General features: G+C 39.6%; 1 protein-coding gene across 1 annotated transcript; it reads left to right on the top strand.

The window, feature by feature from the left end:
* The first annotated feature begins 39,751 nt into the window (after window positions 1-39,751).
* ELOVL4 (ELOVL fatty acid elongase 4) lies at window positions 39,752-84,945 on the top strand. The gene is made up of 6 exons (XM_088150726.1): window positions 39,752-40,110; window positions 61,668-61,855; window positions 69,433-69,513; window positions 80,848-81,019; window positions 82,466-82,593; window positions 84,303-84,945. Exons 1-6 carry the CDS (start codon window positions 40,026-40,028, stop codon window positions 84,570-84,572), a joined length of 924 nt encoding a protein of 307 aa, XP_088006852.1. The 5' UTR covers window positions 39,752-40,025; the 3' UTR covers window positions 84,573-84,945.
* Window positions 84,946-135,710: the final 50,765 nt, after the last annotated feature.

Raw genomic sequence — 135,710 nt, 5'->3', positions numbered from 1 at the left:
GAGTTCGGTTCCTTTCCTTCCTTCCAACCCAGCGATCCGAGAGTTATAAAGAATCCCTGACCAGTACTCTATTCCCTTAGTTATTATTACTTCCGTCCGCTGGAGCTTGGCTGCTCATTACCTCCAGAACGTGTCCGTGTGGTTATCTTGGCACCGGTAGAAAGTGGATTGCCATGGCCGCCTGGGTTTTCTGTTTGTTTGTTTGTTTATTTTTGACTTCGTAGTGTAGCCTAAGTTCTTAATAGTTCCTGGAGCCCTCCCATCCGAGTATTAAACAGGCCTAAGGCTGCTAAGCTTTTGAGCCCAGACAACCAGTTGAAGCATCTCCTGAGTTTCATCAGTGATAAAAATATAAAAAGGAAATGAAATTGTTAGCGTGCGCCTATCCATGTTTTTCATTGTAAATACACGTATCCATCTACATTTGTGACTTGCCAAAGAAATCAGGGCAGGGGGTTGCTATGAGAAGCTATTTAGGAGAAAGTTGATTGCAAAAGAAAAAAAGCATTCTGGGTGAATTTTTTTCCTCCTAATCTCCTTCCAGCTTCTATTTAATCATGCTGCTAATTGTTGCATTAAAAAGCCTCTGTAATTTGTGGTGGTGAAATAGTATGTCACCAATTCTCTTTTCCAAATACCTGCGGTCATAGTTGCAGGTTGATATGGGAGGTGGAGATGAAGGAAAATAAATTCTAAGTAATGCATACAGAAAAGACCATAGAAGCTACAGGAACCTGAATTTCTCTGTGGAAAGGCCATATTTGTCTTGGCCCAAGAGGCAGGAGACAAAATAATTCCTACCAACTGGAAAACATTGCCGATAAGGGAATATTTGTTTATTGCTGCTCTTGCTGCAGTTTTCAGTCATCCAGCACAGAATAGGAAATAAATGTACTCAACTCCCCAAAACAGACAACATTGTGAAAATCCTCCTGGGTAATTCAGAACTAAATCTTGAAGTAGTACAAAACATTGCAAGTGCTATAAGAGATGAATGGGAAACTACACAATCTATTCAGAACATTAAATTCTGTGTGTCTCTTATGCAGTGTTTATTGCTGGCTAAAGTAGCCATGGGTTGGATAACAAAGAATGAATGATCAACAGAAGATGCCAGGATGATTAAAATTAATAAAAAATATTAAGTCCAGGTACTTATGTTAGAGAGATCCTCCCTCCATCAGCTGTAGTGAGCAAAAACAGCAAGAAAGGTTTGCCATGGCATACAGCTCACAAAGGGGTTGCCTTTACTGGGTAGATCTTATAACTGCAAACTCCTTTCCCCACCTGTTAGAATGCTCACCCCAGTCTGGGAAAGGTTAATCAGAGGGAGGCTACGCAGTTTGTTTGATTAGATTTTGCAGACGAAGAAGGAGAGAAGGGCATACAGTCAAACCGTGGGGAACCCACTAGAAAGGTTACATATTAGCGCAGACTGTTTGCCTTGTTAAGCCCTTAGCTGTGAGGCACAAGCCACGCTGGAGGTGAAAGCTATAAGCAATTAACTTATTAAGGTCAGAGCGGGGAGCTTGTTAGTTTGTGGCTTGTGCTTAGCAAGCAAGCAAGTAGTGCCCTGCTCAGGAAAGCACATAGGAAGAGCTGGCTTGTTCAAGCAGCCTTTCTTCCTGGCATTAATCAAAAGTGTGGGTCTGTTACAGGACAGTGTTGATAAGAGTGCAGCCTGATCACACTGTTTAAGATTAAGCTTCATTCTAAATGGATGAAAAGCCTGACATCACTGGAGCTTTGCGTTACTTTATTCCCCCAGTTGGCAGGGCCAATAATCAGAGAGGATGGAGGTTATTGTCTAAAACATCTGGACAACAGTATTTATTTCTGAATAGACAGGCGCATATGTGATAACACAGGGCATAAGTATCACAGTTCTGACTTTATAAAGAAAAGAGAAGTCATGAGAGGAAGAGGAAACCCCATATAGACAAATATTTCTTTTAATTTTGACAGGATCTTTTTATGCAATAAACATAATATTTATGGATATTTACTATTATGGATATTTAAGGTGCAATCTTAACACACATTTAATGTAAGAGTAAATCCCACTGAACTTCAAAGGGCTTATGTTTTGATACTGATCTTTAAAGTCCTGAATAACCTAGAGAAAGAATTTCTTAAGGGACATCTCCAATATACAGTGGTACCTCGAGTTACGAACGCCTCTGCTTACGAATTTTTCGTGTTACGACCAGCTCTGGCCCCAAAAATTTACCTCGTGTTGCGAACCACCTCGAGTTACGAACCGGATCCGCGGCCATTTTCCCTCCCGTGACACGTGGTCCGCGGCCATTTTTCCGCCCGACACGTGGTCTGCGGCCATTTTTCCACCCCTGACACGTGGTCCGCGGCCATTTTTCTGCCCCTGACACGTGGTCCGCGGCCATTTTTCCACCCCTGACACGTGGTCCGCGGCCATTTTTCCGCCCCTGACTCTCCCTCCAAGCAATAGCCGCCTCCCTGTCCTCCACGCCAGAACGGATTAACGGTAATTACATTGAACCTTATGGGAAAATTTGCCTCGTGTTGTGACCAATTCGAGTTGCAACCAGAGTCACAGAACGGATTAAATTCGTAACTCGAGGTACTACTGTATATACCAGCTCAAGAATTCTTTATCATTCCTGGACGCTTTACTCCATGTGTCCCCATCAAGTAAAATTATGTTGGTGGCTACAAGGAAGGCCGGCTTCTTAGTTGTGAGGCTGTACTTGTGAAATACTAACCCTAGAGTGCCCACACCATCATTCATCTTCTCCCAAGTATTTGCATAGTTAATCTTATTTTAAATTGCTTACATTAAATTGGATAGTAGCTTTTCCATGGATTTGTTCTTATATCTATTCTGATCCATTTACTAATCCTTTTTTTGGGGGGGGGGGTCCCTTTTAATGTTTTCAACAGTTTTATAATCCACCAAATAAAGTCCATATATTGGGTGGATTAAAAATATTTAAAAGGGGCAGGGCTTGAGAAGTGGTGCCACAATTGCATGTTGCCTATTTTAACACCCCTGTCATTGCATATACCTGCCAATATTTAAGAATCAGAAACAGGAATATAGATTATTGCAATGTGCTCCACATGGGGCCACCCTTGAAGAGTATTTGGAAGCTTCAGCTGGTGCAAAATTTAGCTGTGTGATCAGTTATGTGTACCCTTCAATCGGGGCACATTACACCTCTGCTCTACGAGCTGCATTGGTTGCCAGTATGCTTCCGGGTTCAATTCAAGGTGCTGGGAATGACCTATAAAGCCCTATATGGCATGGGACCAGGTTATTGGAGGGACCCCCTCTCCCCAGTTACATCTACCTGTCCCATCAGGACTGAAAGGAGAGGCACGTTATTGTGGAATCAAAATGCAGGACACAAATGCAAAATAATCAAGGCTTCACTGCAGTGTTTATTAGACAGTGCGTACTGGAGGGGGACCCCACCAAGGGTTAGTGGGAGACACTCCCCTGTAGGCAAAATGGATGCCCTGATATTTATACAGTTCTACAAGAAAGGGGAAGGGAAAAGAGCACACACGTATACATATTCATATGATGATGATGCAGGCATACCTAAATGAGCAATACTTCTCAAGTTACTTTCTGCCCCTCTGTTATTTGCTATCTACAAGGGAAACAATAGTGTTACAGGGAAGAAACAAATTAGTTCAAGGTGCCAAATGCCAGGAAGAAGGCATCCTCCCTCAAGACAGATGCCTAAGTTGCTATGGGGATGTTAGTGATAAGGAGTTTACAACCAGCCTAGTTCACACCAGCTTCAAGGGTGCTGCACATTCCTTTGTGTTTCAGTTTTATTAAGGTGATCCCATTCATCTGAGGCCTCTAAAAACTTGCTTCTTTCTCCCAAAAACTTGCTTCTTTCACCTAAAGGTACATTACATTGGCTAGTGAGTGTCATCTGGCAGGGCCCAAGAAGACAGCCTTTTCTGTCATGGTTCCCGCCCTGTGGAGTGCCAGCCCTGACCATGCTGACTTTTTGTAAGGCCCTGAAAATGTGGTTTGGGCAATGGGGGTGGGGAACCAGTATTGGGTAAACAGGGAAGAAGAGTATGAAGTCAAGGTGGTGCTAGACTCTAGACATAGAGGGAAACACTTAGAATACCTAATCTACTGGAAGGGCTACCCAGAGACCACAGAGTCCATGGAAGGCAGCAATGGACATACAGACTCCACAATTGGTGCGCCAGTTTCATTACTGATATCCTTTTTTAAAAAATAATTTCATTAAAAGTTTTAATTACAATAGTAAAAGATAATACAAACCAAAAAATAAAAGAAAGAAAAAGGTGCAAGAAAGCAAAGAAGAAAGAAAAAGTAGAAAGGAAAAGGGGGGGAAAAAAACTAAGAAAGCAACTTCCCACCCTCATCATGACAAGTATAAACAATTTTACTATCTTTTCACCTCCTCTTAATTAATAGATACGAAGCTCTTCATCCCATAACTCATCTTCTAACTATAGGCAAATCCAATAAGTAACATCTTCTCCAATCCAGGTGTCAGCAAAAAGTCCAAACAGGGTCCTAAAATAATAACATTTATTAACTTATATAAAACTCAACATTCCACATCTCAGCTCTTAGCTGTAAGCAAATTCACATTTAGAATGCATAAAGTGGTTCCAGTATCCTAGTGTTTTATTTATTTATTTTTTATTATTGAGAAGAAGAAAAAAACACATAGAAAGTGCTTTAACAAAAAAGTGAAAGAAATACAACAAAGGAAAAAAACATGTTAATATGTCATAACAGTAAACAATTACAAATCTATATATACTTATCTAATGCAAATATAATTCAAGTACATATATATTTCTAATACATTTATATGACTATCATTTTTTTAACCTAATGTATTTTGTATAAATGAGTCCCATATTTCATTATATTTGTCCATACAAAGTCTATGTCTATAGGCAATCCGCTTGTAAATAGCAAGTGCAATCAGGTCTTCAATCCATTGAATAAATGGGGTCATAGATTTATCTTTCCAATGCTACAATATCAGTCTTTTAGCCATAGTAAGGGCATGAAGAATCCATTTACATTGTCCAATTGCCAAGTTCCATGTAGTCAGTATATAGTTCAAAAGAGTATTATCTTCTGAAAATTTTAGCTTTTGTTGCACAATCATATTTATATAGGCTGCTACTTTCTCCCCAGTACCCTAGTGTGAACAAAAGACTAAAGTTTAAAATGAACAAAGAGGGACAATTTCTCCTTTGAAGAAAACAAGCTCATAAATATCTCACAAAACTTCAAGAACACGGCCACACAGCCCAGAAGACCCACACCAGCCAACTCATAAATATCCCTTACTTTAAGTGGAAAAACAATTAGATACAAAGCCAATTTAAATGTTATCAAATTAGAATACATAAAGAAACTGTAGGGGAAAAGGCTTAAACACCACGATCAAATAAACTGACTTTGTGTTCCTTCTTTTGACTTAAACATTCTTGCTTTTTAATCCATTCAGATGATTGTTGATCCTTGTTTTGAATTTCTTCAATACTTTAAACAGTCTCTTTTGTAAGTCCAGCAAAAAGAAATTATTCCAATTGTTCTCTGGGGTTGTCATTTTTATTTCCTTCTTAATTTTTAAAGCCTCGTCCATTTTTTTTTCACATATAATGACAAATTCTTGTTCAAATTCTTGTTCATGTTGTTCTCGGATAGACTTTGTTGCATATCTATTTCTGTAACATCTTATTCTGGGAACAGACAGTTCTCAAGACACAACACAGCTGACATTATTGATTCAAAGTCCCAATGCAGTTCTTCAAAAATGTCTCTGAATGCCATTATAAGTTGCTTGTCTTGTTATGTCTCCAATATCAAAAACAGTTTTTATTTCCCATGAAATTGCATTTATTCTTTAAAATTAATTTCAAAATATTCAAAAAACAATATTCCAATGTTTTCTGAGCCCTTAATCCATTTAAAGCTTTCTATAACGAAAACTTGGTCTTGCTTTTTGCTGTTTATTTTAAATACTTAAATGTTATAAAGATACATCTTCATTTTCTTGTCATTTTGAAGGTGTCTAACTTCTTTAAAGCAATTAATAGGCACTTTCTGAAAGTGATTAGCAAGAGAAGTGCAAACTTAGTGTCCTTTGAAAGGCTCCGTTTGTGGCTGGAGCAAGTATGACAAATTCCCTCAGCTCCCAGTTCTCCCAACCTCCAGAGACCACTGCTTTGCAATCTTCTCATGAGAAGCAACTGTATGGAGCACAGCTTGGGTGATCTCGCATTCTCTCTTTGTCCAAAGAGTTGAAGGAGCCAATCTATTTGTCAGTTCCTGTGATGGAATGGAATTATGAAGGCCAGACTCAGGGAGAAAAACATTTTCTTTCATCTCCTGAGGCAAGAGGGAGAGATAAGAGGATGAGACTGGCACCTCCCTGAGGAATTCACAATGTTGTGGCTGGCATTACTTGGGAACTGGGGTTTCAGTCTGGGAAGATTCTTGCTAGAGGTTGTAGCTAATAAACATTGCTGGACTGAATTTACATGGTCTCTTGGAGTTCCTTGGGCTAGGCCTGACAGTTCCCTGTTCTTAGCCACAAACGTTGGCTCTGCTTTTCACAGAGCCATCTTCAGTCCTCCATTCTTCCCTGGAAATCTGTAAAGGTTTCATGACTGGTATCCTGACAAACCCTATCCTCGACAACTACTGCTGTTGCAAGAGACCGGAACAGCCCAAAATGAGCAAGAGGCATTTTTATATCGGGTGGAGGGAGCCACAGGGCAAACTAGAGTGCAAGGACAGTGAAAATGACTCAATAGCTCCATCCACATCAGGGTTACAGGACTGGGAGAGGGGGCAACAGCTTTCCAATCAGGAAGATGAAGAAGCGGGGAGGAAGTCACCTCTCCAGATACAGCTTTGTTGCAGGACATCTTGTGTGATCTTGGGGAGAACATTAAGGGAAGTAGGACAGAGCAGCCCTGATGTACCTCATATCCCCTTCTGTGAGCCTATGGCCTGTCAACAGGGTTATTTCTGAACATGAATCTAGCAGTCTTCATAAAGAGCACTAGATGTATTTTCGGAAATAGCCCTGCTGAGAGGTCTTAGGTGCAGGGCACCTCCATGCCTGACGCTCAGGCAACTTGAAAAATGGCTGAGCATCCCATTCCAGGTGTATATCCACACTTGCCCAGCCCCACCTCATCTCGTGTTCAGAATATTTTGAGGTGGGAAGGGGAACCAAAGCCAGGGGAATCCAATCACTTTCCTTCACTGGTTCCACATTAAACTGTAAGGATAGCACTAATCACTGGCTTTGTTACTGAGACAAAATTTTCCTGCCAACTCAAGGATTCAAGGATAAGATGTTAACATTGCTGTGAGAAAGAGTCCTAAATCTAGGACTAGTTTTACAGCTTGCTTTCTATTTTCCACTTAAAAATCGGATCTGAAGATGCTGTTAGATCCAACTATACAGGTAGGTCATGATTAGTGTGAGTTTGAATAATGCAATATTCTATTTAGTGTGAATTGTAAATTAATACCAGGTCACATTTAATGCAACCCAAAATTCAGTTAATGCAAGGCTAGTGCATGTGCAATTGAAGCTAGCACATGCACAGTTGCAGTTGAGGTTTTAGACACTACTAATCTTCGTGTATGCAAAATGGAGAAGAGGAAGCTTCCGTCAGAGGAAAACAGTACAAGTTTAAAAAAGGAGAGTCTCATTACTACACTAGAGCAAAAATTTGATGTCATTGAATGTCATGATGATGGTCCATGGCAATGCTAAAATAGGACAAGATGTTGGAATATCTGAATCTATGGTAGAATTTTTTTGTTTTTATTTTGCTTTCTATAACTACTCTGTGACTTTGTTAACCATAAATTTAAATTAAAGTATATTCTTTTTATCCTTTACTGTAATATTTCATTAATATACATATACAAATTTATGTTTACAAATTTTCATTGCCTATTTCTGTCGAGCTGGAACCAATTACCATATTTTCCTTAGAAATGTGACCATTTCATGGAATTCACTAACAGCACCAATCAAGATCTCCCTGTATTCCTGGAAATTTAGATTAGCTAGCAATACCTTTCAGCATCACTGGCTGTAGCTGAATCTTTTCAAAGAAAATCAGACCTTGTTTTGTTCATTCTTGGTTCATGATGTCCAGATTACATTATTATAAGGTGCTGTACAGTATATTGAGGTGAAGTTTATTTGGAAACTTCAGTTCATGAAAAATGCAGCTGTCAACAAAGTGGCTTATAGATTATGTGATTCAAATGTTGTGGCATCTCACTTGGTTTCCAGTCTATTTCCAGGTTTAACTGTAAAGTTGCTTTTCATCCTCTTATCTTTAAACAGCCTACAATTGCTTTCTCCCATTTAATGCTAAATCTATTCTACTGGCACTACTATGTGTCTTTCCACTCTCAGAAATGGGATAGGGTGAATGCAGAAAATAGACCCTTCCTTATTGGGGTGAAAAAAACAATTTTTAGTGGAGATCAACATTCTGCATCTCAGTTTGTTTTTTGGAGAAAGAACACAATTCTTTTTCTGTATTTTTGGGGTATCATTTTAATATTGATGTCCAGGTATAGCTAATGTTTGAACAGACTGCAGATATATTTGTATAACTATTTCCCTGGATACAATAGTGCCCTGAAATATGTCTCCTTAAATGCAATAATAACTTGTCCTAATAAATATTTTCAAGCTAATTAAGTGTGTGTGTGTGTGTCTGTATGTGTGTGTGTGTGTGTGTGTATGAATAGTAATAAACATAAATACTGTCTTAAGGATCCCCATCTCCTGTAAAATAAAATTTCAGGCCATTCAGGTACTAAACCATAACTCATGGCTGATAGATGACTCTGATCTCATAAATTTGCTCCTATCACATAAAAGTATATTGCAACCCTTATTCATATAATTTCAAAATCAAAACCTGGTGTAAATGTATACATATTTCACAAACAACATCCAGTCTCCCCACTCTCCACTATGTTGCCACAAGCCACTGTAGAAGATTAGTTTGAATATTAATGCAGAAATCATGATGCAAAATTATTCTTGTGAACAAATACACACCTTCAAGTAGGTGATACACCCACTGAAGTGGATGTTGTAACAATAGCATACACCTGCAGAGTATGGAACAGCTAAGTGACATACTTTAAATCTGATCATACCTGAGACTAAAATTTCAACATAAAATCTTCCAGTTTGGCATATCCTTGCCTCAAAGTCAATATGATATACATTGCAAAAATTCACCACACCTAAAGTGCATTAGATATTATGATAACACAAAGACACTAAAATTAACGTAATGAAATTTGTAAGATGTAAAATTTGTAACGTAAGAAAATTTGTAATCCATAACATTTCTAAACAAAACTATGTATTTATTGTTAGTAATAGTTTATTGATCTGTATTTATGGCTGTGAAGGACAGAAGAAAGATCTGAGCTGATTTTTGATCATTCTTCATCTTCAACTGTGATAATGTTTTCCCCAAAGCAAAGCTCCCACAGCTCAGGAAGAAAAGCAAAGAGGAGTCAGCTGACACTATTACTTTCTAGGAGTAATTCAAGGAGTTTATCTTCAGAAGGATTGCCAAGGTGTACCACTCCTTCCATTTTCTGCTGGGGTTGATTATTTTAACATAAAACCTTGTTGGATTAGACCAAGACTTTTTGATCCAGTAGTCAGGAAGAAATGCCCAATCAGTGCTTCCCATAAGCAGGACATATCCTCCCCATGCATATTACCCAATCCTTGCTATTCATGGGCTGACTGCTCTTGATCTGGAAGTTGGTAAAAAACTTTTTTTTTTTTGGATTAGGAGTACAAATGTCCTTTTCTAAAGTATCTAAGCTCCCATCCTCAATCCTTTTAGGAGTGAATTCTATGAACATGCTCTGTGAAGAATGAGCTTTTTTTCTTCTCTCCTGCATTTCTCACATTTCAGCAATATGTATTATAAATGAATGACTAATATAGCTGCTTGAATAAAACTCAGGTTTATGGAAGGATTTGATACTCCAGTTTCCCTTTCCAGTTTATTTTTTACCTGTTCTGTCATTTTTGAGAAGTTTCTTGTTCGAAGTAAAATAGCTCTATGCCACAACTGTATTACTGGCTTTAACCTGAGTGATTGAACTTGTTTGTAAATGTTCTGGAATCTAATTTGTTCCACCCATCACCAGTTTAATGATCTATTTCTTGGATTTCTCCTGTTCCTCCTATCAATGGATGCATCATTGGACTATGAACTCAATATAATCTTACAGCAACACATATTTCTTAATCAGTTTGCATGCTTCCTTTCCATTTTGGCAGATAATAGCAGGATCTCCCACAGGCAAAACAATTTTTATTCATGAAGCCAGAATATTAGGCCAATCAACACAGTATTGTCGACCCTGCATCTGATAAAAAATCTCTTTTATACCACCTTTGGCATGAAGAATATTCCAGAATCAAATCTAGGACACTATTGTATTTGTGTGTATGTGTGGGTGTCTGGTTTACTATTGCACAAGGATTCCTTCTCCTCCTACTTTCCCAGCCCTAACAGAATTTTTACAGTAATACTACACACAGGTAACACAAAATAACCCAATTTATAATTTGTAACATAAATTACATTTTGTGACATAAAAGTTGAATTTTATCTGCCTTGGCCAGGAGAAAGCTATCACAGGCAGGTAAGCAATGGCAGTGACTTCTTTCTTTTTTGACATCAACTGTGGTAGAGTTTAATATGATATTGCCATCATACCACCTATGCATCACAACCAGTACTCCTGGAATGGAGGATCATATCAAACCGTATCTTTTTTTGTAGCCTTGTACAGGTGGTCCTCACTTAATGACCACAATAGGGACTGGAAAATTAGTAATTAAGCAGGGCAGTTGTTAAGTGAGTCACCAAGTGAATCACATGGTCATTAAGCAAATCACCTAGTTGTTAAGCAAATCCAGCTTCCCCAGTGGACAGTTTTTGCTGGAATTCACTTAACCACCACATGATTCACTTAACGACCATTGTAAAAAAGATCACAAATCATAATCATGTGACTGCGTGGGGAGGTGAGATGGTTTGCAATGGTCGTAAGTGCAAGTCATATAGCACTTTATCCAAGGCCATCATAACTTTGAGCCATTGTTAAATGAACGGTTGCTAAGTGAGGACTACCTGTAATGAGTTTCCCAAGGATCTGAAGGAGTAGATAACAACATGGTAGTGTTTCTGTAGTGACTGAAATATTGGTTGTTCAACTTCTGCTACTACAGCAGGCTGTTAAGATCCTCTCCCTTTGGGGAACAATTGTTGGTGTAATAAACTGGGAATTATTCAAGCTTACAGTCAGCAACATGCAGCCCTCATAGGCTCAGTGTGGTAATGAAAGTGCCCAGTCAGAATGCACACTCTGGAACATCATCTATGGTATGGTCATTAGCTTGTTCTAGTGGTACATAGTCTGCCTTTTCTGGTCTAAAACATTGTTGAACCCAGCATAGTCAGTAGGCAGCAATCAATTCCTCCCTAACTTTACAACTCCCTAACTCCCTAAAGGTACAATGAGGTGGGCATTGAGGGGAGACAATCCTGATGTAGCCCAAGGACCATCAGATTTAAGGACTATGAAGCATACACCATGATAATTCTAATACAATAGAGACTGGTGTAATTGAGGTTAAGAAGAATTACCGTCTTCCCCATGCTCTCATTGCCAAGGGAACGGTCCCTCTCTATGTACCTCAGCTTTTCTTTCTACACCCACGTGGTTCTTTTCTCTGCACCCCAGCTTCCTTGCTTCCTAAACCTGCATCTGCCAATCCACACTGGGATTCTAGACAGGCCAGTAGACAGGCCAGTACCTGGCTGGATCCTGCATCTTGGTAATATTTCTGGACTTACAGAATCTTTAGATTTTATACAGGTGTGTTTTATATTTTCTGTATTTGTTTTTATGATTTTAAGATGCCATCATAAAAGTACTTGTATACCATACAAGATTACAGAGAATCAGAGACAAATTTTGAATGGACCTATAACAACAAGGGAAGTTTGTGCAGCTATTAGAAAGAGTAAAACAGGAAAGGCACCTGGTCCAGATGGGCTGCCGGCTTCTTACTACAAATGTTTTGAGGATGAGCTTTTACAACCTTTACAACAAACAATGATTATTCTACAAAATGGAAAGATTCCTGATAGCTGGAAAGAGGCTAATATAGCATTAATACCTAAAGCGGCACAAGACTTGACTTTAACAAGAAATTATCGACCAATATCTTTATTGAATAATGACTATAAATTGTTTAAAGAGTGACCTGGATAACTTTCCTATATTGGATTTACAAAAGAGACTTGTTAAAGCTTTGAAGAATTTTGTAAGAAGGGACAAAGAAGAAATGAAAAGATATCAAGTTCTAAGACAGTATTTGAATGGATTAAAGGTCAAGATTGTTAAAAGTAAAAGGAAGGAATATAAAGTTGCTTTATTTGATCAAGGTTAAAATAGATAAGTTGTTATCTCTGGTTCTTAATGGACTTTTGCTGATCAGAACTGAATGACGAGGTTTTAAGGATCTGTTTATAGATAAGAGATGGGATTTGGGAAGAAGAGATCATTTGTTGTATTTTAACAGAAGGTGATAAGTTATTAAAATTGTTTATACTTGTGATAAAGTCATTTCTTTATATACTTCTTTTCTTTCTCTTTATTCTTATTTTTCTTTCTTTTCTATTTTTCTATTTTCTTTTTTTCTTTTCTGCATTTTTTCTTTTTATTCTTTTATTTTTTAGTTGTATTAGTTTTTATCTCTTTAATTGTAATGTTTAATAAAATTACTATAAAAAAAGAAGGAAATGTATGAAGCATAAGAATTAATACTCATTTTGAGAACTAGCACAGATACTATGATCCATAAAGTATAAAAGATGGAAGTATGGTTCATCTACAAAGAGCTCTTTGAATCTCCTGACTCTCTTTTGTCTACTTGGGCAGTAGATAAGAAGCCTTCTTTCCTTCCCTCCTTCCTCCCTCCCTCCCGGTATATCATGTGCATGAGTGTGAGAGTATATATAGAGTATATTCTATACAAAGAAAGTAGAAAGCAATCATGCCCCAGGAATATTATGTGGAGCCTTCACTATTGCATATTGTGACATTGCATATAAGAGCCTTAAAAGTTTTGTAATATAATTGGTGGATAGTGTGGGATTGATCCTGCTATCTATTTCTAATTCAATTTTTTCATATTTCATAATTCAATTTGATCTGATATGAAAGATGACACATTTCATTTCAGTGCCTGAGAGATGGGCTGTCCCAGCTGTGTAAGGCCTCTGTCCTTCTATGACATTGCTCCAGTTTGTTTCATTCCTTCTTCAAGTGTGGTGCCCATAATTTTATACAGTGCTCAAGAAGGGCTCTCATCAGTGCAGAATAAACTGGAACTATTATTTCCCTTGATTGGGAAGCTATACTTCTCTTAACTGCAACCTAAAACTGTGTTTTTTCAGCCACATCACAATGCTTACACATTTATTTATTTATTATTTATATGTCACATTTATATAACCGCCCATCTCACACAAAGTGACTCTGGGCAGTGTACAACATATAGGTAGTCTTCAGCTTATGATCACAACTGGGACTGGAACTTTTGTCACTAAGCTATGTGGTAATTAAGCAAGTTGAGCTTGATTTTACAACCTTTTTTGCCGTGGTTGTTAAGTGAATCATGCAGTTGTTAAGGAAATCTGGCTTCCCCCATTGATTTTGCTTGTCGAAACCCCCCTGGAAAGGTCGCAAATGTTGATCACATGACCCCGGGACACTGGACCCATTGTAAATACATGCTGGTTGCCAAGCACCCAAATTTTGATCATGTGACTGCTGCGATGGTTGTAAGTCACTTTTTTCAGCGCTGTTATAACTTTGAACAGTGACCAAATGAATGGTCATAAGTCAAGGACTACCTGTATTCAATTGGTAGTCGATTAATATTCCAAGATTCCATATTCCAAGTACTATTACCAAGCAAGGTAGCTCCCATCCTATACCTGTGCATCTTATTTCTGTTTCCTAAATAAATAATTTCACATTTGTCTCTATTAATTTCACTGTTATTTTCAGCCCATTTCTTTAACCTATTAAAATCATTTTTAATATTATTCTCTCTTCTAGAACATTAGCTATCCCCCTCAATTTCGTGCCATCTGCAAATTTGATAAGTGTTCCTTCCACCTCTTCATCTGATTCATAAAGGAAAAAGAGCTTACATTTGTGGTACTTCCACTTAATATCTCCAGTTTGTGAGGAAACATCAATAAGCACTCTAAATACAATTTTCAAGCCATCAGTTATGGATCCACTTAACATCTCACATTTAACCTGCCTGCTGAACAGAATATTATGGGGTACTTTACCAAACACTTTGTTGAAATTAAGATACGTTATATTTATAGCATTTCAAGAGTCTATTAAATGTTTTATTGTTTAGCTATTCAATTGTTTCTGACTCTTCATGATTAGATGAAGTGGATTTTAGTAACTGCTTCTTTGAGTTCTTATAATCTCATGCTTGTGCTGTTAGCAGTATTATCTAGCCCCTGTGTCTTTTGTCAGACTCTTTTTCTATTGCCTTCCATTTTTCATCAGGATCTTCTCCAATGACTCTTGCCTTCTCATTACATGTTTAAAATATTGAAGTTTTAGCTAACTTTATTATTAATGCTTCTAGAGATCAGTCTGATTTTACTTGTGAAAAGGTGAAATCAGAACTCAGGTTGAATCAAGTGTATAGTGATAATTCTGCATATATATGTGCACATAAGTATGGCCACACATATATACATGTGCTTATCTGTGTGTGTATGTGTATATGTTTCTTTATATAGAAATGCCCTTTGTTGTATCTCCCATATAGCATCCTTAAGAAAGGAATTTTTATTACTGGGCCAATCTGTGCCTGGTGGTGGTGCCAGGAATACAAAGCATAACCTTACTAGCATACGAGGTAAGTGCAACTGTCTGATACTTTGAGTATTCCTTAGCACTGCCCTTTTTTTAACCTTAAATATCACTTGACTTTTCTCAGTCCCTTGGCAGCCACTGCTGTGTTTTCTATACCTGCTTACCAGCTATATACTGCAGTTTAACTGCATAATTTTGTAAACAATTCAGCTGGTATTTCATCTATTCTTGCAGCTTAGTTAGTGATTATTTCAAGACCCATTTAACTTCAGTTTCCAGAATGTCTGGTGCTGTTTTGTCTTTTCTCATACCATCTTTGTATAAAAACTTCCTTGATTTCTGTAATTTTTCTTAAATAAATTGCTTATTCTTCCCATTCAATGGTTATTCTCAATTTCTTTGCATAGCAACCCCTTGTCTCTTACTGCTTTTTTTTTTTTTTTCGGGAATTCAGCATTTAGATGGGGAATTTTCCCCCTGTCTATGTTGTCTTTTCCTTTCTCCCTCATTCAGCTATTTTCAATGACTCTATAAAAAGTCAATTTTGTTTTTTGCATTTCAGAATATTTTTTGCTTGCTTTCATCTTTAACAATATTATGAATTTTAGTCCAGAGTTCTTCAGGTACTCTATAGATAAAATCTAATCCTTTAAACCTTTTCTTTACCTTCTCTGTACAATCATATGAAATATGTCTGTGTTCATATGTGGTTGATCTGATTATTTGTTTTCTTTAGTTTAAATTGTAATTTTGCAAGGAATTCATGATCTGAGCAGTAGTCATCACCAGGCCTTGTTTTTGCTGACTGAATAGAGTTTCTCCATCTTTGTTTGCAGAGAATATAGTTAATTTGTTTTCAATGCTATCTATTTGGAAATGTCTATGCATAAAGTACTTGATCAAAAACAAGTTTAGTTTGGTGAGATGTTTGTAACAAATAATAATATGGGATGATAAATATCAGGGTTAGAGACAAACAAATCTTCAATGGGAGGTCATTCCAGAGGACCAGCTCCAAAAAACAGCACTTCCGCCCCCCCACCTCCCAAAATGGGGGGCAACTAGCTGCTTCTCCTGGCATGAATGGTGTGGTTGGACTGACTCTAGATCCAATCCTGCAGAAAACAGGCACCAAGCCATAATGGGTTTCATAGGTTAATACCAGCACTTTAAATTGCACTTGGAAGCTCCTAGAAAGCCAATACAAAATGGGTGTAATATATATCTAGTAATCAACTCCTGCAGGCACCTGTCCACTATATTTTGCACCAACTGAAAATTCCAGATAGTCTTTAAAGGCAGTCCCATATAGAGAGCATTGCAACAGCCTAAAAGGGTGGTGATGGGGGTGTGAACCAGAATGGTCAAGTCCTCTCAAATCAAATGACTAGTTTGTGATTGATCAACAGCACAAATAGATGTCTTTTCAGATACATATGAAAATGTTTTGTCACTTACATATATCCCAACATTTCATGATTAGTCTGTGAATATCTCCACTCCAGAGAAGAAAGAGAATGGCTAGTATATGGAACAGGCTTCCTTGATCTGTCTTCCTGGCCCTATAGCAAGTTGCAGCACCTAGATCCATATGGTGGCATCAGTCACTATAAATGTTGATGTGTTCAAATAATAATAACAGGTTCCCTTAATTAATGCAACTTTCAGGTCCTCCAATGCAGAGTCAGCTACTGCAGGCCAGTCAACAGGCATCAGTGGTTCTGAAATATCTGCCGAATTAGGAATAAATTTCATGTGACAGGTAAATCCTGATTCTCAAGAGTTGGAGGTTATAGAATAGCTTCTATCATCTTCTGATTCTTCTTTCATTTCTTGGGCAAAGACAATATGTCCTAAGTATAATAATCTCATCAAAAGCTAAGTGGCATTTGCTTTTGTTTAGTTTCAATCTTTTGGATGGAATTTCTCTATAATTGTCATTAGTTTATCACAAAGTTCTTCAATCCACTAAGACAACCTCATCCATATATCAGGCAATTCCAGGAAGAGCCCACAGGACAGATTTTTCCCCTTTTGATAAGCCTCAGGGACTCTTGAGAGTCTAAATGGAACTTTATCAAACATATAATAACTATGGTATACTATAAAGATTGTCAAATGATGGGAATCTGATGCCGATTCTACTTGACAAAAAACTTAGTTGGCATCTAATTTTACAAAACTCTGCACCTTGCATAAGAAGTAAACTATTTCTTCTTGTTGATAGTGGATGGCAAGCCACAGTCTTGTTTACCATCTGCAGATCCATACAGGGGCAGATTTCATTAGTGTCTTTCTTTGGTTAAATCAACATGTTGGGCGCACAATATTTTCATGTACTTCCCAATATTTTCTCTAATTCAGCATCCCCAGTTTCTACCATGGCATATGGCATATTTCTAAGTTCTGTTCTAAAGGCACAATTGACTCATCCACTGTTACCTTGTGGGAACAGTGAGTAATTTGGCCAAGCCCTTTAAACAAGAAGTTGTACCATTCTTCCAGTTGATCCAGATGATTTGGGAATCAGCAATGGCACTTGTAACATGGTTTACAGAGACGCCTTTCCAAAAAATACAAAGGGCAAAAGTAGTTTTGCGGCCAAGAAGTGGCTCCTGATCCCCTTTAATAACTTATATAAATTTATCAATCACGTTACTGTTCCAAGCAAACTCCTCTGCAAAATAACCTAAACTTATGTGTTGGCAAGCTAACAATAAGCAAAACCATTTTTGGCAAGAACTTGAATTCCTTATTTGTTGCAGATAAAGTTCCTTGCATGCTCGGTATCAATAGCCAGATCTAGTTGCTTTCCAGGAATGCTTCAGTTCCCGTGAAGCCTGGGTTCAGATGTCAAGGCAAAAAAAGAAAATCACTGTCGATATTCTGACAGAACTGCCCTATGAAGTAATTATTGTACTGATTTGCCAGTTTGCAGTCAACTGGTTCCTGAAAGTCCTACATGGCATTACAAGCAGAAAAGAGAAATAGCCAGAGTAACCACAAGAGCCCAAGCAAAAGAGTTACAAAAGCTGGAACTTCTTGGACATCTTGTCCTCCCACCCAGGTCTTGTAGTGCTCGGAACAAGGCCAAGGAAAGAATCTGCTATTAAAAGGTGTAAAAGCTATGGCCAACCCTTCACACTAAGCTGGGAAGTTGATATTAATCTTTTTCAGAAAAAAATTCTTTGGATGGTTGCCAAAGAATAGTAAATGAAAAAGAGCGACTGGGTAGAATACTCCATATTGGTGAAAAAGAAAGGGATTCTATGTAGACTCCATGAAGATTCCCATATGCGGAGCGGGGGAGGACAAGTTGTGGTTCCCCAGTGTTTCAGAACACATTTGTTGAAACTTGTACATGAAAATCCATTCTCAAATCACAGAGGGCAAGAAAAAAGATTCTTTGGGCCAAGCATGACTAAAAATAGGGAAATTAATTGTCAGCCCTGACAAAAAGGTCAGTAGATAAAATCTAAAGGAAACGGGACGTGATGCACATGGAAATAATTTATTTAGTCTCTATTCCATTTTCTAGAACTGCTGTGGATATAGCTGGGCCTTGTCAAAGTCTGCAAAAGTAAATCAGGTACAGGGAACCCCCTTACACAGAATCAAAGCAACAGTCATTGCCAAAGAACCACTTAAGTTCTTCATCAGACTGAGGATCCCTAATCAGATCCTCTTTTTTAAAATTTAATTTTAATATTTTAAAAAGACAACCAAGAAAAAAAGGTAGGAAACAAAATTAAAAAAAACAGAAAAGAATAGAAAAGAACCTTATAAGCTGTATAAGATTGAACAAAAATTTGAAAGTGACATTAATTTAATGCTGCATAGTAACTTATAACAATTTAAGACTTCAGGACCATTATTATGATCAATTCAATGATCAGTAATTAATTAGAACAGCCAGTATACAGTGGGGCAAAAACTTATTTAGTCAGCCACCAATTGTGCAAGTTCTCCCACTTAAAAAGATGAGAGAGGCCTGCAATTTTCATCATAGGTATACCTCAACTATGAGAGACAAAATGGGGGGGGGGGAAATCCAGAAAATCACATTGTCTGATTTTTAAAGAGTTTATTTGCAAATCATGGTGGAAAATAAGTATTTGGTCAATATCAAAAGTTCATCTCAATACTTTGTTATATATCCTTTGTTGGCAATGACAGAGGTCAAACGCTTTCTGTAAGTCTTCACAAGGTTTTCACACACTGTTGCTGGTATTTTGGCCCATTCCTCCATGCAGATCTCCTCTAGAGCAGTGATGTTTTGGGGCTGTCGCTGGGCAACACGGACTTTCAACTCCCTCCAAAGGTTTTCCATGGGGTTGAGATCTGGAGACTGGCTAGGCCACTCCAGGACCTTGAAATGCTTCTTACGAAGCCACTCCTTCGTTGCCCGGGCAGTGTGTTTGGGATCATTGTCATGCTGAAAGACCCAGCCACGTTTCATCTTCAATGCCCTTGCTGATGAAAGGAGGTGTTTACTCAAAATCTCACGATACATGGCCCCATTCATTCTTTCCTTTACACAGATCAGTCGTCCTGGTCCCTTTGCAGAAAAACAGCCCCAAAGCATGATGTTTCCACCCCCATGCTTCACAGTAGGTATGGTGTTCTTTGGATGCAACTCAGCATTCTCTCTCCTCCAAACACAACGAGTTTAGACCAAAACGTTCTACTTTGGTTTCATCTGACCATATGACATTCTCCCAGTCCTCTTCTGGATCATCCAAATGCTCTCTAGCAAACTTCAGACGGGCCTGGACATGTACTGGCTTAAGCAGGGGGACACATCTGGCACTGCAGGATTTGGGTTCCTGGCAGCATAGTGTGTTACTGATGGTAGCCTTTGTTACTTTGGTCCCAGCTCTCTGAAAGTCATTCACTAGGTCCCCCCATGTGGTTCTGGGATTTTTGCTCACCGTTCTTGTGATCATTTTGACCCCACGGGGTGAGATCTTGCGTGGAGCCCCAGATCAAGGGAGATTATCAGTGGTCTTGTATGTCTTCCATTTTCTAATTATTGCTCCCACAGTTGATTTCGTCACACCAAGCTGCTTGCCTATTGCAGATTCAGTCTTCCCAGCCTGGTGCAGGTCTACAATTTTGTTTCTGGTGTCCTTCAACAGCTCTTTGGTCTTGGCCATAGTGGAGTTTGGAGTGTGACTGTTTGAGGTTGTGGACAGGTATCTTTTATACTGATAACAAGGTCAAACAGCTGCCATTACTACAGGTAACGAGTGGAGGACAGAGGAGCCTCTTAAAGAAGTAGTTACAGGTCTGTGAGAGCCAGACATCTTGCTTGTTTGTAGGTGACCAAATACTTATTTTCCACCATGATTTGCAAATAAATTCTTTCAAAATCAGACAATGTGATTTTCTGGATTTTCCCCCCCATTTTGTCTCTCATGGTTGAGGTATACCTATGATGAAAATTACAGGCCTCTCTCATCTTTTTAAGTGGGAGAACTTGCACAATTGGTGGCTGACTAAATACTTTTTTGCCCCACTGTAGTAGAAAAAATCTAATTTTAAAAAATTAAATTCAGGAATAACTTCATTTTTCAAATACAGAGTTATTTTTGACATTGGTACATATTCCTACAATGTAGTTTGCCATTCTTCTAAAGAGGTAATTATATGGAATTTCCAATAAAAGCATAAAGTGTTCTGGCACTTATCATCATATATAAAATGAACCTTGGTATACTTTGTAGGGAGACAAAGTTTTGTGATGTTTAATAGAAAAGTGGGCAGGAATATCTAAAAGCTGGCAGGAAAGATAATCCAACCTTTACATTCATTTTATTCTGTAATAAATCTTCCAAAATTGTTGAGCTTCAGATCATTGCCATCAAATGTGGAAGAATGATCCAACCTGATTACTGCATTTCCAACATTTTTTGGAAAATGAATTATCTATTTTGCTAATCAGCACTAGAATGATATACCAGCAGTAAAACACCTTATACCAGGTTTCTCTTTTTTTTAATTGTTTTATTACATTATAGAATACAAATAATAGCCAAGTATGATGGCTTTTATACCTTAGGAACTGGAAGCTATTAACACTGTAATGATTAAAGTAAATTAAACCTTTCAAAATAGAAAATGTATATCTTTAAGAACAATACTCAGTAAAATGTTAATGTTTGTCTTCCGTTGATCTCATTGTTGCATATCTATTGTCCTATTTAAATTCTGCATTCATTTAATCTCACAGGCTTTAATTCATTCAGTGTGAGCTGTATTTCAGTAACAACTTATAAGTAAACCACAACAGATTTCTAGTTTTGTGTTACAATTTTTTTTAAAAAATTGGTCAAGTCTCTTAGTATTCCACCTTATTTATTAATACCTTTTTAAACTATGCTACTAATTTGGAGATCTTGGAACCAATAAGGTGATTCTAACCATTCTGAGGAAAGAAATTTTAAAAAGGTCACATTTGGTTAGTTTAGAATTAGGTCTTATGGTCTGTATAAATTTTTGTTTTGCTTGTTTCTTTGTTTTGTTTTTTGTATAAAAGTTAATATTTAATATTGACATAAGGGTTGTAATCTGGACTTATTCTTTTTTAATGTGTATTCCATACTTTTAATATGCTGCTTATGACTGAATAATCTTTTACAGGCTGTGCGCTTCTATTTGTATCACACCAAAGATACTTAAGCCAACCATCTAGGAGTCCTCTCCTCAATAGAAGCAACCCAGCCATAAAGTAATATGGCTGTAATCCAATTTGTAATCCAAGTTATACAGCTAGCTTGATAATGTCTTTGGAAACTTGATATTGACAATCCATCTCATTTCTTTCAGATCTTGTAAAAACTTAAATGGAATCCTTGATCTTTTATTTGGCCATATAAAATTAGTTATTTGTCTCTGCCACTCATTTAGAACAATAAAATTGTTCTTATTGGAACCATTTGAAACAAAAATACTCATTTTACTGTTGCTATTCTTCCTACAAGGACAATTTTAGCTTTAACTGTCTTAAAATATCTGCCGTTATGCTTTTCCAAGTTTATGAATAGTTATTCTTAAATGAGTGTTTATTATTCCAGGTATCTAATCTTTTTAACAGTGGTATTACACCTTGTTATTTGCTGCAAATGTATGGCAAATGATTTTTAGTGGCCTAGTATGGCTGCAGTTGTACTAGTGTGTGTCAGCAAATGTAGAGAGAAAAGGGGAAGGCATATATGAAGACATATATGTTGGACTTCTGGGTGATATATGGTGAACTAAACATGTCTCAAAAGACAAGACAATAACCACAACAAAAACAGAACCAGTGAGTAGACTGCTTTTTTGGAAGCTCTCCAGATAAGGAGAAGATGGGATATCATCCACACGTGCTTTGGATGGCTGCTTCTCATGAGGAGACCACAGGACAGCAGTCTCCTGCAGGCTTGAGCACCAGGAGACAAAGGGACCAGCCACCATTGTCAAAACCATGGCGGAGCCTTTTAAAGGACACTGAGTTCACTAACCTACTTTCTAATCACTTTCACAAATTGCTTATTTACTGTTCTAAGGCTATTAGAGATTTTTGGACCAACAAGTTTGAAAAGCCACCTGATGAGTTTACCTTTCTTCTTGAACAAAAGAAAAATTAACTATAAGTTTTAGAATTTAAAGAATTAGAAATAAACAGCAAAAAGCTAAATAAGATTTTGATCTAAGAAAGTTAGAAACAATTAAAGGTCCAGACAAATTTGGAATATTGAAACTTTTACTATAAGATTTTGAAAATAATTAAATAAAATAAACAGCATTTCATGGGAACCAGATTGTTTTGTCTCTCTTCAGTCATAACAGAAATTTGAGACTATGATTTCAGAAATTGAACACTAGAGAGGATTAAAGATTTCAGGCAGAAAAGGAAAAGGGGGGGAAAAATGTAAACTTGCCTTTGATTTTCGTATAGTATGGGGATTTACAAAATGACACAAAATGCTATAACATTTGAAATGCTTTAGGAGATTTTTGAAGAATGGGGCCAGACATTAGTAGCTACAATATCAGAAATGTCAGTATTTACAGTATGTCTGCCTCTATGGATAAACTGTCTTTAAAAGATGTTAAATCTGATGCAGAAATACTAGAACTAAAGTGTGGATTACAAGATAGAGGAAGCAGTTAAAGTGAAATTACAAATGACAAGCCAAGAGAATGACTTGGATTATGACTTTTTACTGGATTTACAAAAGAGGTCTGTTAATGCCTTGAAGAAGCCTCTGAGATGGGAAAAAGAAAAATTGAAGAGAGACCAAATCCCATGACAACATCTGAATGAATTAAAGATCAAGATTGTCAGAAGTAAAAGGAAGGAATATAAAGTTGGTTTGTTTGATCAAGATTAAAATAAGATATGTTTTTATAAAGCTCTGGTAGTTCTTTATAGACTTTTTGCTGAAAAGGACTGAAAAGTTGATGATTTATGGATTTGAATATAGATAAGGGGTGGGTTATGGGAAGAAGAGATATTGGCTTGTAACCTTATGGGGGTGAAGAGTTATCAAATTTGTTTTTACTTGTGATGAAGATTGGAAGTCACTTCTTTACATATTTTTTTTTTATCTACTCACTCATGGTACACTAAACTCCATTAAAGGGATAACACACCTTAGTGCCTAATTAAGTTCCAGAGGGAGCTTGGGTTTTTTCTAAGGATCTGATGGGTTCAAATAAGGCCTTGGTTGCAGCCTAGAATGGGCATGTAACAAAGGCCTTGCACTGGATTTCTCCTATGAGGCCTCTCATTGTGAATTAATCCCAAGGTATTCCTTGGTTTTCTGAGTAATTTTGGGAGATGAAATGCCCAAAGAGACACCTAGAACACTGTTGGAGGACAATGAAAAATGAACCTAACCAAGCAGGAATGAGCCCACATTAGGCAATTAAAGTAGTGAAACATAGTTATTTCTCCACTGTTACTGCATCCACAGATAGCTGTCCAGTGACCCACTTTAAAGAGACTTATTCCTTGCTCGGGTGAGACAAGCCATAGGACCATCTCACACCAGCCCACTGTGAAGAATATTGGAGGCATCTGGTGGATAAATTTGGACAGATTTATTTGGAGATGGAATCTAATTGGGCAAGTTCTGTCAAGGTGACAGAAACAGGGTCTTGTCTGATTAACTAGTGTGAAGTTAAACTTATTACTCCCAAGAAAGTAGACTAGGCTCTTGAGTTTATCAACTTAGCCACTTGTTTATTAGATCCATGCCCCTTCAGGCTGGTGAAAGTTGCCCAGAGTATGATGTATAGTTGGGTCCATGCAATAGAATCTACTTCATTGGAGGAGGCAATGGTTTGTTGTGTCCTCAAAAAGCTTTTGCTGGACCAGACTGCCCTGGACAGTTTTCATGCAACCATTCAACCAACTGTCCCATTTTGGGGAAGTTTATTGAGAAGGTGTTTGAGTTACAGTTTCAGAGGGCCCAGGAAGATATGGATTATCTAGATCCTTTCCAGTCAGGTTTCAGACTGGATATAATACTGAAACAGAATTGGTTGTGCTAACTGTTGACCACTGGAGGAGCCAGGATTGGGGTAATCTTGGATGATATATAAGATATCTGGAAGAGTGACATGCAAATAGAAGAATGAACTGAGTTCAGGCCAGATTTCTTGCATGTTGTTTACATAACAAAGTTATTGTGATAGAATAGCATTTGTTCTCTCCATCTCATCACTGGACTGTGGGTGATATGCTAAGGATAAATGGATTTTAACGTCTAGAAGGTAAAAAACAGTCTTCCTAATACAGACAGTGAAATGATCCATTTTAGGAAAAAAAATCTATGTTTGCTAATGTAGCGTCTTATTGATACATGGAAAAGCAGTAATGAAATCCAGTGAAAGTGCATTCTACAGTGTTTCTGTGGAGAAATGAGAGGTATAACAGACCACTTGGCTTAGTTATCAAAGGTTTGGTAAGATGGCAAGTATGACCAGAAAATGTCTGGCCTTTAATATCAGCTTGAGAGCCAGGTGATTTAGTGGTTAAGACAACAGGCTAGAGACTAGGAGACCATGAGTTCTAGTCCTGCCTGAGGCACAAAGCTAGCTGGGTGACCCTGGGCTAGTCACTCTCTCTCAACCTAGGAAGAAGGCAATGATAAGCCACTTCTGAAAATATTGCCAAGAAAACTGCAGGGACTAGCCCGGGCAGTCATCAGGAGTCAACACCAACCTGATTGCCATTTGCAACCTTCCCAGCCACCTTCCAACAAGCAAAGTCAATGGGGAAGCCAGCAGGGAAGGTTGCAAGTTGTGGTCCTGTGATGTCTTGATTAACAACCACGCCACAAATTTTCCAGTCCCTATTGTGGTCACAAGTCAAGGACTACCTGTATTCCAAAGAACTAGAGGCAGATGAAAAAAAACCCTGTGACATGGCTATTCTGTGTGCTTGGCAATGGCCAGATAATTAGGTCAAACACACAGGTATATGGGCTGCCAGAAGATGTTTCAAACAACTGGGTGTGCCCATATGCAGGGCACAATGTACAGTGGTACCTCGGGTCACGAACACTTCTGTTCACGACCAATTCGGGTCACGAACAGCACCGTTCGCAAAATTTTGCTTCTGTTCGCGAACGCCGGATCGGGTGATGAACAGGATCCGTGGCCATTTTCCCTGCTGTGATACGTCGTTGCTTCCTGTAGGGAGGGGGACTCTCCCTCCAAGCAATAACCGCCTCCCCACCCACCTTCCTGTCCACACCAGAAGTCGCGTCGAGCAAGGTTAGCATTCTCTCTCTTCATACTGTACTTTGTGTCATATTTTTGTGGTTTTTTTTAAAAAAAATACATATGGTTCAGAATGGATTAACCATAATTACATTGAACCTTATGGGAAAATTTGATTCGGGTCGTGACCAATTTGGGTCGCGACCAGAGTCGCGGAACGAATTAAGTTCGTGAACCGAGGTACCACTGTATTAACACCATCAGAGTCAGGAGTTGTGATGTAATGTATATACGAAGGGGAGGGTGATGTGGGGGATAGAAGCAGAGAGCAAGGCTATCAGGAAGGAGGGGGTGCATTCCAGGAAGGAAAAGGAGACAAAAATAACACAGTCCGGAGGTGGTGCATGGGAAACATAAGAGGTTCAGGATAGCCATTTTCTAGAATCTACTATGTGCCTAAGTGTAAAATTTACATAGCACTATCCAGTTCCTCCTTGCCAATTTCCCAGCGAAACCATCATCACTACAATAAGCCTTCAAAAGGTTTATCATGGGGGGTGGGGGGGTGGGTTTAGTATACCAAGCCTGAAAATTGTAGCCCTATTTCTCTGGAGACACTGCCATGACCTCTAAGCCTACTTTGGAGGCTGAATCAGGTTCTTTATAAAAGCATATCTTAGGCCACAGGAAGTGATCTGCTTCTGCCTTAAAGGGGGGGAAAGTCTGGAACTGAAAACCTAATGCTTTGCAATGGAATCATATGGAATTAGCCAAACCCTTGTTGTCAATACACTGAAGACAGGAGGAGTGTGTGTGTTTCTTTATTTTTCGCTCTGTTTCTGGCTGTAGTTTACCCCACCTATAGCTCTTGATTACTGTGCAGAACAGCAAAAAGCAACCTATGCAAAAAGCTGTAGCAAAACCGTTAATGCCCTGGATAAAAGCACCTGATCAAACCCTGTATTCTGACAGAGTGGGAGGGAAAGAGCCATATGGAGATTAATTATGTTTGACAAAAACAGCATAAATAAATGAGGACCTCTGCTACACAATTCCTTTCATGCTATCTTCTAAATAGCTTGCGTTTGTAAAGACAACTGCTCCATTTCCAGTCATGGAGAAACTAGTGACTCAATCGTGCTATGTTCAGTTGCATTTGTGCTCTCCTTTTGAAATTGTCTACACAAATCCCCGTCTCGGCAATATGACACTGTTACTCTCATTCCTTCCTGAACTATTCTATCACTTTGAATAGTTATTTAAAGTTGGTGGCAACTCTGTGCACACAACAAACCCATTTGAACCCATTTGAAGACCCATGGAATTGTCTTTAACACAGACATCTGTAGGATTGCATTGATAACTCATTTAGGTTACAACCATTGAAAATCTTTGTTTGATAGTACAGGAAGCTTTTCTATTGTTGTGAGGCATGCACTGCAATTACTGCTAACATCACTGGCCTTATTCCCCAGCATGCTTAATGAACTCAGATGTGAAGGGGTAAATATACAGAAGCTCCCAAAAGGCCTTAATTGACTCCCAAAAGAGTTTAAGAGAAGATCTGCACTTTCTGCTTGCCACATCACATATGGGCCATCAACCACTTCTTGTATATAGGAATGGATGACATTGTCCTCCACCCACTCCCAGCCCATCGCAAATGTACTTCACACACACCTACATACACACACATTGTTTTCTGTCCTGAGCCATCTTAAGCCCTTCCAAGCAGATGGTCTGCAATGCTTCCTCTTGATCAAATGACAGCTCCAGCTTTAATTTGGTATATCACCTGGCATGCCCTCTCCCCTCCAGCAGCTGGTTGCCATCCTGTGCAACCATTTCATTCTGGACTGCTGGGCTGCTATGTTCTCCAGTGGTTGAAAGTTCCAATTTTTTTATTATTTTGCAGTTGATCCAATGATAGCTCATTAAGTCAATTAACTTTCCCTACTTTGTGTCTTCCCATTCCCTCTAGAAGTTCTGTTCAAACCTTCCATCTCTAAGCAGGCACCTATTGGTTTCTGGCTGGGTGCCCAGTGCCATGCTGTGTGAAGCACATTCCTCTTGCTTTCCCATCCACAGTGCTGCAATGGTTCCCTTTTCCTTAATTTTCTTAATTGCAACATAGGCACATAGAAACAATGCTACACAACTTCAACAAAGAGCAGCTGAATTTTATTTCACTTCAGTGGGTGTTGGCCCTTTCAGTAGGCAAGGTCAAGAAAGAGGCATTGCAGGGATTCCGGGAATGCTGTTTATTGTTATAAGGTAGAATAACAAAATCTTGAAAGCCTATCCAAGTTTTTTTCTTCTACTAAACAACATCAAGGGAGGATTATTTTGAGTTTCTTTCTGACACTTTCCTCTTTCTCAAGACTGAGTAATCTTTTCTCAAAGTCCCCTCTTAACATGTCACTGGTTCTCTCAGCCTTCCCAGGTAGACCAGAAAGGAAACATTACCAGATGAGCTAATTCTACTTTATTGTAAGGCTACGTTAACAGATTCTTGCAAGTCTGAAAGTACAAATCTCCCGCCATCTCCTTTATGGCCTGAGAAGTTAGGGAAGTGTGGAGTCCTTGGGGTTCTCTGAGCTTGGTTGTTTTCCTGCAAACGTTTTGTTACCCGGCTAGGTAACATCTTCAGTGCTAGAATGGAGTTGAGTTTGCTGTCTGTTTACATACAGTGGCTTGCCCTGCCTGTGTTGGTGGTTTTCTTACCACTTATCAGAGTCTCTTTCTTCACCCATTATGCAGCTGCAGGTTATGCCTTCTCTTATCTGGTCATTCCCTAGGCAGCCTTTCTTTGCCCCATTTCTCAAGGTCTTTCTCAAATACCATTACATTACCCTCCCCTTCAGATTCATCCCCCCCTCCTCCTGAGTTCCCAGGGGAAACAGATTGTGGACTGTGAGAATGAAATGTAGCTGTGTCATTCCCCTCTTCTCCCAGTAACTCCCTGAGATCACATGAGGCATCCCGTAAATCAGCTGCCTTTCCATCAGAAATCTGTTGTTCTCCTCCCCCCCACTTATATCCATCGGGAATCTGTTGTTCTCCTCCCCACCCCCCACCCCCCACCCCCACTTATATCCTGTATGCCTGATGTGGAAAGAGCTGATTCATCTCTCACGTCCCCAACTTGGTCTCTTGCTATCCCCAAAGCTCTCTCCACCAATAAAAGAACTCCTCCTGCTCATCTTGATCAGTGCCTAACTCCTGCAAGGCTGGTAGTTGCTGAGGACAGAGTTTGTTAGGATATTGATCATGAAAGCAGTGCACCAATTGTAATGCATGCACATCTGTTGCTGCCTCCCATGAGCTCTCTGGCTCTAGGTAGCCTTTCCGTGTATCAAGTACTCAACCCACTTCCCTCTGCGTCTAGAGTCCAGCACCGTTCCACCTCATACTCTTCCTCCCCATTTACTAGAAAGAGAGGGAGGTGCCATCTGTAAAAACAGAGTGCAGGGGGAAGCCTCTTTCACAAGCAACAACCAATGGAATACAGGGTGAACTTTCACTGATGCTGGCAATTGCCAACGAAATGCTACTGTGTTGATTTGCTTAGTCACTGGGAAAGGGCCAATAAATTTTAAGTCTAGTTTCTTGGAAGGTCTTGCAGAAATTAGAAATTTTGTAGAAAGCCACACCAAATCCCCTTCTGCAATTCTAGCTCCCTCTTGTCTGTGTGTATCTGCTGGTTTTTTGTACATGGCCTTTGCTAGTTCGAGCTGTTCCTTTAAGAGGCTTTGGGCTGCTTGCCTCTCATGCAGGAAATCTATGGCACAAGGAATGGTGCTTTCTTGTCTGGTTGCTGGTAAGACCCTGTGGGTGGAATCCATAAGTTGCCTGGAATAAGACCATACTGGTAGAGGAATATGCTGCATTGTTGTAAGCAAATTCAGCAAGAGATATGACATCAGTCCAGTTGTCTTGCTGGTAAGAAATATAGTATCTTAAATATTGTGCAATAGTTGGTTAACCTTCTCAGCTTCTCTGTTGGCTTCTGGATGGTGCAAGGAAGACAAATGAATTTTAATATTTAATAAGTGCAAGAGGACCTTCCAAAATTTGGAAGTGAACTGACTTCCTCTGTCTGTGATCACATGATTTAACCATTCCTGTATATCTAAAGAGGTGGTCTGAAAAGAGTTGAGCTGTTTCTTGGGCTGTTGGGAGGCCCTTGCAAGGAATAAAATGAGCCAGATAGACACTTCAATAAATAAATCCACTATTACCAGTATGGTAGTATATCCCCACACTGGGGGAAGATCTGTGATGAAAACTAGAGAAACTGTGCCCCAGGGCTAGGACGGGATCGCTAGCAGTTGCAGTAACCCAGCTGGTTTATTGGGGATTGATTTTGCTCTATGGTAGACATGACAAAAGGAAAATAATCCTTAGTGTCTGCATGGAGGCATGGCCACCAAAACATTCTGAGAGCTCTATGCTGGGTTTTAAATAGCCCCCCCCCCCATGCCCTGCTGTTTTGTTGTCGTGGCACAGCTGTAGTACTTCCCACATGACACAACATGTATATGTTCCTCCCTTAGGCACATATAAATGCCCATTGTGCAACAGCTGCCCTCCCTCCACTGTGAAAGGCATAACAGTACCTTGTTGAGCTCCTTGGAGGTCATCCATCTGGGCCCTGGTATATCAATCCTGCTGCTGCTGTGCTCTGATCCGATCAAAGAGATCAACAGGTTGTTTTCCTGCTCCCAGCTTTTCGTGTTGATCTGATTTACGGTGTGACTCAAAGTTGCGTGGCTGAAGTATTGTTGTGGGGGAGTGGTGGTACTGGGAGACCTCATACTCCAGCTTACATACAAGAGCATCTGCAAGTTTGTTCTGAGAGCCTGGGACATATGAGATGTAAAAATCAAAGCAGGAAAAAAATTATGCCCACCTGATTTAACGAGGGGTGGGAGATTGAACATTCTGCAGAACCTCTAAATTCTTATGGTCTGTACAAACTTGTATAGGGTGGGCCACTCCTTCCAGCAGGTGTCTCCATTGTTGAAAGGCATTTTTTACCACCAGCAACTTTTTATAGAAAATGTCATAGTTCCTTTCTGCTGGGAGAAGCACTCTGGAGTAAAAGGCACACAGTAGTATCTGCCTCCCCCCTTCCTCTTCTGTCTGGAGTAGGACTGCTCTTACCACTGCATTTGAAGTGTCTATCTGCACAACAAAGGGACAGAAGGGGTGGTGGAGGAGGGGCCGAGAAGCAAAAAGATGTTTTAACTCTTGAAACGGGGACATGGGTTTTACACAGTCAAAATTAGGGATGAATTTCCTGTAGAAGTTAGCAAAGCCCAGAAAGTGCTGCACATCTTTCATGTTACGAGGAGGGTGCCATGATAGAATAGACTATACCTTTGCTGGATCCATCTGTATGCCTTCTGTGGAGATTTGGTAGCCCAAATAGTCTAATTGAGGTAGGTCAAATGCACACTTTTCTAGTTTGGCAAAGAGCTTATTGTCCTGTAATTTTTGCAATACATTTCTGACATGGGTGACATGCAAGGAGGGATCTTCAGAATAAATGAATATGTCATCTAAGTACATTACAACTTACTTGTCTAGAATTTCTCAAGATATGTCATTCATGAATCTAGAAAAAAGAGCTCCACAGTTAACCAGGCAGAAATGCATCGCTGGGTATTCAAACTTGCCATATCTTCTGTTGAAGGCTGTTAAATATTTGTGCCCTTCTTTCATTCTGATTAGGTTGTAAGCACTTCTCAACTCTAGTTTAGTAAAGATGCATGCCTTTTATAGCCAGTCTAGTAGATCTGAGATAAGTGGGAGCAGATAATGGTTTCTAATTGACCCTCTGTTCAGGTCTTTGTAGTCATGAGCACAGGGGCTCCCTCCTTTTCCTTCATAGTGGTTGCAGCTTCTTCTTCTTGTTTTTTGGGGACAAAAAAACATGGCTGCTGATGCTGGTGAGTTGGAAGGGTGAATTAATCCTTTTTTAATGTTGACATTCAAATATTGCTTGAGAATGGCTAACTCGTGGGTAGACATGGGATACTATCTCTTTGCTAGGATTTGGGCTCCTGGCTTCAAATTGATGGTGCAGTCACATGCTTGATTGGGGGGAGGGTAACACGGCTGCCTAGGATTTCCAAACAAATCTGCAAAATCTGCATATTTTTCTGGCAGTGTTGATCTTCATTTTGCATTGGAGTTGGGGGAGTAAGCTTGCAGTGCTTGTAAGCAATGCTACTGGCATTTAGGGGAGGGAAATGAGAGTGTCTCTTATGCCCAGTTTACATCTGGATCATGCAGCTGAAGCCACTCTATTCCAAAGACGATGGAGACTTGCAAGGAGGCAGTTACATAGAGCATTATGAACTCTGTGTGATCTTTGATTGTCAACTACAAAGGAGCTGCCCACTGCAGAATCGGTCCTGCTCTTAGTAGCTGTCCGTCAGTCGTCCCAACTATCACTGGGCTTTCTAGAGCTTGAGTAAGCAACTTTAGTTTCTGTACTGTTTCTATATCTATGAAATTAGTGGTTGCCCCAGAGTCTACAAGAGCAGAAAGTTCTACCTTCTGCCTGGAATCTAAAGTAACAATAACAGGAATAATTAGGAGATGGTCCCTAGGCAGCATTTCTCCCCATTTCTCAAGGCCTTTCTCACATACCATTATAGGTTCTTTCCTTATCTTCAAGGTAATCTCTACAGTCCTTTAAGTGGAGGTGGGTGATGGAATCCCTGAGACATACTGTTGAAGGGTTTGGGACTATTGTAGGTGTGTACAACCTATTTAATATTTGTTTGATATATACTCTGTGTTTGGGCCTTGGAACACCATAATTCTGTTTCTCCAACTGCACTGTCACCAACGGTGGACTCCTTGCCATCTCTTGCCAGTGGGTTTTATAGTGCCTAATGTCATAGTACTATGCCATGTATGTTTCTTTCTCACACCTGGACATTGTGCTTTTGGAGCTATCAGGGTATGATGTGATACAATACCTGAACACACTTTCTTGGCAGCACTGTAACAACTTACTATTGTACAACCAGACCAGGTGAAGCCTTAGTGATAGTAGTGAGTGAGACACAGCCCCAGTGCTGTGACAATGGTGAGAATTTTTGTGCAACAGTGTAGGGACCTCAAGATCATACATCCTGAGGCACAGCACTGATAGCAAGCAGGCAACATGAGGCTGGTTGGTGGGGTTTGTTCCATGTAGATGGGCGGTTCTTTGTTGCAGATGTCTGTTGGATTCTCTTTCCTCCAGAGGGGGCCAGTATGACACAGAAAATCCAGGTGGGGATGTCTACTGTATTCATATTTCCCTCATCATTGTGAGATAATGTTTGATCTGTCCTGTACACACAGACCATCCCCATTCACATCAAGCTGTGACATCTCTGATGACTTACAGATCTTGCTTCGTGAAGGGCTGCCAGAGAAGAAGGCAGAGGTTTGCAGCTTTTCTGTAGTTTAGGCCCTGTGGGACAGCAACATCAGCTGGACAAGAGCTCTGCACTGGAAGGTTTGTTATAGCCTGGGTTCCAGTTATCATTTCGGTTTCTTTGCTTGTGAAGTGCTGCATTTCTTCTATGGGCTTCATGGGGGAAGAGAATAAAGGGGCTCCTTCCACAGCACTTTCAGTTCCAAGGGCATGGGTCACTGTGAGGCACCACTATCTTCTTGTGGTGATGACCTCCCTCCTTATAACCCTGTGGCTACCAACCCACTCTGGAGGGTGTCCAATGCACTATAGGCAAAGGGGAAACTCAGTACAGGATTTACACTGTAGTTTACACAATGAAGCTTAGTCTGGTTGTACTTTAACCATGTAGCAGCAGTTTCTGGAAGTGGGCTAGCAGAGTTGGGCATGAGCAGCGCTTTGGGGGCCAAAGCAGTGCAAAAACAGCTGCTGAGCCATGCCCACATCATGGGCAGCTCTCCCACAACATGGTGGCTAGTGGGAATACATGGAAAGGGGGTGAATAACTTGCAAATGTAGAGTCATTGTCAAGTGGCATGACTGGTTTTGGGACAGGGAAAAGAATGCTGTAGAACTGCATTATTTGAAGAGACGAGTGAGCACTGGGATCCATGGACCAGGGGTAGGCACCCATTCTACTTATTCCCATCTGACCAAGCAAGTGGAACCCACCCACAACACACTCAGATGACTGGCCCCAGACGCTACTGTTAGGGAGCAAGGGAAGGCATGACTGAACCAACCTGAGAGTGGAGAGGAGATTTCCTCCTGGCTAAGGCTGGTCATGAGTCGAGGAAAAGGTGAGTGCCAAGCAATTATGACACAAATATGAGAGTGCTAGAAACTGTGGAACAGTGTTGATCAGCCAGCATGCCAGTTCATGCCTACCCATGACGGAAGCATCCTTTGCATACATCCCTGGAGCATAGGAAGCCTGAATAGATGTCAGCCCCAATAGGTAGACCAGACCAGAAAATCAGCTCCAGAGAAAGATTAGAACCACACTTTATTGATATTGGCTATAATAACAGAATCTTGCAAGTCTGATTGCTCTGTATCTCCCCTCCTTCTTATACCCCAGTGAATAAGGGAGGCGTTTGCCTGAGCCACTTCCAAATATTATCTTGTTTCCCAGGATTTAAAGAATGATTCAGCTGTCATTGCCAAGGTAATGGTTCTTGCATATTTTTGTCAAGGTCACCTCCCTTAATCTCTACAGTAGCACCACCACAGCCTCAACTTGGTACAACCCTGTTCCTCCTGGGGCGAATTCTTCAAATATAGACATGTCTGCAGTCTCCATCTTCAGCCATCTTGTTTTCCTGCACATGCACCTAAAACTTGCCCACAGGGGTTGGTGTATGCCTCTGGATGCAGAGAAAGTCATCAGCTGGACATTTCTAAAACAAGTGCCTATGCAGATGGAGAAACACACAAACATATTCATACATTCCAGAACAGATTGTCATTCAGAGTAGCAGCAGTTGCTGCTGGTCAGTCAGGAGGGCTCCTCTATGGGAAATACTATGGGAAGAGAAGCACATATCAAAAAGTGGAAGCAAAAGGAGAGAGGAGTCTATACAACCTGCAACCATAGATGCCTTAGTTTACATGCAATCATGGGATGTCAGGAGGTTTTGGAGCACATATTTAAGGATTGCCTCATGAGATATGCATCTTGGAACAAAGTGCAGGACACAAAATTGTTATTAACTAGAAAGAGCCATTATGTAAGAACACTGGGTGACTTCTCTTCCACCCTCAAGAAACACAATCTGTGAGGCTGAAGGAGAACAAACAGTATTTAACTACACAGTGATTTCCCATGGTTAAGGATAGAGTAGAACTACGTATTCAGAATTCAACAAGGATAATGAAGCAGAAAGTGAGTAGGATGATAAAGAGTGTCATAATTCATTTGCAGACAGTGAGTGGCAACCACCATGAGCCTCTGAGTTGTGGACCTGGGGAAGATGTGGTAGAAGGTCTGGGTGGAAGATCAGGAAATGCATGGGTGTTTGCACAGAAGGAGCTATGAAAGGGGCAACTCATGTACTATTTGCAGGGCATCAAGTACAGGCAGCCATCCCTCAAAGTGGAGGACAGAAGATAATGCTACCAGCTTACCTGTGGAGTGCCTATCAAGCCATGTTAGCTGGCTACTGGCATCCCACAACCTTGCATCTGAGGGTATTATGGAGGGCATAGTGTGACTGGTAGCCAGCCATCATGCTCCTCTAGAAAATGGAAGGAGGTATTTTTAATCTACTTGAATTATCTCAGATTGGCCTGGGATCCAGATGAAGCCCTCCTCTTGCAGCTGGCATACAACCCTCTGATATATGCCAGTGGCAAGGAAGACACCCAGCATGCACTGGATCTCCTTTTCATGTCAACACATGCCTGCACAAGCAGCCATTTCTCTCACATGCAGAGAAAATGGGCCAGAGATGTCTGTTGAAAAGACTACAGGGGCTTGATCATTGAAGTTGCCCAATAGCACAGACCAGCTCTTAGTTGCTCTAATGGCTGAGACTGGCTGGGAGAAGGCAGTGGAAGGCAGAATATGCATTGAGGTGGCCTAATTGTCCACTGAGAAACTTATAGGGGCATTTACATTTAATCAGAACAGGAGGGAAAGGCAACATTTAGTCCTCTGAGATTTAGTCCCCTGAGTAGGCAGCCTGAGGAGGGAATTACATTACTATCCTGTAACCAAACTGTCAGTAAACAGTCCAGTTCACAGGACTTGTCATCCCTCCTGCCCAAACATACAAAGCTTGGATTTACATGTTCCTTTTGATGCTGTGTTGATTTTCTTGTGCTGGTTTCATTCCAAAGACAGTTATCAGTAAGCTGGGATTCATCAGCAAGCCTGGTGTATCAATGCTGCATAAGTATTATTCTTTGTTATATAGGTAGTCCTTGGGTTATGGGACCGGGATTGCTGTCACTAAGCAATGTGGTCGTAAAGTGCAATGTCACGTGACTGCATCAGTTAGCGATGGTGATCCTGGTTGCTGTCGTAAACTCAATGTGTGTGGGTCATTAAGCGAGAAAAGGTGGGAGTCCTGGGTAAGGAGCGTGGGAGGGGGGTTACTGCAAGGGGTATCCAGATATTGACACTGGTCAATCATTACTGTGATCCTCTTCTTTTTCTTTTTTGAAGAGGGGCCATATTTGCTTTTCTCCAATCCTCTCCAATCCCAAATTCTCCTAACAGATAACTGATAGAGGTCGCAATAGCTCTTTGGCAACTTCTTTTAGTATTCTAAGGTGCATTTCCTCAGAGCGTGGGGATGTCAAGGTATTCAATATAGCTAGTAGATCCTTTACACATTCTTACTGAACTGCTCCCCACCCTCCACCTCATTGTGTTCATTTGCTGGTAAGTTGTGTTTCTTGCAAAATCCTTTTATGTTTTTTTTTTTAATCTTTCAATTGACTATTTTTTTAGACTGAACCTGTTTCATTAATACCCTTGAGAAAATTATTTTAATTTTAGATATTTATTTCAAGTGCTGCCAATAATTTGGCCTTAATGTTCTGGCCTTGAGAAACTTAATTTCATGGCCACCTTAATCAAGGTAAATTGAATGTTACAACATGGGAAGGGAAAAAGTTAGAAAGAAATGAAGGTGAAAAGTATCTCTAAAATGTATTTCTTGTGGTTGAGTCCCTCCACGTCTACTATATAATTCTATCTTAAGGGTACCAAGCATGATTTTCATTTTAGGAACACTGCTTGCTGCCTGTTGTTTTACTTATGCAATATAGCAATGTGAGATTAGAGTAACTAATTGGAAATGCCAAATCTTTACCACCTATGATTAGGTGTAACTGTGGAAAGAGCTTGTGGGAATGGTAGCCTTTTATGATAACAACATAGGCAAGGATTATAAAAGGTGCAGTTCAGAACATCAAGGCTGAAGGAGGAGTTGATTGCGATGACAACTATGGTAAGGTTGAAGCAAGCTGCAGATGGGTATCTGGAGAAAGATTTTTGCCCACATTGGACTACTATCCAAAAATAGCTCCATATAGACAGCCTATCCTAGTCAAAAATTCTGCCAAGGAGCAACTTCATTATGCAGTTGTGGAATGGTCAAGAAAATATACTGTTTACTGATTGATATATATTTCCCTAGCATTGGTAATTGAAACTTGGTTTCAATGTAAAAATGCGTCAGTCGCTATTCCTATCTTAGGTACTGTAGACTATACCTGTGTCCATGAGGCTCAGTCATAAAGGAAAAGGCATCCAGATAGAGCTCTCTCCCCCCAGGCTGCTGACACACATAATATAGCTTTGAAAAATTACAGTATCTTTATTGCCTGCAACAGGCAACAGGCAAAGGAAGTTTTTACTCAGGCTACCATTCAGTCTTAGGTCAGGGACTCATCATAAACTTTTCTGTAACTTTCATTTTTTGTTAGCACCATTTACCACTGAAGTGAACAATGTGCTTTCTCCCAGCTTTTCTCTTTCAATGACGGCTTGCAGTAATTCTTCTTCAATAATTTGAAGAATTTATTTTCCTGTCCTATGTCACTTGCCCAATGAATATTATATTAAGTACTGGCAAATTTGTTGATGAAACCTTCTGTAGATCTCTCCTTGAATTGAAGTTACTGGCCTGTGTCTCTGCTTCTTTTCTGATATAAAATCTTTGACAGAGCTGCCCTCACAATTGATTCCCGATTTAAATTCCATAGCTTTCTCAGACCATATCATCCATGATTTTGGGCTGGTCATTCAACTGAAATAATAGTAGCTCAGGTATTTAATGATATTCTGGTGTCTCAGTGTCCAATTCCACTACTGGTCCTTGGGCTTCACTCATGGTGTGCTTTAAGTCTTTTGTGTCCTCCCATTCTTATGCAGTGCTACCCAGCAGTTTACAGTACTCAACTCTTGGCTTCTATAGAAACAGGGTAACTGAATCCAGGAGATTGCTAACATCTCATATCAAGAGAGCTATTATTGATTATATGGTTATAAATTGTAACTGTGACCAGAGGCAGTATACTTCTGAATACTGAGTATTTATAGGGAACATTAATGCAATGGAGCTGTTCTCCTCACGGGCAAAATAATGTCCATATGTCTCTACTAGGCCTCTTTGTTGCAATCTTCTTAACTGATTTTATTTATGCATTCATTATATTTATATCCCACCTTACTTTCAGGAACTCAAAGCTGCATACATAAACCTCCGTCCTCCAACATTTTTTTTGCCACATCAACCATCTATAAGATAGGTTGTGCTAAGAGGTAATGTTTAGTCCAGTCTGAACCTGAAACTTCCCAGTTCCAGTCTATCATCTTAACCATTAACCACACTGTGGTACAGCTCAACCAGAAATATCTGGTTTAACAAAACAAATCAAAACAATTTTAATTTGCAATATAAAAGACCACAGTTCTTGAGGTTATACAAATATATCTTAGGAAGACATTTCAAAAATGGAGGGGCAGGTTCTGATAATCCTCTGCACAGTTCTTTAAAGGAAGGGAGATCGAGAATAGGGACCTTCAAGCAGATTAGGCAGGTACATATTGGAGAAGGTCCTTGATATACAGTATACAGTATATTGGGCCATATACGTTTAGTCTTGACATTACCAGACTAAAAGCAAGAAAGGTGAAAAAAATGAGTTTTGAGTATATTTTAGTTTGTAGGTTGCTGAAATCTGAACCATTTGAAATCTTCAGAAACAGCATTGATTTTACCTGGATATCACTGGACTAGAATAACTGTCAGAATGAGAAGCTATACTGGAAACCAGAATTATTCCCATAAGAATATAAAAGATCAAGCGTGGTTAGTGTTAAACCTTTTAATTAAAAAAAATATTGGACAAACTAAACCAATATCTGATTACATCACTGAAATATGCTGCTGTTGTTGTGTCACTGGAATGGGGCATCCTATTGTGTATTTGCCCAGTCTAGGAGAAGGCAAAGAAAAGCACATATCAAGCTACATGTAGTGCTATTCTGGTGATTAGAAAATTCAGTGTTTCTTTGCATGATGTTGCTGCATCTATGTGTACGATAAGCATATACAAACACACACAGGGTGACACTGGCCCAAGGCAAAAATCCTCACAACTGCCCCTGTTGCCTCTTTGACAGGCCAGCAACGGAGGAGAGGGTGCGAATTAATATTGAGAGGAAGAGCTTCACCCTCCAGAGTACGGGTCCAGCACTCCCAAAGGTCCCCACACACACACACCCACACACGCACTGGCAAGGGGTAGCTGGCCCCCGCTTCTTGGTGGCAGGCGCGTGGGCGGTGGCACCCGCGAGCCTTCGCCAGACGCCGCAAGGTGTCTTGAGGACGCCACGAACCACCTCGGATCCTCCCGCCAGGGCAGCCTATGAATCGAGTGCCAAGACATCAGGGCGGGCGCCTGCGCCGCGAGATGCCGCCCGGAAAGAGGGGGCGGGAGGAGGGAGGCCGTCACGTGAGCGCGCTACGGTCCAGCTCGAGGTGCTGCAGCCTCGCTGGGCGCCGGTTCTTCTGCTTTCCCATCTCCCTGCCGCGGGCACGGGAGTCGTCTCCAGCGAGGCGGGGCTTGAAGATAGACATCCAGAGACGGAGATTTAAATTTCATTTCCAGCTTGAGGAGGGGAGCGGCGGCAGCAGCAGCAGCAGCAGCAGCCCCGGCGGAGAGCCCCAGACCCGCTTGTTCCGAGCTGAGCTGAGCTGAGCTAAGCCTGCCGGTTTCTGCTGCTGCTGCTGTTGCTGCTGCTACGACTGCTGCAAGCTCGCTCGCTCGCCCGCCCGCCCGCCTGCCAGCTGGCCAGCCATGGGTCACTCCGGAGAGCCGGGCCTCATAGCCAACGTGGTGAACGACACCTTGGAGTTCTACCGCTGGAGCTGGAGCATCCGAGGTAACCAAGCGCCGCGCTTTTGTTCGCTTCCCCTCAGCCTCCTCCCGATGCGCCGACACTTGGCCTGCTTTCCCGTTAGCGCTCCTGGCTATGGAGCACCTGCCGTCTCTTCTCCGCCCCGGCGACCGGTTCCGTCGGCCCAGCCGCCGCCGCCGCCGCCGCCGCCTTCCTCATCACCTCCCCATCCGGTCTATAAAGAGGGAACTCGCCCCATCCCCAATTCCTCGTTTGCTTGTCACGGACATACACGGGTCAAAATGGCCCCCTATCTCTTATCTTGTCTAAAGCCAGTTGCTCCGTGAGAGGACGCGGCAAACTCAAATGGGATCCTTTTAGTAGACATTTTGGGGCTCCTTCCTCATGCTCACATTTGGGGGGAACACAGGTCATAAGTCGAGAGGAAATAGCCGCTCCATTTAAGTTTGCTGCGAGAGATGCTGTTCCATCTTCTTTCTCGGTTTATATTAGGCAGCCTTCTAATGAGAGCAGAAACTTACTAAGCGTTTAGAATGAGACCTAAATTGTTTGTAAGCTGCTGCTAAATCGAAGCCATGTTAGTCGAGGACTGGTGGTGGCTGCTGCAGAGCTCTTCTTCTGAAACAGCTGACCCTTTAACTGTGAGCATGCCAAAGAAGAGCTGCTGCCCACAGGCTGCTTCACACAAGAAAAGGCGTTTGGGAAATGTTTACTGTGGGAACCAGGGTGACATCTGAAGGGGAAGAGTATGCTTCCCATACCTCCACAAGCCATAAATCTAATGTGTATGAAGGTGCCAAGTTGACCGGCCGTGCTGATTGGGAATTGCTGAAACTGATGGCCAATACATCTGAAAACTGATGGCCAAATTGGGGGAAATGGGACTAAAAGTATGAGCCATTGGCATCCTTTGCATTGTGAAATGAATGTCCCATTATTAGATCTTTAGGGATTTCCTTCCTTCCTTCCTTCCTCCCACCCTCCCTCTATTTTTCTGTCTGTCTGTCTGTCTTCATGGAAGTCACATCATGTCCTGATCACACATTCCAAGTTTCATAGTGTGGTTAGTTAAGCCTAATCCTAAACTGACAGTTTATTTCAAAAGGGAATGAAAAGTATAAAAATTAGCTAATAGATTAATATCAAATATGATTAATAATACAGAAGGGTATCGTTTAGGATTGGCATGGCAGGTGCAAGAAAATAGTAAAACTATACGATCATATGCATGCTTATTCTGAAGAATCACTTTGTTCAGTGGGCTTTACCCTCAGATAAACTGCCTAAGGTTGCAGCCTCAGATTACTTCTCGTCTTACGCATCAGCAAATACCTTTGTTCTGCATGCATGATAAATGAAACAATACATGGATAACTGGATGCTTGACATTTTCATGCTTATGGCTGCAGATAGTATGCATATATATTCTTCAGGAGCCGGGATTGCATTTTATGTATGAATGGCCAATACCTTATTTTAAATGCTAGGATGATTCTGCAACATATGATGGATTTCACTATAGGGAATTATAAAATTCAGGTGATGTGGGTTATAAATGTTGAGAGTTCGTAAGTAAATAGGAAGGAAGAGGTGCCTTCCTTTCTATTAACACTGATCTGGCATTTATTGGACAGTAACATTCTCACTTCAGGGAGCCTGTTTTGTGTACAATCTGCATAATTATAGAAATCTTAATCTTGCTTTTAGCCATACTTCAGATATATTAATCCAACATCAATCCAAAACTTTAAACACTGAGTGAAATAGTGGTGTGTTTACACTGAGCCACTTTCTCTCTTGTACTTTTTACACTGTTCTTATTACAAGGCACAGCTGTGTTAGTTATTTTTGAAAAAAAATATTAATAATATGGCATTATCAGCCTTTTAAATAACTACTTTACCTCTCCATGATACTTTGTACTCCATAGTACACTGCCAAAATCTCACTGAAGAGAAGTAGCTATGACAATTCTAAATTGGCAAGAATGGTGTAATATGGACTTATACTAGAAACCACTTTGTTACTTCTTTCTCTTTAGAAAGCCTGGCTGACATTTGGATAATTGAGAAAAAGTTGCCTAACATCTTGTGCTCAGCAGACTAATTTGAATTTCATGCAGTAGTATGACAACATCTGAGACTGGTATATGTGTATCTGGCATAATCTGATGTTCCAAAATAACATTGTATTTAATTACAATACTTAAAGACACATTTTTCAGTGTACTGGTTATCTTGAAGCAGTTGAGATGATGTGGATATAATGTGGATGAGGGAAAAAAATAGAACTGTTGTGTTCCTGTGCAGATGAATGGGCTGGTCTAGCAAAATCTTATTGCAGAAAGAAAAGCTTCTTTGGTCTGTGGAAGATTTTGGATCCAGTAAAACATTTTCATTGCTTGAATGGGGCAAGAAATCGTACTTACTCAGTTACTCCTTCCCTTTGCAATCCTCTGAAAACCTGCTCCAGAGGTTTGGAGAGCCTCTGGAGAATAAGGGAGATAGTGGTTTGGGTTGCAGAGGTAGGACATTAACAAAAATCTTCCCTTCCTTTCTGAACATGGGAGCAGTCAGAACAAATTTAAATCTGGGTGCTGGTGGTAGAACAAAACTCTGAATTCAGTATGAAGGAATTATATTGGAAACATGATTAGGGTATGTGTGTTTCTATAGTCATTAAGAAGTGTGTATATAATATATTCAAAACTATATTTTACTATTCAGTAGAGTAAGAAAAATATGATTTCATAATGTTATGGGAGGAGTTACATGACTTCTGTTATATCATTGGCTCTTGAAGTTAAGGATATCACACCAATTTTTTTTAAATTAAAAAAACATGATTATGTGATTGATAGTAATAAAGAGATTGTTTCCTATTACACTAAATAACTTTTTTTGGACATTATCAACTTTGCCCAATCTAGAACAAAATAGTAACATAAAATGTTCTTCTAGACACTGTCATCAAATGCATTGTTTATATAATTGTTAACAATAATTCTGTAAATTATTCTTTTTGCCATTGATATATATTTAACAAGGGGCTTGGCAAAGATATGACAATAGCTTTCTTAACTCTTCCCAGTGAGTTCATGGCTGAAGATATTTTTTTTAATTTAAGACTTCTTATTGTTAACTGCTATCCCTTGTTATCGGGGATAGCAAGGTAGACCCTTACTTTGTCTAAGTTTTCTTTTGGAAAAAGAGTGGATCAAATGCTTCTACTGTCTTTCCTCTTCTAATCTAACCATGGTTTTCCCAGTATAGTTCTTTTTATTATAGTGAGAAAGTTTACAAAAGTAGACTGGTCTGAATGAAGCTTCTGTTGGACAGATAGTAGTTCTGGTTCTTCAGACACTTGTAATGTTCTTTGGATCCCAACCTTCTACTTTTAACCAATTGAAACAATTGAAAAGAGAACCATATGCCATAGACTCTTCTGAAAACCAGATGCCTGACCCAGTAATGTGGTTTTCTTTGAACCTGATTATAAGACTCTGATAATAGTAGTGATGCTGCTGAATGGATGAATCAGTACATCTATTGTTCTACCGCAGCATTTTCAATCAACATCATCTTGAAATTATACCACGCTTTTCTAGCCTTGCCCAGCAACCTTATCATAAAAGCCTGACCATGTTTAGCTATTGCTCAACTCATGAAACATTTCACCACACTGAAAACATCCCTACATAGCCACATTGCACAACAAATGAAGAAATTTTATTCTTACTGAGACACCTACACAGTTTCTTTTAATTGTTTTCAATGTTCTTATAGTTCTAAAATCAGATTCCCAAATTATTCCTTCCCAACTCTAATCAGATGCTTGGGGTCCAATTCATGCAGTTGTGCTCTCACTAAGTTGTGGGGGTGAGGTGATGGTGTAATAATTGGAAGGTGTAGTAATTGGAAGTTAGTTACAAAGAATGTGTCATTGGTTCTGCTTCCCTGCAATTTCAGCCTGTCCTCCATAGTTAGATTTTGGTCTAGGCTTAAAGTGGCATCTGAAGTAATTATTATACTTCATAATTATTTTATGATGAAATGGAAGGGATGAAAATGAATCCAACATGAGAACTTTCTTTTTTGGAATCTAGTATAAGAGGCTTGGATTTTTGGTCTTGTCCAAATCTGTAGATAGCTCAGTTCTTATTTTTAAAAATTATTTATTTATTTCCCAGCTTTTCTGTAAATTAAAAACTTGCAGGGTACAGGTAATAAAAAAGTATGATGGGGAAAAACATTCAATGATTTACAGGTCAGAAATGTAACCAGTTTTGTATTATTATTTGTAATATGATTGAAGTGATACAGCATCTTGATTTTGTTCCATGTAATAATCATTTTCAGAATAGGCTTGAAAAAAGACTTCTGAAAAGCAGTGGTACTCAATATATAAAACTGGCACAACACAATAAATAAAGGTATTTAAGAGGTTGTTGTTTTTTTTAATAAGAAGATCCCTCTCAGTAGTACTGTATTACAGACAGCCAAAATGCTAAGCAATATCAAAAGTCATTTTGAAATTAGTTTAAAGGATTAATTAAAAAGGTATAGACAGTCAAAATGACTTTTGCAAAAATGAACAATAATAAATAAGGAAACTCTTTTCTGCAAGAATAGTGACATTCATGCTGAATGTCATCTGATTCATCGCTTTATTATTAATATCAAACTTTAACCTGTTTTCTAATAAAAAATAATCACAAAGATTCTAACATCTAAAACATTCTATCACAGAATTATTACTCAATGGAATCTTTATACATTATTACACTTATGCTACAATTAGAGAGAATTCTTTAATGTCTAACTTCAGTCAGTGAGGGCCATTAGGCTAATAGTATACAGTATATAAATATTCAGAGTATTCTCCATTAGATTATGTCAAGCTAAGGAGTTTTTGCCCAAAAGTATTTCTGAACCCTTTTCTTACTAATTGAACTCCACATCTTCAACCCATGTAGGCATGGGTCGAAGTTACAGAGTTCTAGCTTAGGAGCTAATGTGTACTCCAGCTGCAGAACCTTTCCCATTCATTTGACTCAGAGCACTCAAAACACACAAGCATTTGTTTGTACACATAGTTTTCCCTTTCTTTGCATTAAAATGATTGAAATTGCACATATGAAAAAGATGTATATGTTACATTTGAGCACATCACGGGCTTTGCATGATAGCAGCAAGACTTCCAGTCAGTTTTTATTGTCAGTGAGAAACAGTGCTTAGGATATCAAAGCCTGGTGACCAGAAACAATCCCTGAAGTATTTCACTACACATATTTCGTGTGTAGATACTTTAGCCTTTGAGTTCCATCAACCACATTTTGCAAAGAATCTTACAATTGCTTTGGGGATGGATGGGAGCAAAATGTAGCTTGGTTCAAAAAGCCCCCAACTTACACAATTTAAAAGGATGTGTCATATAGCTGTTAAATATTCATGGGAAGTTCAGATTGCTCACCGAGACTGATTTTTTTCAGATGGAAACAAAAATAGCATTAGTGGCACTGTCCAACTGCTGGATTAACTAGGACTGATGTGCAAATTTACCCTGCATCTTTTTTTTCAGTACTTCCTGCCATCCCCTTTCCAATTTAACCCTTAATTTGTACAGCTGGAAATCTGAGAAGTGCTTTTGGGGCCCAGTGTAATGCCAACCAACAAACTAATCTTATTTGTCATTGCTATATTGTTTTGAGCTCACTATTAGGCATTATTATTAAAATTGTACATCAAAGCTCCATTGGGCTTTAGCAACAGAGATAAATAATGGAGCACCTTTTTTTTTTTTTTTACCCAGGAGATTGCACAATATCTTGTCATAACAGAAATGCCTTTGGATTTCAAGGGGGAGGGGTTCCTTGATTTTGTTTTTGTTTTGCATTAAAGCATTACAAATCCTTTGGCACATGAAAGAGACTTTCTCCTCAAGGAAGGATCTCTCTGGAGCTAATCTGCTGCAAAACATAATTGTGGCACTTTGTAAAATATAATATTTTATTGATTTATTTAATTTAGTTATAATAATACTCCCTGAAAGTATTTGTAAATGTGTATATTTCGATTATTTTTTCTGCTAGTTTTGCAGAGATACTATTTATCTCAGAAGGCTAAAGATACATGAACAGAAGTACAGACAATGTCTCATTTTCAGTATTTAATTTAAAACTGTTTACTGCAGGGACAGTATATTCATATATGTTCTGAGTTCATTTAAATGAACTTCACCCCTAAGCCTCCGGTGCCAAGAAAAACAGAGTAACGTACAGAAGTGTTTCTCATCAGAAGCTTGACACTTGACTATGCATACCACCAAGAAGTGTGCACAATATGCCAGAATTAAATGAATTCACATACCACATACCACTGTTTTCTGGTCATTGTAAAATGGCCTTGTATATGCAGATTACACATGTAAGCACATGTATTTGGCCATGAGTCATATAATAATGGCACTTCTGAGAATTATTCAGATTGCCCTGTTCTGTTCTATACTGTGCTGAAATAATGTGCTGTTTGTTTGGTTTTTTAGCCTTTTTCAGTTGGCAACTGGGTAGAAGTTTTGGGCTACATTTAATTTGGGTTTCTGCTCTCTAACATGCAACAGCAGCATTTTATACAAGGAACCTACCAGGTCTGGAGAGAATATTTCCAAAGAGAGAGAAATCAGACACACTCAGGGTTCCTTTATTGCTACTGGGAACAGCTGAGAGAACTTGAAAATCTTACGAATAGTTTCCATTATTAAAAATATTAAATGAAATGCATGCCTTGGGAAATTCATGGTTAATATCATACCACCCTGAATTATTTCTTAGAACAGGCACACAACTGATTTCTTAGCTTTTGTGAATACGCTAAGGACTGCACTCTAAAAAATAAGTGGGACTAGGACAAATACTAAATTTAATTTGATTGACATGCAATTATTTGGCTACAATTAAATTGAATTACATTAAATTGCAATTAATAAATGCAATTAAACAGTTAATATAATTGGCCCAGTATTTAATGATTTTTGCTTTACCCCAGTAAAAATTACTATTCAACAGTGAACCCTGAAAGGACCCTATGAGGGCCAATGCAGCCCTTGTGGGGCAACCTTTACATCTCTGCTTTCAAATGTAATCCTGTGCATGTTTACTCAGGAGTAGCTCCCGTTATATTTACTGGGGAAACTTTCAGTTTCTCCAGATGTTTTTTTATAAGTGTATGCTGCAACAGCCTGTTGAAGTATAGAAGATACCATAGAAAATTCAAATGCAAAGATTATGTTTTTAAGATATTGGTTGATTACTATGATAACAAAATATCTGGAAATACAAAATTCCACATATTTTTTACAAGTGCACTCTTTCTTAAAAGATTGGGAGGAGTGTAAGTTCAAGTCTTTACAGAGTCGATCCATTTTCAAATTCATAAGCAAAGGCCAAAGATGAAAAATAAAAGCTAAGCAATATAAATATATAAATAATAAAATATAAAAATCTTAATGCTTGCATTGCTGTGTTCATATCATTCTCATAACATCAGTCTTATTTTAATGCAGTGAGCTGGTTTGGTGTTGCAAGTCCTGTCTAGACATAACAGAATCCAACCCTCATCCCAGGGTGCTGAAGGGTCTCACATGATCTCACATGAACATGAATTTGTTTAAGATTAATGAGGAAGCTTGGGACAAGAGGGAGAGGCAAAAATTAGTATCAAGTAGATAACCTGACTCTGCTTTCTTGCTACTCCAACAATCTGGCTTCCAACTTTGACTTATTAGAGAGAGAACTAGGAATACAAATCTAATAAATGAACAAACCAGATCTAACTCTCTGCTCATCCTTTCAATAAAGAGAATTCCTACATTCAGCAGTATGAAACTAACTGGTGGACTAGATAAAGGACATGATTGATGTGATATGATCAATTGATATATGCTGACTAAGGTGTGATATGATTGACTGATCGATGTATGCTAACTAAGGAATATATAATACCTGAATGTGATACACTTTAATTATAGTAGAAGTTTCATGATGTATCATAGTACTGTTATTAAAATTCAGGCATAAACATGGGTCTTTGTTGTGGTTTGCTAAGAAATATTAAGTTGTGGCTAGATATGTTGAATAGAAGCAACCATACCTCTTGAATTTATTAATTTAATAGGCTTTTGTATTAAAGCTCTCCAAATTTTTGCAGAATTCCCTTTCTAAACCACACTCTTCTGGCATGCAAAGAGTTCTTCAAATATCCTTACTTTTCAAGAATTTTTCATGCCTTTTACCACCAGTTTTTCTCCATTATGTTAGTGCTGCACCTGCTCTGTTGTTATGTTATTAACTCAAACAGAGTGAGACAAACCATGATGATATCATGGCCTCATTTAACTAATCAGCTGGAGAGAAGAATTTTTGCATTGTCTGCTAACACTTTAAGGCCAAAATTTCCTGCCATTTTGTCACTGATGACCATCTGCCCCTCTCTCCTGGACACCCCTGGCCTGGAATGTAAGCAGCCTCTCTTGAAATGTTGATGTTTACATCTCATGATAAATGGTGACACCAAAAGCTTAGAAGAATCTCAATTAAAATCTTAGATTGCTTTATTAGATGACCCTTTGTTGCTTATACATTTATAAATGAAGTTTTAGAGGGGGGGTTGTTCGTTTTTTATTGAAACAAGCATCTTTTTATTATTTGAATTTCCATGATTCATAAATGAGATTCTGCAGCTGGAAATTCCAGTTATTTTCTGCTAATTCTGAAGTAGCGAAGACTATCGATAGCAATATTCTTCCCATTTATATGGCTTTGCAGTGGCCCCTTTATAGAAATCTGTTTTCAAAAGGAAGATTAAAGCAAACCTGTTGCATCCAGTTATCACTATTCTCATTTTCTCACAATTCCTGGGGCGAAAAAGCAACATGGGGCCAATGTAGTGCCTGGATTTCAGAGAGGAAGAGGGACCCAGAGGGAGCACATAAAGAGCACACATTCACAGGCAGAAAAAAAGTGTTGTTTTTGCTCTTTTTGGTAGTGAGCGGACCCAGATCCCAGAAAAGTGTGATATTTATGTTGTATCCGTTTTTGCTTTAAACGTCATAGGTAAGTCTCTCAAATTGCATGGCTTTCTGAGCCTGGGTGGGTTTCCTCTCTATGCCGTGTGCATTTGTGGATGATGGGTATGATCTGAGCATCATATTTATATTTGTGATTAAAAACAAGCTGCAGCGAACCTTAGGCTCCTGAGCATACCTCATTATCTAGCACAGCCATAAAAAAGAATGTGAACATTTTTACTTTTGTTTCGATGACTAGAAACAAGATAATTTCAAATCCTAGTTTATGAAATTGGCTTATTTTTACTATTATTACCGTAGTGAGTGGTCACCACTGTTTCAGGTTTAGACAATTCACAAAGTGTGGCTTTTTAATGCTTTTTAATAATAACAATAATTATTATTATTTATTAATTATTTTTTTAGCTTTGTTGTACGTTGCCTAGAGTCAATTGTTTTGTGAGATGGGTGGCTATATAAATTTGAATAAATAAATAAATAAATAAATGGAACAAAATCTTCTGAGTTTCTCTTTGAGGCCAAGTTGGAACGGGGTGTGTGTTCATATATACATGGGGCTAGATTTATCCACCATTGTCTTATGTTACATTTGAAAGGAACCCCTAGGGAGAAGGTTGAGTTCACATTCTCACTAACTTTTTACTTTTGGTTTAGCATGTTATATAAACTGCTCTGGGGAGAATATGTATATGCATACTCACTGAGGATAATTCTGTATACATCCTTTCTGGAAATTTTGTACCATCATTAATCAGTCTTTCAGATGCCACTACAGTTTTTTAATCTTTAAAAAAATCTGAAAAAATAATTCAGAATTTATTTTCAGCAAATATGCATTGGAACAGATATGCACACCAACAAGAGAATGTTTGTATTTCCTATAAGAAAAATACATGCTTATTTTAATGGTTCAATGTGTTTGATACTGGAATTTCTCAGCAGTAAAACTGGGACCCATTTACAGAAGATTCTAAATGAAACAAATTATCTGGATTTCACTCAGGATTCCAACCCAGTCATGAAGCAGAAACAGCACTGGACACTTAGATGTCCTTAACATCAGGACATAATGGGAAGAGTGGGTCCCTTTTGATCCCTTTAGTCCTCTTGATGGTGTTTGATACCATCAACCATGGTATCCTCTGGCCCTCCTTCAAGGGTTGGGAGAGGGACCATTTTACTATGGTCCTACTCCTATCTGAGCAGGCAGTGCTGGCCTGTGGTGATAGGAGAAGTGCTCGTGTTCTTGGTTACTGCACTATGAGGTTCCTTAGGGCTCAGGGCTCTCTTCTATGCCATTTAACATCTACATGAAACCAATAGCGAGGTCATCTGTCAGGGTAAGGTGTCATCAATATGCTAATAACATCCACCTGTAGATTTCCCTCTGGGGCAAACTAAAGATGCTGTGGAAGTCCTGATCTGGTTCTTGGAGGCTGTGAAGTTATGAATATGGCAAAACGAGCTTAGATTCAATCTCTCCATGATGAGCCTGATGTTCATCAATAGATAATGTGGTACCCTAACAACACTGGTTACCATAACAACACTAGTTACTCTGGATGGGTATAGAAAATAACTTTCTGTTGTAGGGTCTATATCTGTCCCAATGCATATTTGCTGAAATGGTAATTAAGGTGTGAGTTATTGTCACCAGCAGTTAAAGTAGGGCAAAGGTCCCCCTGGCCATGGCTTGGGGTTCCTATTTAAATAGCACGTGGAAGCTAACTCAAATCTTAATCATCTTTCAGCTAGATATTGTAATATACTCTGTGTGGGGCTACCATTGGAGATAATCTAGAAGCTACAGATGATTTAAAACACAGTGGCTAGAATGCTAGCTGGTCAGTCCCACCAGTGCAGAATAATACCTATTTTAAAGTCACTGCCTTCATTACTGGTAGAATTCCAGGTCAATTCAAAGTACTAGTCATTTACTTTAATGCCATCAACAGTGTGGTATCAGGTTAATCAGGCAATATCTTGCCATAACAGAACCTGCCCACCTGATTCAGTCATCACAATATGACTTGTTGAGAGGGATCCTATTTTCTGAGCTACATAGGGTGCAGACAAGATAGCAGGCCTTCTCAGTAGTAGCAAAATAAAATAAGGTAAAATAAAATAAAATAAGAAATGCTGGTCAGAGAACAGCTGTGCCAGGATAAAATTACATTGCATGTACTAATTGCCATCTGTGCTGAGTTTGCTGATTCCTTTAGAAAAAAAATGGAGGGCCAACCCCAGAAATGTTTATGATTAAGAGGTATTCTTTCTACTATGAGTTATTCAGGTTATAATAGGCATGTAGTATTTATTGTGACAATTTATTACTGCTATTGCATATACAACTGCACCCAATTGTTCAGAGGTTTAAGAAAATAGGTTCTTATAAATACATATAAGTTTATTTAGGGGGTGCTAGTTGAAATCTTGTAAAACCTTGTGTTAATGTTAACAGCAAATATTCATTTCTGCCTGTGAATGTATGTACATGACTATAATGAATCATCTGGATGGCTTTGTAATTTTTTATTACAATCTTTCAGTGGAATTACAAAATTAATGGAAAGTATCAGAAAAAAGTATATCTAAACAGCATTTGTATAGTAGCGTAATAAAATGCTTTAAAGAATTTCATCTCAAGGAACTTCTGCATTGACCTGTAACATCCGCTGGGAGATATTCAACAGTTTTAGAAAGCAGTTCTTAAGAAAAAGCAAACTAGCTATACAGATTTCTTCACAGTAAATGTTTCCCTCTTAGTAACACAACTGCAGACATTAGAAGAGGCCATGCTGATTGAATAAAAAGGTGTGCTAGACTGGCCCTGTAAATGCCTTTGTGCTGAAAATAGCAGGCGTAGCTATTAATACTTGGTAAAGCTCCCCAGGTGAATTAGTAAGTAGAAGTTTATAGCTAAGGAATTTATTTACTTTAATTAAAATTGAACTAACAAAATGCTGATTTAACATAACATGGCAACATTTGCGAAATGCATTTTAAAATATTTTCCTTCAAGTGATATGGAAGTAGGGATTTAAAAAAAAAAGTCCCTGATGCAATTCAAAGCTCTAATCCAGCCAACATTTGGATCCAGCATTTATTTATTTACTTATTTATTTAATTTGTATGCTATCTCCATCACTGGAATAATTCTCAGTTTTGAGTTGGGATAACTACATGCATGCTTAAATTTCCCCCAACTAGTAGAAGTTAAGTCTTTAACTTCAGGTTTTGGTTTCTTTTGTTTGGCTCATTATACTGCTTCCAAACAAATGGTAATACTACCAGCCACAACAAATTGTTTAACTATTCTGTCCTTTTTTTTTTTTAATGGATGTTCTTCTGAAAGGAAAAGAGGTGGAAAAACACAGGAGGATTACAACTGAGAAGACACACTCACACTCAATAGAAGTCCGTGAATGAGGCAAGCCAGTTGCACAATAAATGCTTTGCATGAAAGCATCCTAAAGATGAAATTCAGTGTTGTGTGAGCGCATTTCCATTTGCAGAACATGTCTTTCCCTTCCTCTTCTTTCCCCTGTAGCCTCCCCAGTTATATTTGGAAGACTCCCCAGCTCTTTTCAGCAGATTTCAGGTGCGGTGGGAGGGAAAAGCTGTTACACTGATGGATGCTGTTGTATCAAGGAACAGCATCTGTGCTAAAAAATGAAATTTAGTTTCCCAACAACCCGCACTCAAATGCCCAACACATTGAAAAATACTGAAGATATTTCAAAAGAACCAATTTTGTTTCCATATCTTTTGTTATCATTATTGATACTGATACAGTACATTTCAAAATTAGTAAGTTATTACTATACAGATTTATGTAGAAATAAGTCATATTGAGTCCAATTTGGTTACTCTCAGATAGTATCAGACTTCTCCCTGAACATTGAGAGTTCATAGTTTACTGCACTATCAAGAGAAGAGTTAATTTACCTCAATTAATGTGTCACTTGTTTCAAAAGGTTTCTTAAGAACGTAATTATTTTACTGGTGATCAAATTACAATTTTGGTTTTAGGATTTGAAAGACAAATGCATTAACCCACTGAACTATTTTGTTACTGTGTCAGTCCTAATCAAGCAAAGTCACTGGTAATTTTGAAAGGAAGCAAGTGTATGCTAGGCCTTACCACTATCACAGTGAGACAATTGCCTCAAGAATCAGATGATGGGCAACTTCAGCAATCCCTAACCATTGTACCTGAGCTTCTCAGCCATTCCTTTCTCTAGGAGAATAAAGCTTTATGTATCATACAGTGTCTCCAGTATTGTCTAACTAGAAAGGATGTATCCCATCAGTAGTGTGCAGAAGTTGGCTTCTCTACATGGATGGAGAAGAAATATCTTGGGTTAGCCTGGATTTCTATTATCAAAACAGGCTGATTTTTTTAGTGTATGTATGAACTTTATCAAAGGTTGGAGTATTTAGAATTTTAAACAATATACCAAATGTCTTGTAAAACCTAACTTTTTATGTTGGCCTTCCCTAGTCATAAGTCCCCACCAACATACAGTAAGTCTTACTAAGTATAGAAAAGCATACAGTCTTGTCAGATATCTGCTCAGTCATGAATTTGGTACATGAAGTGGAGAAGAAATACCTTATTATATTTTACAGTATCATTTTGCTCTTCAAGTCCAACAAACCTCTTTAAGTCACGCCTAGGAAAACTTATTGAGTTCAGAATGAATTTAGATATATGTATGTATATTGTGTATACATATGTTAAGTATGTATGCCTGAGAGTAGGTAGATAGTAGATAAATAGATACATAATCTTTTTCCAAAAACTTAAGCTTATTGAAAAACTGTTGGGATGGGGTTTGTTAATACTTTTAGGAAACCTTATTGAGTTACCAGGAAGCCTTGAAAGAGAACACAGGAGAATCAAAAATATAAATCTAAAATGCAATAGTGGAATACAGAGTTTGTAGTAAATAATAAAAGAGCTCCAGACTACAGTGGAACCTCAGTTTACAAACTTAATTTGTCCTGTGACTCTGGCCGCAACCCGAATTGGTCGCAACCTGAAGCAAATTTCCCCATAAGGTTCAATGTGATTACCGTTAATCCGTTCTGGCGTGGAGGACAGGGAGGTGGCTATTGCTTGGAGGGAGAGTCCCCCTCCCTACGACCACGTGTCAGGGGCAGAAAAATGGCCGCGGACCACGTGTCGGGCGGAAAAATGGCCGCGGACCACGTGTCAGGGGCGGAAAATGGCCACGGACCACATGTTGGGGAGGAAAAATGGCCGCGGACCACGTATCGGGGCGGAAAAATGGCCACGGACCACGTGTCGGGGCGGAAAATGGCCGCGGACCACGTGTCAGGGCGGAAAAATGGCCGCGGACCACGTGTCGGGGCGGAAGAATGGCCACGGACCACGTGTCGGGGGCGGAAAATGGCCGCGGACCACGTGTCAGGGGCAGAAAATGGCCGCGGACCACATGTCAGGGGCAGAAAAATGGCCGCGGACCATGTGTCGAGCGGAAAATGGCCGCGGGCCATGTGTCAGGGGTGGAAAAGTGGCCGCGGACCATGTCACAGGAGGGAAAATGGCCGCGTATCCTGCTCATACCCTGAGGCGGAGTTCGCAAACCGAGGGAAATTTTTGCGGGCGGAGCTGGTCGTAACCCGAAAAGTTCGTTAACAGAGGCGTTCGTAACCCAAGGTACCACTGTAGTTGGTTTTCCCCCAAAAACATTCTAGGCAAAAAATTGGTTTTACAAATTCACGCAATGGAGCTGTTCTCTTTTGTCAGAGTTGATCCATACCAAAGCAAAAGTTCCTCCAGGATTCTTTAATAAAAGAGGAAAAAGTCCTTGCTTTCAGCAAAAATAAACAAAAAATGTAATGAGACAAAAATGCCATCTTATCTTCCCAACTTTTGTTCTGAAAAGTTGCAGAAGGTAGAATAGGCCCAATTAGCTTAGTTGTTCATTAGTTTTATTTTCACATTTATCTCAAATCAGCTGGATTTTGGAATTCTTTAAAAAACTGATTATAAATAAAGGGTGAATGAAAAAAGATTGAAACTTAGAGCCAACTAAGATGATCATCACTAAAATATATAACCTTACTGGTTTGGGGGCACTCATATTTCTGATTTTATCTACTATAAATACAGAAAAGAGTTCTGCCCAACATAATGTCCTTCACTGCTACCAGTTCTGGGGTACAAAAATCTAGAAGACAACTAGTTAGAAAAAATAATGTAATGAATGATTTAGAAAATAAGATTTGCTACACAAATGAGACAAAAATCAGTAAACGGAGGGGGAGGGTTGACAGAAATCAGTCCAAAGAGTGGCTATAAAATACTACTTGATTTTTGAATGAATATAAACAGAAAATCAGAGGAATGCAATTATGAGAATGGGTTGAAGTTGCCAAGGAAAGAGTGAAGTCAGCTGGCTGCAATACTGAATAGATGCATTCCATGGTACAACATTTCCTCTCATCCTATTGGTTTATTTTTTATACCATATTGGTGATAAAGGGATCTGAACACAGTAGATCACCACAAACAAAAGAGTAATTTCCATATACCCAAGGAAGACCTTTATCATAAAGAAAGTAACAATTAGAAAAACAAAAGTAAGTTAGGAAATACATTTTTTGTATTTATCTCTTTATTATATTTTATACAAATATTACAAAAATAAACAAAAATGCAAAAGGTTAACAGTTACAGTAACTATTGGGTACAGTATGCTTAGTGAAATGTTAATGCTAAATGTCAGAATATGTATGTATCTTCCTGGGGATAGAAGAAAAAACCCTGCCTAATACCCAGGAAGATACATACATATTCTGACACCAAAACAAGCAGCCACTCGTTAACCCAAACCTCACCCCCCCACTCCCCCTAACCCCCCCACCACACACACCCCCAATCCCCCCAGATCTCTATAAATACCCACAAAAGGGTCACATCATCCTAGGCACAGAGAGAACCGCTCCTGTCTGTGCTCCTGCTGTCTGAAGATGCCGGTCACAGATGCTGGCGAAACGTTAGGAAACAAAACTTTCAGAACACGGCCACACAGCCTGGAAGACCCACACCAGCCACAGTACATCAGGGTTTGCTTGTCAGTCATTAACTCACCTTCTGACCTCCAGTCAATGCCTTGTCTTCACATTTGTTTGTTTGTGTGCAGTTTTCTTTATTTTCTTTATTTATTAGAAAAATAATAAGGCTGTTCATATTATGTAAAATAACCCTAGGTGGCTGAAAACATATATATATATAATGAAATACATGAGATTAAAAAACTCTTTTATCTACCACTTGAATCCTAGTGGACTCTAGAGCAAACAAATTACTAGCTTTTTCCAATGTTTCTGTGCTCCCTATGGTGGTAGACCTCTGCTGTCTTCAAAATTCCTAATGGTGACATTCCAGCAATTTTGCATTTTGGCTCTCTTTCCCAAACATGGCAGCATACGTCACGATGACATGCCAGGAGACACACTGAGTCAAGCATCACTTCCAGTGAGAGCAGAGACCATCTCTTGAAGCACAGGGAAGAAGACCAATCTCTTTCAGAAATCCCACTGGCTGATTTGAAATAGCGTTTCCCCATCCATGGACATAGTACCATCACTGTGGGAACAAAGTTATTTTCTGTTATATTTCTGTCTTTTCCCAATATTCTTTTGACTTTTCTGAGATTCTGCTTTGTTTTTAAAGAGAGGAGTTTCCATACAGGTCTGTGGTTCTCATTGCTGCTATTCTTCTGTAAGTTTTTGTAAGCATGTTTTATATTCAGAAATTTATTGGGCAAGTAAACCTAATGATCCTCATTTTCTCATCTGTGCCCTCAGAGCCAGTTTTCGTTATGTATTTTTATCAATATTTTATTTACCATTAAAATATTTTGTGACACGATAGCATATAAAATTAAGCGTGCCAGTGTTAAAAAATCTAATTTAAATATATTTTAAAATATTAATATTTAAGCATTTTATTTCCAACATAATACTTCACAAATATTTTGATCCTAAACAAGTATAAATCCTACTGACTGATGCTTTATCCTACTTAGGCAATCAAACAAAATGTTTCTTGGTACATATTCAAAGGAACATCTTTTAAAAAGAGATAATACTTTTGAAAAATGGCTTTCCTTCCCAACTGCAACCGTTTGACACTCACTCATGTGAGATGCAATATAAGCCCTCTTTAGGCATAGTTAAGTGGCAAAATTCATCATGCAAGCGGGAGTGAGGGGCTCCTTCCCTCCACATATCATGCTGTTACATCACTTAAGAGAGAAACATCCTCATGTATTGTATGACTGGAGGTCATATAATGGATTATATGCGGGGGTCTCTGCATGTGTGTCTGCCCATGCACTGGCTTCCACAGGATACCAAACTCTGATGGCAACATGGAGTGGAAATCTATACATTCATACAAGATGAAAAGTGGACACCATCTATTTTCCATCTGCTGGAAAAAAGCCCAAACTGTTATCTACTATGCCACAGGAAGGAGGAGTACAAAAAGAGTCTATGCTAACCCTATTTTAATACCTCTTATATTTAAAAAGTGTTTATAGTTATGATTTATAGGTTTCTTAAAAAATATGAACAAAGTGACTGTACTATGTTACATTAAAATTGGTATGCTAATATAAGAAAAAACTCCTTGATACTAAGCGATACAGATACTAAAAGAGGCAATAATGTAGCTGCTTTCTTGAACCTGCAGAAATGTATTCTTTTGAAAGAAATAACAGCAAACACAGAGACGTGCACAATTTTGACATGGTTAGGATGAGTCTGTGTCTGTCAGCTAACGATGAAGAAAACTTGTGATTGATTTAGCAGTTCCAAAAATGATCTCTGGAACTTGTAATGGCTGTTGCAGCCCAACAAAGCAAGAGGAGAACTGCTTGGAAAGACAATGATAAATTAATGTCATTATAGGGGTTCCCTACTCCCAGCAAATAACTGTTTAAGGCTCATTCATTCATTCATTCATTCATTCATTCATTCATTCATTCATTCATCATATTTGTGACTCTATTCCTATATTCATGTACTTGGGAATATACTGGGGGTGGTTGGTGGCCTGAGAATGCTCTCTCCATCTTTTTAACTTTGTATATCTGTGTAAGATTTTTATAGCTTTTTATTGCTTTTTTACTTGTAAGCTGCCTAGAGTCACTTATACAGTGAGATGGGTGGCATATAAATTTGATTAATAAATAAATAAAAATAAATAAAGTACTGAGCTTAACACTTATTCCCTATTAAATATTCATAGGATTAAGCTTTAAGTTCCAAAATGAATAGGATATCTGAACTCTCATTTTTTCTCTAACAGGTTCAATTCAACCTTTCAAGATGCTATGTTTGCCCAACAGAAAAGTAGAGTGTATATATATACCAAAAATTTTAAGACAGTTCTCTAGGTTAAAATCATGCTGTAACTACCTCTGTTGACTGAGTGATGATCAGAAGCATTTATAATCATCTGTGACAGCGAAGGGAGTCACAAAACGAATGAAATTAAATGTCAGCATCTCAGAACTTTGATTTTTATATAAATTGCTGTGAACATAAGGAGTAATAGATTACTTTGCACCTTTTCTTTCCCTTTGTGGTTGAGATATAGATAACCTAAATCATGCTCCCATCTTGCCCTTAGCATATTGTGCCCCACCTTATATAGCTTTGGATGGATCTGTATAGCTTATAACTTATATCTGTATAGCTTTATAGCACTCAAAATCTGTCAAGTCCCTTTGGACAGGATATTCCTGTCTTATACAGTATTGTGCCTGCAGCAATTGATTACCTAGCATAGTTCCTTGGACTTCTGTTCCAGGGAAGAATAGCAGCCTGTGCAAATTGTGTCCAAAATCTTATTTCTCATTTTTTATTTTGTCCAAGCTATAAGTTTTTCGCCTCTGCTGTCTCCTCAGAGGAAGGAATATTTAACATTGTGTGAGGGAAGAAAGGAGGCAAGCTATTTCTTCTGTGATTTCTGAAAATATCAAGTGACAAGCTTATATTTAGACAGATCGATCCTATGGAGGTCAGAAGGGGGAGAAATTTGTGATGAGAAAACTGCCAGAGTTGTTTTGGACAAGACTGAAGGGGGCAAACAATTCTTCTTTTTATGTTTCATTGCCAGCTGTTGTTGTTGTTACTACTTGGTTTCCCATTATTCTAACGGGCCAGAAATTCACTGTACTGTACCAGCTATAGAGCTGACATATTTTTCCCAACATGCCTAAGTTCTCCTGATTATCTTTGGAGCCTTGGCGAGGGAATAATCATGGCAAAGGTAACTGCTATCCTAATGAAACCTCCAGATGTCTGCCAATTCTGGATCTGAGTACACCACATCATATGAGCCTTGGCGTAAACTTCAGGAGACCACAGATTGCCCTCCCCCAGCATTTCTCCTTGTGAACCTGTCCCACTGAATGTGTATGTCAATTATAAAGAAATGTTGTGCACTTAATTCATTCATATATATTTATATTCCTTCATATATATTTACATATCTCTACCTCAGCACCTCCTTTTAGATATCATCAAGTTTAACAGGATAGATATGTAGTCAGCTGAACAAATTTAGCTTTTAAAAAGTCACTTTTGCAGCTGAAGGAAACATACACTTTACATTTCCTAAGTAGTCAAAAGTGTGGGTAACAGTTGTCAGTTCACATGCAGCCTTCAACTCAGTTTACCGAAATACATATTAGTAAACGCTAATATCCATAAACCGGGATTGTTGTGTAACTTTTACTTGAAGAGTCAATATCTAAGGGAGGTTTGTTTGTTTTTTTTCCTTGCCAGAGATTTATCTAAAAATGTTCCAGTTGCATGGGGAAATCAAAGGTTGTATCTTTGTCCCACTTCTCTTTAGTCTATCAGTCAGGATGCAATGTGAGAGATTGTGGGGAGGCTGGGAAAGGAAGGGAAGAGACAGAAATAATCTCATAAAACAGAGCAGCCACTATCTAATAAATGGCAACTCAGCCCAAGTGAAGAAAAATCTGAGAATAAATGTTTCCAAGAATTCAAAGAGACTCCACCTTAATTAACTCACTGTAAAAGAGGCTGGTAAATTCCTATTACAGTTTCTAAGATTATATATTTACTCCAGATTAGCAATCTGTGTTTTCATGTTTCCTTGATCTTGCCTGGCTACATGGAGTATGACATGCTTCCAGCAACTTTCATTGAGGGAAATCTATCCTTTCTGCTTTCTCAAATACAGTAATTTTGATTTCTTGTATCCAGATTAGACTGTATGAACTGTTATCAGCCTTATCAAATTTCCATCCCACAGAGCTCACTTAGCGTATTCAAATGTGAAGATCATTAGCAAGGTAACACTGGTACAGCCATACAAGTATAACGTTGTTGAGTCCCAATCTCTGCTTTTCTTCTCCTTTTATATTAATGGTGTGCTACTGATGTCTCTCTCCTTCTACTAGTAATATATTAATGCGTTTAAGAACTGTCTCTTCCTGGATACTCCCAGAATTCACGTCCCTTCCTGCTACAGTTAGTTACAGACATATGTCAAAAGGTGTCCTCTTTAAGCAACTCCAGTGGAATGTCCAAGAATGGACATTCTTCCAACCATTTCCCCCTCCCCCAGTTAGCATGTAGTAATCCTCAACTGAAGTTCTTTTCTGTTTATTTTTTGCATGTACTTTTTATTATCTGACTTCTGTCCTTTGAACTTCTTGTGCTCTATAATGACCAGTGGGATTTTAAAAAAAGCAATTGGCCCATCAAATAATTCACTGACACAAATGGTAATACATGTTCGAGTTACAAAAACAATGTCACATAGTTTCACATAGTTGGAAGAAAACTATGCAGGTCTAGATCAGATGACATACATTCTTTATCTGATCTATATATGTGATAGGGAAAGAGAAGTGGTTTCGCCTCCTATCCCTTCAACAGGATATATCAGTTCTAATGTCAAGGGCAGGGATAATATTCTAAAAGGACCTGTTTGTATAAATATTAATGGGTACAAGCCCAGCTCACATGATTGGTTCTTGGACTAAATTTTATGCACCAAGCCTTTATTCAAATGTTTAAAAAAAAACCTGCCAAAACAAGTCATAAAGCAATTTAAATACTTGTGGTACTCATTTGTAAATTTTCACATTTATAATGTAATACAGAAAATATGTTTTGTTGCTAAAACAAACACCCCATACAGAGGACTCAGGGCACCCTGAGCTTGCAGAAGTACAAAGCATCTTTAGAAAAATAAATCCTCAGGGAGGAAGGAAAAATCAGGAAAAATCCACTATCGCCCCATCAGAACTAAGTAAGCCCAGAATGGGGAGGAAACAGAAGCCCAGGGGAAAGAAGGAAAATGCCATTGGTCAGCTGAAACCATGAACACTCCAGACTCTCCATGTAGGTGAAATTATTTTAAAATTGGATGAGAAAGCATATTTTCAGATGTATTATTTCTGTTTTCCTTCCAGATAAACGTGTTGACAACTGGCCTATGATGCAATCTCCTTTTCCAACATTGACAATAAGCACGCTTTACCTCCTTACTGTTTGGCTTGGTCCTAGATGGATGAAGACAAGAGAGCCTTTCCAGTTTCGTTTTTTGTTGATTTTTTACAACTTTGGAATGGTTCTACTTAATTTCTATATTTTCAAAGAGGTATTCCTGTTTTCATTCTATACATGGATAAGTGCACACATTAGATAGACCTGTAAGGCACATATAGAGATATAGTAATAGATATATGTATAATCTTATACATGTCTTCTCAGAAGTCAGTCCCATTGAGTACAATATGTCTAATTGCAAGGGACTTGTATTTAGGATTGTAGCCATATTTGCTACTTGTGACTCATTATTTCAAGTGAAAGTACAAATATTTGGACAACTGGATATGCATTTAAAAGGTGGATGACTCTCTGCATTCATTTATTGATTCATTGAAATTGTTGGGTTGAGTGACAGACTAGAAGCTCATGAACTGGATTCTTCCCACAGAGAAGAAGAAATAATACTGAATCTGATCAATAATGCCCATTCAAAACTGTGGACTATTCAGGAACATGCATGAATTATTTAGCACCACAAATTATGCTAAGTCATGACATGATTTGTTTGGTTTTAGCCTAGCATAGTTACATGAACATCTATGTAAACCATGGTTAATAGCTTAGTATTATGTGAGAATCAATCTCCTAAGGCTTCATCAGCAAAACCTGATTAAAGATAACCAAGTATGAATAAGATACCCAAACCCAGCCATAGATTTTAGCATCAGGTATGCAACAGTATTTTAGTAGTAGTATTTTTATTTGGTACATTCTTATACCAAAGCGCAGTATAAGCAGACGGTATTTGCAGTGGCATCTTGCAGAGCATGCAGAAGCATAAGAAGTTTGCCTCCACTAGGGACCAGACACCATGAGCCAACTACCTTAAGAGCAGGTGGGTATGGCTGTCTCAGCACTCTGTCTTCTACCAGCTGAGCAGGCAAATCCAGGGCTGCTCTTTGTCTCCAGCATTTAAAAAACGCCTGACTCTTGATAGGAACATTAGATAATTAAATTGTTTGTCTTGGGGTTTTTTCCTTTTAAATGATGTGATAAACATTCGTTTTGGAATGTCGACATCAATTTTTTTGGTGAAGTTTTTTTTCTTTCTTTTCTTTTTTCCACCAAGATGCTTGACATATTTTTTCCCTCCTAAGCATTTTACATTGCGGTGATAAAAGGTACCCTCCATACAACATGTGAGCTGCATTCACTACTAAACCTCTGAGATGCCCCCCCCCCATGTGATTTGCTTAAAGTGCCCTTGTGAAAACTGGCACAGCAAGCTGAATTGACCCTGAGTGGCGGCAGGGGGAAGAATCGGTCCTGAATTTGTGGCCCAGTAAACTAAATTGTTTCTATTCACTGACCATGTCTCAGAGATAGTATGGCTGACATGCTGACCTAGTAGGAAGGGGTAAATAATGAGAAGGTCACTCAGATGGGTTTATCAAAACCATTCCAATGTCGTGCTGTGATTTACACTATGACTTTTGTCTTGTCTTTGAAATGTAGTAGGCCAAAGGTATGTAAGCTCTGGGTCTGCTTTTGCTCAGGGCTGCTCAGCAGGCTGCCCATGCTTTGCTGGGAGCCCGGTGTACACGGCATTGTATGCCCGCTTAACCAGTTTAGGTTGTATCTTCAACGTGATTTGCTTTAGGGGAGTGAGGTTTGGGCCACAACAATGTATAGAACCAATTATGTGTAGGCAGTAGATGAAATGAGAATACTAAAAGTATAAGGAGAATCTCAGCATTCTCCCACACTGTGCACAATATCTCATATCCCACTTATGCTATCATTATCATATAAAGATGTTAAAACAGATGTTATAAAGATGTTAAAACAACCAAATTGCGCTAAGTAGCTACCACAAAGATGGGCGGAATACCAGTAAGAGGAGTAATGACCATCAAAGCATAGCTGATCATGACCTGTAATGTCATCTGGTAAGATATACAGGCAGCTGTATTACTAATGATTTATGCCAAGCTTAGCATGAACACACCCATACATAAAGGCAACAGTCCATACTGTATCTGCATGGTATGATCCCTCACTAATATATTCAGTGTTCAGTTTTATTGCCGTAATTAGTACATTCCATCCTTCTAAATTATTGATGTGAAGGCGAGGCTGCACTACATCACAGAGCATTAAGTAGCCTGCCACAGATCCTGTTACAGCAGTAATCCTCTTCCTGCTGAGTAATCTGCACAGGAGGGGAGGGGCTATGCCAAAGGAACATTGCTTGAGGCAGCCTTTCCCAACCTGGTGCCTTCTAGATTTCAGGAACTCCTTAGAAGTTAAGGCAGGGATGGGCAGTGTTTTTCAGGCTGAAGGACACACTTGGTTTTTGAATGGTGTGCTGAACTCTACTTCCAAAAAGGGTGCAGGACCAGGAGAAGGAATATGGTCAGGACAAAAACTTAAATTTGGTTTGATTTAATTTTTTTTCATATATATATATATATATATATATATATATATATATATATATATATATATATATATATATATATATATATATATATATATATATATATATATATTTTCAATTTTAATTTAAAAAATAAATCAAACCAAATATATATATGAATATATATATATATATGAAAAAAATTAAATTAAACCAAATTTAAGTTTTTGTCCTGAACATATTCCTTCTCCTGGTCCTGCAAATATATATATATATATATATATATATATTTAATTAAAAATCCCCTCTCACCCCTATGGATGGTATGTGTCTTCCTCAGTCTTGGGTCCTCTACCAGAGGCCTGGGAGTTTGAGGGGTTTGTCTGTCTGTTTGTTTGTTTATTATATGTCACATTTATATAACCGCCTATCTCACACAAAGCGACTGGGTGGCATACAACAATTAAATAAAATAACAAATGGATAAAAAGAATCATCATAAAAAGATAAAAAGTAATTATTAAAATAAAAACATTATCAAAATTTAAAAAAAAATTTAAATGTACAAACCCCACAGAGAGAGCAGAATATCAGTTACGGTGGAGCCATCTAAGAATGTCTCCAGTTCCCAAAGTCCCTCAGGCCTGATGACATAACCAGGTCTTGAGGGACTTTGTAAATGACAGCAGGGAAGGGGTGAGCCTCACTTCAGGAGGGAGAATGTTCCACAAGGAAGGAGCCACAGCAGAGAAGGCCCACCCCCTGGGACCCACCAAATGCAAATCCCTGGCCAATGGAACGCGTAGCATATCTTCCTTGCCAGCTCTAATGGGGCGGTCTGAAACAATCAGGGAGAGGCAGTCCCTCAGATAACCCAGTCCCACAATATGAAGGGCTTTAAAGGTTAAATCTAACACCTTGAATTGGATCCCGAAGCAAACTGGCAGCCAGTGCAGCTCATGAAGCAGAGGAATAATATGCGCTTTTCTAGGAGCACACATAACTGCCTGCGCCACAGCATTCTCTACTAGTTGAAGCTTCTGGATACTCTTCAAGGGCAGCCCCATGTAGAGCACATTACAGTAGTCCAAACTGGAGGTGAATAGGGCATGAGTAACTGTGAGCAGAGCCACCCGATCCAGGAAGGAGTGTAATTGGTGCACAACATGAAGCTGTTTAAAGGCCCTCCTAGCCACAATTGCCACCTGGTCTTTCAGCAGGAGTTGTGAGTCTAGGAGGACCCCCACATTGCCCACTGGGTCTGTCCAAGGCAGTGCCACCCCATCCAACACCAAAAATGTATACTCCCAGAACCAGCAGGACTCCAAATCCAAAGCTACTCAGTCTTGCCAAGGTTCAATTGAAGCCTATTGTTCCCCATCCAGACCCTCACAGCCTCCAGGCACTGGGATAAGGCGTTCACAACATCACTTAATTTGTCAGGGGCAGAGATATATAGGTGGGTATCATCAGCATTCTGATGATACCTCACCCTGTGGTGACGGATGAGCTCATCCAGCAGTCTCATGTAGATATTAAATAGGAGAACAGAGAGCACTGAACCCTGTGGCACCCTATATAGTAGGGGCTGAGGGCGGGACCTCTCCTCCCCAGTCATTACTGACTGGAATTGATCGTGGAGAAAGGAGGTGAACCAGCAGAGCACCATGCTGCCCACCCCCAGCCTCCCGAGCCAATCCAGAAGGATACCATGATCAGTAGTATCGAAAGCCACCAAGAGATCAAGTAGGGCAAGGATGGATGCACAACCTCCATCTCACCCATGCCAGAGATCATCTAAAAGTACGACCAATGCTGTCTCTGTCCCATACCCAGGTCTGAATCCTGACTGAAAAGGATCCAGATAGTCCACTTCATCCAAGGCCCTTTGAAGCTGTTGTGCAACCACCTTCTCAACCACCTTACCGAAAAAAGGATGGCTAGATACTGGACCGACGTTGTCCAGCATGGTGGGATCCAGCAATGGCTTCTTGAGGAGGGGGAGCACCAAAACCTCTTTAGGAGGCAAAGGAACAACCCCCTCCCTCAAAGAAGAATTCACCATCACTAGAGCCCCCTCACATGACACCCCATGGGTCGCTTTCATGAGCCAAGAGGGGCATGGATCTAGGGAGCAGGTGCTGAGCTCACAGTTTGAAGGACCCTGTCCACTTTCATGAGTCCAGCAGGTTCACACCATTCCCAAATAACTGGGCAAAACTCCACCCCAGGCATCTCCTCTGAACCAGCAACGAAACCGGCATCCAACTGCGAGCAAATTTGAGTATTTTATCCAACAGATGCTGAGCAAATTCCTCCGCATGCCCCTGCAAAAGGTGTTCTGGGCCCCCTTTACCTAAGAGAGCTTGTGTCACCCAAAACAGAGCTGCAGGGCAGCAATCTGTGGATGCAATAAGGGCGGAGAAGTACTGTTGCTTCGCCGCCCTTACCACCACAAGGTAGGCCTTAACAGTGGCTCTAACCTGTATCCAGTTGAGCTCATCCTTGGTTGAGTGCCAGCGACTCTCTAGATGTCTCTTCTCTCATTTCACCTCCCTCAGCTCCTCTGTAAACCACGGGGAGTGACAGAATCCATGGGAGGGGAGAGGTTGCATGGGTGCGATCCCATCCAAGGCCTCAGCTGCCCCCTTATTCCAAGCAGCAACCAAGGCTTCAGATGGACCAGGCAGCAGGAAGAACCCCCAGTTCCCTCTGAAACCCATCCAGGTCCATCAGTCGCTGGGGGCAGACCAATCTGGTGGATCCAATCTCCCTGCAGTGGGTAGTGGTGCTAGAGAATCCCATGGAAATTAGGGCATGATCTGACCGTGACAAGGGAGTCACCAAAAGCTTCCCCAATTTCAAATACCCACTGCTCCAACAGGAACACCAAATCTGGAGTGCAACCACTATATCGGGCTCTGGATGACCTGGGATAGGCCCATGGCCATCATGGCGGCCATGAACTCCAAAGCCGCCACAGATCCCACTCTGAGAGAAGGCAGATTCCCCCAGAACCATAAGTCTGGGGAACTCCACTGCCAAACCCGAGATGGAGTCAAGGAGCTCAGGCAGGGAGGTTGCTATGCAGCAAGGAGTCTGGTACAACAGCAACAGGCCCAACTGATCCCTAGAGCCCAACTTAAGGCACAGTCTCAAATCCGGGGACCTGTGGGACAGTGCTCCTGAAAGCTGTAAGGGATTCCCAGATGACAATTGCCACATCCCCACCTCTGCCCTGAAGTCTCAGCTGATGCCACACCTGAAACCCCACCGGGCATATCTCAGGGTTACCCCCACTTTTGGACCCAGCCAGATTTTGGTAGTACATGCCAGGTTGGCCCTCTCATCAATGATTAAATCATGAATGAGGGAAGCCTTATTGCAGACTGACCTGGCATTCAGTAGTAGCAGCCAGAGGGTTCTGCACAGTATCTTAGCTGTTCCTAGCATTGCACTCTTCTGGACAGAGAGCACTGATGTTGTTCCTGGGATCTGTTGGAGCCACTCTCCCAGCTTAGGAGTCACAGCCTCGGGTGCTCCTACCACCACTGGGACCACTTTGGCCTTCACTTTCCATATCCTCTCTAGTTCCTCCTTTAGGCCCTGGTACTTCTCCAGCTTCTCATGCTCCTTTTTCCTGATGTTGCTGTCACTCAGCACCACTACATCTATCACCACCACTGTCTTCTGGTCCTTGCCTACTACCATGATGTCTGTTTGATTGGCCAGTACCTGCCTATCTGTCTGGATCTGAAAGTCCCAAAGGATCTTAGCCCTTTTGTTCTACACAACCTTCTGTAGAATCTTCCATCTAGACTTGAGATGGTCTAGCCCATACACTGTACAGATGTTCCTGTATACAATGCCAGTTACTTGGTTGTGCCATTCAGTGTATGCTGTTCCTGCATCCTACACCCTGCCACTATGTGCTGGACTGTCTCTGAGGCCTTGCTGCACAGTCTGCACCTTGGGTCCTGTCTAGGGTGGTAGACCACTGCTTCTATGGATCTGGTGCTTAGTGCTTGTTCTTGTGCTGCTATGAACAGTGCCTCAGTGCTATCTTTTAGTCCAGCCCTTCCCAGCTACTGGTAGGATTTCCCCATGTCTGCCACCTCAGCTATCTATTGATAGTACATCCCACGCAGGGTGTTGTCTTGTCATGGCACTTCCTATGTTTGAACTTCCTTCCATGTCTGTTGCTGCCTCAGGCATTCTGTCAGCAACTCATTTTTGGGTGCCATCTTACTGATGTACTCCTCGAAGCTCTAGGAGAGTGGCTTTGACATTCACCAGACCCCGCCTGCCCTCTTTCCAGATGGTGTACAGTCTCTGGGTGTTGCACTTGGGGTGGAAATCTCCATACATTGTGAGGTGATTCCAGGTCTTCACATCAGCAGCCTCCGTGTCCTTTGGCCAGCTCACTTTACTGGCAGGGTATCTGATGAGTGGCAGGGTGTACATGTTGTTGGCGTGGATCTTTTCTTCCTGGCATCATATCAATTCCAGGTTCTCTTGAGACAAGAGAACCTGGGATGGATGGATGGATGGATGGATGGATGGATGGATGGATGGATGGATGGATGGATGGAAAGGATACAGAGATAGACAGAGAGGAGTAATTAAGTCAGTTAAATTCAAGTAACATGACTGTTGGTTTGCAGTTGCATATTATGAGGTGTTGGTGTTAACCTGAAAGCCTTAAATGGCTTAGGAACTGACTACTTGAAGAACCATGTTGTCTGTTACGAATTCTCCAGATATTAATATCTGCAACAAAGTAAGGGGTACGTTTGGTCCCTACTCTCTTTTGCCTCAAGGAAATCAGCTGATAGCTGTCTTTATCCAATCTTTTGAATGCTTCCACTTGTACTATTTGTTGGCTTTTATTTGACATATTCTTATTTTGCTTTGTGGTAATAGTTGTGAGCTGCCTTAAGTATTCAGTGGAATAGAAAAACAGGAAATAAATTGAATGAATAAATAAATAACATAAGTTTCATATTCTCTCACACCAAGAGCTTTGTGACGCGGCTCCATGGTACCTCCATGGTGTTGGGTATCCCTGATCAAAGGAGGCAGCCTAGGACTGAACTTAATGGCTTCTTATGGGGCACATTGAACAAGTGACCCGTTGAGAGGAAAAGGGTCATCAAGGAGAGCAGAAGTTTAAATTGAAGCCTTATTAAAGGATGCTAGTTAGTTTAGAAAGGTTATTTTTATATGGCATATTTTTGGAAGATTAACTTGTGAATTTCTACTTTCAGCTGTTTTTGTCATCAAGAGCTCGAGGATACAGCTATATCTGTCAGTCTGTGGATTACTCAGATAATGAATATGAAGTCAGGGTGAGTAGCAATATCAATTAGTCACATATCACTTAAATTTTGGATGTTTTATAAGTTTTAGATATATTTATAGTTTTAATGTTTTTTGTAAGTCGCCCAGAGCCCCAGAGTTGTGGGGGAGATGGGCGGGGGGAAAATCCAATAAATAAAAAAATTAAAAATAAATTCTTTTTATAGGTTAATATTTATGTGAGAGCTAAACTACATTATTTTCAAGAAGTTTTTAAAAGTATTTAAACTTTTAAACATTTATTTTAAAGAAGAAGAAATGTGCAGGATGCTAATAAGGATTGGGATCCTTCCCTAGTTTCCAACCATATCTCCTCCCCATCTCTCCCCTCCCCCATAATTTTAAATTTAAAAATGTACTCCCTAACTTTTTCTGTACAATTCAAATTAATTTAAAAACTCTGTGAGATATAATATGAAACAGATAATTTCCTGCTGCTAAAGGTACGTGTTTTTATTGTTAAGGAACAAATTATATCCCCTGTACTAAAGAATTGCAAGTTAATTTATGTAGTTTAAAAGGTAAAACTGCATACCATATAATCTAAATAACATCTATTGGAAAAGCAGGAAATGTCTCCAATATATTTTCTTTTGCAATTAAGTAACATTTTCTTCTCATTGAACGCAATTCGCATTAGCCAGTATTCCTACAACTTTCCAGAGCATTTCATGGTGGTTCCAGTTAATGGAGACACACAGTGGTTCACATTTATTTATTTAGAATTTCATGGACTGGCTCTAATCTGAAGATGCCACAGATTATTCCTGAGAGCAATAAGGGACACCTCTGAGAGCTATCCCAAAAATGCAGATTCAGATTCAGATTTAAATGCTAATAATGTTTCATACCGCACAGTAAGGTGCCTATAGCTTCAGCTGGGTTTCGTCATACCATTGCAATTTCCCTTTGGGCTTATAATGAAAATGTGCTGAACCATGCAGGAAGCAAGTTTAGTTAACATGCTAAGCTACAGGCTGCCAGTATGAATCAGGCGTTATAAGCACCGACTTAAAAAGTAATCAGAGCAGTGGATATCAGTAGCAAGCATCCTTACACTTTCAAAGGACAATGAATGCACTTTCATTGGATGCATGAAGAATTACTGGTTCCAGCTTACTATGTGAACAAGAAAGTTGTAAGAATCCTTGGTGGCTAAGAGGTAGAAAATGTTTATTTCCAGTATTGCCTTTTTTAAAGGAATTTTTTGACAAATAATTGATTTACTCCTATAAATTAATGGCAATCACTATTATCATTTCCTTCCCAGTTGATGATATAACAGGGAGGAATTGTTTGAATTTCCCCTCAAGGTATTTTCATGACCCTTAATTCTAGTTGTTAGTCTAGATAATGATAAAATTATGATTCAGTTTTTCTCTTATATATATGTGGAAAGGCTTCTCCAGTTAATTCCATTAAATCAATTAGCCCAATCTAGTACGTTAACTCTGAAATGACTGTTCATTGAGGATTGAAACAAATAGTGACTATGCTGTATTCAGTGAAAATTATGCATAAACTAAAATTTTAAGTAGCATATAATTTGGTGGCATTTGTTTTTATTCAGGTTTTAAAAAATATTTTTGAGGCAGATAATACTAAATGCTTGATGGTGAGAAATGTTTCGTGATCAAGAATTCTCTTTCCTCGTTCTTATTTTTGAATGTTGAGTTTTTATGTTGAGTATACTCAGTATAAACTTTATGGCCATCTGACTTTTCACAAACTAGATAAAGGATCTGTGAAGCAAAATCTACAAAACAAATATAGATTGCTTTTTCTTTTTTTGAGAACCTGTAAATCTCTAGCATCTAGCCTTTAGTTAAGGCTGTTACGGTAACAGTAATAGCAGATACATTAGGGATTTATAGCATCGTCCAACCTTCATTGTAGCATTATATCACTAGAAGGCATTGTATCACTTCTGCAATGGCTTAATGACACTATAAATTGCTGGTGCAAGCAAACTAGACTTCCAAAGAAGCTTTTAAAAAATATTTGAGTAAAGAAAAAAAAATTCACACAAATAATCAGTGCAAACTCTCCCTCCCTCCCTCTCTCTCTGTATATGTGTGTGTGTGTGTGTGTGTGTGTGTGTATATGAACTAAAGATAATTTGTGAAACGTGTGTTTCTCCCTGCTAGGCATGAGCCACCAAGGAACTAATTTCACTATAGGAGTAATATAGCATACACACAAAATAAACTAATGTCAGCATGACTTTGGCATAAAATAAGAGAAACAAAAGACAAAAAGAGCTAATTAGTTCAAATAATCATTTAAAATAAGTTAAAAAGTAAAAAGGTTTTTTTTCCCCCACTTTGGCAACACCTCTTTCTATTCCTTGAGTCATTTTGCTGCTGTGCTCCCCACATGCCACTTGTATTCAGTTCAATGAAGCCTCCCCAGAGAGTCTGACTTTGGACTGCAACCTGTCTATTCATGCAAAACAAATGTAAACTGCTTTGTTCTCATCTGTGGCCCTGATTATCTTTCTAGCTTTGAGCAACTGCTTAAGAAGTGCTTTGAGAATTATTTTTTACACATTTAGTTCTCAGATGAAAAGTAGGATAGTAATAGTTATATATACCTTCAACCTATAATATTACTAATTGAATTGCTTGTATCTTTCTTTGAACTTGACACTTTCTAAGTAACCAGTACATAAAAACAAAACGTAGATAGTTGAGCACTGTATGAGTTTGTATTTTTTAATGTTCTTAGGCAGAAAGATATTAAGGAACTTCATTTTACATCTGAGCTAATAATATGCTAATGATGCCATGCAGGTAATATCAAAGTCAATGCAGTTGTTTTAATGATTTTTAAAAGTTACTACAGCACATGTTCTTGATTAACATGTAAGACATCAGCTTGGTGTTCCTTCCAATTACCCAGGGTCTTCCTGTTTCACCTATCAAGGAAACTTCACATTTTACAAATACAGTTTTATAAATTATCTCCTCCTTCATATGTCTTACAACTTTATTTCTATGACATATTTGTAATAACCTTATACCCATTGTTATAGAGTCTTGGATATTTACTCACTTCCTGGCTGGATAATTCATATGAGACTTTTCTTACATACATACATACATACATACATACATACATACATACATACATATTGTTTCGTCCATGTATTTCATTCCAGTAGCCCACTTGTCGTCAGATTGTCCTGGTTCCCCAACATCTGGCATGGACCTTGGTAATTTGGGCGGTGTCTGAGCCAGGATGATTCTCTTAGTTCGTGTCACTCTCACATTCGGAGTAGGCATGTGTAGTGTTAGGGGGTCTTTGCCCAAGGACCCCTACTGGTAAGTTAGGTACCAATTGGGATTCAAACCCTGATCTCCCACATTAAAGGGCAGTGCTCTAACCACTACACTATCCAGCCTTAGTAGACAAGGACCAGAAGACAGCAGTGGTGATAGATGTAGTGGTGCCAGGTGACAGCAACATCAGGAAAAAGAAGCATGAGAAGCTGGAGAAGTACCAGGGCCTGAAGGAGGAACTAGAGAGGATATGGAAAGTAAAGGCCAAAGTGGTCCCAGTGGTGGTAGGAGCACTTGAGGCTGTGACTCCTAAGCTGGGAGAGTGGCTCCAACAGATCCCAGGAACAACATCAGAGCTCTCTGTCCAGAAGAGCGCAGTGCCAGGAACAGCTAAGATACTGCGCAGAACCCTCAAACTCCCAGGCCTCCAGTAGAGGACCCGAGATTGAGGAAGACACATACCACCATAGGAGTGAGAGGGGATTTTTTTTTAATATATAATTTTTATTAAGAATTTTGATTATAATGTAAAAAGTGCAAGGAAATAAGAAAGGAAAAGAGAGAGAAGACTAAGGAAGTAAGAATATAATAAAGAGAAAAATATATAAAGAAGTGATTCCAATCTTCATCACAACAAGTATCAACACATTTAGTAACTCTTCACCCTCTCTAAAGTTACAAACAGTTATCTCTTCATCCCATATCCCATATATTATCTATAAGCAAATCCATAAAGTATCATCTTTTCAGTCCTGGTGTCAGCAGAAAGTCCATAAAGGGTAGCCAGAAGTAACAATATATCTTATTTTAACCTTGATCAAATAAACCAATTTTATATTCCTTCCTTTTACTTCTAACAGTCTTAATCTTTAGTTCATTCAAATATTGTCATAGTATTTGATTTCTCTTCATTTCTTCTTTGTCCCATCGTACAGAGTTCTTCAAGACTTTACCAAGCCTCTTTTGTAAGTACAGTAGGAAAAAATTGTCCAGGTCACTCTCTTGGTTTGTCACTTGTATTTTCCTTTTAAATTTAAAAACCTCAGCCAATTTTGTTTATAGATCAAGTGAAACATCCTTTTCTAAATATTCTCTTGGCCTGTCAGTTGTAAATCCACTTTTGATATCATCTCTATCTTGTCAGATAAAATTTGTTCTACATCTGACATTTCTTCAGTAACATCTTTTGGACATAGTCTTTCCATAGAAGCAGACATCATTACTGACATTGTTGATATTGTTGCCATCTTGCAGACCTGTATATCTTTCCTCCACCTAAAATCTTTAGTCCCCTCTAGTGTCCATTTTTTGAAATACTGAAATTCTTTATCTATGTTATGTCTTGTAAAAACCAAAACAGGATATATTTCCCATGAGAAGCTGTTTATAATTTATATTTAATTCCAAAATCTCATTATTAAACTTTCAATATTCCAATTTTATCTGGACCCTTAGTCCATTTATAACTTTCTAGGATCAAAATCTTATTTAGCTTTCTTCTGTTTATTTCAGATTCTTTAAATTCTTAAGCATATGATTAAAATTTCCTTTCATTCAGGATTAAAGGCAGACTCACCCAGCGTTTTCAAACTTGTCACTCCAAAGTTCTCTAATAGCTTAGCAATAGTTAATGAGCAATTTCTGAAAATGAGGTTTGCAAACTTAGTGTCCTTTAAAAGTCCCCATCGTGTTTGTGAGCAAGATGGCTAATTCCAGTGTCTCCTGGCGCTCAAACCGTGGAAAACCACTGTCCTGTGGTCTCCTCATGGGGAGCAGCCATCCAGAGCATATGTGCACAATCTCCTGCCCTCTCTTTATCTTGAGAGTTTCCAAAGAAACAGTCTACTCACTGGTTCTTTGCCGTGGTCGTCAGCTTCACTTTCGCAGAGCTGTCTTTACTTCTCCATACTTCCCCCAGAAGTCCAATTCATATGAGACTTTTCAATGAATTGGTATCAATTACTATCTTAGAGAAGCTATGCAAATGAGCTTTGAAGACACTTTGAACTTTCTGCATTACAAACTCTCACATTGTTGCAGATTTCCTATTATATATGGACAGAGATGTATAAGGGTGTAGGGAAGAATTGCACAATATGTTGCCTGATATTAACCATCTAATGAGTTTTATCACCTCTGCAAGCGCTTTCTGTCAAAGTTTTGCTTGGAGTATCTCTTGGCTGTTTGTATGTCTTACTCATCTGCTAGAATTTGTTTAGCCAGGTTCACTTTGAAAGAAAGAGCAAGATATACTATTACATATATTATACAGACTATTTCTTTATATACATAATAGTATATCTCAGACTTTTTTGAATTTCTATGTCCTAAAGCTCTCTTTATTAAGGCTTTCAGATCTGGGCTGTAAAAATCTGTACCATTACTAGATAGCAGCAAAGAGTTAAAGTTATCTGTTCCTGTTTGCTGCAATCTAATGATTGCCCAGGTGTTTGCAGGCCAAATCTGGTAGCCCTCCCTTTATTATTCCTGACACAGATTACGTTCTTTAGAAGATGCTAGTAATTTCCACAGTAACTAGTGAATAATAATGTTAATTTTATTGATACATTTGAGGGTTGCCAAGTTTATTTTCAACAGCATACTTTTCATAGCTTCAAATGAAGTCATCAAACTAAAAAAAGCTATATTCCATATTGAGGGTGGGCGGTATCCAAAAGTTGAATTGAATATAAATTGGTTCTCTGTATTCTATCACCTTTAGAGGTGTGATTGGTTGGTGCACATAAAATATACTTTTCAGTTGGGGTCTCCAAGCTCTTTCCTCATAAAGACTAAGTTATGTCTCTCTTTATGATTGGTGGAGGCATTATTTATACCCCTTTCTTTTCCAAGCTTGTTGATGTTTTATTTTATTCTCTTTATTCTCTTTTAGATTTTTTGTGCCACAGTTTTTATTTTGCCTTTTTATTATCTTAGTTGTTGTTTTTTAAAAAACCATGTTTAGTATAATCATTTAAAATATAAGATGTCTTGGATATATGAGGACTGCAGTATCTTTTAAATAAAATATAAAAGATATGGAATGTCCTGTTAGATGACTTTCAGATGAGTCTGAAGGCATTTGACAGCCTCTATGTTAGTGTTTTAACCTCAGCAACCTTAAAATACATAGACTTCAACTCCCAGAATTCCCCAGCCAGCATGGAGACCACATCTTAAAATTGCTGAGGTTGAGAAACACTGGTCTATGTTATCACCCAATATTCCTGAAAGTACACACATGGTTCCTTGCAGTCTTCTTATCCTCACAGTCATGCTGTGAGGAGGTTAAGCTGAAAGAAGGAGTGGCTGGACCACGGATACTGAGTGACCTGTTTAACTAATTGAGATCTAAACTCAAATTCTCCTAGCCCTAGTCAAACACTCTAATCCCTTATATATAGCATTGACTCTAATAGTGAATAATGTGAACAATTATATAGCATTAACAACAGTTTTGAAAACCAGCATCACAGACATTTAAGATAAGTGGCAATCATTTAATATCTGATTTAAAACAAATTAGGGAAAGCATGCAGGGTGGCTTGAGACCATAGCAGGCACCTGAATTTTCTGCTGTATAGTGAGGTAATCTGTGTGAGAGTTCCTGCTCTCCCCGCATGTTGTATCTGCATGTGTGTTTTGTGGATACATGTGCCCGGAGAGTGTAGAACAGGCTGTGCATGCTTTGCTTTGGTCATGTGACCAGGAGGGAGGAGGGAGGGGCTTAGAAGGGAGCAGTTAGCAGCATCCTGAGCTCAATTACTACAAGGAAAGTTCTGGGGAAAGCTTTTCCGGAATGGTTTTCCCCACTGCCCCTGGCCAAAATAATCCTGGTTTTTAACTCAGTCTTCATTATAGAAGCTTCTCTCCCTACTCCATATTTGTCCTGTTTTTTGGAGAGTTATCCTGCTGATGGACAGACACGCAGACAGACAGGATCCTGAGCTTCTTTACATAATCTCTTTTCAACATTTTTTGGTTTGGAAAGAATAATTCAAGCAAAAGCAAAAATTGTTTTTCACATGATCTTATTGCATAGTTGCATTCCTTACAGCAAATATCGAGACCTATCCAAAGTATAAATATAAACTTTCAAAAAACTGAACAACACAGGACCCAATTTGAAGTGGGGAGAAAAGCCAGCAAAAGAACAGTCAAGTTTGAAAATGAGGCTGATCAGACCACAGGCTGCAGAGAAAGAGAAAAGAGAAATATTGCCCAATGTATTCATCTGGGGAAGGTTGTATGGCTCCTTCCTTCCTTCCTTCCTTCCTTCCTTCCTTCCTTCCTTCCTTCCTTCCTTCCTTCCTTCCTTCCTTCCTTCCTTCCTTCCTTCCATTTCTATGCTATGCCATACCAACCAGTTCTGAGTAGCATACAAACAGAAACAGAAACTTTAAAACAACAAACCACAATGTGACAATAATGGTGCTCCCCACCAGAGGCAGGCCTAAAGTTAATGTCCCCCAAATGTTCCATCAAACCACCCTGATAAAAACTCATCGGGGAAGTAGCAGTCAGTAGGTGCAAGAGGGAGTAGTTGCATGTGAGGGGGGAGGGGGCGATTGCAGGATCCCTGCAGGTGGAACTCCTTTGGGAATGAGACTCTGAACATATCTTCTCTCCCTGATCCCACCGAACAGGCTGTCATTGTAAAAATTATCAGGGATTTGCAGAGGGCTAATTTACACTTTCATAAATGCTGTTCCATAGTTTGCTGATGTATTCTTAATGACAAACCAACCATGGAAACTATGCCATTCTGGCAACACATGCAAAAAACCAGCCGGCCAGTCAACCACGTGGTTCATTGCACTAGGCAAATGCACCCAAAATACCTACTTGTTGTATTGGCTGTATCTTGCCTTTAGTCTCAGATGCACTCTGCCCTTCAATACCAGTTGCTGAAAAATACAAATGGGAAGAGCCTGTTCTGCCCTTGTGCTTGGCAGTTTCCCATAGGCATTGAATTGGCAACTGTGGGAACAGAGTGCTGAACTGGACAGATTTTTGATCTAATCCAACAAGCTCCTTTTACAGTAACATTTAATGATGGCTCTCTTTACAGTTGAAAAAAGGGATGTATTAATATTGTTGGCTATGAAATACTGTTTTAGAAACAGGAAACAAATTACTTCTGCTTTTTCAAATATTGGCAGAATATCAACTTTCTAGATTGCTGTGTAATATCTGGAAAATGTTATTTGTTTATTCACATACCTTTCACACTGCCTTTCCAGACTACCTCCGAGCCAGTTTACAGACATATAAACAATATTATTGCAATTCAGTAATAAATCCAGTCTTCAACAAGGATATATAAACATTAAAATAATACATTTATTATTATATTAATAATAATAAAAGACTTGAAGACCATCGGCATTAACAAAATCACCACCAGACAATTGCAAAAGGAAGTTTTACTTGGAACAGTTTCCATCCTGTGACAATTCCTTTAACACCATCGAACAACAACATCTGCCCATCCCAGGTCCTTGGGAAGGAATCAATAGGTGGATAAAAATGCCAAATCCAGTCTAAACAACTGGTTGGCTGTGCAATCAACAATAATAATAATAGCCTGGTGGTTAAGGCACCAGGCTAGAAACCAGGAGACCAGGTGTTCTAGTCCCACCTTAGGCATGAAAGCCACTGGGTGACTGTGAGCCAGTCACTCTCTCTCAGCCCAACTCACCTCAAGGGTTGTTATTGTGGGGAAAATAGAAGGAGGAAGGAGGATTAGGTATGTTGACAGCCTTGAGTTATTTATGAAAATAATAAAGGGGGGGATAAAAAAAATCTTTTAAAAAAAACACAATTTGAGTATTTAAAAAAATATCACAACTTGGAAACCAGTACTCACTATTATAAAATCAGTCATTCACAGGTTGACAGTGGTAAAATTAATACTATGTAAAACATTGGCTTTAAACTCTGCAATATGCTAAATGCAATCATCTCAATTAAAAACTACAGTACTTAAAATTGAAGAATTTTAAAAGCTTTAAAGGAGTGATAGGCCAACTGAAGGATAGGCAAAGCAACAAGAACGGCCTCTGATATCCATCTTAGTTTTAAAAAAAAAAATGTTTATACAAGTGTAGTGAGTCCTTTAAACCAGGGATTTTCAAACTTTTTCAGGCTGCAGAATCTGTTAGTTAAAAAAAAAATCCAGAACTCCTGACCAAAGTTAAAGCGGTAGTAATAGAATGACTTCAAATGACTTTCTTTTTTAATGTTATTAGTGTCTCATGGAACCCCAACAAACCTTTGCAGAACCCTAGGGTTGGAGTTCAAACATTCCAAGCAGACCTTTGAATTAACCTAGAAATGGATTAACAAGTACTAGTGCAATTAATACAATGTTGTGTTGGTACAACACAATCTGTTCTAAATGTGTAGTCCTGAAAAGTACCTAAGGAGCTACATTGTGGTGTTGCAGAAATTTTGCCATTACTTTCTTAAGCCAACATCTGATGCAAGTATGTAAGCTGTGGCATTTGAATGATGCTGTCACACACATTTTGCCATTTTATCCCTTCTTGTGTCCCCTGCAGGTTCTCAAGACTGGTTGTTTCCTCTAGTAATGTGTTACAAATGACTTGAGTAGAAAGGGCACCATCCAGTGCTGTAGACCAGAGATAAGGTGTTGTTTCATAGGGACGATGTGAACTGTAGTTTTTTGTTTTTGAGTACAAGGGAGCCATAAATTCTCTACTGTGGAAGGATTCACATGCTTAGAGATACTTCTTAAATAACACCTTATATTTTCTACTTTTACTCCATGTTTTTTAGTTTAATATTTCTTTTCCAGGAGTTATTTATAGATCCTGAAAGTTTTAAATATGTACATGGTACATTTTAGAATTCATAAAATTTTTAGATGACTGTTTCACATAAGGATACCATTTAACATATAAACATAACTGCTTTATTTGTAAATTGAAGACACTGATTATTGTACTCTAAGCAGAAACTGAAAAAGAAGTAAATGTTTAAGTGCTTAAGCTTGGTTCAGGCCATAACAGTAAGAGTTATAACCATAATGATTAGAACACTGGAGTATCTTTAGTTAGGGTTAGAGAAAAGACAATATCTACATTTATTACTGGCTGGAAACCCCTTATGGATTTTTTGCATAAAATAGGGGGGAAAATGTACTTATTATCTATGGTTTTGACGATTAGTTAGGATAGATTACAGAAAGAAGAGAGTCATGATGTAACTTTAGAGAAAGAGGTAAATCTACAATTGTACTTATAATTGCTGTGAAGAAGATCAGAAGCTACTTTCTTATATCTTTTTTCTTTCTTTTCTATTTTTCCTCTACCTTTTTCTTTTCTTTTCTTTTCTTTTCTTTTCTTTTCTTTTCTTTTCTTTCTTTTTTTTTTTTTTGCATGTTAGCTTTCTCTTTTTCTTGTTTCCTTCTTACTCTATTTTAGTTTGTATTAATTTTTACTCTTCTTTTTAAAACTTTCAATAAAAATAGAACAAATGAACACTGGAATATCTTTTGAAAGAGAGAGAGAGAGAGTGTGTATGTGTGTGTGTTTAAACTGAAAGTGAGAAATATTAATCATACCTCTGTGCTTGTATACAGCAGGACCTGATATAGTTGTATACATATCTGATTTTGTCTTAATTTCCAAGTCATAAAAGCTGCTTGTTCCATAGGCATAAGAGCCCTGCAATAAGACTTCAAATGCCTAAAAGCAGAAGAAAGAAGGGGATTTTGTTTTTTTTATCAACCAGCATCTTTTTTCTAAGAGAATAAACTACAAAATTGTTTCATACCTCTTTGAAACAACACCATGAATAAATGTTTTAACATTACAAAATGATGCTTAATTCTCCACTTAAGTACCTACTAACTGAGGCAAATAGGGAGGAGAGACAAACACTGGGGGAATTCATGGGGGGATATCATAATTCAATAGGCACAAATTGAGTAATTAAAGCTTCTATAGTGACCCAGATACTGTGCAACATGGTATGTCAGTCTGACCCTGTCTTTACATTCTTGTTTCTGTATCACAGATAGCAGGAGCGTTATGGTGGTACTACATATCAAAAGGGATTGAGTATCTGGACACAGTGTTCTTCATCCTAAGAAAGAAATTTAATCAAATCAGTTTTCTTCATGTCTATCACCATTTCACTATGTTTACTTTGTGGTGGATTGGCATAAAATGGGTTGCAGGAGGACAAGGTGAGTAAACTTGTCTACTAAATGGAAAGTGAGATTAATCAGAAAAATGAATATTCCTGATTATAAAAAAAGAGTATATGCTTAATTCTGTAGTGTTAAAAATTTAAAGGCATTTCTTCCTTCTCTGGGAAATGAGGGGGAGGAAAGATATATTATTATAGTCTTGTGAAACCCTTTTCACACAGGCATAAGTGTATCATTCAGATTTTAAATACATATTCTTCTTGTGTTTAAGTTTATGAACTGCATGAAGCAACAGATAGCTCTGCCTTGCTTAACTAAAATTCTGCAACTGCAGGCAGAAAACTTTTCAATTGTGCCTTGATTAATTTAGCATGATGATGAAAAAAATCTAGTCAACTGAGTCATAATAATTTCAGTAAGACTTACTTCCACCTATACTGAGAACTGTTACCTAAATTTATTTTATTTCTGTGTAGTGTGGAAACTAGATATAACTGCTTCATTTCACTGTGTAGATAAAAATTGTACATAAAGATACCATAAGGGGTGTAATAATTATGATATTTTCCTTTTGTTATTTCTTTATGGTTCCTTGAATCATACAACTCCCTTTCTTTAATGTCAGAATCTTGGCCTTAGTTTGCATTTTCTGTCTTTAATTATGCATGTTTCCCTGTGTATACATTTGCATAGATTGCCCTACAAATTAGATATTTTATACTCTTACTAAATAATAAGATTCATAATTTCTATTCTACAGTATAACAGTTCATATTATTCTGCAACCCACAAATGCTTTATAGTTGTAAACTAACACTTTTCAAGGATATACATTTACCAAAAATCAACAATCCTTCCAGTGCAAATCTAGAAAAATGGGCCATCACAGATATCAGGTTTTCTGATGTGATCAAGTTTTACCTTTGCATGTTCAGTCCAGCACAGGAAAACAATGGAAATCATCTCTTTGCTAAGTCTCCAATACAGCTAGGAGTATGAAAGAGCTATTCATTGCCTCTCCTATGCTGGACTGAATATGGACACGTAATCCCCAGAGTTTTGAGTTTTCTATACCTCGTTTTCCTGTGTGACCAAAATTACAAAGCAAGTTGTTCAGGCACACATTTCACATAGAACAAGTGCTGGGGGAATATGACTCTAGTTTCCAGGTATTTGTGGCAGTTTATGCTTGCGCTGAAATTGTAGCAGTGCGTTCAAGCTAAATAAGGCCTACCTACAGCGTACCATAGGTGGACTTCCACATGATTAGCAGAGGGTTCTCTTGCTCTTCTTGTATGTTTTTGTCCTCCCATCTATTCCTGAGGAATCATAACTTTTCAAAATTATAGGAAGGAGGGATGGGAGAAACTGATATTGGGACATTGTACTTTCTTCTCATTGATGGGCAGAATTAAATACCATAGAATATGATTATCTTAATGATTTCTGTAATGTACTTCTTTTGTTTCTTCTTCCCAACAGCATTTTTTGGAGCTCATATGAATGCTTTCATTCATGTTGTTATGTATATGTACTATGGACTAGCTGCCTGTGGCCCAAAATTCCACAAGTACCTTTGGTGGAAGCGATATTTGACCATAATGCAATTAGTAAGTAATATTATATATAGATATAGATATATGGATATATAGATATAGATACCAATAGAAGTGAATATGTGTAGCTCAGGGTTGAACTGTGGAGAGAATCCCAAGGACTTCATAGATATAGATATATAGATAGATATACATGTAGATATAGATATATATCAGTTATTTTTTAAATTGGGTCTTCTCAGTGTGAGAAGTGTGAAAGTAATAAGCACATCTGTCCTCCCAATTGTTCACACCACCTTTAGGGAGTGTCTCTTCTTAAGTGAGGAACCTTGATGTTCTCTGATCCCAAAAGATCAGAGGCCTCAGTGCTATACAGAACTCCCATGGATAAAGGAAGAAAACCCCTACCACATGCTATTGCAATCAGCACATGGAGAGCTACAAGAATGGCAACAAGAAAGTCACCTAGTGCTCGGTTGCTAACCGAGGTAGTCACTAAATGAGGAGTGGCTATATAGAGAATGTACTCTTTAAGAATAATGGGAGGGAGCTCATATACAATAGTTATTTAAATCTGCTAATCATAGGTGCAGTTAACACATACACACACACACACATACAAATCTGGTACACTCTCAGTTCTCAGTAAAAGCAATCCTAGCTATTTTTTCTCCAACAAATATGAATCTGTGTGCAAATATGTGTGTTTATATACATATTTGCCCCAGGCAACACTCTAAAAATGGGCAGGTCCATGAAAAGAAATTACATTTATATTAATTGAATTAATAAATACAACTCATTTAATTCAATTATCTGTAACTAAGATGCCACATTTGTATACATCTGTATTTGATTCCCTACCTATACATGCACATATATCTATTTGCTTATACACAAACACATTTATACAAGTGCACATCTGTAAACTAAAGTAGAGAAAGATTATTTGAGGAAATTTGGGTTCATCAAGTGTTAGGCTACATGTGCTTAGACTGACTGCAGTAACTTTTTGTCCCAGGTAAATTAGCATGAGGTCCTGTTATGCTTGGGATGGATTTGTTCAGCTCAGCTTATTTCCTGGGAGCTGTGTGTAAACTGAAGGAAAGATCCTCAGGACACTGGGCTAACTTTTATTTCCTTCAGGTTGCAAAAAGGAAATGAGTTGCTAAAGATATTTGCACTGGGCTGAAAGCACAAGAACACGTACCTGCACATTTATGCATGTGTAATGTGTAGTAAATCCCACTGAGGGCTGAGGGCTCCAAGTCATGTTTTGTCAGCCTGCTGGCCTCTTCCTCCTATTATTCCCAATTCACATCCAGGGGGTTCATGTTTGCAATCAAGACCTGCTCTATCTGGGTGGTGACCCTCTATCAATCTGATCTTCCCGAATTACTCCAATTGAGAGCCTCTGTAGATAGAGGAGGCATTGCAGACACTTTCTTCTCATGGAGAGATTCAAGAGGAGGGCTGGAGTCATGTGCTCATCCCCCTTGAAGCAATGGTGGCAATAATTTCCCCCTTTCAACAGCATCTTCTTGTATTGCACTCTCAGCAAATGTAATGTAATGTAAGATGATCCTCCATCCACTAATTCACAGGTAATTATTTGTGGAGAAGGGAGACCCCATCTTCCTTTTAAGTAAATAAAAAAATGCATGAATAGTATTCAGACACTTTTTCAGGAAAAATGCTCAAATAAAACCTAAGAGAAACTTCTTAATCAGGATTAATGGACCTTCTGTCATTCTTCCTTTCAGATTCAGTTCCATGTGACTATTGGCCACACCGCCCTGTCTATTTACATTGATTGCCCCTTTCCTAAATGGATGCACTGGGGTGTCATTGTCTATGCCACCACTTTCATTTTTCTGTTTGGTAACTTCTACTATCGGACATACAAGATGCCCAAGCAGCCAGGAAAGAATGGCAAGATCACCAATGGCGTAATAGCAAATGGTATAAGCAAACCAGAAAACGGTGCAGTTGTGGAAAACGGAAAAATGCAGAAGAAAGCAAAAGGAGAGTAACTTGATCCAAGCCTTAACCCTTGCAAGCGGTGAGGAGACTCCAATCTGATAGTAAAAGAAAAGGAAACACTGTCCTGTCTATACCAATTACCTTTAGGTTCTTGAAGAGATAGAAAACGTTATTTATGAAGATTGTTTTAACAACAAAAGTCCTATTGTAATTATGTAATTATTAAGAGTCATTAACTTTATGTAAACTTTTAGACTGTGGGTGTCGGTAATGTAAGCAAGAATTGCTGAAGTAGCATTTACTGTCAATCCAATGGTTAAAATTACAATTAACCAAGGATACAATTGATTTGTCGGAACAGACATTTCTTTGAAAAAGATAGCTTATAAATTCTACCAATTCTGATAGATGTTTTAAGCAAAAGACAAACAAACCCTCAATGAAAATATGGAGAGGAAGGTTTGCTCTCTTTTATAATAATTTGTAGTTTCTTAGACTAAATTATATTGCTATATTAGGTTGCCCTAATTTTCCCTTATGTCTGTTACATTGTTGTTCATCGTGTGAAAATATACCTACCTCTTTATTTGGTAAAAATAACATCTACTATTAAATATTCATGTCTGAAATAAGGAGCCCCCAATATATTTCTTGTGCTATTTAGAGAAAACATTTGTCTCTTGTTAACAAAATGTATTTTTTTATTAACAAGCATAAAGCCACATTTGAACATCTTTAATGTTTTTTTTTAAAAGCCCTAAGTGTCATAAAGCAATTTCTTGTCTCCAGTTGCACAAAATGCATGGTGTTGAGCTTTTTCAATGGTCAGATGTATATAGTGGGTGGATCAAGGATAGAACTCAGTTGTTATTTTGCTAATGGCCTACTTATTTAGCATGGATAGGACAAATTCAATATGAAGAGGAGAGAGATTCATCATTACAAAGAACTTTGCAGTTGAAGGCTTGAACCCCACAGTTTACTGGGATTTAATTGTGGCAGCAAGTACTTCAATGCCATGACGAGATGCACTGTAGATCCATTGTTGTGAACTGTTTATTGTCTTTCTCTTTGGTGCTGTAAAACTAGTAGACTCGTTTACTTAAACAGGCTCTGTGCATGTACATTTGTTATGGGTGGTTCTTGCAATCACATCGCTGCAAGAGCAATAGTGGTTTGGTAAGGTTCCATTCTTTCCACATCAGCTTCTCTAAGTCTTATTTCCATGGATGTTCTGCTTCTCATTCCTTCTGCTGCACCATTGTGGCTTCTCTCTAAAGTTTGATAGAGTTCCTCAAGCTCCTCTCTACTATGAACTGCATACATTGTATTGCACTACAGTGAAGAAAGTACAAGAATGCCTCTTCATTTGCACAGCCATGGAGAGAAGTCATGATTTGCTCCAGCTTGGAGTGAGTTTGAGGCAGAGCTGCACCACCCAGAAAGTCTTTAGATTTCTCTGCTCTAAATACAAGAGCCAATCCTCATGTATTTTTGAGAAACAGTTCTTTCTAGTAACGTATTTTATATCATGGAAATAAAGTTATTTAGTTGAGATAGAAGCTCATAGAATAGTCTGTTTTATTTTACCTGTGTTGTATTGTCTGTAATAAACAACAGGAAAACAAAGTCACATTTCCTGATATTCATAATGTCTCTGACTTGAAAATTTTCAAATCTAAAAGATAATATAAATGCTTATGTAAATAGCTTGGCTTTGAAGATAGTAACAGAGTAACCTGTAGCCTTCTCTCCATAGTAATCCAAATTAGTCAATGAAATACTGATGAACTTCAGTTCTAAACATACATACTCTGCAGTAAATCTGTATTCAGGGAGTCCCTGGGTTAAGAACGCCTGGTTTAAGGATGATCCATAGTTAAGAACGGAGCCTATTGTAGCAAAATTTGAGTTAAATACACAATGATTCAAATTCATTACACAATACCATTTATACAGTATTATACAATAATATTGTTCCAGCTTACATACAAATTTGACTTAAGGACAGACCTTGGGAATTCTTAAACTGGGGACTACCTGTAAATACAATTTGACTTACTTTTGAGTAAACATATAGGATGGTACTATTGGACTACACAGCAGATATGAACTGAACTGATCTGGGACCACAAACCAATAACTTGAATTCTTGTTGATTTCAGTGCAGGAGTATTAAGTATATCCTTAATTCTTTCACTGAAATCAGTAGGACTTATATTGCATAACTTTGGCTAGAGACACTTAGGTGTTGGGAAATAAAGTAAAATTTGTTTGGATATATTCTGCATTTTATTAGTATTATAATTTCAGTGTGGTGTGGTGTGATGTGATGTGATGTTCTGTCATAATCCAGATTGAATAATTATTTTTATCCAAAGATAGAGTATTGAAAAGTATTATCAAGCGTGATTATAGTGATTTTTACTACATATTTTCAGCCAGGTTTCATCTGACATAATTTGTTACTTGTCTGAATCCCCATGTATTATGTGTATTCTATATTCATATGTGTGAGAGTACAGCTAACTCTGAGATGTAATTCTAATTCAGTTTTGCTGCTGAAATTCTGGGTCATTTAGTCCTTGTACATAAGGCCCATGTTGATAGCAAGATACCTGCTGTTAATACTGAAAATATTTCTAAGTGCAAATTAGACCTGCAGTAAGTTCTTTCTTGTCATGCTTGGGTTTGTGAAACACTATTATATACTGGCTAAGATTTAGGATTGTTCTATTTTCATTTTTTGCATGGAGATAGCTATAGCACTTGCCCATGGATTGATGTACGCCAACTAGAAAGCCATCCATTTACCATTTACTGGTGAATGAATCCTTGAATTTGTGCCTAAAAAGACAACCATTCTTGGTTTGGTCATACTACTTTTTTTTCTCACAGAAATTCATTTCTATTAAATATCAATATCTTAAGTTGAGTAAATGACCATTTGGGGCCAATAGGAACCTTCAGAAGGCATGTTACAGATACTCTCCCAAAATGGATCTCATGGGAATGTTTGCCTGTTGACAAAACAGCTGATGGTCACAAACAACCCTCACCAGCAAACTGGTGAGGGTGACCCTGACACCAGCTCTAACCTATCAGGTTATTCCCTATCATTACAGTTCCCCTTAATGTCTTTTCTGGATAGGTGGGCACTTTTTAAAAACAAGCACTGGACTACAGCCACCTAATTGTGGTGTTATCTAAGAATATGTGAGGCTCAAGGTCTCATTGGAAATACAATTAACGCCAAAGACTGCAGTGTTCCAGCTTCCCACTTTTTAAATAAGTAATTTGATATAAAATGTGCCAGATTCCCATTTTGTTTCTTGTTTTAATTGAAAAACTCTTTAAAAAAAAAATTAAGCCAGATGGACATCTAGGGAAATGTCCACAAGAACCACATGACCTACTCCTATGTCATGCAGCCCTCAGGATTAGAACCTATGTATTTCTATGCTCCATCTTTTCTCTACAACTCTTGAGAGCAGATGTTCAGGGGACAGAGTCAAATGATCTCCTAAAGTACCTGTAATATCTTGTCTACGTGCCCCTTTTTCTAGAGCTTTATTTTATTTTATTTTATTTTATTTTATTTTATTTTATTAATTCTCAATCTGTGACCACCTTGCCTCTTCACATTCTCTTTGCCAATAGCTGGGAAGAAAAATGGAGCACAGAAATGCCATAGTCATGTCTTGAAGGTCTTCTAATCTTTCTCTTTAATCAGATCAATATTCCTATCTCAATAGACGGGTGATATACATTAGGCTTGCACAAAATTGCCAGAACCAGTTTTGATACACTGCAATTTGGCTGGGAGAGATCATTCATTCTTTACATAGCACAAGTGACTATACTGCAAGTATTAAGAAGGCATGGGGGAGGGGGGAGTGTAGATCTTCATTATGTGTAACATGACAAATCATATACCAAAATATATCATGTTTACAGACATCAGAAACTGATTTCAGATTAACAGAGCTGAGAGTGTTATACTTAACAGCACCTTGGTCTGTCTGCATATGTCTCTATGTGACCAGCTAAAATAGAGTTTTAATAAGTATTTTTTATGGTCACTTGATTTTCAGCTAATATTTCTGCTTTATTTTGTTAGTACTAGGTAAACTAATTACAGTTCAGTAACTATTTATTGCTAAATTGCCATAAGGATTTTTTTCCTACTACGCAGCTCCTTGAAAAGTTGGAGGTGAAGGCTGGGGTAAGATTCATTTTCTTTGCTAGGTTTAAACCCTCATGCATTTTTCATGTAGGCTTTGTGACAAATGGAGAAAATCCATTTGGTTAGTTTTTCCCACATGCTTGCAAACAGCCGCCATGTAAGAAAGCAGCACAGGTATGTGGTTGTTGCTACATGTGAAAACCATAACAGCCTGTATGAAATATGGGTTAAGGAATTCATAACTGACTAATGCATTTGTACAAATTTACACTAATTCACCAAGTTCACCATTAATTACAAAGTTACAAATTGATGGTGTTTCCTAAAGATTTAGAAGTCATAAATTCTTTCAATAATCCAAGTTTTAAAAATAAACATAAAACTAGTTCAAACATAACTAATTTGAATCATAAATCTACAAATGCAAAATTCTGGATTAAAATTTGTGGAGTTTTATGGAATTCTAGAGTCTGGATGTAAACCTCAAATGTATTAGAACTTATCTCTCAAAACAGGATTCATTTCTCATGTTTGTCCAGTATTGCATCTTCTATTTATGGTAGGAGAAAATATAGGATTTATATTAATAAATGAAAACTTATTATATAAATTGTGATCTAATCCTTTCTGAAACTATATAATTATATGCTGGGGGAAAAAATGAGAGACACACTGTAAAATTCAAATTTCTGTGTTGAAATTTTTTTTGCAACTGGGATTCAGCTCTCTTATGTAAAATCATACCTCTACCCAGCACACTAGAATCTTATAGAAAACCAAAATTAGTAGTCATGGTTACACAGAAAAAAAAAAGCTTCTAGTAGATAGGCAATTAAATGGGCTGAAACAAAATGGTTTGTTCAATTGCAATATAAGGCAGAGCACTTAATTCAAAATATAAATTGACACTGACACTGACATATATACATACACATATGTGCGAATATACACAATTATAATCATTATCAACCCAACCCTCTTCACTGAAAGTTGTGGACCATAATCTACCAAAGTAGTCCAGTGTGGGTTGGTAGATAAATGTTTTTTGACTTCCCAGTCCAGAGCTGTGAGACAACGACTGATCCAAAGTCCACGCCTAAGGGAAGACTAAAATTTGGATCTCCCTGTTCCTAGTCCAGCACCTTAACCACTACAACAAACTGGCTCTCATATATAGGTATTAAGAGGTCAACAAAGAAGAGGAGTATCCCTCATCTTTAAGATGTCTTGTAGTCCTTGCCAGGACAGCCTATCCTTCAATTCCTCCCAGCCTACAACTGAATCTGCTACAGGAAGAAGCCTACCTATTCTTGACATTGCCCCCAAGAAAATATTACACCCAGGGACAAAATGATAAGGCATCTCTTTTCTAAATCTAAAGTAGTCATCTAAATAAACAAGGGAATATATAGTGTGAAAAAGAAAGTACACCCTCTTTGAGTTCTATGGTTTTACATATCAGGACATAATAAAAATCATCTGGTCCTTAGCAGTTCTCAAAAGTAGATAAATACAACCTCAGATGAACAACAACACATGACATATTACACCATGTCGTCATTTATTTTACAAAAAGAAAGCCAAAATGGAGAAGTGTGAAAAACTAAGTACACCCTTACTGCTTTCATAGGTATGAAGAGGCTAAGTAGCAGCCAGATGCTGCTAATCAAATGTCCTTGATCAATTGATGACCAGCAAGTGTGACTATCTCTATAAAAGCCAAAGTTTTAGGAGTTTGCTGGTCTTGAGCATTGAGGTGTGTGTTAACACAATGCCAAAGAGTAAAGACATCAGCAATGATCTTAGAGAAGCAATTGTTGCTGCCCATCAATCTGGGAAGGGTTATAAGGCCATTTCCAAATAATTTAAAGTCCATCATTCTACAGTGAGGAAGATTATTCACAAATGGAAAATATTCAAGACAGTTGCCAATCTTCCCAGGAGTGGGCATCCCAGCAAATTCACCCCAAGTTCAGACCATGCAATGCTCAGAGAAACTGCAAAAAATCCAAGAGTTACATCTCAAACTCTACAGGCCTCAGTTAGCATGTGAAATGTTCAAGTTCATGACAGTACAATTAGAAAAAGACTGAACAAGTATGGTTTGTTTGGAAGGGTTGCCAGGAGAAAGCCTCTTCTCTCTAAAAAGAACATGGCAGCACAGCTTAGGTTTGCAAAGTTGCATCTGAACCAATCACAAGACTTCAGGAACACTATCCTTTGGACAGACGAGACCAAAGTGGAGATGTTTGGCTATAATGTACAGTGCCACATTTGGTGAAAACCAAACACATCATATCAGCACAAACCTCTCATACCAACCATCAAGCACGATGGTGGAGGGGTGATGATTTGGGCTTGTTTTGCAGCCACAGGACCTGGGCACCTTGCAGTCATTGAGTCGACCATGAATTCCTCTGTATACCAAACTATTCTAGAGTCAAATGTGAGGCCATCTGTCCGACAGCTAAAGCTTGGCTGACATTGGGTCATGCAACAGGACAATGATCCCAAGCACACCAGCAAGTCTACAACAGAATGGCTGAAAAAGAAAAGAATCAAGGTGTTGCAATGGCCCAAAGTCCAGACCTCAACCCGATTGAAAAGCTGTGGCAGGACCTCAAGAGAACTGTACATAAACAAATGCCCACAAACCTCAATGAACTGAAGCAATGTTATAAAGAAGAGTGGGCCAAAATTCCTCCACAATGATGTGAGAGACTGATAAAGTCATACAGAAAATGATTGCTTCAAGTTATTGCTGCTAAAGGTGGTTCTACAGGCTATTGAATCATAAGGTGTACTTAGTTTTTCATACATGGCTTCTCCATTTTGGCTTTCTTTTTGTAAAATAAATGATGATGTGGTATAATATGTTGTGTTGTTGTATTTACCTACTTTTGAGAACTGCTAAGGACCAGATGATTTTTATTATGTCCTGATACGTAAAACCATAGAACTCAAAGAGGGTGTACTTTCTTTTTCACCCGACTGTAGATATGCTCTTTCTGCCCAAGACACAATACACTGTTAACAGAAAGCTTCATTTCCTTATTACATGATGCCTGGTGTTGCCTAACTGTTTTAGGGGGAATACCAATGGAACAACCATAATTGACTATGTATGTATCCCCTCTGCCAAAATGGGAAAATTTCAAAACACAGAGGTTATTCCATAAGGTTGTGGTGATCACCAATCTATCACATTCCAATATACTGGCTTTGAAGATAGTAGATTGTTGAAAATACATAATGATCACATGCCTGCACTAAACTTTCAGGCCAAACAAGAATTAAATGGTCTGTTAATTTAGTTGATAAATTCACCGCAATGCTTCACTCAAACTATCTGGCAGATATTCAGCTTAAACTGATTAATGCTGATCCAACTTCTCCAGTTATCCTGAGCCACTGTCAACAAATAGTTGATCATTTAAAACCAGAATTAAGGCTGACACTCCTAAATTAAGTTGATTCATCAACATAGCCGCTGGCGTGATATGGAATGTAGAACAACATATTATATGGTTAGGAATTTGGTACGGAGAGCAAAAGATAGTTGTGCCTTATGTTGGGTAATTACAGAATTAAATTAATAAATTACAACTCAGTACTTTCAAAGTTACATGACTTCTAGCACCTAAAGGTGTTTAATGGTGGTGTCATCAAACTTTGTCTCAGATGCAGGAAAAATGCCAGTTGGGACAAAGGCTCTGTTAGAAATGTCATTCTGAAATGCAGCAAATAACTCAGTCATTATAATAATGCAATAAAGATTAATCACTAGTCTTCAAAAATGCTGAGGTTCAGTGGTTACATCTTGATTTGATTAATGTTTCATCACTCAATCCTTCAATATATTCCTAATCCTAAAAGCCCTTGATGATTCACACAAACTTGACCTTAAATGCAAGAATAAACCAAACTTCAGCAATTTGGTGGAAAAAGCTTAAAACAGCATCATTGTTTTTATTCGGGGAGGGCACACAGAAGCTAAATGTTTTTGAGCTCTCTTATGATTTCCTATTCCATCTGTCTGGTCATTCTGGAAGCTAGTAATGCTGAAATGTTCTAACCACCATACAGTAGCTGTAAGGCTCCAGAGACATTTTACTTGCATGACTCCATACAATGGGAGTGAGATTTTATCCACTCTGCCATTTTCAAGCCATAAAGAAGATGGTTTGCTTCAGAGCACAGTTTAATCGTGCAGCACATGTGAGTGTCAACAGAGGATCCCAAAAGATGCTGATGACTGCTCAAAGAAAGTATCTTTAAAAATTTAATAATTAGGGAAAACAAATTGCACAAATCTGTAAGATCTCAGCAATCTCAAGTAAATTCTTCTGTAATTTTTGATATTCTCATACAGGAGTCTGGCCATTGCACTGATTAGACAGTTGTACCCAAAGTCAGAAATCATTGTAACCTCATAATTGGGAGGGACTGAGGTGATGAAATTTTAATAACATGAACTGTTGACTTGCGGTCACCTCAAAACTGTAACTGTGAAATTCTTGGGGTTCTTTGCCTATGTGTGGGTTGGCACCTCTAAGAACTAAAAGAATGTGAGATTCTTAAGACAGTGGACTATTTCTTGGCACAACAACAAATACTCTTTTGGGAAAATATTAGAGGAATATAATGTCATCCTAGCACACACACACACACACACACACACACACACACCAATTGTAGCATCAAAAAGCTACCTAAGGAAGGTGCAGTCAGGTGCAATTATTACATATGCAAATTTTAAATGTTTGTTTCTTAACATTCCCATATATCTGATCTGAGATCTAAGGGCCATCAGCTTATCAGCTGGCAAATTATGTTTGTCCAACTGTATCAATTCTTGACAGGTGTGGTGCCCTCAGTTTCTGCCCTAGCAAACTATAATCCCAAATAAGACACTAAATCAGCACACTCTTGCATAAGCCAGTAGGAATGACTCATCTGTGACAGTCCTACAAGCAAACAAAAACCAGCCGGATACTATTGCAGAGTAGGCAACCCTTGGCTTGCAGGCTGTCTGAGGTTCCTACACTTCATCTGGGCATAGCCTGGAGCACTCAGGACTTCACCACTGAAAATTGATAGCCTATAAAAATAAAAATCCCCCAATCCCCTCCAACTGGGAGAAGGCAAACTCTTGTAGCCCCCCCCCCTTTTGTTACATTGCAATCTAGGAAGGACAAGAAAAAGTATTTGTTCAGCTCCATGTGAGAAAAGTTTGCCTACCTCTCCTTTCGAAGGAGCAGCTATATCCAATCCTATTTATATTCTAAGTAGTATAAGCATATAGATACAAGATGTTGCACCCCAGTGCTCTAATACCTCTGGTACCATAATAAACGATGGGTGCTTCAGCAGATAAATGTCATTGGTCCCCATTATTAAAAGAATATGAAAATTCCTCAGATGAGTGCTTCTATGTCTAAATCACATCCCTTCACTAAAATTAAAGAGAATAAATTGCTAGGCCTCTTCAGCATGAGGATTCTGAGTCAGTTTGACCTCTGTATTCCCACAATGTCATTCATGGTGAACAACTGAGCCAATTTATTTCCATCTCAGCTACAGTATACTTCAAATTCCTGCAAAGCTGGGACATTTTAGATGCTGTGGCCACATTTTCCCACTGATGGAAATTCTTGTACTTCCCCTTCAGGTCTTGTAAGGCAGAAGATGGCAACCTTCTCTCTCTCTCTCTCTCTCTCTCTCTCTCTCTCTCTCTCTCTCTCTCTCTCTCTAACTGATGAGATACTTTGCATTCACCAAGTCTCACCGAGTTTCAGCATTCTTGTTCAAAGATCTTGCAAGGTTTGCAAATGACTATATCACTTCACACCCCTCCTTGAAATGCTTCCTCTTTATATTCAAAATAAGCAGCCCTTGTGAAGTAGCTTTTATCCACATTCTTTCATCTTACCTTTTATCTCCTTCCCTGCATTGTTTTGCCATTGTCTGTTTCAGATGACAAGGTTCTATGGTGAGTTTGTCATTACAGCTTAGTTTGTATATGCTCAGACTTGAGTACTACAAAAATGAATGGGATCTCCTCCAGCAATAGCTGATTGGTTTCACAACATAGTTGCAAGGTATGTTGCAAATATATTATATCCACCCATGGGTATCAGAAACCTTTGGACACACCCAGGAGAATAGTACACAATAATAAATAAATATTTATAATGCTTTATCTTCTAAAAACAGGGGTAAAACCCTGAAGGCAAACTCACTACAAGTAATTCATTTTCACATGCAGGAAGAATCTCTTTCAGATACTCTATGTTAGAAAAATCATTTTATTTACTTGACCAATTAATTCATGTAGCCATCTTGTAAGAATCCAAAATAGCTGATATTAGTTCATTATTTGGTCAACATTTGACTAGGGTTAAAAAAATTTTTTTTATAATAGTAGAATTACTAGCAGGTGTAATGGATTGAAAAAACTGATTGACAGATTAGTATGTACGTAATAATTCAATGTGGTTTTTTTAAAAAAATCTTGATAAACAAAGATACTAAAATTTCAATAATTCGTAACAGATTGCTCACAATTCCAAAATCAATACCATGAAGGTCAGTCTACTTGTCTGAATTATATGACATATTTTCAGAATGTGAGTAATAATAATAATAATAATAATAATAATAATAATAATAATAATATATAATTAGCGAAGGAAAAGATGGCAACTACTCTTTTTAGAAAGCTAGTATAAAAATAATAATGCACAGTTTCACAGAGTTCTCTGGAAATGCGGTTTGATTTAGCATCAGTTACAGGTGTAGATATCCCAGCAAATAGGGATGTGATGTTTTTGTGATTTAAAACTGACAACTGCTTATATATAAATAGATGTGTAAAAGTAACATATGAGAACAAGAATGATATATGTAATGTTCCTATATTGTTATGCTTATCCCACTTCTTCAATAGGCAAAAAACTCCATAGGACAAGTGTTTAGATTCAGATTTCTTCACCTAAAGACAGATTGCTTTTATCTCTAATAGTATGTGGGAATTACCTTGGGAGACGGATGTCTCAACCCACGGAAGGGGGGATGGTGTGGGAAATCTTCAGAAGGGACCCTCCCAGAGAATAAAAGGAAAGGAGGGGAAAAATACTTTCAGTCTTGTGAGATTCTGTTAAAGTAATCTTAACATTACAGATAGATAATCTTACAATAAATATAGAGTTAGTACTCCTGGTTGTGCTTCTTGTTTGGACTACCTAATATTATCTGAAACCAAAACAATTTTTTTTCACCACAAGTGATAAGTTATCTACATTAGCTCAGGGTTATCCAGAAGGTTGATCAAGATCTAATCATAGATCTTTCAGCAAGTTGTGATAAATTATCAACATGACTGTGTTCCTGCAACTTTGAAGTCTGCTCAACTGGTCTGGAGACTTTTTCACCCATCTACTATTTCTCTTAAATTAAGGTTAGGCAACATGGTGCTAGAAGGCATCTACATATCCATGAATGTCTCCTTGTTGCCCAAGTTTCTTTGCTTGATCTGATTATTATTTTAATTGTTTAAAAATAAAACACATAATTATCACAATGAAAAACAAAACACCTATCTACAGCATCCTCTTTATTGGCAAGAATGTTTCTTGCTCTACCCAGGTCTCATTATAAAAAATACTAAAAATAAAAATGGTATTTTGTTTTGAAGTGTGTCCACCTGCCCAATAAAATGCTGAGATACACTGGGATAGTAGTATAATAAAATATACCTGAAGATTGTCCAAAACCTGATTAGATGTGAGGTGGGAAAGTATTTAGAGAGGGTGGTATTTGAACTTGTTTAAAGAGAGAACTATCTACTTCAAAACTATCACATATTCACCTTCACCCATTCAATGGATGTGTAAGAATGTCACATCATCTCAGTGTCACTTGACATTGGAAAGGAATTATCCCTTCAACCCCCATGTCATATTATTCTAGTACATATACTTGTGTGTGTTGTCTGGTGGCTTGCAAAAAATTAAAATTTTGCTATAAGGGGAAGCTATGAAAGGAAGGGTGGTTGCAACAAATGTAAGCCTGTGCTTGGTGCCTTAAATTTTGATGGAGAGTTTTGAACATGGAGCCAACATTGGTTTCTTTATCGAAGCAAAGAAGCAAAGCAACTTGTCTTAAGAAACACCTCCACATTCAGCAAGCACTACTGGAGAAGTTTAAGAAGGCAGCATAGCCTCAAACCTCTCCAGCACAGGAGGCTTTTGTCAGGTGTTGTGCTGAAGAAGAGCCCTGAAACAGAGCAAAATGAAGTAATGTGATAGCATTACTCTCCTCCTAGAAGCAAGGGGGCATGGTGCTTTCCTCAAAGCACAACATCCTTTCAAAGACTTCCACAGCTCTGAAAAAAAAGTAAACATCAGTACTTGTCCATGTTTCTTGCTTCAGCAATTTGTCATCCAAGGCACTGTTTATAATAACTGCACCCAGTGGGCTGAAAGATCTGCCACCACACTGCCATGTTAATTTTGCACATTTTGCCAATAGTTGCTCAAATTTGCCAGAATGCTGACTCTTCATGGGGGTATCTGATGTAATAACTGAAGTAACGTCTTGTACATTGTTCTGGAGTTTGTTTTGGTTATGGACTTGGATGAAATGGATAGGTTACTTTCTGATATTAGCTCCATGCCAGTGGTTTGAATTCATATTTCTCCTGGCTCAGTTACAGAGTGCTCTATAGGATGGAGATTATCTAAACCCCATTCAGTCAGGGTTCAAGCCTTGGCATGTGATGGAAATGCCATTGATCATTCTGGTAGATAACCATCAGGATCTGAAGCTGGGGGGGGGGGCTGCACTCCTTCTTGTCCTACTGATCTCTCAACAGTATCCGATGCCATTGACATTGGTTTAATGGTAGGGGCCCTGATTTGTAGTGGTTCCATTCCTTCCCAAGTGGGGCTGGCAAAGACGTTTGGCCTGCTAAGCATTCTCAAATGATGTTAGCCCCATAAAGTACAGTAGACCAGACTAAGAAACCAATGCCATATACAGTAGGTCAGGACTACTTTTACTGTATTGGAACAGCTCTAGTAACAGAATCTTGCAAGTCTGAATGTGCTTCTCCCCTCCCTTACTTTATCTTTGTGTGAATTAGGGAGGTGCCTATTTGAGACCTTTACTCAGTTTCTTGGAATGGGCTCAAGCCCCACTTATCTAACTGATGTCTTGGTAGTGGCTCTCCCTCCTGTCTTTCAAGGCCATTCCCTATTCCCTCTACATGTGGATTGCTACAGGTTTCAGATGTCACCTCTACTAATGAAATCACTGTATGAGGTTATTCATCAGTTCAGGGTAAGGTATTGTCAATATGCTGATGACACCAACTTAGATACTGTATCTCCATCCTGGGCTGGATCAGAGATGCTGTGGAAGTCTTGACCACCAATATTTGTAGGATGTAGGAGCCTGGATGGGACAAACAAGGTAAAGTTGAATCCTACCAAGACAGAGTTGCTGTTTATTCAGAAATCATCTGTCTCTCTGTCTGCTGTGATCAAAACTTTGCATAGGATTTCACTCCCCTGAAGGAACAGGCCTATGACTTGGACTCACAGCTTCTACTGGATTTGCAAGTGAAAGCCATAGCCAAGAGAGACTTCATCACCCTGCTTCAGCTGGTGTACCACTTACAACCCTACCTGGAGTGGGAGGCCCTGGAGTGGTGATTAGCAGTGTTCTAGACACAATTCAACACACTGGTTTTAGCAAATAAAGCCCTACATGGCTTGACTCTCAGATATCTTCACAATGGCCTCTTCCATGTGAAACCAGCCTGTCCTGTAGGCTCATCCCAAGTGGAGATGTTAAGGGTGAATGACATCTTTTTTCTGTGGCAGCCCCCACATTGTAGAACAGCCTCCGCTAGAGGACCGGTTGGTACCTGCCTTGATGTCATTCTGGAGGGTCATCAGAATGAAGCTTCTGCTTAGGAACTTTGAGGTGAATTATTGCTGCTGTGTATAGTGGGGCTGGTCCCAATAGTTATTGCTTTAATTGATTCTTCTCTTTGTAATATTACTGCACTTTGTTTATAGCCAACACCGGTTATCTGGAGAATGGTATTTTAAAATTGCTTGGGTGGCTGAGAGAAGCAATACTTGTAAGTTATAAAAAATTCAAACGGGCTGCTATCTTCAACACACTTAGGCTGATTAGCCTCTAATCTTGTGCTTGAACACTTCCACCAGAGGCCAACAAAGGGAAGATATGGAATAGCAATCAGTGAAACAGAGCAGAAGATGGAAGAGCTTTCCTAAGGAGTTCATCCTGGGATAATGCAATTCCTCTGACAGAACAACTGAACCTGAGTAACAAATCCATTGTTCCCATAGATACAAGCCTTTATTATTTAGTTTCACATTGCAGAGAGCAGGTATATTACAATAGAGGCATTTGCATGCACAGTAATTATGAAAACCAAAATTCTCCCTAGCAAGAACTTATAAAGTAAGATGAGGTTCCATTCATTCACGAGTGACATATTCAACCTGTTCTGGAAAGAGTTGTACTTCATCTAAAGGAGTGAATGCATAGTTTTAAATCTAGTGTCATCGTTGGAAGTGGCAATAAACTATTTTTGTCAGTTTAGTCAAAGTGGTTTGGTTCTTGCAATCCATGTGCAATCAGTGAGGGGGAGGTTAATGTTGTGGAGACTTCATAAAAATTCATTTAATCTATTAATCTGTAAAGGGTTGAATTTAATCCAGAATAGAACAATCATTCACAGAGTTAAATGAATTCTATCCAGTTAGTCATGCTGTGAGAATACCAAAACCCAGTCAGTTAATTCATTTTTCATACCTAGTTCTCTTACAGAAAGAGATGGAGTGAAAAAAAGTTGCCTAGAAAAGTGAAGTTGCCCCTTACAGAACTCATTCTCAAGGCTTGGCAGCACAGAATACAGCTTATAACACACCAGTTAACTGCTTTCCTTGCAAATAGGGAAGGAAGTAGTGATCTCATGAAGCATTGCCAGTTCCCCCCTGGTTCATAGCCTTCTGGGATTCCAGGCCCTTTCCAGACAAAGAAGACGGGGCTTCAGTAACTCTCAAATGTTTGGCCCAGTTAGTGGGATTGTCTGCTGCCAGGGCCATCTGTAAAGAAATTTGACTAGATTAATGGCTGACTGAGTCATGTATGTTGAGGGAACAGGGTCATTATGACCCAATCTGGTCTGAAGAATTGTCTTTTTCTCTCTTTTTTATGAATAATTTTTATCAAAAGAAGATTTTACAAGGATTTTAAAAACTACAGAAACATAGAAGAAGAAATAGAAAAAGAAAGAGATTATAAAAGGGTAAAAGTGAAGAATAACAAAAAAGCAGGAAAAAGAAAGATATCTAAAGAAGCAACTTCCGATTTTCTTTGCAATAGTTACAAACATAGCAATTACCATCTCCACCCTCCCATATTGCATGTCATAGTTCCTTTCTTCCCATAAACAAACCTTTTTAATCAATAAAAGAGTGGCCAGGTGGGCAGTTCCAGTACTTGAAAAGAACTGTCCCATTTCAGACAACCAGCATGATTTTATGCAGAGGTTTAGAGCCGCCTTTTGCCACTCTGCCAGAAGAGCAACTGCTAACTGGGAGGTCTATATGTGAAGACACAGATGATTTTCAATTGTATGTCCAGGACATGCACTAAAATTATTTTTCCCTGATCAACCAGTTTCAGAAACTCCTGTTTGATGAACTGAGGGATGAATCAGTGCAACAGGACACACCAGAGACCTTGGAAGAGTTATTTCAACATTGTGTGGCATTGATGGCAAGCCAGAAGAGTTTAAGTATGAAGGAAATAACAGAAGAAATGATTTCACAGCCTTTTTAATTCTTTTTTTCCTCCTAGTTGCTTCCTCAGACCTCAACACCATGGAGCTTATGCAGATAGGGGCCATGAAGAGATGCCTGGCTGTAGCAAAGAAACAACAAAGATGAGACTTGGATTGTGTTTTTACTGCAGAGCACTTGGGCTTGCCCCACCAAACTTCCTTGCTCTGAATCAGCTGGGAAGTGTCACATCTCTGGAAATTTGGGTGACCTCTTCATTTCAAAGCCTTGACTTCAGGAAACTACACAGCAGCAGCACCCCCCACCCCAAGATCCTGGCAGGAGGGTCCTCAGACTATTCATGAGAACTCTAATATCTTACACCAGGCAATTGCATTTCAGTCTTTGGACCTTCACAGGCTTGGAGATCCAGCTCTCAGCTCCCTTGAACTCAGGGTTAACTGCTAATTTCACCAATGAGGCTACCGAATGACCATTTGAGTTGCTCACACAACCACTGGAAAAGCCTAGGCAAGTAAAATTAATCAGTGGCAGACCCCATCCTGAGAAGTATAACTCCTCTGCAGTTGAGAAAAAATGGCCACAGAGAATTCTTGAAACCATATTTGACTGTTGATTGATGTCATCTAGATATTGTTTTCATATTGTACCATCAGACTCCTCTTTGGATTAGTCGGTTCTGGATGATCAAAACTGCCTTTGTAACTTAAACTGGTCCAAAATCTGATATGATCTCATTACACCAGTGCTTTTCCATTTGCACTGGCTGTCCTTCCATATTAGGCCCATTTGGAAGTGCTAATGTTAATCTTAAAGGTTATAAAGGACTTATGGACAAATTATCTGAACTATAACTTTCGGCCACACAGTCTACTAAAGGTCTTTGGATTCAACTGAACACCAAGTAAATTGGGCTGATTTGAAAGACTCATGAGATATTAAAACTGAAACAGGGTTTTTCCAAAAGGGACCAAATCTGAACCCGTACCTTCCCAAAGTGTTATTAATGTGCCATATAGACAATGAATGAACATTTTATTACAGTCCAAGACCAGATCATAAAGTTAAAACAACCAAATGCAATTTGAGAATACACTAAAATCTCATTAATTAAGTAAATCACCTACTTGTATTGTCAGGTCTGAAAATAGCAAAGTCTTAAGGGTTGGGCGTTGAATTTATCTACTGTGTACAGTAAATGATTTCAGAGTGCTTAACTTTTGGGGAAAATTCTAAATAACATTACTCTGAATGGTCATGCGTCTATCTATTAAGGGTTGCGCTGAAGATGTTACTTAGCCGAGTAATGAAACGTCTGCAAGAAAACAGCCAAGCTCAGAGAAACCCAAGGACTCCACAAAGGTTGAATTAGTTGGGAACACAGTTCCTTGTAAAATCTATACCTCTGGAAGACATGGTCTAAGGTTCCCATTGCATCAGAGCCACAGAGGCATCTTCTGTGTGAAAAGGGCATCTGATTATATCTACCATCCATGATGGCAGAGGGAAGGGCATTGAAGCATAGTCTAGGCATATGTCTCCCCATATACAAGAACCTTCTGGGAACAGAAGAAGGGGATAGTTTTATGGCTGAGTGCTTAATGGCTCTTTTAATGTTCTACATTCTGTCAGGAAGGTTTTAAACTTTTGAATGGTATGTATGGGAACTGGGAGGATTTACTATTAGGAGAAGGCTTAGAAAATGTTCCAAGTCTTCTATCTTTGCCAATGTATGGCCCACATCATCCTCCATTTCTCTCTCTGCTTTTGGTGCCTAATGAAGAAAATAGTGATCAAACCAGTGCCTGATCCTTGTTTTTCATGCTTTGGAACTCTATTCCTCCCCTGTGGAAATTTAAATGTGCCCTTTTAATAGAAATTGCCCACCAACATGGGGGAAAGAGGAACCAAATAGCATCCTTTCTGAAATGGGAACATGACCCTTCACAAAAACCTCTGCTGATTTTTTTTTTTTCAGAATTCTTCCAGAGACTATTTTTGTGGTGTACTTTTTATAAAAATTATTTATTAAACTATGGAGATTTGGGGCTAAATCTGTGTTTCTTCTTTCAACTATACCTACCTCACAGAGTTGTCGAAGAAATAAAATTGGAGAAGTCCATGGGATGCATGCTGCCTAGATGGGAGTGGGGTGGGATAGGATAGGATAGGATAGGATAGGATAGGATAGGATAGGATAGGATAGGATAGGATAGGATAGGATAGGATAGGATAGATAAGAGAAATGCCACCTTCCAGAGGAAGTACCACTTTGACCCCAGCATTATGATATGGCTTCAGGTTCTGAGTCAAGTTGCACGTGGGAGAGGGGTTTCAACTAATCCAGGGCTGAATATAGATTTTAATCAAATCCTCTAGTCAGCTCACATTCCCAAGAATAAGCATTATCATCTAAATTATTTTAATTTATATTGCATCACTCTGTATTTATTATATTTATTTGATTTAGAAAGATACATACTGTGTGCAAACTTTTATCATCATTCAAACATTCCATGTCTTCTCATAAACTTATTCATATTTCTTAGTTATCTGTTTTGGTAGCTACTAATAATTAAAGTTCATTAAAAATGGCTTGAGTTAGGCCATACTGATAAATTTTATGTTTATTACTTTTTAAGGGATGCTGACTCGACACTCACATACCAGGTGGCCAAATATCTTTCTCATGTTATACAATTGTGCAAAACTTTTAATTAGTTCTGTTATTTTATGTTTTATTGTTTTCCTGTTTCCCTGAAAACCAATTGTTATGTTGTTTATTTTTACAAAGGCTGGTCAAAGACCATAATAAAGATATTTGATTTATTTGATTTGGCTTGAGTAACTTATGTGTTATGCAGAGTAACCTATCCCATATAAACATTTCAAACATTTCTAATCAGACAATAACTTTTATGCATTTTTGGTTGCTCCTAATAAAGATATTGTTTGTTTGTCAATTTTGCTTTTTTTTTTTTTAACCACTTTTGAATAATGCATTCAGGTGTGTGATTTTTTAACAACCACTAGAGAGCAACAGTGATTGAATTAACATCATCTGTTCCATTCATTTATTGTTAAAAGGAAAGAATTGGGGGCAGAAATTTGCTTTATATGATTGGCTGAAGTAGCACATGGTTTCAACTTAAAACATATTTAAAGTATTCAATAAACAGCATTAAATCAAACAGATCCTGAAAGCAAAATAATAATTCAGCTTTAAAGAACTACCAAGTTGTCTTGTATCTCATTTTGCTTGTACTGCTTTTGTTTCTTTTTCAATTTATAGTCCATTGTTGCTTAGCACTGCTGCATCTGGGATGCAGAAATCGAGACAACTTGTAACCCTGCCCTTGATAGATTGCAATCATATAATATAATAGCAGCCACAATGAAGGAAAGATGAAACGGAACATCTGGAAAGAAGTTGTGTGCAAGTCAAGTATGAAGGTACTTAATACAAATAACTATGCTGAAGAGCATATGAGAGGGCTCTGGAGGCACCAAGTTAGCCCAGCCCTGTTCTACTCTGGGCCTTACTTTGATAAGCAGACAGATGTTTTCTTTACAAGTTTGAATGTACAGTTCTTCCACATAAGGAGGAACTCTGACTAAACCAAAGCCTCTTCATGCAAAGAGGAGTTGTTCATCACCTACATTCCTCAGGAGCCCTGGAGAGGCCTTTTCCTCTTATCCAGTGTGTAAATATCAAGGAAAGTTTTCTGCACTGGGTTGTAAGAGTCAAAGGTGGACCTAGCCTGTTGGGCCCTGCAATCCCTTCTATGCATTCGTTCAATATACGTGGAGGGCAGAATTGGTGTGAGCCAACTGATAAGGAAAAGTCATCCCAGTTGCTCTAAAAATCAGGATCCTTCCTATTTCTTCCTCAACTTTATATGCACTTGGGAGCGGATTTAAAACAAAACAACAACAAATGACTAATGTTTAGTCACAATCATTTTCCCAGCTGCTGTGCTTTGGAAGAGGGATGTTGACATAACATCAGAGCACTGTTACAACCTCAAAGGCGTTTGATCTTCTATTCTCCCAGGAGAACTTCCTTCAGGATCTTGGAGAGAAAAAGTCTGGAAGATGCTCTGAGATTCAGCCTTCTTAGATTGTAAAATATCTGCTTTGCAAATCTACTTTCTGAAATAAAAATAATGAGTCATTTTGGATGAGGTAATTAGCCAACAGCTCCATTCATCTATAAAGAGTATTTGCTCTGGAAAGAAAGTAAAAGACCAGGTAGCTCATATCCCCATGTGCCACAATGAAAACTGCTATCTTTGTATATTAAATGACTCTGAGAACAAGTAGTTTTGCCACAGAGATTTTATGGTTTGGGGAAAAGGAAAAAGAAAAAAAAAACCATGATTTATCATATTATATCTTCCTTGACATCTGGACAAAAAAGTTTAATGAAACTTAAAGCTACTTCCTTGGAGAAAGAGCATCTTATTGATTGACAATAAGTACAAAGATCAGAAAAGGCCGGACAAATGCTGCCATTATCTGCTTCATACCTCTGAGGAAGAACTGGCTCTTTTAAAAATCCATCAGGCTGCTACACTCAGGCAGTAAACAGTCATTAATGGAATGATTCTTTCTGGGAATGAGAATCACACTTTAACTATCCCATTGCCCATAGAATAATACAATATCTGCCCTCTTTGAGTTGTCTGGAAAGTCTGATTTCCCAATCCCTTCTAGTCTGTTTCCATAGAATGGAGAGAAATATATTTAATATATAGAAATATATTTGCAGGCCATTGTCTTCCAAGCAATGTAGGTGGGATATCCTGTTTTATCTTCACATCAATCTGTTTGCTGGATTTGAGCCACAAATGGCAACATAGGAAAGAAAGTCATAGTTACACAAAACTCCGCATAGCATGTAGGTTGATCCTGAAGTAATTATCTCCCACTCAGTGTAGGCAGACACTGAATCAAAGTTTACCTATTATGTAAAATTCATTGCAAAAAAAAAAAAGTCCCAATCTGAGACTAGATAGTATACTGAAATGAGTCAGTGTGACAGCCATGCAATCTTCTAGGTCTTTCCTAACAGCTATGAGTTATCCATGTGTTTTGAAGTTTCTGCCCATGTAGGAATAAGAAACCAAGGCAACTGCTTTTATTAAAGCTATAAACAAGATGCACATCAGCCACAGTTATTAGCAAATATTATCAAAAGGGAGTTGTTTGTTGGCTCTTTGGCGTGGACAATAAATCCAATTTAATCTGGCTTCCTGACATCTCCAGACTTCACTTTGGCAAAATGAAATAAAGACTGGGTTTTATAAAGCATTGTTCAGTCTTCTTGTCCCACACACCCAAGAGTTATTGATGCAGCCCCAGTTATTTATTCCGTTGCTCTACCTAGTATCCTCAAGATATATTGAATCACAGAATTTATCACATGGAGAATGTGGTCAGTGCCTTATTCTTTTGGAGATATGGAAGTTTTAGTCCAGCACATCTAGAGGACACCAAGTTGTAGAAGGCTGTGCTTAATGTACATTTGAATAATACAAAATACTATAGGTCTCGTGTGATCAGTTCTTCAAAGGCAAGCATGGACATCTTCACATATTCCATACTATAAACCATACTGACTGGCTGCCATGGGAACTGAAACTGAGCACATCTGGAAGACCATATATTACCCACTTTTGTAGCTCTGATAGTTTAAGGAGGAGATAATATGATTGCATCAAATCTGACGTACTGTATAGGATATAAGGTTTACCCTGTTCGACTCAGAGAAACTCTCATGACACGTGTGTTCAGCAAAGAAGTTTACTCAAGCGTAACGTACGTAATTACAGACAAAGCCAGGACTGGCTTGGCACATCTTATAGCACAATTTATAGTCCCCCTGTTCCCACGCTTAGCTCTGTTGCTTGGTTACAAATTACTCGCAGTAATCCCCTCCCTTCACCGAAATGGCAGATTCAGTCCAGTTCTTTTGTTTCTTGATTGCTTTACCCCGCTGGCATGGTCGTTGTCTTCATTGGGTCTTTCTGTTGCACACAAAGCCGGGGGTTCTCAATCACATGCTGATTGCTTTGCCCCAAGCCACTGCTCACTCCTTTGTCTGCAGCGCTCAAGGCAAATTGGTGTTGACACAAAGTATCCGTTTGCAGTTTAGTAAAGCGGTCCCAGCTGGCCCATTAATCAGTTCACGGTTTCTCACTTCCCCTTTTCCTTTGCTGGCGCTCGGGCGGTGAAACTGACTAAGCGTGGCTGGGCAAGTCCCTAGCCGTGCTGCGCTGGCTGAATCTGACATACCGCCCCCCTGAAGACAAACTCCCCCTTTTTTACCTTGGCTTCCCGGGATGCTTTCTGTAAAAGTCCTGGACCAGTTCGTACGCCCTCACATGGGCTCTGTTCACCTATTCGCTATGCGATTTTGGAAAATGCTTCCATTGCACCAGCAATTGGATTTGTCCCTTGTGTTTTCTAGTGTCCAGTATTTGCTTCACTTCAAAGTGCCGCTCCCCACCGACCACAATTGGGGCCAGGACTGGCTCTTCCCTGTGCCAATTGTTGTCCAGATGGTGCAGCTTCAACAAGCTGCAATGGAAGACCAGATGGATCTTCCTGAGTGCCTTGGGGAGCATCAACCTGACGGTCACTAGATTAATTATTTCCACGATGGGAAACGGCCCCACAAACCGTGGGCTGAGCTTATTTGAGGCTTGGTGTGTCTTTAGGTTTTTCGTTGAGAGGTACACTTGTTCTCCTACCTTCCACCACCATTCGGGGAGCCGCTTGCAATCGGTGTATTTCTTATAGTCTGCTCTGGCCCCTTGCAGCGCCGTTTGTACTGCCTGCCTCGTGGCATCTATCCGGGCAAACCAAGTGTCCAACGAGTCTATCCAGGATGCCGGTTGGGGTAGCTCCGGCATGGGGACGAAGTCTTGCCCAGTAGCCACCTTAAACAGGGTGAAGCCAGTGCTTTTATGGACTGCGTTGTTGTATGCTACTTCCACAAACAGTAGCAGCTCCGCCAAGTTGTCTTGCTGGTATCCCACATAGCACCGCAAGTACTGCTCCACACCCCCATTAAGGCGTTCTGTGGCTCCGTCCGTTTGTGGATGCGCCGCTGAGGAGAGAGGTTGCTGAGTTCCCACCCATTTTAAGAACTCATGCCAGAAATGCGCAATGAAGTTCCCGCCCCGATCACTGACGACTCATCAGGGCACGCCATGCAAACGGTAGATGTGCTGCACAAACAGTCGCATCAGCCTCTCTGCCGTGGGGACTTGCCAACAAGCCACAAAATGCGCTTGTTGGGAGAACAAGTCTGTTACAACCCAAATAGCTGTTTTCCCCTTGTTCTCAGGCAGTTCCACAATGAAATCCATGACGATTTCCTGCCACAGACCATCGGGTGTCGCAACCGGCTGAAGTAGTCCCCGGGGCTTGCCTTTGCTCCCTTTTGCCGTTGCACAGGTTGGGCAGCTTCCCGTGTACACCTCCACATCTTTTCGGAGCGTCAGCCACCAGAACTGCCGCCGGACCAGATGGAGACTCTTTACAAACCCATACTGCCCTGCATTCTTGTTATCGTGGGCTGTTTCCATCACCTCCCTTCGGCACCCTTCAGGCATGTACAGCTTCTCCTCGTGCCACCACAAGCCGCCCTGGCCCGTCAATGAGTCCCGGTTCTCTGTGAGCCAAGTGTCCTGCTCCCCGGCTTCTAGGAAAGTCCATTTGAGCCCAGGTTCGGTATCCCTTACCCTCTTCCTTGTTTGGCTACGGGTGACTGCTTTCGCGGCCAATCAATTCACAGGGATGATCGAATCCACAATCTCCTCCTGCTGGCTGGCATGCTGGGGCATACGGGACAGCCCATCTGCCAAGAAATTCCTTTTCCCCGGGATGTGCTTGAGGGTGAAATCAAACCTCCCGAAGTACTGGGACCAGCGTGCCTGCTTAGGTGACAGCTTCTGCGGGGCTTTCAGTGCTTCGAGGTTCTTGTGGTCAGTCCACACCTCGAACGGCTGGGCTGCCCCCTCCAACAGATGCCTCCAGGTGGATAGGGCCCACTTGACTGCAAATGCCTCCTTCTCCCACACCATCCACCTCCTCTTCGTCTCGATGAACTTGCAGGAGGTGTAGGTGCATGGGTGGAGGGGCCCCTCAGGTCCAGGTTGCAGCAGGACTGCTCCCGCCACCACATCGGAAGCATCCACCTGAATCACGAACCACTGGTCTGGGTCGGGGTGGCGTAGGATGGGCTCAACCGTGAATCTGCGCTTCAGATCCCCAAATGCCTCTTGGCACTCCGGGGTCCACGCAATAGACATGCTGGGTTTGGGGGGTTTCCTGCTGCCCCGAGTCTTGAGTAAGTCTGTTAATGGGAGCGCGACCTGGGCGAAGTTTGGGATGAACTGCCTGTAGAAGTTCACGAACCCTAAGAAGCTTTGGAGTTGCCTCCGGGTCCGCGGCACTTCCCAGCCCAGCCCATCCTTCACCTTCTCTGGGTCCATCTCGATGCCTCGGCTGGATATTCGATAGCTGAGATAGTCCAACTGCTCCTGATGGAACTCACACTTCGAGAGCTTGGTGTACAGCTGTGATTTTAGTAGTCTCTGGAGCACCATGCATACTAATTTCACATGCTCAGTCAGGGTCTCAGAATATATCAAGATGTCGTCCAGGTAGACCAGGATGCCCCGGTAAAGTAGGTCATGCAGTACCTCATTTATTAATTGCATGAACACCCCTGGGGCCCCTTTTAACCCGAACGGCATCACGCGGAATTGGAAACTTCCAAGCGGGCAGTTGAAAGCCATTTTCCACTCATCTCCTGCACGGATCCTGACCCTGAAGTACGCCTCATGCAAGTCCAGTTTTGTGAATACCCTCCCCTTGGATAGGTGGGATAAGAAGTCCTTCATCAAGGGAAGAGGGTAATTGTATTCCGTGCTCATGGGATTCAGCCCCCGATTGTCCATGCACATTTGGAGTGAGCCGTCTTTCTTTTCCCAGAACAACACTGGGGCCGCCAGTGGGGACTTCGCGGGCTGGATAAAACTCCACGTGAGATTCTTGTCCACAAACTCCCGAAGGGGGCCCATCTCCTTCCCCGACAGGGAGTACATCTTCAGTTTGGGTAGCTTGGCCCCCAGCTCTAGCTCGATGGCACAGTCACTGAGTCTGTGGGGTGGGAGTTGATCGGACTCCTCCTTGCCGAACACTACTGCCAAGTCCCAGTACTGGTGCGGGATGCTCTTGATGCTCTCTGGCTCCGCCATCTTCCCTGTCGCGGAACCCCCCTGCTGCAGTCATCTTGTAGGCTGCCACTGTGTTAGGGCCGCTCGGTTCCGATGCCGCTGCCACCTCGCGGGGTCCTGGGCTTGCCGCTGCCGCTGCTGTGGCTCCCATCGTGGTTCGCTCGCCTCCCCACACTGGATGCTCTGGCTCCACCAACTTCTCCTCCACGACTACTCCTCTCCTTGTTGTTGGCCGTTGGCGCTTCTGGCACTCTCGCTCCTGCTCCTCCGCATCTCCGAATCTCAACGCTTCCGACGCTGAGTGGGTTCCGTCACCTCAACCACGCCAGGCCGAGCACCACCGCATAATCGGGAATTGGGACCACCACAAACTGCAGCTCTTCTTGATCCCCAATCGTCATTCAGACCAGCTCAGTGTAGTACTGAGCCGCCCCCCCTCCCGCAAGTGAGCCGTCAAGCTGACTGAAAGCAATAGGCTCCTTGAGACTCCACACCTGGAGACCTAGCCCCGATACTAGCGCCTGGTGTATCAGGCAGTGGGTACACCCGGAGTCTAGTAGCACCTGCAATTGTGCGTCAGCCCCTGATCTCCCCCCAAGGATATGTACCCTCACCCGCATGGGAGGGCAGTCCTCATCCGCTATCGGATCTGCACACCTCACCTCCTCTACCCGCACTGGGACGCCATTCAGTGCAGGCGCCACTCATTTCCCGCCGGTCCCGTCTCTTCCCCTGATGACGCCATCTCAGGAGTGGACCACCCGGTCCTGCTGCGTTCTGCTGCCACTGCCCCGACTCCTTTCCGTGGTCAGTCAGGGGCACGCCGTCCCAGGGTCTTCAGGGCCCTGGCGTCCGCCTGGGGTGGGACCCTGTCTCGCTCCGTTGGGCATTGTGCCACCCAATGGCCTTGCCCCCCACACCGGAAACAGAGGCTGGATTTCTTCGGAGCCTCCCGATCCCCCGCGGGTTGCTGTCAGCTGCTCCACCTCTCCTCTGCAGCCCCCTCGCCTAACCCGTCTTTAGTCGGCTTTAGGTTCCTCGCTCTCCGCTTGATCTGCTGCCATGTCGTCTCTGCCATCCCGGCCATCCAGATCCACTCTTTTAGTGTGGTCGGGTCGTCCCGACCAAGCGCTCTCATGAGAACCTCCGAATTGAGGCCGTTTTTGAAGTAGTCCACCCTCAGGGACTCCGGCCAATCAGTCAGTTTTTCAGCAAGGCGCCGGAACTCTAAGCCGTACTCGGCCACCAACTTCTCCCTCTGCCTCAGGCATTGGATATCATCTCTGGCCCACCTGGCACTCAGCATGTCTTCAAATCTATCCCGGAGTGCCTGCATGAACTCCGGGAAATTCTTTAGCTTTGCTGTGTTGGTATCGTACAAGCGGACCACCCAACCAGCAGCTTGGCCCTCCAACAATTCCGCCACATAGGCAACTCTCCCCTCGTTGTTGGCAAACAGGTGCCCACTCCACTTCATGAAATTCCGCACTTGCGTCAGGAAGCAGGGTAGTTGTTCGGGGTCCCCCGAGAACTTCCCGGTTAGACCCTGGAGTATCAGTGCATCTGCTGCCCATCGATCTCCTGCTCTGAGGTGCATCCCCGGAGTCGGCTGGGTCACCGGGCCACTGCTGGCATCGCCCGATTCCTCTTCTGCCTGCGTCTCTGCTGTAGGGGCCTTGCCCCCCCGAAGTATAGCCTGTAGCATCACCTGGACAGCGTCCATCCGCTGTTCAAACTTCGCCTCCAATCAGGTGAGCCGTTCCTCCAGCTCCCGGGTCTTGGATCCCGAGCCACAGCTTGTCGTGACCCCCCATCCTGTCAACCTGTCGGGGCCCATGCCCCCACCAAATGACCACCTGTCCTCTGGCGCCCTCTCGGCTATGTCCGTGTGCCCCTCACCCTGAATCGGTCCTGCCATCAGGCCTTTGGGTCCAGGCTCCTCGTTGCCCCGCTGGCTAGTGCCTTCCCCATCGCTGGCCATCTCCTGGTGCCGTCAATCGGTTCCTCTCTGGTTCTGGCTACAGGGAAAAAGGTGAGCACTCCTTGGTGTGTACCAGGTAGCGTTCAAAGGTGAGTCCTGGCTTTATGTAAGGTTTACCCCGTTTGACTCAGAGAAACTCTTGTGACATGTGTGTTCAGCAAAGAAGTTTACTCAAGCGTAACATATGTAATTACAGACAAAGTCAGGACTGTCTTGGCACATCTTACAGCACAATTTATAGTCCCCCCATTCCTGCGCTTAGCTCCGTTGCTTGGTTACAGATTACCCACAGTAATCCCCCCCCTCACCGAAATGGCAGATTCAGTCCAGTTCTTTTGTTTCTTGATTGCTTTACCCCACTGGCATGGTCGTTGTCTTCGTTGGCTCTTTCTGTTGCGCGCAAAGCCGGGGGTTCTCAATCACACACTGATTGCTTTGCCCCGAGCCGCTGCTCACTCCTTTGTCTGCAGCGCTCAAGGCAAATTGGTGTTGACACAAAGTATCCGTTTACAGTTTAGTAAAGCGGTCCCAGCTGGCCCATTAATCAGTTCGCGGTTTCTCACTTCCCCTTTTCCTTTGCTGGCGCTCTGGCGGTGAAACTGACTAAGCATGGCTGGGCAAGTCCCTAGCCATGCCGTGCTGGCTGAATCTGACATAGGACTTCTAGCTCTTAATTCTGTAAGTAGAATTGTAGTGCTACCATTAAGCTAAGTGATAAAATACAATTTGTAAAATATGATAATGTAAAATGGAGGAGAAGGAAAAGATGTTAAGACATATGTCTAAAACTAATCAGAAATTCAGCATCAGTATAATTCTAATGTAGAAAAGAAGAAATTTTATGACAACCAAAGACCATTTAAGATAAAATGCTTAACAATACACTAATCAGAACCACAATCAAGAATTAAACTTAGTGATGCTAATACAGCCAGTCCTCATTTACCAAGTGCCTCAGTTAGTGACTGTTCACAAATATGAGGGCAATAAACAGCAGTAAAAAAAATAGTTTTCCAACCAATGCACGCCCTTAGGACCAAATTTCTGCACCTGACAATGCACAGTGAGATTGGCATTGCTGCATGAGATAACTTTATCTAAATAAGATAGTGGCAACCAGAGGTCTTTGCAGCATCTCTCTCTTTCTCTCTCACAGTCATGTGTTCGCTTAGCGACCATTTTGCTGGAATGAACTGCAGTCATTAAATGAGGAGAGACTGTATAAAAACAGTGAAATGCTATTAAAGGATACACCCACACAATTTAGCTATACATACCCACATCCATTTGTGATCTAAAACCCCTTCAAGACAGACAAAAATTATCAGCTAACAGTCAAGTGGTTAGTTCACAAAAATGGCCTGGATGTTATCTCATGCCCCACTCTACCTGCTTTCCCACAAATGTTTGTGATATTGGGTGTAATAAATCCTTTTTTCTGACAGTAATAGAGAAATATAGAATTGCTCTGACTTGGCAGGATGATGCAACAGGAAAGGTTTGATGTATTTGGTGCAGCAATCTCCATAGAAGACACAGTGGCGTAAAACAGTGTTACCTATCGTTCCCAATCTGCAAGGGCAGAGGTATTCCTTATAGGTACAGTGACCATATTTTCTTGGAAAAAATAAAGGACAAACCTGAAAAAGGGGAAAATCTGAAGGAGGTTCATAAGGGTAAGAAATTTAAATTGTTCATGTTTATAACCTTGTTTTACAAAGGAAAATTCAAGAGCAAAACCAAGAAAAACTTTACAAAAAAAAATATGCCAATAAAAATGTCTATCATCAAACAGCATATGTAAATTTATTTTAAAAAGACAATTCAATTTCCACATTTTTCACATGAATGTGAAAGACTGTGCATTAAGTGGCATCATTCATACGGTAAACGTTAAATGACCAAAATAAAGGGAAAAAAGTGAGTTTTTGAAAAATAAATCTAAAGGACAGCTTTCTGAAATAACAGACTGTCCTTATAATAAAGGACGTATGATCCCTGTACTTATAGGGGATGTTGTTTCAGAATCTGCCCTATAGTGAGGGACAGCTGAAGGAAGCACGTCAAACCTTATTTTAATAAATGCTCTCCTCTGGGGAATAGAAAAAAAGGAAAAGTAGCTCATAGGTTCTGTGTGTGTGTGTGTGTGTGTGTGTGTGTGTGTGTGTGTGTAAATTTGTTTGGGACTTCTAGGGCAGTTTACTTCTTGAGGACGGAAAGAAAGTCTGTCATAGCTTCCTCAAACTTACTTGATGAAAACTTGTGCAGTCAACTGCATTTGGTTTGCAATGATTTGCTCAATTCAATCCTCTGAAAATTATAGTTGAGAAGCCTCAGCTCTAACTGGCTTGCTGCACTGAGAAGCCAGAATGATGACTGGGCAGTCATCCAATTCAGAAATCAAGGTTTCTAATGGATTTGCAAATTATGGTTTATAACAACTTTGGTTTCCTATAATGTCACAGTGGGAAAACCATGCTAACTAAATCTATCAACCCCTCCAAACTCTACTGCACCATTGGTCACTGTGCTGAAGGCTAAGATGATAAAAAGCAAAATCAGGAGCTGCTCTGAACCGTAATTTGCTTAAAGCTGAAGCTACCATTGATGCTGCAAATTATGATTGGCCCAAACTGAAGTCTGATGTGATCAAAGGCTGGGCTGACAGATTGTCTTAAACATAATATGATTTAGTTGTTTGTGACTTGGAATGCTGTGTGAATTCCTCTATTGTGGCTTATTCAACAACAAATCATGTTTAAAATTAAACATGTCTAGTGAGGTGTGTTGACCCAGCTTTTATCGATCACTGGGCCAAAAATTGTTGTTGTTTTTTCCCCCCTGACAATTAATCACGTCATTGAAAATTCAGTAGTTCAATTCAAATAGTATGCCCTTCTCCAAAAGAGGAATGGAACAGAAATTGGAATTCTATTCTCTCTTTCTTTCTTCTTTATCTTCTTGGGAAGTTTTGGCTCCTTATCAGCCTCGTTCAGAGTTAAATCTGATTTGTTGTTGTTCAGTCGTTAAGTCGTGTCCGACTCTTCGTGACCCCATGAACCATATTGCGCCAGGCCTTCCTGTCCTTCACTGCCTCCCTGAGTTTGCTCAGTTTCATGCTCATTGCTTCAGCGGTGCTATCTAACCATCTCATCCTCTGCTGTCCCCTTCTCCTTTTGCCTTCAATCTTTCCCAGCATCAGGGTCTTTTCCAAATCTGATAAGGGTCTACAAATCTGAGAGGGACATGTGTTGTAAACTCAGCTGCCTCCAACTTCCTTTTGCACGCAGACACCACCCCTCAATCTTCAATCACGCTGCATCAAGGCGGGAGTTCCACTAAGATTTGCTTAAAATGTACATTGTTTCATTTTGGCATCGTACAACATGTGAAACTGAGTGATTCAGTCTGAAGGCTCTGAATGAGTCAGTCTTTAGGGCTGACACCCATGGAGATGTGGGTGGCAGAACCAGCACAAGTAACTCCACACTCCTTGCACTAGTTGTTTTTATTCTTTGTGGTAACCAAATTGGTTGACACACCATGGTCACCAGAAATTATTGACTGCAAAACAAAACCAGAACATCACTTCTAGCCATAGTTTCCATTTCTGCTTTGAAAACAAATTAATTACTATACCATAGTTCATGATCACTTTAATTTGCTAATTTTTCATTCCTCTTGAGGAAAAAGGAGAATATGGAAGATCAAGCTTTCCACATATTAGTTGGATGACTAACTTGAACCCTTTCTAAATGCCTCTCCTGACACTGATATAAATCAGAGGATAATTTTTCACATTTTAGTTTTGCTCACTTCTTTTTATTATTATAACACTAAAGCTGTTTTTCACTCTGATGGTCAAATTTATTTTAAAAAAACTCATGCACATTTTCTATGTAATTGTCCTGATAGGCACTTTGGCAAGAGATTTCTCCAAATAGTGTGTATTTTCTGGGTACTACTCCTTAATATACATTCTGTATGTCTTTTTCTCTAACAAATGCATTTAGTATCTATTTATTAAGTTGTGAACCAAATCAGAAAATTGGGAGAATTTTGAATTTCAGCACTTAAATGCATTCTGATTCATATATAGTTCCAAAATTGCGAATTAGGTTTTCATAACAGCACAAATCAAATCAATTTCTCCCCCATCCCTAGCTTTCTATTTTGGACAGGGAGAAGATTCTATTTTTTTCTGCACAGAAAATTCTGCACATAAAATGTAGTTCATATCCTCTGAGTGCATCTGTCAACCCCAAGTGCAATTGTCTTTAAAACAAAATAAAACAAAAACAAAAAAAAGAAATTATATCAACTGTAATTATATCATTATATCTAGAATAGAGATAGCATATATCAGTCCAGGTGGATTTAAGGAGATAACAATAAAATTTACAAGGATTGGCGTACGTTTTTAAAAAGTAATTATAATGCCCTTTTGAGCAAATAAATATGGAATTTAAACCATGGCAATATCTTTCATTATTATTACTGGATAGAATGTTATTCTTTAAATGGCAAAACTTCTTAAACTCCAATTTTTACTTTCAAACATTACTGATTTTAGAACAAATTACTTGGTTTGTACATAGCAATTATTATTTTTTTCTTCATTTATGCACAACTAATATGTCGGTAGAGGTGGCAGAATCTGGCTGAGCTCTCTGGGCCTGGAAGCTAACCAAGGGAGGGCCTGGTTAGCACCTGGGAGATTTCCAGGGAATAGCAGGGCTGCAAGCTGAACTGGGAAGCCGTAAGACTCCTTGATAATAATAATAATTTTTTTAAAAAGCAATGACAAACCATGTATGTCCCAAGAGTGTGTGGATGCATGCATGAAATAACCAGGAATGAGCTCAACTTGAAGAATGCTTTACCTTGAATGAACCCAGGATAAGGCAAATAATACAGTAGAAAGTAAAGCGTGATGAAATGTAAACTTTATTGTGATTTTTTCAACTGAAAGCAATACATTCGGTTTATGTGGGTTTAAACTGTTTTGTTTTACTGTTTTTTGGATTTTGTAAGTTGCCCAATGTCTTCTGGAGTGGATGACCATACCAAATCTAATAAATTAAATTAAATTAAATTAAATTAAATTAAATTCAGATGAATATGAATATGAATATGAATATGAAATGAATATGAATATGAATACGAAATGAAATAATGTTCAGTGGGTGCAAGCTGAATTAGTAGTGGATTTTCTTTTAGTTTGGGTGGTACAATTCATCTGACAGGAAGAAATTAATAACCCCAACCCCAAATAAACTAAAAATACAAAAAGGAAGGAAGGAAGGAAGGAAGGAAGGAAGGAAGGAAGGAAGGAAGGAAGGAAGGAAGGAAGGAAGGAAGGAAGGAAGGAAGGAAGGAAGGAAGGAAGGACAAAAATAGAAATAAAACGTGCCTATTTTTAAATTTATTTTTAAGTTTAAAGATTTTTTTGTTTGTATAAAATAAATTTTAAAAATAATGATACTCCTTAGTATATTTTGCAAAAGGAATTATCAAAAATTTTCAAATGAGTCAGGTTCAATAATTCTTTGATAAAATATCTAAGTCTTATCAGTTAAGACCACTAACAACATTTGAAGAATGGTGTATATCAACTTCATTTCATAGCAAACGATCCTCATTAACATTAGATAATACTCCTATATGAAGCATGGAAGGTTCTCTTAAAAGTCTTTTAAAAATTCTCGGAAGAACATTTGAGGTTATTGGAATCCACTGGAACCACCATTGTGGAATTCCTTTTCAATCTATTTCAGCAAGCCAATAAAAATTGATTGTGAAGTAATTCATAGGTGGCAATAAAGTCTGCTACCACTACAGCATATGTTTCCAAAATATGCTGATGAGGATGTAAACAAATTGGTATATACATACCAATGCTGAATTAGCCAGTCCTCCTGGTTGAAGAAATTGGAACAGGTTTTGAGGAAACTGGGAAAAGCAGCTGATAATATTTTGTAGTTGATAATATCATTAATAATTACAATGAATATAATGTGGGTTTATTATTAATGTTTTCTAGCACATATTAATCAATATGGCATAAGAAATGGATCCAATTTACTTTATGAGCTGCCAGGTTTGATACTGCAAAATACTGGAAAATTATCGTTTACTGGATCAGTATCACGTCCCAGCAGGAAAAACAAGCACAAATTGCTCTCTATAATGTAGGGGAGTGCAGGGGGGATGGCCTTGGGAGATCTTGGCCTGAGCTCTGTAAGACTCATTGGCTCAAGGCCAATGTCTTAAATTCCTTGAGATAAATGAGAATGACAGTCCCATTCTTCCACCCACGTGGTGGTGCTGGGATGGTCGGAACTCTGAGGACCAGTTGTAACCATAATTCATTCAGTGCCATCATAACTTGGAACAGTCACTGACCTACTGGTTGTACGTCGAGGACTACCTGTATAATGCCAAACAATAGGCTCCTCAGGTTGGATGGTATTTAACATGCTACTGTAGAAAAGCAGAGGATCTTTCAAAGTATTAATGACATTTATGACATGGCTAGATTAAAGCCTTCCAGAAAACTAGTTGCTGATGTTACCATACAGGAAAAAGAAAAATCTGAATTACAGAAACAGAATTATGGTAGGAATGTGGAATGTCAGAAGCATGAACATGGGAAAGCTCAGTACAGTGAAAAATTAAATAAATTGACTATACATTGACATCTTGGACATCATTGAACTGAAGTGGACTGGAATTGGACACTTTCAGTCAGAAGATCATACTGTTTACTACTCATGACATAAAAAGCAAAGATGGAACAATGCTGCTTTTATAGTCAGGAAGAATATAGCAAAGACAGTACTTGGGTACAATGCAGTCAATGACTGAATAGTATCAATTAGATTTCAGCAACAACTCTTTAGTATGATGGTTATTCAAATTTATGCTCCAACTACTGATGCAGAAGAAGGTTGACAAGTTTTATGGTGCAGGCAATGGTTTTCTCTATGACATTCTCTAGAAGTGAAAGTTGGATTTTGAAGAAGCAGGATAGAAAGAGTATTGACGCTTTTGAAATTTGGTGTTTGAACACTCTCTTGAGAATATTATGGATAGCCGAGATGGCAAAATTGACAGCTTTGCTTAGAGAAAAAACATTGGCTAACTTTAATGCCAATTGGAAGCCCTTTGTGGACTTTTTGCAGGAGACATAAAAAGATGAAATTATGATATATGGATCTGATTATTAGTTAAATAGGTTATACAAAATATGTATGCTAAGATGTAGTTTTAGAGTAAGAGGTTATAGTCTATACCTTTGTAGTCTATACCTACAAAGATCAGAATCATGCAAGCCATGGAATTCCCTGTGACTCTATGGAAGTGAAAGTTGGATGTTGAAGAAGCAAGATAAGAAGAGTATTGACACTTTTGAACTTTGATGTTGGAGAAGACTCCTGAGAACACCATGGACAGCCAAGAAAACAAATAGATCATCAAACAAATCAGTCCAGTGTTTTCACTCAAACCACAAATGACTAGGCTCAGATTATCCTACTTCAGAAACATTACATGAAGATCTAGATCTCTGAAGAAGGTTCTAATGCTGTGAAAGGTGGAAGGAAAGAAAAGAAGAGGACAACCAGCAGTGTGGATAGACTCAGAGTAGCAATGAGTGCACCGTTAGAATGCTGACAGACCAGGTTAGGGACAGATCATCAAGGAAAAATAATCTATCTATGTGGTCGATAAGATTCGACAATGACTTGATGGCATGTAACCATCATCATCATAATTTTTTCAGCTCATTCTGAGAGAAAAGTAAGCCAAGAATGTTTTACTTCTTGTAATTAATTAAATGTATTAAAATGCACTACCCTCACTGAAGCAGAACTAACAGCTGTTTAGGAAATAGATGAATCTATCAAGTAGCATCCATTGGGACATCTTTACAAGTTGCTAAGATTTCATTCACACAGACGATGACCGCTAGTCCAACAGTCATTTGACCACCATTCCAGAGGACAAGAAGTCTGAATTACATAGTGAAACATTTTTACATGTAACTAATCCAACAAAAAGGCCAGTCTGCATTATTACATCACATCCCAAGCTCCACCCTTTTGTACTTGCATCATGGTGTTACACATAAGTACAATACATAAGGGGAAGATGTTGTGTTCTGACATTTTGTCATTTGCCTCCACTCCATGATTAAAATGGCAATTTTTCTCTAATTTTCTGAAACTCCTCAGATAATGTTCTAATATTTCTCTCTTAGTGCTAGATACACATCCATCCTGAGCAACATCATTCTTGTTTTTAGCAGCTTGGTAATAACAAGAGTTAATTAGAATGTACAAATCTTTCAAATACAGCCTTAACTGCATTTTGCTTCTATAACTGGTTTCTGAAATAATGAGAATCTATGCTATTCCTGAAAGAACAGAAAATCCTGACAATTAAATTTCTGCATGAAACATTTTAACAACGATCGTTTCCAAAGCAGCTAACTGTTGCATCTTCTCATTCATTTGATAACTGAATAGGGCATGGAGGTGGGGTAGTGTGGGGCTAAAATTAAAATCTACAAAATTTTCCATAAACAAGTGTCTGATTTGTATAATGAATGAGATTTTTGCACACATATTTGTATCTTGAAATCCATTAATAATACTGTTGTGCTTAATGCTGTGCAGAATGTGGGAAGGATAACTCATTTGTCAGCTTTCATCTTCTAAATATATTAATCTGCAATACCCATCATTCCCAATTACCACTGTGGATTATGGAAGGTGTACTCCAGTGTTACTGAAGGTTGTTTTGTTTTGTTTTTTGATGCCTTCAAGCCAATGTTGACTACCTGGACTAGTCCCTGCAGTTTTCTTGGCAAGGTTTTTCAGAAATGGTTTGCCATTGTCTGCTTCCTAGGGCTGAGAGAGAGTGACTGGCCCAAGGTCACCCAGCTGGCTTTGTATCTAAGGCGGGACTAGAACTCATAGTCTAACTGGCTCTCCACATCTATAACTCTCAGTGATTTCCAAGAATTCCCCATGAAAAGTGCCCAAGTATCAGACATTTACCAAATACTTTTTAATCAAAAGATCAGGAGTGGAAGAATATCTTCAAACAAAGCTCACTTATCACATTCTCCTATACAGGTAGGTCCTGGTTAACAACCACTCGTTCAGCGACCATTCAAAGTCACAATGGCATTGAATGAGTGGTACTTACGATCGGTTCTTGAAGTTCCAGCCGTCCCAGCACCCCGCGGTCACATGATTGTGATCCAGATGCTTGGCAACCACCTCGCACTTATGACAGTTACAGTGTCCCACAGTCATGTGATTGCCATTTGTGACCTTCCCTGCCAACTTCCCACAAGCAACATCAGTGGGGAAGCCGGCAGGGAAGGTCACAAGTAGCTCCCATAAGTCATTCCCACTCCTGCTGCTTTTTCTCCCAAGGAGCCCGGCTATGGAGTATGAGATCCTGGGGATCTCCAGCAGGTAGGCACACGCTGTGGAGTATGAGATCCTGGGGATCTCATACACCACAGTGTGTGCCTACCTGCTGGATGCACTCATGAGGTGCCAAGGCAACCACCAGCACACCCTCCCACCCCCAGCATCAGCCACCCCTGGCCTGGCTACACTCATGCCAGGCTGCAACAGCCACCAGCATGCCCTCCTGCCCCTGGCGGCAGCCGCCCCCTGCCCGGCCACACCAGCTCCACACCGCAGCAGCCACTTACCTGCCCGCCAGCCTTCTTGCGAGCCACCCAGGACTTGCAACTTCCTGCCAGTTTCTCCATTGACTTTGCTCATTGGAAGCTGGCAGGAAGTCACAAGTTAGTCCTCACTTAACAACCTGTACCCCTTGCTTAATGATCCCAAGCAGGGACTGCTGGGATTGCTGTGCTAAGCAATGTGGTCACATGACCTCACGCTTTATGACTGCATCGCTTAGCAATGGAAATTCCAGCCCTAATTACCATACATAACGGAGGACTGCCTGTAATATGCAGCTACCCAGGAATCTAATACATGTGACCATGACCAAATGAAAGAGGTCTAAAGTGTCCTTTGCACAATTTGACATTTTGCCAGCAACCCTTCCAGTTGATATGTGTGAAATTCCTTCAAGAAATCAATAATAAATCTCTATGAAGCAACTTCACAGTTCTAAATTTGGCATTTTTCCAGCAACTTTCAGGATCATTGTTTTGGTTCACACTACATGACAAAACAGATGGGTCTGAAAAAAAATTGCTTATTCATTGCTTCTTGGTTTCATCTGTCTGATTTCGCCCCATTTTTCAATTTTGTGTTTTACCCTTTTACCACCTCCCCATTTTTTTTAATGTGCCCCTGATGTGATCCACCTGAGGTTCTCCTCTTCAGTTGAAAGCTATTGTTGTAAGAAAGCCACGTTGCATATCAGTGCGGGGTCTCTTTCAGCAATTAGGGGCACCTTGACTCTACCTGGCAGCGTTCCCGAGGGCAACAGAAGGCTATGCTTACCTCCCCAGCAGGGCAGGACTAGAACGTTTTGCTTTTTTTTTTTTTTTGCGATTTGGAGAATATTGGCAGGTAGAATGGGAAGAGGTCTCTGAGGCTTCGATTAGCATCCTGAACACGCACAGACCCCCGTGTGAAAAATTCTCCAAGCCATGCTCCCAATTTTCAGAGCCCAAATGGCTGAAGTGCGGTGGCATGATTAGAGGCTGTTCTTTTCAGGATTTCAAGGGGCTTTAAGAGTGCAAATGGAAGCTGCTTGCCCCTGAAAGGCATTCTACTTTCCTTTTCATCTTTAATTTTGGGGGGAAAGCCATTAAAAAACAGGCACTGGCTTCCCCGTTGCAGCAGCATGATGTGGGAGTCACATGAGACCTGTAGTCTATCAGCTGTCCATGCCATCATAGTTCATTTTAGACTAGGACCAGAATGGCACGGCTTCTCTTTCATTCAGCTTGACCCAGCTTGACTCAGCTTGATTATTTGGGGCTGCCAGAGAAACTATATGTACTTTTTTCCCAAGGCGGAGCAACATGAAAAATATATGAAAGAAATTAGTTTTAAAAGCAGCATGTATACGACGTAGGATGAAGGTTTTTGGTAAAATCTTGTTAGAGAAGACTTAAAACGCAATGTGTTGTAGCAGCTGACGTAAAGAAGCTATGAATCAGGAAGCTTCCAGTTTGAATTTTGAATTCATAAACTGATTAGTAGCTCTAGGCAGCCTCTTATGTCTTATTCTTAGTTCTGCAGTGCTGAGGGATAACAATCCTGATTTACAAGATTGGAGGAAGGATTACAGGAAAAGAATGCATCTGAAGCACCTTGAGAAATTGGGTTCAGCCAATAGGTAATCTTTTTAGTTCCTGACAAGGCAATTACATTAAAAAATGGACTTCATCCCACAATTAGACAAAAGAATGGTGTGTGTTTTTTGCTAAGATACTGTTTTTATGGATCACAGATTCCCCAAAGTATACAAGTTTTGCTTTCAGTCTGTGCTTTCTTAGCATCTTCTAATCAGGAATCCAGGATGTTTTCTCTGCAATAGAGGTTCTTCCCCTGCCAAATCCTCTTAAAAATAAAAATAAAAGAAAGAAGTTAGTTTGACTTTTACTTATTTCCCAGAAAATCTATGGAGCTTACAGAATATAGAATTATAGAATTGGAAGAGATCACAAAGATCATCTAGTAAAACCCACTGCAGTGTGCAGGAAAATCACTTAAACCATTCATAAGAGCTGGCTGCCCAGCCCCTTAAAAACCTCCAGAGTTGGAGAACCCACAGCCTCCAAAGATAGACAGTTCCAACTGAAGTTATTAAACCAATTCTTGTTATATTATTAAGTAAGTAATATTATGGTTGATTTTTTGAGGCATTTACAGTAAGGCTATCAGATCTGGACTGCAAAACACAGGAGACCACTGCAGGGCAGCACAGTCAGACAGCAAACTAACCCTCCGGTGCCATCTAGAGGTCATCCAGGCTTTTGCAGCCCTCATTAGGAAGAAGCCTTAGAACAGTGTTGTCCAACCTTGGCCACTTTAAGATGAGTGGACTTCAACTCCCAGAATTCCCCAGCCAGCATGGCTGGCTGGGGAATTCTGGGAGTTGAAGTCCACTCATCTTAAAGTGGCCAAGTTTGGACAACACTGCCTTAGAACATACGATTCAAATATTCTATTTTTCAGCAAATATGAGGAACGAGGGGCAGGAAGTCACCCATTAGCTTACCTATGACCCAATTGGACAGACTCCAAAATCTTTGCTAGTGGTTGTCCAGATTTTTGCAGCCAGTACTTGTAGCTTTAGTTTACAGTGTATAGCTTTGGCTGTGGTTTGAAAACAATAACCAGAAAATCTATTCCTGATGAAACTATACATTTTTGCCAGCAGTGTCACAAAACAGTGGGCTTGTACGTATGCGTGTATGTGCTGACATCTTACAGAAATTCATTTTATCTTGATTACACCAAACAAGATTGAAAGAAGAACATAATTTTTCCATAGCATTTTTTTTTATTATTCCATAGTGGGATAATTGAGTGTGGCAAAGAATATCATTAGATACAAATTATTTGCAAATGTGAAAAATAAACGTTTGAACTGTGGGAAGGCAGACTACCATAAGCAGCAGCTCCACCATTCTCAAGACTTTCGATCTAATTTGATTTGGAACTGCTGACTAAAAAGGAATTAAAAGTGCTTGTGTAAAATAACTTGCGTAAATGTTCATTTAAAGTGGATGGGTAGCAAAAGGAGGTCTCACTGGCTGCTTGAAAGTCAGAACTTGCAAAGACATAAGCAAAAAAGAATGAAGAGAGAGTTGGCTCACAGGTTGGAAAGGTAAGGTTAGATCATTAATTCTTATTCTCTCACTTGGAATGCACTGGATGTGAATGGCCTCAGGGTTTTGATTCATGCAATTCTCTTTTGGAATACATTAAGCTTCCAGAAGATAAAATAATATAAATATCTTATTTTAATATCTTATTTTTAAACTTAGAAACTAACATTTTCATTTTTTTCCAGAAGCAAACAACAGTGAGTTCTTTGGTTACAATTTAAGGTCATAGAAACGCAAAGAACTATTTTGTTTCATTTAACCAGCACAGAGCTTCTTACGAAGCATTTCTCAGCATCTTAGCCTAAACTGGAATGGTAAAATAGTGGAAAACAATCCAAGGTAAGTGTCCAGTTCCTTTTGTCTTTCCAACTAAGGACTCAGAATTTCAGCAGCTGCCTCTTTCCGAACTCCTTCCAAGCTACAACAAGGGAATGACTTTTTCCTACCACTCCTTCCTGCCCTTTCGGTTTAGCTTGTTCCCTTCCCATTGTTTCACCAGCTCCCCAGGCTATTTATCTTACAGGTAGCCCTTGCTTAACAACCATTTGCTTAACAATGGTTTGAAGTTACAACAGCCTTGGAAAAAGTGCTTTATAACTTACACTCACACTTACGACCATTGCAAACCATTGCCCCAACCCTCTATGGTCACATGATCATGATTTGTGACCATTTTTACAATGGTTGTAAAGCGAATCACTGCAGTCGTTAAGCAAATCACATGGTCATTAAGTGAATCATATGGTCGTTAAGCAAATTCCAGCAAAAAACATCCATTGGGGAAGTTGGATTTGCTTAATGACCACATGAATCGCTTAACAATCACATGATTCACTTAATGACCATGGTGATTTGCTTTAAGGCCATTGTAAAAATGGTCGTAAAATTGGGTCCGGTCATGTGGTGACTTGCTTAATGACTGCCCTGCTTAACAATCAGTTTTCCAGTCCCTATTGTGGTCGTTAAGTTAGGACTACCTGTACTCTTATGGCTGCCTTGCTAAATTTTCACACAACGAGAATAGTAATTTAGATGGGTTGGCACTCCATTCAGACATCCTGTCAATTGCTTTAGTATATATAAAGTTGTATAGAGAAAGTTTGACACACTTAGGGTTACCAGATATCTGAACAGGCAAAGGAGGGCACAGACAACTGGAAAGGAGGACACATGGGGAGAAAGGGGGGCACACTAATTGTTTAACTTTCCTGGCATATGCGACAAAAATTACAGTGAAAAACTGCACCAAAAAAAATGTACTTAGGCCTACATGTCTATGAAATTACTTTTTCCCTTACCAGAAAGACTAGTTTTTCAATCGCAGAAATCAGAGAGTCAGTTAGGTGGCAAAAGCATTTAGCATGTAACTGATTATGGTTTTGTCAGTTTCAGACAGCTGCACAAACTGGAGGGAGAGAGGATTCTGATCAACTAATTAAGGTCACAGAGCAGAACACATTAACTTGCAGTTAGCACTTATTAGGGATGTGTTGTGCCACAGAGAAAAGCTGCTCAGGAAGAGATATTCAAAAAGGCGGACAATGTTTGATTTTAAGGCTATGCCTGCGGGGGAAGGAAACAAGATGGCGACGAGGCTGCAGCTTTAACAACGAGGTCCTGCAACAAGGTTCTCTACTTCTAAATCCACATCTCCTTTAAAACTTTAAGATCTACTTACAATATAAGATGGTACAACCCTCCCTTCTGGAGTATTTTTGGATAACAGCTCAAGCTGCAACTAACTCCTTGCATTATGGGGAAAAGGAAGAAGCGACGAAGAATACCCTCCGCAACGCAACCTTCAGCAAAGCCGCTGAAGCAACAGAAGGTAGATAAATTTATAACCAATAAACGTATCTCTTCGGCAAGTAATTCCTCCCTACTTCACTTATCGGACAGATATGATCCATTAGAGTGGGACTTACAAGCAGAGATAGAGAGTCAGCAACTGGTGGAGCTTACCTCTTCCCTGATAGAAAATGCCCCCTCTCCACAGGCTGTTGCTGTCAGCTCAGCTGCCGAACAGTTTATCCAGAAGGGAGTTGGAGCTTCTGACCTCCAAAATTTGAAAGATCAAAATGCTGTAGATTTATTATTTAGACACAGTTTGTTGACGGCACAGACTGTTCTCTCAATTTTCGACTTACTGACCACAGTTAAAAACCAAGTAGACGCCTTAAAAGAATCCTTCACAGAATTTACTAAAAACCATCAGAAGCAATTTGAGTACCCTGACAAATCCAAGAATCCACCTCCAAAATGCCCTCTGCAAACACTCATCAGAGAAAAGGAAGACCCTTGTTTCAGAACAAACCCCTCAGTAGGACCAGCTAGGGAGGACAAGGTAAAGATAAACAGCCTTGTACACTCAGGAGATAAGGGGGACAGACCGGTAATAAGTAATTGTTATTTACAAACCAACAAGATAACACTTCAAATTTTAAACATCGGTATGAATAGAGGCAAATGGGAGACCAAAAGGACAGTCACCCAATCATTAAGTCTGCTATTATGCTGTGAAAAACAGCTCCTGGACTTGCATAAGATAGAATGGCTACCAGCCAGAGGCAGCTTTAAGCGGGTTTTGCTGACATTTGGGCAGCCAGTGATTCCTAGTATGCTCCTAAAAATGAAAGTCTTTTTGAAATCCTTTTCAATATTTCCAATCCGGGTCTTTCATTCTGGGGCAATTAGCTCTCTAACAGCTCAGTGCAACCGAGAGAACGATGGAGCTGTAATATGTAGTGGAAAGGTTACTTCAGATAACTTCAAGGCTATTCCACCAGTGGAGTCCGGGACAACGAATGATGAAAGCAAACAACCCACTTGTCCGACGTATGCACAGCTGCCTGCTGACTCATTAGAAGAAAGTCTAATTAACTCCTTCGGTGCCCTTGCCGATAGCAGACAAGTGGAAATGCTTAAGAAATTAGATGATTTAAGGGGATCCTTGATGTCAATATGTCATGCAGCAAAGCCATTTATAAACCTAGAACTCTGCAAAATGCAGGTCAATCCCCCCCCCTTGAACATCAAAGTAAACGTGCAGATGGAGTGGAACTTCCCATCAGCGTTGATAAAGATGCTGTAAAGATACACAAAACACAAAAGCCGGTTATAATATTGGAGTCAGAAGTCCCTAGTACACATAGTGCAAGCTTCAATTTCTTCCAGAAGCAACAGGAAATTACTAGAAAAAAAAATATTAACAGTGGCCCAGATTCATGAGCAACCCTCTGATACACCCAATCCTGGACTTGCAGAAGATAGATGTACTGATGAGATGGATCAGATAGAGGACTCCGGCAGGGAAAGTCCTTTAACACAGATGGTTTAGCAGCACACGGACTGGTACAAGGCAAAGCCCCTTAAAGATTATATCATGGAATTTAGCCGGTTGGCATCGCAATAATGGCTTCAACCATCTTGAGTTTTTGTCAGACATGGATGTTCTACTGCTGCAGGAAACTTGGACAGCTGATGATCTCCTATTTAATGGGTTCCAATCATATAAATTGGAAGCAACTGAAGGTAAAGGCCCAGGGGGACTAAAAGGCAGTCTGGGAATTCTCATCTCCACCGTCCTGAGAGTTGCCCCTGTACCTATCTCCCCTCTTAAACAAATGGCCATGGCAATACTTTTGAACATGGGTAGTATGCATTTGTTAGTTATTAATGTTTATCTTTCTCCAAAGCAAAAAAAAATGAAACTGCAACAAGTTGGCTGGAACCTGAGGATTATATTGGCAATCTTCTTTTGGAATTCCCTAATGCCATGGTTCTTCTTGGGGTGACTTCAATGCTAGGCTAGGCACTGATAACCACGCACTATATTCTAAATTCCATCAGCATCCCCCTTCTGTTGTGCCTAATCTACCCCCTACCGTGTTGGTGCGGCTCTCTAGAGATAAAAAATCTAACTATGCCGGAATACGACTCGCCAAGTTGGCAAATAAATTTAATTTACTCATCCTAAATGGCTCCATTACAAGTGACTATCCAGGTGAACTCACTTTTATTGCTGGGTACAGAAAAAGCACTATTGACTATATGTTAGTCAATTCAAATCTAACACACCTGGTGAAGAACTTTGAGGTACTACCACATCCAGAAAATGACCATCTTCCACTCTGTTTACAGCTGGAGATTCCAGCTATGCAGGAGCTTCTGGTGAGTCATTATATTCCTGGAATTGTCCCAGAAGGCCAAGCCAAGTGGTGTGCCAGATGGTCTCCTTCTCTTGACCATAAGATGAGGTCAGCCCTCGTAGATTTACAAACACTTCGGGCATCCATTATGTCAACTGATAACACGCAGGACCCCTTGAGGGTATATAAAACATTAATACAAAAACTACAACCTATAATAACTCGCACCCCAAATTCTTTGGCCAAAAGGGGGGCAAGTTTTTCCAAGCCATGGTTTGATAGAGAATGTGTTGACATTAAGAAAACGCTTACACTGGCCTACCATCAGTATAAAAATGAAATAGAGAATAATAGCACCAGCACCAAGTCTTTTGAACACCTTCTTAATATCAAAAAACAGTATAAGAAACTGTTGGCTAACAAAAAGAAAAATGATATGAAATCCACCTGGCAACGACTTATTGAAGCTGCTAAGATGAAGAATTCTTCCTGGTTCTGGCATCTACTTTCCCATCGATCTGCGAGATCCTCTACCATGTTAGACTCCCACATAGCCCCAGAAATATGGGAACTTCACTTTCAGAGACTATATGAAGATTCCTTCGCTGAGATGGAAATACAAATGAAAGATGGCCTAAACGAGTGGCCGCCTCTCTCAACAGCTGAAATCAAGATGTTAATTGGTCAACTAAGAAAAGGGAAGGCCCCGGGAGTGGATTTTATTCCAGTAGAAGCATTGAAAAATTTCATGGAATGGTGGGCTCCTATGCTAGCATCTCTCTTTACCTACATCGATAAGATGGGACGAATCCCGGAGGATTGGGGCTTGGCTATTATAGTCCCAATCTTTAAAAAAGGCAGGAGGGATGACCCTACAAACTATAGGCCAATCAGCTTACTAAACACAATCAGCAAATTATATGCTAGACACTTGCAGGAAAAACTCAAGGACTGGATGGTCCAGAAGAATCTGATAGCAGATGAGCAGGCAGGATTCAGAGAGGGACGAGATACCATCGAACTATGTCAAGTTCTTCAACATCTGATAGAAAAGTATTCCAGCAACAAGATAACATCACTGTATGCTGCCTTTATAGACCTCAAGGCAGCCTTTGACTCTGTTTCCAGGACCAAGCTTTGGGAGAAGCTGGAAGCTACTTCAATAGACAGTAGGCTTCTTTATTTAATTCGGGCGCTACATACTAATACCACCCTCAAGGTCAAATGTAATAGGCAAGGGTTTCTTTCAAAACCAATTAAAGTGCAAAAGGGAGTGAAACAGGGATGTATCTTGGCTCCCTTACTCTTTAATTTTTACATCAATGACATGGTGAGATACCTAAACCACCCGGATTTTCACCCACCTAAATTAGGGGTTCATAGCATTGCCCTGCTGCTTTATGCAGATGATGCAATTGTCCTTTCTAGGACACCGATTGGTCTAAGAAGAGCTCTGAGAACTCTGGTCCAATACTGTGCAAACAACCTTCTAGATATAAACTATCAGAAAACAAAAATTATGGCCTTTTCCAAAAGACCAAAACCACACGTCTAGACTATCAACGGTCATAGAATAGAACAAGTGAATAGTTTCAAATACTTAGGCATAATTATGCATTCCTCCGGATCGAGGAGAGCTCATTGTGAATATGCAGCTGATTTAGGTCTTCGTTCCGCCAATGCATTCTAAAAAATTTTTGAAGTAAAGGGGGGTATTTTGTCCCAGCAGCTCTCAAACTTTTCCAGGCAAAGGTGCTAGCCCAACTTCTCTACAGGTCTGTTGTCGGCTCTCCAGCTTCAAGTGTGACATACCTGGAAAGAGTCCAAGCTAAATTCATCAGGGCGGTCCTGCAAATGCCCAGATGTGTCTCCAATCCACAATTACGCTTGGAAACAGGCACGATAAAGGTTGAGTCGAAAGTGCGCCTAGCTTCGCTGAATTTTTGGCTAAAAATAAAGCACTACCCGCAGGGCCTAGCTCCACTTATCCTTCAAGATAAATTTCAATCCTTGTGGAAAAAGGATATCGAGCTCAACCTCTCTAAGTTAGGCTATTCTTCAGCTGGAATTCTAGCAATGGAATATGAGCAGGCAAGAATGGCCATAAAGCAAAGGACAGAGGATATTGAACGTCAAGCAGATTTAGGGAAGGTTCCATCCTTTTTGTCCCCGCCATGTAGCAAGTATACAGTCACTGCTGCCAGATATCTAGCGCAGCTTGAGCTCCCCAGTCAGCGGAAAGCATTCTCTCTAGCCCGTTGCCATGTTCTTCCTTCAGCGGTGCTGGATGGCAAATACCAAAAAATTCCATTAGCTGCAAGACTTTGCCCTTGTGATGCCAAGGAAGTAGAAGACATGGGCCATGTTCTCCTCCGCTGTATCTTTTACCAAGTCCCACGGAGTAAATTGCTCACACCCCTGATCAGCAAGCAGCCTGGCTGTCAAGAATCAGATTATCTTCAAATGCTTCTCATGGATGACCGGCCTTACGTTACAGCGCAGGTAGCCAGGTTCTGCGCGGCGGCAATAAAGATCCGTCAACATCGGATAGGAAGCTGCTGAAAGGTTTTGCAGTAATGGATTATAGCCAACCAGTATTTTAGTTTGCATTAACAGTTCCCAAAGAGACCTGAAAATACTACTTTGAGAGTCAGGGGGCCTTGCTGAGTGGAATCGATTTGGTACGGGTGGACTAAGTAGGTGATCATGAAAAAACAGACAGAAATATCACCAACACATTTCAATTTTAGATATTATCATTTTATCATCACCTTATTTTAGCTAACGATTAATAACTGTAGGATATCATAATTTAAGGAGTAATAATTATGTAGTGTAATAAATAACACTATAGGATAGGCCGTTTGACTTCATGTATAAATAACATTTAGGCAGCCAAATTATACTTATGATATAGATTTTACTTGATATCATTATATCTAAGATATTTAAGTAGACATGTTATGTGCATTTTTAGTTGTACTGGTCTATGACTGTAATAAACTGATTGATTGAGGCTATGCCTGCTGGACAGAGGACATGAAGACAAAAAGAAGGATATGTCCTCCTTTTGCTGGAGGTCTGGTAACCCTCGGTATACTGGATATTTTAGAGAATATGTTGTTCTATTTTTCCTTTTTGGTGCATTAGAATATATTTGTTTTCATGATATTCATGCTAATCCAAAATAGTGCCTATGAGATTTCATAGGAACTCCAGCAACATTGCTCTGAGGAGGTGGCCAAAGAGGGTGAGCCAGAACATAAAAGTTATTTTCCTATCCCTGATCTTCTACACTCCTTACATAGCCTGAGTAAAACCACCTTGGTCAAGAGTATGATCCAAGAAACAATGTGAGGGCAATACACAAGTTGAAAATACTTCATTTTGTCAAGAACAACAAGATGGCTATTGTGTTCATTCAATTTTATAGCCATTTATATACCACACACTGCCAAGATGAAAGATGCTTTATAAGTCATAAAACTGCATATTCAAAACCTAACTCCATGTAGATAATAAAAAATCTGCATTAAAACAAAATTAGCCTAAACTAACCAACAATAGTTCTATTTTAAAAAGTGACCTGGCTATTTACAATATGCTCCCTGGACTGAGGTGGTCTTCATAATGTTCCAAAAGGATAAGAGGATGGGGCCTCTCAGGGGGTATGCTGTTTCACAGGGTGGGTGCCTCTGTCCACTGGTGGGCTCATTTCCATGGGAAAGAGCTCACAGGATGGATCCCAAGTAAACAGGGGCCGAGCCCTTTAGGGCTTTATAGATTACAACCAGCACTTTGAGCTGAGCCTAGTAACCAGCTGGTGGCCAATGCAGCAACTTAAGCACTGGGTATTGTCAGCCCTACAGGGTAGACTGGATTAAGAAACAGATGCTGGGTAGGCCTAAAATGCCTCTTATTAGAATGGCTAGCGTAACAGAATTTTGCAAGTCTGAATCTGCTTCCCTTCCTCCATCTTCTATCTCTGTGCAAATTAGGAGGGCACCTGCCTTAGGCGTTTTTGTAAATCTCTTGCTTTGTATGGGCTTAAGCCACATTTATTTCTTTGTTGCCTTGATAATGGATCTTCCCTCTCACCATTAAGGGCCTCCTCTCTGCTGTCTACAACTGCATTGCTAGACCTGTTTGTTCCAGTTAACACCCTCGCCACTACCTTTTGAACCAATCACAGTTTCTGAATCATCTTCAGAGGCAATCCCATAGAGAGGTCTTGCTAATGCATGTTGATGAGGGCATGAGTCACTGTTGCTGGGGCTTTCCAGGTCTCATTCTCTGGGCACACTGTGGAAACATGGTTGAGGGACAGAAATAAATGACGTTAATCATCCAGCTTTCCCATACTGGCAACTCTGTGGAGCTTGTTGTTTGGAAATCTTGACAGTTGTGTCCAACACACCTGGAAGGAGCCAAGTTAGAAAGACCTTCCATAATCAGTGCTTCATAGCAGAGTGGCAACTGTGCTTTTGCCCTTGTGATAAAATATTGGGTATTTATAAGCTCTGAAGATGTTTGTAAATACTTATGTGGAAAGATTAAGATGCCAGAGGCACTGTGCATTAACTATGGGGTAAAAACATCCAGGCAAGGGCACTGATTTCCTTCCTAATAAGATATTAACCTCACAATGCTGAAAGACAGGGGTGCAAGGAGAAAGACAGGGCAAAGGGAGGGAAAGAGTGAATAAAACAAAATAAAAAGGGTCTTCAGTCATAACTATGTGCCAGAACTGCTGAGAAAGGAGTAACAAATGGCTAGATTAATGCTCAATGAAATCAGCTTATTTGCTTGTATAGGTACACTGACCATATTTTCTTGGAAAAACTAAAGGACAAACCTGAAAAAGGGATAAATGTTTATAATTTTGCTTTACAAGGGAAAATTCCAGATCAAAACCAAGAAAATAAATAATTAAATGACATAAATCTAAAGGACAGCCTTCTGAAATAAAGGACTTTCCTTTATAATAAAAGACGTATGATCACTGTATGTATGGGTCATTGTTTTGCTACTCCATGGAACCTTTTCCCCTTTATCCCCTTCAAAAGTCATTCAACAATAAGGTCCTAATAATCATTCTTCCGTCCAAATGCCAAAGTGGATTAAGTCCTCCCCACCCCCATCTCCCCACCCCCATCTCCCCATAAGACACACAAAAAGTGTGTAGGACAGAAAGGGCAACTGATACAACATCTTCATCTAGTAAGAAACTCAGACATTTTAAAAAGGTAAGTTTTTCCAGAGATCCTCTGACAGCAAAAAAAGGGATTGTAGAAATTGAGGCATCCCAAGAGTAACACCCCCCCACCCCCAAAGAGTTCCCTTCTTTGGGATCATTGGAAGAAGAAAGAGGGTGTATTGTCTGAGGAGAAATTAGACGTGACACCTTCCCAGGCTGTTTCAGGCTGATTTGTTTCTTGTTGTCTTGTTCAAAGTGTGTTGTCTGCTGCAACTGCCTGATGACAAAACTAAGGCAGAAGTTGAATACTCCCCACCCCACATAGCTTAGAAAAAAGAGAGCCCTTTTTCCTAGAAACACCGCTGTAGATCTCATCTTTCTATAATGTGGTATGATCACCAGTCCTGCCAGCCAGGAGGTCTACCAGGCATTCAAGAACTCCCTGGCTTCCATAGGGCCCATCCTAACTGATCCTTTACCTCTGTTTGGAAGGTCCTGCCACTGCCAAATTCAAGTCAGTGAGGACGTTTCCATGACCAACAACGGGGTGGCCCTTCCAACCAGTCAAACAGTCATTCCTTCATGAAGCCTGGTAATAACTTCTTAAAAGAGGAACAACTTATTATAGCCTACATAGTCTGTTCAGAAAAGGTAATTGTGAAATACATTTTTAAAACTTCCTTATTTATTTCTCATGTTTCTATGCCACTCTGCTTCCAAATGGTTCTGTAGAAATATATAGAATAAAGCTTAAATTCTTTTTCATCCATTTGTCTTCTCAGTAAGTGGGAGACCAAATACAACACACCCACACACTTATACCACATCTATATCCCCTGCACACTCACACACCCCACTGAGATATTCTACTACCAAGTAAGGAACTGATAAGATAAGTGAGATCATGAATACAAGTTCAAACCTCTATAGGTTTATCTGTGCTGCCTGATTGCCCCGCTGCCGCAATGGATAGGTGACCATTTCTGGGAGCTGGTGTTGCCCTCTATTTCTCCTCCACTCACTATCAAAGCAAGCCCAGAGTGCTTTTTTGGTGCTGGACCTCTGGAGTTCACTTTTCACTGTTACATCACCTTGAGGCTCCTGTCTGTTGAGGATAGCGTGCTTAGTCTTGTGGCAGGGTAACCTTGGCTCCTTTGAAGAGAAAGGAAATCCAGCCCCTACTTGAACTAAGTCAATGCTTATCATACTTCCTAATGCATTCTCACAAAGAGGACGTAAAGTAGACATGAAAACAGCTCTTTGATTTTAATTAGATTAATCAGCTGTTTACAGGTAGTGTCTGTCTCAATCTGTCCTGACAGGACAACTGCTCAGTCAAGAAGATTTCAGCTACCACCATTCCCAGGTGGCTGAGGGACTATATGCCAAAGGTCTGAAACAGCCTTAGGAAACAGCCTTCCACTGGAGTGACTGGCCACTGTACCAGGGAAACAGCTATTTCCTCGCTATTTTGAAATACAGCATTGCGTCAGAAAATCTGGACAGCAACCTGAGTATCTGACCAGACTTCCACCTCATATCACCAAACAAATAATTTCTCATTTGCTGATGCAGTTTTTCTTGTGTATAATTTTTATTAAGGATTTTGATTACAATAACAAAAAATAATACAAACTAAACTTAAAGAAAGAAAAAAGAATAGTAAGAAAGAATAAAAAGTGCAAGAAAAAAGAAAGAAGAAAGAAAAAAAGAATATGCTAAAGAAAACAAAAAGGAA

The sequence above is a fragment of the Python bivittatus genome, unplaced genomic scaffold, assembly GCF_059951505.1.
Source record: "Python bivittatus isolate LINGU-HERP-01145 unplaced genomic scaffold, Pbiv_v1 ctg000020_np1212, whole genome shotgun sequence".
In the NCBI taxonomy this organism is placed as follows: Eukaryota; Metazoa; Chordata; class Lepidosauria; order Squamata; family Pythonidae; genus Python; species Python bivittatus.
The sequence above is the reverse complement of the archived record's forward strand: the minus strand, read 5'-3'. Positions and strand labels throughout refer to the sequence as shown.

Excerpts from the sequence above, each read along its gene's own strand:
- ELOVL4 (XM_088150726.1), top strand. The coding sequence starts at position 40,026 with ATGGGTCACTCCGGAGAGCCGGGCCTCATAGCCAACGTGGTGAACGAC. Across the intron at positions 61,856-69,432 it reads ATTTCTATATTTTCAAAGAG|CTGTTTTTGTCATCAAGAGC; the intron begins GTATTCCTGTTT and ends TTCTACTTTCAG. Across the intron at positions 82,594-84,302 it reads ATTTGACCATAATGCAATTA|ATTCAGTTCCATGTGACTAT; the intron begins GTAAGTAATATT and ends TCTTCCTTTCAG.